We start from the raw sequence: 144,179 nt of genomic DNA on the forward strand, positions 1-144,179 counted from the left end.
GAACAGGTAGATCACTTCAGCTATTTAGGATGTGTATTCTCCCAGGATGGTAGCACAGTAAGTGTGAAGCTCGCAGTGTGTGTTTTATTTAATTTACAATTTGCTTTACGATACAGATAAGTCTTATGACGACGGGACAGCAGTGGTAAGGAAGCGCCCCAGCGTTTGCCTGGTATCAAAATGGGAAACCATGGAAAACCAGCTTCAGGGCTGCCGACAGTGGTGTTGACAGGTGTGTGACTCTAACCACGCAGTCAGAGTGTTCTGTAAGAAAGAAGTCTATCTGTGTACCAGTCTGTTTGCTGTTAGAAATAGCTGCTACAAACACGTGGGAACAATGGCAGGAAGGTACTAAGACTGACTTACGAATGAACACGATAAATGAAGCGGTACACGTGAACCGGCTTCTGTGGACAGGTCATGTGAAGCGAGCGGAGGAAGGTAGGTTGTCTAGGAGAATAATGAAGTAGTTGTGGAAGGTAAGTGACGTAGAGGGAAACACAGAAGACGATGGTCAGAATCAGTTTTAAAGATAAGAATATGGAAATAAACGAGGTCTCAGGGATAGTTGAATATAGATTATTCTTGAGGCGTTTAGTAACTTCACAGGTCTTGCAGACGGAACGCTGAAAGGCATAAGAGTGTATAGTAAAGATGTTCTTCCTCGAGATAGTCATAGTGTTCATTTGCCCTGACGGCTGGACGTTACACTCGCGTCAAGAGGTCGAGGGACTCGCATCAAGTATTTCCGCCGCGCAGCTGGTGTTATAATTATTATGACCATATTTCCAGCTTTACTACACATTTGCGGAAAACTCACAGATATTTGCATCATCTAACAATTTATTTTCCCAGAAGATAAATTAAAATTTATTTTACTAGCATCAACAATTCAAAGCTGGATTCTAGTTTTCCTGTGATGTGTGAAAGAAAGTTCCGCTCTATGCATACGTCTTCTCACTCAACCCACTGTCACCCTCATCCAATAGCTTCCACTGTTGTTCTATAGTTATCTGCGTGACTTTCAATTTTAACCCTAGGAATATCAACCCTATTTTTAATGTCATTGTATACCAACGGGAGTGCGCTTTGTGACGAGCACTTAAAGTCAAGTTCCTGTGAATCTTTGATGTTTATTATTGGAGATATTTACCAACTTATTTCACATTCCTTACAATCAACTAAAGAAATATATTTCAACTTGGTAACATTATCAGCTGTCAACCCCATAAATAAACAGCTGACTGAGCTATTGTTAAAGTGCAAATATTTTCAATGTTCTACATTCAGTCTGATGAATCATTTCTACGCGTCTGGCGGATAACAGTTTTGAAACTGGGTTTATCTGTCTATCTCTCTCATGATGGTAATCCAGCTCGCTTTTTTTAATATATATATATATTCTCAGTTCCTTCTTCGTTTTCACTAACAGTAATATCAATGTCGTCATCGTCAGACGAATTAGCTATCTCGGAGAGTATTCCAGCATCCATCCATCAGGTGCAATGCTCTTGGAGTACACACAGAACTATCCAGTTAGTAATGTCTAGTAGCAGTCAAGAAAGAAACTATTTCAGTTTTACTGTGAGTGGCCAACAACGCTATAAATCCTGCCAATACTAATTAAGTGGAGGGGTTACTTCTTGCTCACTCATGTTTGAATGACTGCGCCGCCTTCAGACGGTAAAAATGAGCAAACCAAATCCTCCATTTGGAGTTGGTAACAATGAATACATTTTACAGCCTTTTAATATCAAATGTCAAAAGAAACAGAGCAGTAAATAGCAGGTGGTGGGCACAATGTACCCCCCGTTAGTATTCCTGGGGTTAACTATAAGAAGGAACCATGAATCCAAACCTCACCGTTGCCAATGAGAAGTAAATAATATACAGTAAGATAAAATAAACCCAGAAGAACAGAAAAAGTACAATTTCAACAATAGTATTGAATATTTTTGTTATTGGCTTTACGTACCACTAACTACTCTACTTGTACAGTTTTCGAAGACGCCGAGGTGCCGGAAGTTAGTCCCGCAAGAGCACATTTACCTGCTCGTAAATCTACCAGCTTGGGGATGACGTATTTGAACACCTTCAAATACCACCTGACTGAGCTAGGATCGCACCTGCCAAATTACGGTCAGAAAAAGTCCAGGTAAAATGTATATCAGTACTCGGAGAACCATATAACTAAGTCAAGAGTGTGAATTTAAATCGGTAGTTGGGATCCAAAACAGAGAGATGTTAATCCGTCTTAGGACATCCCTCATGGTCCTGTGATTTACACCATAAAAGGCCTTCTGATGACCAACTCCTGTACTCCCTCTACCATCCAACGCATATTATTAATGATATCTATCCTAAAACGAGCTCGAGGTTTAGACAATTAAGGTTCTAATCTTCGTTGCATGATCTTTAGCAACACCTTACTAGCATGTGATATTAGGACAAGCTTACTGTAGTTTGTGCAATCCAACAGATCGCCTTTTTTGGTATAGGAACGTAGATGATGGATCGTTTCCAGCCAGTGGGTATTGTTCCATTTTTCCAATCTGCTGACATAATACTCTTAAAGCTTTGACCGAACCCCCTAGTGTAGCTTTATTTTGATATTAGAGTATCTCCTTAGTAACTACATTTTGTATGTGTCTTGACACATCTGATGTACTATACTGTCTTAAACTACCTATGATACCCATAAAATACCTTTTAAGGGGGAACATACGTAAAAATGAGTAAAAATAGCCAATTTTTATTTGCTCATAATATACCTTAACATGTCAGGATTTTAATAAAAAATATTACAGGTCAATGCCATCTGTAAATATGAGAAAAATGAGTATCTGTAACTGCTTGTATACTGCCACGCCCAACTCTGTAGGACGAGATTTTTCATTACTCTTACGGAGAATTTCCACGTGTTTGTCTTTCTTCCATGGAAACCTGTCATCAATAAAGCTGTGGAAAAGTATGGCCGCCGCATTCTTCAGGTTCCTTTGTTGACAGCGTATTTATCTATATGTGTTGCTGTGGTTTCATATCCGATTTACCAATTGCTAATTTTGTTAGTTGTACCGTATGTTATTCAAAGTAACATGAGGTGAACGTAGAGTTTTGAAGAAAGTAAAAAAAGGACAGTTCTTCTCGGTTTACGAAAAAGAAATCGAATGTATGAGGGCAAGGCACAGAACAGGATACCAGTATCCGCAGTACTTCGTTCAAGATATCCAGTGCTGCTGAGACGAATATTGATTGAGGCATTTCGTTCGATGAATACAAGACGGAAGATAAATCCTCAAGTGGGTTTAGATTCATAGATTTGAGGATTCTGCGAGAAGTTATTCGTTCAGCTTGTGCATGTGCTAACTGTTGTGCGCGAGATTAGAAGTTATATGATGACGAAGAGAGGGTTGGTGTAGTCTGTACGTTATATTTGTATTGTGACAGCTGTCAGTTTTATATTGCTTCTAGAACGTCTGAAGTGAATAACTGGACTTATGAAGCAACCTGAGATTGTGCTATGGAATGAGATGTTCAGGTATTGGAAGGGAAGATACCAGCTTATTTTGTGGAATTATGAACATGCCACCCCCACCTGCAAGGTAGACTCATACAAAGAGAAGTAATGTGAGGATAATCTGACATCATCAGTGCAGGAAGCTGTGAACCTAAACAGTGATTTGGAAACAACTGAATCAGATATTCCCGTTACTGGCTTGTGTGTGTCTTGCACTGACACCTGGATGAAGCGTGGGCAAAAGACGTGAGTGAACGATTCGGAGATGACTGGAGCAAGGTATTATAAAATTATAATTGGTTACTTATAATAATACCAGTCAATGAACCTGAATTATGATACGATATTCTGAAGTAAGATAAATCCAAATTTAACACAAATGAATGAAATTCCCCTTGCAAGAAACTTATTCATTTAATTTTCATTATACTGATGTGTGTATGGTATTAGATATGTTTTTAATTTTCCAGGCATGTTTTTCCGACGAACCAGTGTTTGCAATAACAGGCGAAAGTAGTGAGTACGTGAGGAGAAGCACTGATGAAGAGTTCTTGCCCCAATTAATTGCACAAACTGTCAAGCATCCCATCCAGGTTATGGTCTGGAGTGTTACGTCAGATCATGGTATAGGACGTCTGTATATTGTAGAGGGTATGATGAACCAGCCGCAATACAAAACAGTACTTGAAAGAAGATTATTGACGCAAATGAGATAGTGGATTCCCAATGGTAAGTTTTTATTCATACACGATGTTGCTCCTTGCCATAAAGCGAAGTCTGTGACGAAGCTTTTAAGTGGAAACAAAGTAAAAGCACTTTCTTGGCCTGCAGTAGTCCAGATGTAAACCCCATTGAGAATCTCTGGGCCATTGTGAAATGAAAACTGAAGAAAAACAGCATTACAACAAAGATAAATATCATAGAGACACTTATTAATAAATGGCACTATGATAAGCAAATCAAAGATTCCTGCAAAAAAAATGTAGAAAGCATGCCATATCGCACTGAATCTGCCATATAATCAAAGCGAATGCATACCAAATACTAAATATGTGATTAATTTCAATTGGAAGAAAAATATCAATGAATAAAAGTGATTTTATACAAAATTGTCAAATGTTTCTAATAATTTTCACACCGCTGTAAAATCAAGAATGCTAAGGTATTTCCTATAATCGATATCTCGATACAAAGAGCAATGCACAGATATTATAAATACGACGAGACTGCAAGTGAACCCTTTAACAAACAACGAATTAGGATCGGCATATAATCGTAGAATGAACAAAAACTGAAAACAGAATTGCAAGTTCTATATTCAAGACCAGGTCTGCGAGTGGCTGCCGGTGCTAAAACGTTGTTAAGGCTTCTTCATTCGGAATAACTTTCTGGTAATGCGTCAATGCTGTGAACAAAACCGTCACCATACACATGCCAACTGTTGAAAGTTAACGTCGTTCTTCGACTCAAAATGGGGTTGACATTTTTCTGAGAAACACTATGAGAAGATGGCTCTGTTCAGCCTTGGGAAACATCCCGGAGTTTAATAAGAAAGAAACAGAGCAGTACACAAGAGCTAAAGAGAGAAGACTAGAACTTTTATACAAACAATAAATCATCAGGTGTGGTTATCATAATTATCTGCATGTTAATTACATTGTAATATTCCTTAATTAGTTAGCTTAGTTCAATTCCGCTCTTTTTGGGTAGCGTTCTATCAAATGAAAACCTAGCAAAACATGAGGTGAATAATCGAATCAATAAGGCAACACAATTTTTCCACCAGGTAAGACACATGCTGTGGGATGAGCAAATACCTATGAAAACAAAAATGACGTTGTACAAGTCCTATTATACACCAATTCTTACATGCAGTCTCGAAACCACAACACTGACCAATAGAGATAATTACAAACTCCAGGCAGCTGAAATGAAACTTCTACGCACTGTGATCCATAAAACCAGGAAAGACAAGGTTAGGAATGATAAAATTCGAGAAGAAGTAGGAATAGATGATTTTCTCCTCAATAAGATTCAGATATCAAGACTGAAGTGGTTTGGCCACATGAAGAGGATGCCAGTTAACAGAACTGCAAGGAAGGAATTTGACCGAAAAGTAAGGAAGACGACCCGTGGGAAGGCCACGAAGGAAATGGATAGATTCAGTTAAGAACGATGTATTGCTGAGAGGTCATGATTGCAACAAGTTGGTGGAGGAGGAATGGTACAAGGCACATGGTACATATACCACACCCGGGAAACTGGAGATGGTTTAGGATGTTGATGATGATGATGAGTTCATATCCGCTCTCGAAAGCATTTTCTTCGTGCGGATGAAAGAATTCCGAATGATGTAGATCTCTTTTTTTCACTGGTTACGTCAGCCAGAAAGGCTAGGATATATAGATCAAGGTCAGGAACCACCCTTTGTAGTGGGATTGCTGCCTGGGAGACTGGTTACCTCGGATCGAGTAGGGGTATTTCAGTCGCCATGACAAAGAATACTGCGATGTATTCGGAACGTCAGCAAACTGTTTATAATGTACAAAAAACGACAACACGGTTCAACCCGGAAAGTAAACCAGCTTAAACGTGTTCAGGCTATACTCTTTAATTTCTGTAATAGTGTAGGGGATCTATTTCCTCTTAAAATCAGAGATGAGCACTAAAATATGCCAAACTCCTTGGCTCAACATATTTATGAACTGTCTAATAAAGTTAATAAATTAATGTCAGGGTCTGCGGGTAGAAATGGGGACTATGCTGTCCCATTAAAAGTCAGTACGGAAGAGGATCGTCTTCTCAAGGTTGTTCCAAATGCGGGCCATTCACACACCAGGCTAAGAACTGTAACTTGTCAAATAGTATATCTTCTTGTCCTACTTCTGGTTTTACCTTTGCTAACCACAGCAATAGAAAATGACTAGGGTGCTCGGCTGAGTCCGCGCCACTATCTGCACCTCAAGGCCCAGCCCAGTTTAAATCGGAAATCATATCTGCTAAAGAGGGAAGAACGCCTAAGACCATCTTTGAAGGTCCAAAAGAGTGCCTCAAGATTGCCTCCGATACTTCAGATTTTGTTCCATTCCTTAAAATTGAAATAAGCACTGAACATGTTACTGCCCTCTTAGATTCCGGAAGTGTTCACTCTATTGTTTCGGAAGAATGGTATTCAAAATTAAAGCTTAGTTGTAAATTTCCTGAATAAGTTTCTCCTTCTGTAAGATGTGTTTTCGCTAACTCTTGCCCACTAGAAATTTTAAGATTTACTCAGGTGAAACTTCGTATTTCTAAATTTACATCTAATTTTGTGTTATTTGTTGGTAAAAATTTGTCATGGCCTGTGATATTAGGTGTAGATTTCATGTCATATTCCGGTATCGTGCTCGATTTTCAAAGTAACTCCTGCACATTCAAATTTAGGATTAAATTCCATATACCTCATTTAAAATGTAATTCTGTATCATCATCTGTTATTTCGTCTACCGGGAGTGAGATGTCGTTAGACGTTAGCCATCTACCTGAGGAACAGGCTAATTGCATTCGTAAATTATGTCAGTCATTTTCCGACGTCTTTCGGAAAATCTTAGTGTGACTGACTTACTTGAATACAAAATCGAGTTTCCGGATTCGGTCCGTCTAAGATTTCCTCTGTACAGGCTATCTCCACCTGAAACAAAGTCCCTCAAGGAAATCATTGACCAAATGCTGAGGTATGGTATCATTTGACCCTCCAAGTAGGCGTATTATTCACCCATTTTTCTGGTTCAGAAACCTCAAGGCGGCTTGATTAGAAGGCATTAAATCGTAAGATAATTCTATAATCAGCACCCCTTCCCGACTTGCATTCGTGTCTTTCTTGGTTTCGTAAGGCTATGTTCTTCACCATCTTAGATCTTAACCAAGCCTAAAACCAGATACCTCTGGTGGAAGAATCGAAATATCTGACTGCTATCGCTAGTGAATTGAACCTGCATGAATACAACCGGGTGCCTTTCTGGCTCCCTACGGACGTGACTGTTCTTATATTTTCAAACGTAAGGCCATGTTCTTCACCATATTAGATTTTAACCAAACCTATAACCAGATACCTCTGGTGGAAGAATCGAAATATCTGACTGGTTTCGCTAGTGAATGGAACTTGTATGAATACAACGGGATGCCTTTCAGGCTCCCTGGGGACGTGGAGGTTTATAATAGGCTGCTAGTTAGCATCTTCTCCAATATTAAATTTAATTATCTGTACCATTATCTGGATGATGTTGTTTTCTCCGAGACCTTTGAAGAACACTTCGCTCGTCTAGAGAAAGCTCTAAACACTTGTGTAAAGCTGGATTGACGATCAAGTTGTCAAAGGTACCTTTTGCTAAACCATCCATGTCCTTCTTGGGCCATACTGTGTCACCTTCTGGAGTTTCGGTCGATCATTTCAGAACTCACGCAATCCGTAGATTCGAGCCTCCTAAAAATGCTAAAGGTGTTGCCAGATTCATCAGCATGGTGAATTCCTAATCGTTGCAAGTAGGAAGGCACCCCTAAACTTTCTCCGCAGGAAAGGTGCCCAGTTTGAATTGGGGACATCACAGCAAGCTGCGTTTGAGGATCTGAAATCAGCTCTGTGTAACGCCCCGGTCTCGGCAATGCCACATTTCTCCAAGAAGTTAACTTTACAGACAGACACCGCTTTATCTGCGGTGCGGCGGTTCTTCTTCAGGAATATGAAATCGGAAAGCGCCCAACTAACAGTGCGCCTGGAACATTGTCACCTCAAGAGACCAAGTACTCTATATATAAGTTGAAAAGACTGGCCGTCTGATTTGCCTTCGAAAAATTCCGCCTCTACCTTGAGGACGTTAAATTTTAATTGGAGACCGACGATCAGGCTCTGAGCTGGATTTTTCCTAAGCCCCGTTGTATCGGACGCATCACCTGTTGGGCGACTTGGGTTTCAGCTTTTTAGTTTGACGTGCGACACATTCGAGTGTCGGAGAACGAAGTCGCAGTGGCTTAAGCCGAATGTTTTCCGGCGATTCTAATTCTGTTGATCCGGAGGAAAGACGTTCCCCTTCTATTTTCAAACCAATTGCATCAGTGCACTTTTGACTAATGCCTCTTTGTTATTTGACGATATAGCCAAATGCCAGCGTGGAGACACGGTGCATGCTCCTATTATGGAAACCCTTTCTTCTGGGGAACATGTCGTCTCATATGTTTTGAGGAATGGAGATCTGTGTGGCCCTTCGAGGCACGAGCAGAAGACAAAAATTGTCGTTCCAGCAGTGCTAGTACCTATGATTTTGAAGTATTACCATGAGATCGCATTAGGGGAAATCTATTCATCTATAAAACCAGAGAGAAGATAAGAGGGACGTTTATCTGGAAGAGCATGGATGGCGAGATTAGGGAACTGGTTAAGGCATGTAAGTCTTGTTTGATTAGCAAAGCCACGTTGTCACCTAATTAAAGACTATTATCCTCACACCAAGTATCTCGCCCTATGGAGCGATTGTACATGGATTACGTCACACCCTTCCCCAATTTAAAGGGAATGGGATTAAATTCATTCTTGTGTGTTGTGGGTGGTTTTACTCGGTTTTTATGGCTGTTTCCGACTAGGCTTGCCACTACTCAGTTTACTATTTCTTGTCTCAGTTCTGTTTTGTCGTCTTTTGGACCCTGTCAATATGTTGTTCCTGATAACGCTAAGCCGTTCCCCTGTAATTGATTTCGTATGTTCTGTTTCGATCTCTCTATCTCGCATGTCACGACATCTGCGCACCACCCACAACCATCCCTAGCTGAGCGGGTTAATCATAATCCTCGACCTGCCCTTATTGCTTTTCACCACGAAGATCATTCCCAAAGGGACACTTCCTTACACTGGTTATCATTAGCATTTAACTCAGCCATTCATAAGTAGCACAAGTTTCTCCAATTTCTCTTATGTTTAAGTTTGTCCCAAATACTCATTTGTCAAATTCGTAGTCGACCAATGAGATTTTGCCACAGACAATAGATCCAGAGAATATCCGAGATTTATGGGGAAAAGCTAGAAATAATCTTAAGGCCTCTCACCGGAGAGTAAAAATGAGGTATGACCGTGGACAAAGATCCACCAAGTAAAAAATTGGAGATCAGGTAATGGTTAAAACTTTGTTTCCGCGGGCAAGCTTGCCCTCAGATTTCATTAACCCTGCATTAGGCTTGATTTCCTTACTCCTGTCATTGAAATGAAAAGATTTTTGAGCTACACCTGTGTCAAGTAAAACCTGTGTAAAGGCATTTGCTTCTTCAGTATATGCCACCAAGGGATGATGTTGTTGATTTAATTATATTTCCTTCCTTAGTATCTTATTAGTTTGAGTTTTATATAATCAAGTTAGAATAAGGAGTCATGCTGCCCATGTTGGCTGTGAAATATTGTATGTATATAAGTAACATCATAACTTAAATTTCATTTTTTGTTTAAATCCTTTTTTTAACCTTCCCTTCAATGATCTCATTATTATTCTGCCATTAAGGACCCTGCCTCCAAACCTGTGTCGAAACTCCGTGCACTATTCCTCCAAAGTTGCCAACCGTACCTGCACCACATGTAACACTCTCTGTGAGTAAGTTACAGTTGCCCCAAAAATCAATACTACAGTGCCATACTTTCACCTGAGGCCACGTCGTGTCAATGAGCGAGAGATGCCGGCGCGGGGTATGGACCCGCCTCGTTCCGGCCGAGACTCCGTCCAAACTGACTCCTTTGGGAATATCATCCTCTGGAGTGGCTTTGATGCTGAACTCCAACCGCCCACTCTATATTTGGCCCGAACAATGCTACTTGGTACTTTGTGACCATCGCCTAGGTTGCTCCTCAAAATGTACGGGAGGATGATATCTGAGGGTACCTTGGGGGCCCGGGCGACCCCATCCTGACATCGTCATCGGCGACCGCTCTTGCTGTCGACTCTGGGCGCAACACCCCGAAATTCTAGTACTTCGCAAACACTATCTAAACTACTTTACTTCAACAACTAAACATGAAAGGCCTCTCTATCAAGTGATACTCCAACTTATATATGTTTTATCAAAAATTATGTACGGCAAGATTCAAGATTTCAAAGCTGTTCATACCGTGGCCAAACCTTAGGGAGTGGCGGTCTGTACCGGGGGTGCACCTTCACCGTCCAGTCAGACTGCTTGCCTTCTGTAAGGATATCTATGTAATTGAACTTGAATTAATATTATGCAATACACTTGGATTTTCATCTATTAGATGTCTCTACCATCGGCCTAATTGTCCTCTCCGCCGGGATTAAAGATAATTTGTGTATACTTTCTCTAGCCAAATAAATTTTGTTTTGGGGTGTGTACAAGCATCCAGCCTATCTGTAAAGAGTTCTGGAACTTCCCCTCCAGATACTATAAAAGCTGAGCGCTTTAAGGCTGTATTGTCATGGTCATGGCTCCAGTTTATTGTGTGCGGCGTATACTAAAGTGGCAGAGGACGCAGTCGGCGTTCAAAGGCCCAGCAACTCAAGGTAATGGCAGAATTTTCTTAACATATGAAATGATTCAAAACTCTTTTATTTCATGTACATTACTAAACTCTGCTGTTTAAATGTAAAAAATTTCCCCAGTCTAAGTAATCTGTTTTATTCCCTACTGGGAAATACATAATGTAAGGGGACAAGAGTGATTACCCTCTGTTGACTACCGTTCATCTCGGTATGGGGTGACTAAAGTTTCTTATCCTCTAAAATTATTAACAGATTTTGGTATTTAATGTTTATCATTTAGTCTCCCCGGCGCACAATACGCTTAGCCTCTGTATGTTGGGGCCATAAGCCCACTTAAGGTTTTAAGAGTTTTCTGCAAGGAGCGCAGGTTTTTCACCCTCATGGATTTTGTTTTCCCCCGATCTTTATCAACCTTTACCTTTTGACATCATAGCCATTTATTATGGGCACTCATCGTCCCTGTTTACGTTTCCGAAAAAAAAAAAAAAAGAACAATTGAGCAGAAGTGACTGTAAATACCTGATTTGAAGATTGCCATTGTATAACCTTGTGCACTCCAAGAAAGTTATGCCTCTGAGTTTGGAGCTCAGACTCTTAGGCTATGGAAGTTAATGGAGCAAACCTTCTCTTATAAAATAGTATAACTGTTTCAGAGCTAATAATACTCATCCATCGTATATTATCATCCTGATAATTCTCTCTACTTTTGTACCTGATTTTGGACTTTATGTCGTTGTTGTTGGAACTAACGAGTTCATTTTTATATTGTTATTGCTTTTTTTAGATCTTCTATTTACCAAATTTTAAATAAGAGAACAAGACGGAAGGAATACAATTTCAAAATTTTGGGCTTTAAATTATGCTCTTGTCAATTCCTTGTCCACCCATTCAGCACAACACCTTCTTACACCTCTGTGATGCACGGTATTTCCGGAATAATAATATTAGATGGTTCATGGTGTACGTTACTGTAGTCACATTCTAGTTCGTGAACCAAGGGCAACAGCTGAGTGGCCTAGTAAGTGGTCCTGAGTGTCGGGATACCAGTTGCTACGGAACAGGAGTGGGTCCTCAGAGATATTCTGTATAATGGCCCTTCATTCGCTCATGCGGCTAGGACTACACAATCCACCGGTGGTCCCTAACCCGTTAGAGGAAAAATGCTCACCAGGACTATGTGTAAGTAGGGTGACATCCTGCTTAATGGATTTACCAAGTTCAGTACGTTTTAAGAAAGCCTCGGACCTATGGGAGTAATGGTGACCCACTCTCACTTGACAGGCGAGGTTCTCATTGGAAACAACTTTGTAAAGAAATGGAATTCGATGGGGAGCTACGGAAAAAAGAAAGTAGAACAGGCTGAGTCAGAAAATAGGATGCATCTGGATGTACTAGGTGTAAGTGAAATTAAGGGTAAGAAGAAATATCGAGGAAGAGACAGGAGCTTATAAAGTATACTTGATTTGTGTTAAAAAGGTGAAAGTCAGAGTATGGGGTAGGACAGTTAATCAGGAATACTATTGTACGCAGCGTAGTTTCTGTTAGGCACGTAAATGAGCGAACGATGTGGGTAGATTAGGCAGTTGGAGGAATTAGGACGAGAATTGTCTCAATTTATTCACCATGTGAGGGTGGAGATGAGGATGAAGTTGACAAGTTTTATGAAACATTGAGTGACATCGCAGTCAGGGTTAACAGCAAAGATAGGATAGTGCTAATGGGCGATACTAGAGTTGGGTCGTTCATGAACTAACTAGTTCATTTGAACGACTCGTTTATTTGAACTAGTTCGAGTTCGTTCAAATATTTTGAACGAGTCGTTCACGCGAGCATACAGCATATTAAAGGAGGACGAAGACGTAAGCAAGCACCATCTATTGTAAATCTTACGTACTAGCTTACGTCCAGCACGGAATACTATCTCTCTTGCGCCGCTGGTGCTGTTGCTAAGATAGCTTTACCTAGTTCATTTGAACGACTTCGTTCATTTGAACGAAATGCCGCGAGGGCTGCTTGTATGAAGACAGCTCAAATGAACTACCTCGTTCATTTGAACGAAATGCCGCGAGAGCACAAATGAACTACCTCGTTCATTTGAACGACAAAATAAGCACGCACGAAAATGGCCAATGGCGTGCCGTGTTAATGATCACATGACAGCACATTTCTCAACTGGTGATGGAGCAGGGAGAAGAGTTATAAAAAATTAGAAAGTGTACCTGTTTCTCTGTCTCTCGTAGATGACTTTTCTCCACCTAGGCAGGCTGGCGGCGCCGCTGGGCACTGGGCAGCTGTTTTCTGCTCGTGCTAGGCGCTCCGCAAGACAATGAAGTACCAAGTTCACAGAATGTCGTACTAGTCGCCTAGCTTTGTAACTGAGCGCATGTTGGTTCGAGTCCGGTCCTATGCAAGATAGGTCCACGAAACACACGATGGGGTGATAATGTCGCTGGTTTACCTCTTATAACAACGATATCCCACATAATATTAACGAACAATACCGTATTCGAGGTTCCTCAGAATTCCATTACGAAAAACAAAACAAAACAAAAACGTGTTCACTGTCTGGCACTTGCGTAAGCGTTCTATCATACACGACAGTTGTGGGGAATAATACACGGGCACCGGTAAATAAATACTCTGTCTACACACAAAATAATCAATGTCAACAACGAAATCACATGCATTTGGAGCGGAGTAGCAAATCCATGCTAGCACATGGTAACAATTACAACACATCAGTACACATAAGTTATCTTAAGATGCGATTGACACAGAATACGCGAAAGTTTTCATCATTTCCACCATCATAAACCACATAAAAAATACGCCTTAAGAATATTTTCTCTAAACAAATACATCTTAAGCAAATAATACCGTAAACTACGCTAAGGTGAATCAGGAGTGAAAATTTGGCTATTTCCCGTCAAATAGGCCTATCAATATTTCAGTTTTGGGCTTTAAAAACTGTTCAGTTTCCCTGTATAAAAATGTAATCACTATCACCCTACCACCGTTTTTACAGCACCAAGCCCAAATTTTAAATTTTAAAAGGAAGTGGTCATGTGTGTAACAAGTGCACTCATTCAATTGCTGTATTATAATAATAATACCGAGCTCGATAGCTGCAGTCACGTAAGTGTGGCCAGTATCCAGTATTCGGGAGATAGTAGGTTCGAACCCCACTGTCGGTAGCCCTGAAGATGGTTTTCCGTGGTTTCCCATTTTCACACCAGGCAAATGCTGGAGCTGTAGCTTAATTAAGGCAACGACCGCTTCCTTCCTACTCCTAGTCCTTTCCTGTCCCATCGTCGCCATAAGACCTATCTGTGTCGGTGCGACGTAAAGCAACTAGCAAAAATATAATAATAATAATAATAATAATAATAATGCCCACCTCTGTTCTGTGGTGTGGTGCTTAACGTGATTAGCTGCCATCCCCGGAGGCCCGGATTCGATTCCCTGCTCTGCCTCGAAATTTGAAGAGTGGTACGAGGGCTGGAACGGGGTCCACTCAGCCTCGGGAGGTCAGCTGAGTAGAGGTGAGTTCGATTCCCATCTCAGCTATCCTCGAAGTGGTTTTCCGTGGTCTCCCCACTTCTCCTCCAGGCAAATGCCGGGATGGTATCTAACTTAAGGCCACGGCCGCTTCCTTCCCTCCTCCTTGTCTATCCCTTTTGACCCCCCCCCTACTAGGCCCCTGTTCAGCATAACCATATGTGTTACCAGAGATCTTTTACATGCCGATATCGCACGATATAGTTTCGAACGGATTTCTTTCCGCCCTTCAAACATCCGAGTACTTCTGCCGGGTTTGAACCCCAATCTTGCGGATCGGAAGTAGACTACTGATCTACAGAGGGAATTTTGCATTCCCATTAACCTATGTACTGTACGTATTTATTGTCACTTTGTCGCATACAAAATATTTTTTTATCATTTTCCTTCGAAATTACCATACATTCTTATGATCAAGTGAATAGAGCAAAGAACTACGCTTTAACAATGGTGTGATGAAGACAAATTGAAATTGTGTATCTCTTACATTTCTTCCCTGACAACGAAACTATTAATTACGTCTGGGTTAAGAATCAGCTGACCGCATATCAAGTTCATAATGTCAGTCACAACTCACTGTAATATGTTGTAATATTAATGGGGAATGTTTATCGATGAGGGAATTAGATTTTTCATACCAATAGAGCATATCAAAAGTTAATGGGCTTCTGATAAATTCACGTGCATACACCCAATCATCGTCAGTGGATAGGGCCTGACACATTCCACTCTGATGAGTGTAATGTCAGGCCTAAGACGAAACTCTAGTTTTATACAGCAAACGCCTTAAAGGACTTACATCTGACATTTTATTAGTTAGCTATTCAGGAACATCCCTTATTAACAGGACGTTTCATACGGTTCGTCCTCCCAGCTCTTTAACAGATAAAAAGTACAATTATCACCTTAGTGCAATGTTTTCCCGTGTATAAAGGCAGTAAATACAGTAGCTTCTTCTCTCTCAAACAGCTGATTCATACGCCCCTTAAAACCACCGAGCTTTAAACAACGAAGGAGGTGGGGTGGGGTCAAGGCTGTATGGTTTGCCATTAAATTAAAGGAAGACGAAGACGTACGCAAGTACCATCTGTTGTAAAATTTACGTACTAGTTCGCGTGCTGTACGGTAAACTACCTCTCCTCACGCCGCTTGTGCTGTTGCCAAGAGAGCTCATAATAAACTACCTCGTTCATTTGAACGACGTGCCACGAGAGAGTTTCCATGAAGACAGCACAAATGAACTACCTCGTTCATTTGAACGACTTCGTTCGTTTGAACTATTTCGTTTATTTGAACGAAATGCCGCGAGAGCACAAATGAACTACCTACGACAAAATGAGCTCGTTCAAAAATGGCCAATGGCGTGCCATGTTAATGGTCAGGTGACAGCACATTTCTCACCTGCTTATGAACTACCTCGTTCATTTGAACTAGTTCATTTGAACGACTCAAGGCGATGAACGGTATCGAATGAACTAGTTCAAGCAAATGAACTGACTGGACCCATCCCTAGGCGATACCAATGCGAGAGTTGGAAAGAGAACTGAAGTATTCGAAGGGGCGATTGGTAAATATGGGGAAGACATGGAAGCTAATGAGAAAGGGAAGCGTTTGCTGGACTTCTGTGCTGGTATGTGTTTAGCAGTTACGACCACATTCTTCAAGCATAAGGCTACTCACCGCTACACGTGGAAGGCTAGGGGTACCAATTCCATAGAGTAGACTATATATTAACCGACTTCAAATTCAGGAAGTCTGTTAGGAATGTACGAGTTTTTCGGTGACTTTTCTGTTATACAGAGCACGGTCTGATCTGTAGTGAACTAAGTACGAGTATCTCAACGGCCTAGGACAGAGAAAGTGAAATCTGTCTGCAAAGGGATAAGTGTAGAAAATCTCCAGGACGAGGAATTTAGACAGAAGTAGGCCTACATGGATATTATTAGTGACAAGTTTCGAACAGTGGACAGTAAGCAGGTTACTGATATAGAAAGAGAATGTGTAGTATACAGGGATGCTGTAGTAGAAACAACAAGGGAATGACTAGGAACGACTGTGCGTAAAGATGGGCAAAGGCGAACATCTTGGTGGAATGTGGAGGTGACAGCAGCTTCTAAACGTAAAAAGAAGGCTTGTCAGAAATGGCTCCAAGCAAGGGCCAATGCAGACATTGAATTGTACGCAGAAGAATGAAACAGAGCGAAAGAAATAGTCGTTGAATCCAAAATAAAGTCGTGGGAAGATTTTGGTAATCACCTAGAAAGGCTATTTAAAGCATCAGAGAAACCTTTCTGGGCAGAAATACATAATCTTGGGAAATGAAGGAAAAAGGAAATGAGCAGTGTTCTGGTTAATTCAGGTGAACTCATAATAGATCCCAAGGAACCACAGGACAGGTGAAGGGAATATTTTGAAAATCGTCTCAACGTAAAAGGAAATCTTCCTGGTGGTGTCGCGAACAACCAAGCTCATGGGGAGGAAGAAAATGATGTGGTGAAATTACGCTTGAGGAAGTGGAAAGGATGGTAAATAAACTCCATTGTCATAAAGCAGCAGGGATAGGTGAAATTAGACCTGATGTAGTGAAGTATAGCGGCAAGGCAGGGATGAAATTGCTTCATAGAATGCCGGTAGTACCTAAGATTAGAACCGAGTGTTGGTGAGGTACCTTCAGTTTGGACACATGCATTAATTGCACCTATCTATAAGCAAGGGAACAGGAAGAATTGCAACAACTATCGAGGTATCTCATTGATTACTATACCAGGCAAAGTATTCACTGACATCTTGGAAGGGAGGGTGTGATCAATTGTTGAGAGGAAGTTGGATGAAAACCAGTGTGGTTACAGACCACAGAGGAGCTGTCAGGATCCGACTTTCAGTACGGTGTGCGCCTGGTAATTGAAAAATGTTACGAGATGAATAGACAGTTGTGCTTATGTTTCGTAGATCTAGCGAAAGTATATGAGAGGGTAACGTGGGAAAAGTTGTTCACCATACTGAGGGGCAATGGAATTAAGGGTAGATTATTAGAATCAATCAAAGGCATTTATGATAACAATTGGGCTGCAGTGAGAATTGATGGTAGAATGAGTTCTTGGTTCTGGATGCTTACAGGGGTTAGACAAGGCTGTAATCTTTCTCATTAGCTCTTCGTAATTTACGTGTATCATCTGCTGAAAGGTATACATTGGCAGGGAGAGATTCAGGCAGGTGGAAATGTAGTAAGCAGCCTGGCCTCTACTGACGTCTTCGTCTTAATGGCAGATTGTGCCGAAAGCCTGCAGTCTAAAGTGTTGGAACTTGAAAATATGTGCAATGAGTATGGTATGACAATTAGCCTCTCCACGTCTAAATTGATTTCAGTAGGTAAGAATGTCAGATTGGTGATACAAAGCTGGAAGAGGTAGATAATTTTAAGTTTTTTTTTTTCTGTGTGTTCCCCCAGGATGGTAATATAGTGAGATTGAATCAAGGCGTAGTAAAGCTAATGCAGTGAGCTGGCTGTTGCGATCAACAGTGTTCTGTAAAAAGGAAGTTAGTTCCTGGACGAATCTGTCTTTACATCGGTGTGTTTCCAGACCATCTTTGCTTTACGAGAGCGAAAGTTGGGTGGACTCAGGATATCTTATTTATAAGTTAGAAGTACAAGACATGGAAGTAGCGAGAATTATTGATTTTACAAACAGGTGGGAACAATGGCAGGAGAGTACACGGAACAAGCAATAACGGCTAATTTAGGAATGAACTCGATGGATGAAACTGTACGCGTAAATCGTCTTTGGTGGAGGGGACATGTGCGACGAATGGAGCAGGATAGGTTACCTAGGACAATAATAGTCACTATTATGGAGGGTAAGAGGAGTAGAGGGAGACCAAGATGATAGTGGTTTTACTCAGTTTCTAACGATTTAAAGATGAGAGGTATAGAATTAAATGAGGTCACGGCACTAGTTGCAAATAGAGGATTGTCGCGACGTATAGTAAATTCACAGAGGCTTGCAGACTGAACGCTGGAAGGCATAACGGACTATAATGAAAATGCATGTATATATGTATAAAAGCCGGACGATTTTATTTCCCCTAGTGTACGAAGAATTGGATCGTAAAATTCAGTCAGTTGATCCCTCCTTCCATGGCTAAAAACTCGTTAAGACTTATTGACCTGCTTTGGTATTCCCTTTTTCACCCGGAGAGGTTCCTTCTCTCTTACATATCCTCCTTGAGCCCGACTTAGCGGGACATTGCACCCAGTGTCGCATACTGCTATTGTAGACATTACGAATATGTTAAACTACAACTCTCCCCACAGTTGTGTGTTTTGGTATACTGTATATGAGTGTTACAGTGTGATTTATTACAAGTATTGGAACTGGGTGATATAACAAGCCCATTCACATTTCAAGCAGAAGCAGAAGCAGAAGAAGTGTCGCATACTGTGCAGTGGTCATTAGTAATACATTCAGCGTTCGGCTGTTGTGCGGTGTACACGTCTAGCTCCGGTCACTGGTGCAGCGGCTTTTTTCCTGTTTGTAGATAAGTAGAGTGTTTTATGTTTGTGTTTGTATCCTAGTAATTTTCTTTTGTGGTTGTTCTGGTGCTAGTATAGGGTAATTCCTTTTGGACTATTATGTCTGTAGATAGTGGTGGTGGCCCTTTAGGCCGACCTCCTGATATTGCTAAAGGTGCCGTGCGTAAGGATTTACCCATGGACGTTAGTAATACTGTTACTCAACGAGACAGTTCTCACGATACAATATGTGATTCGGATCAGCGCCCGCAAGTTCCTGTATCTACCTATTCTACCACTCATCTTGGCCCTTACATAGTATTTGTTGAATCGATTGACTCTACAAATAAAATAGGACATATTCACCCTATGGCACTGGGACGGATTTTCTACGAGAGGCAAATTGGTGACGTCAAGGCCATCCATAGGAAGGGACGAAATAGAATTCAAGTTACTTTTATGTCTAGTAAGGCTGCAAACGCCTTTCTTTCTCATCCCATTCTTGCAGAAAAGAAATTGAAAGCTTTTATTCCGTCTTCGAATATTCAGCGTGTAGGGGTCATAAGGGGAGTAGACACTACTATTTCCGAATCCGACATTCTCACTTATTTAGATTCACCTTATCCTGTAGTGAAAGTACAACGTCTAAATAGACGTTCATCTAAAGACGGAAAAACTGAATATATCCCTACAGGTACTGTGAAGGTTGTATTCGAGAGTCAACACCTTCCGAAAAGCGTGTCTATTTTTAAAGTCATGATAGAGGTTCAGGCCTACATTTTTTCTCCTTTAATATGCAAACGATGTCAGCGGTATGGACACACCGCTTCTAATTGTCGTTCTAGGGAGCCGAGATGTGGAAAGTGTTCCCTTACTCATTCTACTGAAGATTGCACTCACCAAGTCGTTAAATGTGCTAACTGTGGCGGAAATCATCCTGCTGGAGCAGAACATTGTGAAATCCACAAACAACAAAAAGAAATTAAACGCATTATGAGTGTTGAAAACAAATCCTATTTTGAAGTGAAAAACTATTTTGCCCCATTACAGTCCCTATCTAACCCCCTTCTGATACCCCAACATTTTCCTCCTTTACCCACTAGATCAACTCCATCGGAAGAAACTCATCCTCGAAAGCGTAAATTTACTATGGTGGTTAATAACCCCCCCCGCCCACCTGTCACCCCAGGGTATGATAGGGCATCATATTTGCGGTTACTAAGTAATCCGCAAACGGTTCCAGAACATTCTGGCCCTCCCCTAGTGCGTTTGATACCTGCTCCTCCTACCGAGACTGCCTCTACATCACTGAAGCCAAGTCCTCAAGGGCAAACTTCGGATACCCACGCGCCAATATCGTCATCTTCCTCTGTCATGGCTTTACAGGGTAAAGCAAACGTTAACCCTAAAGAACTATGTCGACCTCTCTTTAACAGATTTGCAGATGTAATCGCAACAATTGATACAACCGGCATATGGAAGAAAGAGTTAAAATCAATATATGATGATCTTGTTCAAGTTGTGGAATCTCCCCCTACCGTCAAGTAAAACTTGCGGCTCCTGCAATGAAATTGTCGGAGCATATTAACTAAGTAACATGAATTAGTGAGTTTAATAAATTCTTTTGATCCTGTGGTAATTTTCTTGAGCGAAACTTGGTTACAATCCCCTTTTCATTTTCGTATGACAGGTTTTACATAAAATATTCTGGAATATCACAAGCTCTCATTTGTACTTTAAGCACCTTGAAGGCTTTAGATAATCCCGAACGTACCAATAATTGGTACATTAAAAATTTACGCAAATTAAGCTATGACTTGTTAAAGTATTATTCGCATGGCTTCCGGGCCATTCTGGCATACACGGTAACGTCACAGCGGATATCCTAGCTAAAGAGGCTGCCCAGGGTTCTGGATTGGATTACTATATCGCAGTTTCACACACAGACTTATGGGACCACTGTCGTCACTTCATCCACGATCAGTGGTGTGCAGTATGGCGCCGAACTTCCCCGTTGAAAGGTAAGCACTTATTCACACTTCTGCCTGATATTCCTAATAAACTGTGTTTCGCTTTTGGTAACTTCACTCGGCGTCATATTACTACAATTATACGGCTTCGCTTAAATCATGTGCGTACGCCTGCTCATCTCTATCGCCTTAATCTTATCGAAAGTAACTTATGTCCATGCGGTCGGGCAGTAGGTACTGTCAACCATATTTTTTTTTTCAGTGTCAGACATATGAACATCACCGTCGAGAATTCATAGCTAAGCTTCTTCATGTGGGGTACTAACTGCCGTTAAATGTTTCGTGTTTAGTGTTTCAACCGTCTTTTCGCGTGGTAGACTTAATCCTTAAATTTTTAGTTACCTGTAACATCCAATAGTAACCTTTTCCTTCCCTATAGGTATGAACTTTTGCATCCTAACCCTTATATGTGGTCCGGTCTGTTTTGTTCGTAGTAAGACGTCGTGGCAGACCACACAGACGTGAAGCGTTAGAACCCTGTGTCCCAGTGTTTTTTGTGTTGTCCTCGATAGATTAGCCTCCATATTCTTGGTATTTTCCTCAGTTTCATTATTCCCGGCTGTCATTAGCTTCATTACATAGCTAACCCTACTATCTTGTAGTGTACTATTTTCTTCTAATGTTGGTACCTCTCCTAGACATTAATTATCCCGCACACCAGTGACTGGACGTAGCGTCTTACGACGATGTCCAAAAACTCACCAAGAAGAAGAAGAAGAAGTCATTAGTAATACATCCCTTCCTAAATTCAGCCTGATCTACTGACTGTTGCAAATCAAATTTGTTCTTCAAGAGTTTGTTGTAGGTGATTTATCAACATTCAAATATCCGGTTCTGTTTCGAAGTGGCTGATATGTTGTTAAATAAGGCGCGTAATAGCCATTTCTACAGCTTATTCCGTTAAGTGATTTACGGATTTTCTTCTTTGAGGAATTGTGATTTGTATCATTCTACAGTGTGTTCACAACCAGTAACATATTGTCGGTAATTTCAGACATATACTTTTGCTAAATATATAGATCTCAATTGAGAATATTAGAAGTTAATATTAATCTTTCTCACTTTCAGCATTCTCCTAATTTTTACTATTTAATTTTATTAATTTTCTTAAATTTTATTTTTAATTAAGCATTCAAAATGAATACGCATATATCTAGCTTGCTTTTTGAAAAACTCCCAGCCTGTGCGTTGCAAGTACCTGCAGGATGTGTGTAGCAGCAATATATCTCAATTTAGTGAAATGACGATCTTTTTCTGAAGAGCTACGCAGTTGAGGATTGCGGACGGTAGTTTCAGAAAGAAATTCAGTATGTAGTGTGTAATTTTAATTATTGTTTTCCTGTGTTATTTAGCTCTGTGTGCAGTTTTATAGTGACGCTGTGAATGTTGAGTTGTTCTTTACACTACAGGTTGCGACATATGGCAGTAGGGTTCCAAATCTTGAAATGTTTCCATTTAGGATATCTGTATCTTGTTATATCAGTGTTGTTATGGAGATTCTTCAGTATGACATCATTATCCCACAGCAGCTACATCCGGTTTTTATTCGTGATGATGTAGGTAACAGTTGGCTGCCTCTCTAATTTATTGGTGTGTAGAAGATTATCAGGGGCGAGTGGCAGTGAGTTTGCATGGTGTCAAATCCTAGGATCTGCAGCCCTGGAAAACGTTTCCGTGTTTTCCCCATTTTATCATTAATTAACCTTAATTAAAGCTGCTGCGTACCTAATCTAATCCCTTTCCCGTGGAGTTGTTAGTGCAACATTAAACTGCTAGCAGGAATGGAAGAACAATCCTCAGGAATACATTCTGGCTGTGGAAGCTGTAAAAGCAGTTGCTTGAAAGTAAAGCTAATAACATATTAATAGAATAACCTGTGATTGCCAGAACAAGTAAACACAGCACATTTCAGTAGTGTCCCCTACATTGAAATATACAAAATACTATTGAGCATAGTTTCCTGAATAGATATTTGTTTACATAGAAATCTGTTCCCCGGCAATGTGTAAGAATCGACTCAATTAGCCACAGTAACAAAGTTTATATATTACCTGTGGGAGAAATTGTAGTATTCATTGTTAGTGCAGTAAGTTTACATTTACAGTGAAGTATCACAAAGTGACTAAAAAACACTGCTATTGGGTGAAATGAATTCCCTGAGGCACTACTCGAGGTATTCAACATAGACAATTTTTGTACCACCTGGGGAACAATAAACAGTTGTTGGATACAAGGATAATGTCCAGATAGAGGAGGAGACTAATGCTAAAGAGTATTCAAATTTACATATGATAACAATGACATTTACAATAAGATACAAAAGTTGAAAATTAGAAAAGCAGCTAGGATTGATAAGATTTCTGGGGATATACTAAAGACAATGGGTTGGAATAGAGTACTGTATCTGAAGTACTTATTTGATTATTGTTTGCTTGAAGGAGCTATACCAAATGAATGGACAGTTGCTATAGTAGCCCCTGTGTATAAAGGAAAGGGTGATAGACATAAAGCTGAAAATTACAGGCCAGTAAGTTTGACATGCATTGTATGTATGCTATGGGAAGACATTCTTTCTGATTATATTAGACATGTTTGTGAAATTAATAACTGGTTCGATAGAAGGCAGTTCGGTTTTAGGAAAGATTATTCTACTGAAGCTCAACTTGTAGGGTTCCAGCAAGATATAGCAGATATCTTGGATTCAGAAGGTCATATGGACTGTATTGTGATTAGATAGATAGATAGATAGACATGATTTATTTTAACTGGCAAAGTTAGGGACACATGTCCCTGTCTTACACTTAACCAGTGAAATACATAATTAACATAAAAATGTATAACATACTGAATAAATGAAAAAAGAGTCTGAAACAAATTATTCGGTACTATGCTATCCTGCTGTACATAAAAATAACTATTATAATACACAAATATAAATTAACATTTTGCTTCCTGTGAAGAAATTAACATACAACAAAGAACGAATTACAATTTCAATACTAATAATAATAATAATAATAATAATGTAGATAAACCTACTAATATTTACAATTAATTTGTCCAATTCCAGAAGTATATCACATTGACGAATGTTCAGTTTTCATGTGTTTACTGTGGGTGAAAAACATTGCAAAATGGGGATAGGGATGAGGATAACCTGATTGACCTGTCTAAAGCATTTGATAGGGTGGATCATGGGAGACGACTGGCAAAAATGAGTGCAATTGGACTAGACAACAGAATGGCTGAATTGGTTGCTATATTTCTAGAAAATAGATCTCAGAGAAGCTTTACCTGACCCTGTAATAATTAAGAGGAGAATTCCTCTATTCGGTGTTATTGGACCTTAATGTTTTCTTGTATATAAATGATATGAGTAAACAAGTGGAATCAGAGGTAAGGTTTTTTGTGGATGATGTTATTCTGTATAGAGTAATAAATAAGTTACAAGATTGTGAGCAACTGCAACGTGACCTCGAAAATGTTGTGAGATGGACAGCAGGCAATGGTATGTTGATAAACAGGGTTACAAGCCAGGTTGTAAGTTTCACAAATAGGAAAAGTCCTCTCAGTTTTAATTACTGCATTGATGGGGTGAAAGTTCCTTTTAGGGATCATTGTAAGTATCTAGGTGTTAATGTAGGGAGTGAGAAGGGCTGGCCCAGCGCTTGAGTGTTGCTCGCGGATTGGCGCGCTCGAGCGTAAAGGGGGTGGGGCCTTGGGTGACGCCCCGGCCGTAGTGAGTTAGCATGGCGGACTCTACAACCATTACACTATGTTATGTGGTTAAATAAACATAGAAATTCATAATTTTAAGGTGACATGTTTCGCCTACTTTTATTGGACATCTCCAGCCTTATTTAATCTTAAAACAAACATTATTTAGAGGACATTGACATTTATGATTTATTAAAATTGAACTGTGTTTTCTAAAGGTTAAACAAACTAGGGAATAGTAGTTATAAAATCTAATGTTGAGACATGGCATATACAACACATGTTAAAATGATCGTAAACAATTTTAAAATCTTTGCCCAAAAGAAAATCTGTTTCATATCAAATTCTAAAAACAACTCTAGTCTGGCACTGAAGTGGATCTTCTTCGTAAGAAAATTCGAGCATATGTTAGCTTGAGGCAATTGTCAATACAAGTCTTCAATAGACTAGATTGGTTGAAACGTTGAGGTTGGATTTTGTATCCTTTTGTGAACAGTAGCCTAAGAATATTGGCCAGGAGGAAAGGCGAATGTTTTAAATTACCTTATTAAGTTCGTTGATCCATAAATTATCCTAATATAACCAATGCAAAAAATATGTTGATATGCTGGTTGATGCTGCTTTTCAGACGAGTATATCTGGTATTTGACAGGTATGCTTGAAATTCTCGTGAAAGTGTAGTCCCTCTAGAAGATGTAAAGAATCGTGGAAAAGGATGTGGTTATACTGTAATGAAACAAACAAAAAGAAAGGCGTGTATGACGGTGTGTGTTTAAATTGTATGTTAATATCCAAGAGTTATGTATTATGTAAAACGGGTACTTACTCATTCGCCGTAACTATGTATATCTTTGTGTATTAGCAGCGTTGTTCTGTCTGGAGTTCCTACTCCTCGTGTTGTATCGATGTGGTAGAGGAGGATCGGAATGTTGAGGGGAAGGTAAAACACACACCGTGTTTCACGAGAAATTCAAACATACCTGTCAAATACCAGATATACTTGTTTCAAAAGCAGCTTCAACCAGCACAACAACATCTTTCCTTGCATTGGTTATATTACTATATATTACGGTAATTTATGGATCAATCAACTTAATAAGATAATTTGAAACATTCGCCTCTTCTCCTGGTCAATATTCTTTAGCTCCTCTTCGCAAAAATAAACAAAATCCAGCCTCAGCGTTTCAACCAGCTACTCAATTAAAGACTTGTATTGACAATTGCCTCAAGCTAACATATGCTCGAATTTTCTTACGAAGAGGATCCACTTCAGTTCCAGACAAGAGTTGTTTTTAGAATTTTATATGACACAAATTTTGCTTTTGGACAAAGATTTTAAAATTGTTTACAATGATTTTAACATGTGCTGTATATGTCATCTCAACGTCATACATTGTACCTAATATTCCTTAGTGTTTTTAACCTTAAGACATCACAGTTCAAATTTTGGAAAACATAAATATTATTGTCCTCTAAATAATGTTTGTTTTAAGATTAAATAAGGCTGATGATGCCAAATAAGGGATGGGCGGAACTTGTGCCCTTAAAATTTTGAACATCTATGTTTATTTAACCACATAACGTGGTATTAATTGTATTGAATAGACGGGGTAATAAATATACTCCTTTTGTAAACTAAGTGTGCTTGCTGTTTTCAATATAGAACCAAAATGAGAGTGATGGTTTGTAACAAGTGGTATGTTCGGAGCTGCTAGCGGGGAGATGGTGTGGAATGACATTAGTAGACGAATAAGTTTGAGTGGCATCTTTAAAAGTAGGAAAGATCACAATATGAAGATAAAGTTGGAATTCAAGAGTACAGACTGGGGCAAATATTCATTTATAGGAAGGGGAGTTTTGGATTGGAATAACTTACCAAGGGAGATGTTCAATAAATTTCCAGTTTCTTTGAAATCATTTAAGAAAATATTAGTAAAACAACAGATAGGGAATTTGCCACCTGGGTGACTGCCCTAAATGCAGATCAGTAGTGATTTATTGAAACTGCTAAATATTTAAACTAATTGTTTGACATGGAACTCCCTACAAGGGGCGCTCTGGTAAACACCACTTGATTGTGTCATTAGACGTGACATGCACAGAAAAATAAAGAAAGGACACTTAAGTAATTGTTGATGGCATTGCTCAATGCAATGAGCTGATAGGAGAATTGTATAAATTTTTGTCTTCATATCAGTAGAATTTTCTTCATTTTCCATTTCCAGTCTTTTGCATTGAAATGTGAATCAAGTACCTCCTAAGTTTTTCTCCGTCACTCCCTTCCTTCCTCGAATATTTTTTCTACATTTACTCCATTCTTCTCTGTACTCTCCTTTCCATATCCATTCACCCTTTTCTGGGCATTCCCCGATGTCTTTCTCTTATGACTTTCTCTGTAAATACTTACTTTGGTACTCTATCCTCTTCCATTCTCTTCATGTGTCCATACCATTTTAGCTTACGGGACTCTATCTTGCCTTTCAGTTCAGGGAATCCAATCCTCTCCCTGATGTCTATGTTTCTGACTTTATCCCTTCTTGCCCTCCCTATTATTTCTCTTAAGGAATTTCATCTTGGCCTCTTGCATTCTGCTTTCATCATGTTTTATTGTTGTCCATGTGCCTGATGCGTATGTCAAAATTGTTTTTAATACATTGGGTGTAGAATTTTCTCATATATCTTTCGGACGTCCCAGTTACAGACTATACATCTCACACATTAGTAAAACTCATTGGCTTGTTCAATTCTCTTTCCAATTTCTTAATTTATTTTCCCATCTTCTGCAATTATTCTCCCCAAATACTTGAAGATTTTTCCACAACTTCTAATGGTCTTCCATTTACTTCAATATTCCCACTTCCTTCTCTATTACCTCTCGACACCACTACTATCATACACTTTTCCATACTTATTTTCTTTCCATATTCCTCTATCTCCTAATTCCATACAGTGTCTTGTTCTTGTGCTTCCTTTTCATCTTCTCTGCATATTACTGTGTCATCTGCAGAGATGCCTTCTTGGTTCCCATTTTTTGTATACTTTTGTGGATTTCATCCATGACTGTAGTGAAGATTGGAGGGGATAAAACACATCCTTTTTGAAGTCCTGTTTCTACTTTGAACCATATAGTTTGTCCCATCGTAGTATTCATACTACTTACTCACTTGTCTTTCATGGCTTTTATAATTGGTTCTCCTATCCCTGCCCTGTTTTTATCAATGCATCCGAGATCACGTGCCATGGTACACTAACACATGCCTTGTAAATATTGATAAATATCATCACTGAATCCAGCCTAAATTCCCATCTGTTCTCCATCACGTTCGTTAGGTTCACAGATTGAAAAATTTTAAAATTATGTTTACACTGAATATGGAGTACGACACCATATGGAAGTGAAACACGGATAATAACTGGTGCCGAAAACACAGAGTTGAATCCTTTGAATGGCCATGATATCAGAAGTTCTTGATTATCAGATTTATAGAAAATGTCTCAAATAAAGAAATAGTGAATCAGCTGGATGAGGGGAGAATTTTTTGAGAGAATTTGATCCTGAGAGGGAAAATTTTGATAGAACAAATCTGAAAGAGTTGTCATCTTGTTCAGTTAGTTTTGAAGCTATTTGGAAAGGATATAAATTGTAGGAAGGGAGTCTCCGTGGCTCAGATGGCAGCGCGTCGGTCTCTCACCGCTCGATACCGTGGTTCAAATCCCGGTCACTCCATGTGAGATTTGTGCCGGACAAATGGGAGGCGGGACGGGTTTTTCTCCGGGTACTCCGGTTTTCCCTGTCATCTTTCATTCCCGCAACACTCTCCATTCTCATTTCATAGCAACTATCAGTCATTAATAAATCACTTTGGGAGTGGCGACCCTATCATACTAATAGCCTATATCTTCTTCATTCATTCCATCCCTGACTTGGTCAATGACCGGAAAACAAGTTATAGATTTTCATAAATTGTAGGAAGATTTCAAGATATGGACCCAGGTGATCAGAGTGATATGCAAACGGAATAGTCACTTAATTTTCAAGAAGTTTTGTGCATTTCGATCACATTGGATTTTTATAAGAAAGGTCATCTTGTTGCGGTTTCAGTTCCATATAAAACTGTATGTTATATAGCTATTAATATGATATATGGTGTCATATAATACTAGGGGTCCATTGACTATGATCTTGATATTGACAGATATGTTAACTTATATTTCCTATGGAAGTGATCACTGTTTTAGGAGTCATGTAAAACTAGACACCTTTAGCTATGATCGAAGTATCAGTCATAGAAAACTTGAGGTCCTTAGCTATGATCACAATATCAACAGGCATATCAAATTTTGAGTTCTTCATTATGATCATAATATGATGGTCATGTAAAATTACAAGCTTGTTGCTTAGTCTGTTGACAAACAACATATGTAGCAATGACATCAACAAGGTAATATATTTTTCCGGCTTATGTTTCAGTGTAAGGTCATTGGAAGTAATCAACGATCCCAGTACCTTCTACTTCAGTTGCAGTACGAAATGGACCTGGAAATGAAGATCAAAGAGGAACCAGCCGGGCTTGAAGGAACAACAAATGCATCTCTTGTAAGTCTCATTCCAGATAACGTTATAGAATTTTACTCTTAGCAGTTCAATAAGTTTGACAGGGGTATAATTTACTATGTGCTTCCCCAATATTAACACCAGCAGTCACCATTTGCTGCATGGGCATCTAAGCGTAGTACGACTCTGTTTTGTCTCTTTGTCTTGGAATACACCACAACATGCTACACAAAGCTGCCAAATCTTAGGAACTTAAGGTTGTGGTTGGATTAGTCTGTACTTTTTACTGTCAGTATCTAAATAACTTTCCTGTAGGGAATGCACCTCTTCTATTTTCCCCCTCCGATTATAATAGAGGATGGTTGGCCCATTGTTCTGATTTTAAAACTAATATTCTCCAACAGTACTGCACCACCATTAGCACCACATGTTAAAAATTATTACTCCTACCATAATTAGTGTAGAAGAAGTTAAATCACAAATCATTCGTTAGTGTTTTTGAGACGATACGCCAGTCTGATAAACAAAAAGTCAACACAGGTGTGATTATTCTGGGTTACCCTCACATCCACAATGTGCTGGAAGATATTATGTGTGTTGAAGAAAGAGCAGATTTGCCTATGACATGTGAGGGATAAAATAGCTCAAAATCTGAATATACTTATCTCAAAATAAGTATTTTTCTCAGGCATTGAATTCATTCAAAAAGGCTGAGTAGTGATTAGCTCATTTTATTCCTCAAATGCAGGTCAGCCTATGTTATATAGAGAACCATGTCTAAGGGCTCTAGAATGCAGGATTTCTGAGAATAATTTCTTAAGGCTCTTAAGGCACATTAAACAGAGTTTTTCTTTCCTCTTTTTCATTATTTCCCTGTCCTTTTTGTTCATCCTTTTCATCCATTCCTTAGTTCAGCTACTGTTCTCTTCTATATTGAATGCGTTAAGTTGGTATATTGTAGAACTTGATACTTAAATTCACTTTTAGTAGTAGGTTAACTTATATTAAAACATGAGCTTTTATTCACAGTCCCTTCCCCCCTTTTACTGTTGACAAGGTTTTATGAATCCAAGTGAAAAATTTTAATGTTTTGTCGTAGATCATAAGGGATCTTCTGAAACTGCAGATATACACTCCAACACTGCTGATTCTCTACTGACGGTGTTCTCATCCCCTCAGCTCCTCACAGAACACTACATAACATGCTTATAGTAGTAAAATATTTCATTTCTAGTTGCTTTGTCTTTGGGCTACATCACATATTTTGCTGGTATATGACTGTGATAAGTCTGCTTCATTCATGTTTATTTTTTTTCATTTTAAACTTGGAAGCATTGATATATGCTGTTTGAAACAGAACTGCCTTAATGGTTTATGTAGCCCCCGTGATCTCAGCAAAACCAGAGTAGAGAATATTATTCCATTATTTCAAGGTATTTTAATCTGTCTATAAACAAACTGTATGCTGAGAACAAAAAATTATTTAGAACAGTTGTAACGCTTCTAATTGGTTCACACAACTTTTATGATTTGATTGATATGATTGTACATATGAAAACAGTTCATACAATTTAGTGTTTATGCCTATCGCTGCTTCCTTCCAAATTCTGTGTGAGATGGCCCCAATTCCATCCCTGGTATTATATCTTCTGATATGGTTAGAAAATATTTTGCATTTTATATTTATTTCTCCATCTCATCCTTTCTCTGACATAAGGAGTGGGCAAGAATAGTAACACCATTCTCAGTACAGCCTTTGGTTATAACAGTTCCTTGCTGGTAGAAATCATCCTTAAACATCAGTGAAATTCTGAAAGTAACTGTAATACTGGAAATCAATGAATTAACATGCTCATTTGTTAGTGACAGTATTTGTAGATGTGTGTTATGAGCATACCTAATATAACTTATTTTCCACAGGAAAATTTTGCACACATATCAGAAGTGATAGCTCTGAAAGAAGAAGTTAAATCAGAGTTAGCAGAGCCAGGGTCATCGCAGGAAAACTTTCGTGAGGTAATGTACATAATTTGATAAGCCATCATCAGGAAATGGAACTGGGTAGAAAATTGCTCAACAGATACCAGGGTTTGATCCTTCATTTCAGGGTACATGAGTGATAGTCCTACAGAAAATATACTTTTTTATGAGATTGACTGTTTACTTACCTAGTTTTCACTTTTCCTTCAAGTTGTTCCACCATCTTGCATTATGATTTGTGCAGCAGTTAGGATTATTCCAAAGACCTCTATTCTATGTTATTTGGGATCTGGTATCATTCCTACTAATACTTTTGAATTTGTAAATAGTTTTGAACACAAAGTAGCTAAAAGACACATTGTTTTGTTACTGTTACAGGATATTTTACTAGTTGTTTCCAAATGAAACACCTTTGTTATCTTATTGATTATATTAATTATTGATTTCTAGATAATGCAGTAATTTGTTCATACAAGTTGTAGTTGATGTGCTTGTTTACTGTCAGCATTGCACATTGCAGCCATCTCTTGGGAAGTGAAAAATATTGTTATTCTCCCTAATGTGGTCTGTGGTGTTACTAGTCCATTTTGACTTATAATATTTGTACCAGGAGGTACACCTCAACCCTGCACATTTAATAGAAGTGCCTTAAGGAACACTATCTATTGAACAAAACTTGAAACTGCTAATGCATAAAGTAGTAATCAGAAGATGTCACTACTGAATAACTGAGTAATATTTTATTTTAAAGTTACTTAAACTGACTGGATTTCTTTGTTTTGTTTTGGTGTACATCTAGAAGTTTGAACTTTTCTCCATAGATGTCCGTACAAAAAACTGAAGTCATGCACTCTGGTGCAGGGTGTAATAATTAATGATTTAAAGAAGACTTGTGTTTATAAGTTTTCTCATCTAAATTGACTTTCATGTATTTTGATAGTTCATGGTTTGCAACACTTCCTTCTCATCCTGCCAGCTTTGGAGTCTGGCCAATCACAAATTTTCTGTATTTATTTTTTGGCCAATCATAAGCTTCTTGTATCTACTTGAGTATCCAATAAATTGAGAGGGTGTGGTCGGATTTAGTCTGATGCCTTCTCGAACCCTCCCCTCGGGTATAAATGCCGCGGCTTTTTCTAGTTACCTCGTCTAAACTCATCAAATATCTGAGTGTGTGTGTTAATAGAGGAGGCTGTGTGCCTAATTGTTCGGCAGGAAGTACATCAGCCCAGGTAAAAGCCACCAGTTTTCTATCTCTGTATCTATCTCCGCAAACTCACTCGAGGGGTAGGTTCTTATATTTAACTATGTAACCATCTGTTTACTATAACGTAAACTTTCTTTCTGCTAATGTAAAATTTCATACAGACTTAAACTGTAAATCTGTGAATAGAGAATTCTTTACCATCTCAAATTCACCTTCAATTTATCTTGAGGTGACTACGATTTTGTAACTTTTTTTCCTCCTGTAAATCACTCATTAACTTCTTTTTCTATTCACCTCAGTAGTGTGGGATTCCCTAGCCTCTGCATCATCGGGCCACAAGCCCAAGTAGGGTATTAAATCTTGGTTTTAAAGGAGCGCAAGTGTACGGCTCCATACATTTTGAGTTTGGGCCAGTATTTTTTCCTGTTCCTCTTTTCCACAAAGGCCCGGTAGTATGGGTAATAGATACCCCAGTGTAAAGGAATTGTAAATTGTACGTTGTGCTTGAAGAGGCAAGAAATTGTAAGGTTTGAGCATAGCCTCCTTGGTTGAATTTAAGGAGCATGTAAACTCTTTTGTGATATTGGTGTAATGTCGAGGGGGCCTTCGGAAGGCTGTACGTGTAACCTTTGGAGTAAGGTGCTCTTGAACTGTGTCTTGGGAGATATCTCTCGTTATCTAAACAAACACAACATTTGTGAAGTTGTAAACTTGTAAATTGGAGCTGGAAGCTCAAAACTTGTAATTTCCAACCCTTGCATTTCTATTTTTGTTTGCTATTTTGTGTCTGACATTTTGTTCCTTCACCTAGTGAAAATTTTTGTTAAGTTTGAGATCTGAAAAGAAATATAACCTTTATTTTAATGTTTAAATTAATCTTTGATATCGTAGATAGACCCAATCAAAGCCAACACCTTTTTTCACCTCTCTGCGTTCCACAGATAATCCCGGAATAATATTACTTCAACATGCAAGGAATAGATAAGCGATTCAAGAGTTATCTTGCCTTTATGTTTCGTAGTTCATAAGGGATAGTGTTTGTGAATAGGGCTAGTAAGTTCACCGTTACTCACCTGAACTTTCGTTACGTGAATGAATTCGTCATTACCAGGATATGTTGATTGTTGATACCCATAGGGAACCTCAAACATTTGTTCTGAATGAGTAAATTTATAATACCAATATACATGGTCCGTCCAAATGTCCAATAATGGACCATTTATATTGGTATTACCAGGATACACATTAGATCACTGTCATCGCCCACTTCATAGCATTTGTGTCATCTTCTTTCAGTTTGACTATGTTGCTATGGGGTATTTCATTGCCCATTTATTGAGATATTCATTTCAACATCTCTTTTGGGAGTTCTGGGTTAGCTGCTGAAAGTATAGCCTTGTGGGCAAGGTTGTATAATCATGATCAGAGAGTGAAGTAATTGACTCTCCTATAAGGAAATGGGATGTTGTTAGGTAGGAAGTGTCAAAAGGGTCATCATTTAGCTTTGGTGAGGGGATGTGAGTATGTGTTGTAATAATGGTCCCTTCTTTGTTGGTGGAGCGATAAGAACCCATCACTCATCTGAGCTGATATATCAGACTCTTGACAACTGCTTCCCAGATTCCACTAGTGTGGTGCTGCAGAAGGGATGAAATGCCACTTGAGTCCCATGCCTGCAGTTGTGTGAAAAGTAGGTTTTTTGAGGGTTGTTTTGTAGAAAGGCCTTGATTTCTGTAGCTGCTCCAAAGAAGTTTGTTGCATTATTGCTGTAAATATTCAGGAGTTGACCTCTATGAGAACTAAGTCGATAAAGTGCGGAGAGAAATGTTGTGGTGAGATCAGGTATCATTTCTATTTAGACAGCCTTGGTAGATAGGCGGTCTGGTCTTGTTCGATTTCACACGATTTTTTACTAGAATTGGGCAGGCATACTCTATGCTAGTTATAACAAATGGGTATGTCAGGGTTAGAGGCACCCTTTGTGTATTTTGCATTAATTGTTCTCAGTTATCTGCATTCAACTTAGAACACTTGAGATGTGTATGAGTGTGGCTTCTTTCAGCCCCCTTTGCTGATGAGATCCTAAACTTTTCTCTCAGTGTGTTGAGTGCCATTATGAAGTAGATGAAGGTGTTCTGCCATCATAACTATATTTGTGAGATGAAGCAGAATTTCTAATTCTTCCAGTCCACTAGTATTGGAGTATTGTGCAGTCTTCCACCAACAAGAAGATGGCCTTCCTTATATATGATTGGATGTATAGTCTTTATATGAGTTGATAGTTTCCTACACAACATTAGTCTAACATTTGTATACAGGGTTCATCTCCGATACAAACAGTGGACTTTAATTTCACTCCGTGGGTTGTTTACAACAATCTCAGATAATTAAATGTCACAAATCTCGTGACTGGTCCGTATTAAAATGTACATTAATTCAACAATGTTACAAAAGTTTATTGAAATCCATGTATTCAGTACACGTTGGGTTCTTAATATTAAGATTTTGATCTTGTCATACTAATTTAAGGAGACATGTTTTGCCCATTGCATGGGCATCATCAGCCATGATCTCATTCCTAAGGGATAAAAATCACGATCCTGATCACTCTAGTCAAAGTGTTACGTAGAGGAACGTGTGTTATATATATGAGGAGGCTTGTTGTAATTTCACAAATGACAATTTGCACAATTAAGACATGTCTAAATTCACAAATTCCAATTTACACAATTAAGGCACGTCTAAAAGATGTTTGGTGAAAGGATGTATGTGTTATGAGAGTGGTCCATTCTTTGTTGGTGAAGCGATAAGAATCTATCACTCTTCTGAGGTGATATTTCAGACTCTTGACAGCTGCTTCCCGGATTCCACCAAAGTGTGTTGCTGCAGGAGGGATGAAATGCCATGTCAGTCTCATGCCTGCAGTTGTGTGAAGAGTTGGTTTTCTGAGGGTTGTTTTGCAGGAAGGCCTTGATTTCTTTAGCTGCTCCGAAGAAGTTTTGCCATTTTCGGTGTAAATGTTCAGCCTACAGCCAACACTGCATAAGCTCAATGCTCCGCCCATCTCCTCTCCTCCGCCACACTCCGTTCCCTAAATGCCACACAGATACAATACAAGATGTGCAAGTGTCATTTGTTCTGATGCTGCAAAGGCAACTAGTTAACACCAGAAAGGTCGAGGGGGTAAGTAAATGTATACACAGCGTTTTTTGTCAAATTTAACCTTTATTTCCTAATCTTGAATATCTTCCTACCCTCCTCTCGTTACAGATTCTTTACCACACATCCCTCAATAGTAGATTTCAACATTGAAGCTGTAGCTAACTTCAAGCATGAGCGTCCCCATTTGACTAATAAGACAGGAGGAGGTTATCACATCAGCTAGTAAAGACATACACATTAACACACATTCATGAACATCTTTTCACTTCTACAAAAAAAAAAAAAAAAGAATGGCCTCACCATCCAAATAGAGGTTTAACAGAGTTTCGCCCATACGGGAAACCGGGGAATGTCAGGGAATTCAATAAATAGCAGTTAATCCAGGAAATAACAGGGAATTCAGAAAAAAGTCTCGAAATTCGTTCTTCTACCAGATGAAATGGTCATACCATGTTTATCCATTAATAGAAGCACATGTTTCAATTTTTATAACATTAATCTTGGGTATGTCTTTTATGCCAGGAATAAATTGTAAATAAATCTGAATAAACATTAAAGAAAACAAGTGTGATCTTGAATGTGAAGTAACCAATAGCATCAGTAGCTATATGGATAGGCTATAGCAAGCAGTAGCGACTATGATTGATCGACTGATCGATCAAATTTTCAATGTTTTGATCTGCTTACTATTGTATATTCTGTGTTGTTGGGGAATGGCAAGGCCTACATTGCATTCTCAATTTTCTAATCGCTTAAATACATTGCTTCCACAACAAAATTTGCGTATAGACAAAATACCACAACCCAACGGATGACTGTTTGTTTACTTTGAAATAACATGTGCGATAGTCACTACCTCGTAAAATGTGTATACTGACAAAAAACACTGACTGAATGCAGGAAATGGGCCGATGACCTTCGATGTTAGGCCGCTTAAAACAACAAGCATCAACAACAACAAGAATGCAGGAAAGTGTGAAATTCGCTGAAACTTAATACTCATTCTAGTGCTCATTATTATTATTATTATTATTATTATTATTATTATTACAATTATTAAACGTACTGATGTAGGTAAATCTTGTGTAAATGTATAATGCATCAGGACACCGTTCAGGCCGCACCATGTATAGTTTCTAACCTATCTGTTGAAATGTTTGGTGACGGACGTGAGTGAATGAGGCTCCACAGTAATCAAGTGATTTGAAGGTGTTATACAGCAGTGGAAGTGATAAAAACTTGCAGAAATGTTACATTTGTTTGTACCCACATGTTTTGTCGGTATTGATCTTCTTTTTGTTCCAAATTTTCATTGTAAAAAAATGGCCCACCGAAACAATGGAGTTGGAAGCCCAGCCACTACCAGTGCTGCCAACATACGCTGCCTCATGAAGTGTGTGTGGACGACTTCATTAATTCGGATAGCTTCCTTGAAAATATTGTGCAGGCCATTTTGACCTGCATATTAGAAGTGGTCATAAAAGAACTTGAAAAACGTTTAAAATTTAATACCAGAACACTTTCAGAGTTACCTAAAAAACTTGATAAGAAGGAGACAGAAATCCACAAACTGAAGAAGGATAGGGATGCCAAGTGTGATTCATTGGAGCAATACAGCAGAAGTAATGTAAGAATTTTCGGCATCCCTGAATGTTCGAATGAAAGCTGTGATGAACCAGTGCTGAACGTGTGCAAAGCAGTAGGTGTAGATGTTAGACTTAATGACATTGATAGGTGTCACAGAGCAGGACCTCGATCACCAGGGAAAATGAGACCTATCCTAGTGAAATTTTTGTCCTATCGCTCATGTCAGGATATCTTCACTAGGAAAAGGAAACTGAAAGGCTCATCCACGAAAATCCATGAAGATCTAATGGCTATCAGAATGTCCATCTTGAAAATGGCAATTCAGCATTTTGGTTGTACAAACACTTTGACTTACTCAGGAGACATTGTAATCAAAAATGCCGACGGGATGAAATTAAGAGTGTGCCAGTTAATGGAACTTCCTATGGCATAAGCTTCTGTTGCAGTGCTGCCTTATCACTTGGCAATGTGAGTCCACTCCCATCTTTCAACATAAGTCACAGCTGAGAACCTAGTTTTTTCAAGTAGCTTTATCTATGTATCTAGCTCTCTACTTATCTATCCATTTACTGTATTTATTTATCTATTTAACTAAATATCTATTTGCTTATCTCCCTTCTGATCCTACCACCTGTCCATCTACTTACCCTTTTTATTAATTTTCCTAACTGGTTCTAACTTAAGTTAGGCCTCCATATTACGTCCACATAGATCTCACACCAACACTACGTACAATAAGCTCCTACTTGTGTATTCTGTATGCCTAATCTGCTGTTGCACATTATTATTATTATTATTAATATTATTACTACTACGGACAATTTCACTATGTAAAATATGTTAATTGCTGACCATTCATAGGATATAGTCGCATACTGTGTTCTAGTTTATTTTATTTTACTAATTGGCAATGCATACCACAGCCGTATTCCCTATGACCATAGCAATACTTTCCCTTGTCACACTTCCCTTTCCCAATCCATCCCTTCAACCTGTCTACCTGCTAGTCCATTGACCCAATCCCCACTCCTTGAAGCTGCAACACACATTCTCCAGTCAGCCCTAAATAGACATAAAAGCGCACTTCACATGTCACCTTAATGCAAAGAGTTTAGTTTCTCAAGCTCGTATTCATGAACTAAAAGCGATTTTCATACTACTGTCCTTTGATATAATCTTATGCAGTGAAAGTTGGTTCAAAGTCAAACAGCAGGCTAAGAATCTGGAATTACCTGGCTACTGCCTTCTGAGGAATGAGAGACTTGGCAAAGGGAGAGGTGGGGTCTGTGCTTTGTCTCTTCGTGCTTGATACCTCAAATTATCTGTCAGTCTCCTCAACCGTATGAGCGAAAACCTGAGTACATGTTCATAGAGATACAGGTCTCGACTGTGAAATGCTTAGTAGGTGCTGTATACAAGCCACCTAAAGCTCACCGTCTGAATGACTTAGAGACAGATCTTAACAGAACCTATGTACAAACATGTTATAATGATGGGAGACTTCAATACAAACCTTCTAGATTCAGATCCTTCCAAAACCACCCATCTATTGAACATGTTTCTGGCATGCAGTATGGCGATCCTCCTACTTTGTCCCACTCACCACACTAAAACTTCACACACACTACTGAACGTAATAGTAACGAACAACCCTGACAGAGTATTACATCATGGCCAGATATCTCCTCTCGGACTGTCAGCCCATGACATTATCTTTGTCTTACGCACTGCAATACCCCAAACATAAACCTAAATATGTGACTTACAGAGACTATAGCCATATTGACATCGAAAAATTATTGAAAGACGCTATTTTGATGCTGTGGCAGGAGATAACTCATACAACTAACATTGACAACATGGTCAACCTTTTCAGTAACATGATATTTCACATTTTTGACAAACACGCCCCTCTATGAACAGCACGCATCTTTAAAAGACTCCTCCGTGGATAAAAAATATTAGAAGTAATGATGGCCAAGCGGGATGCAGCTCATAGGAAATATAAACATTACCCGACAGAGGAAAACTTTATTACAAATGACTATGTATTAAAACGGCTGATACAGTAAGAAACGCTCGACTATCGTTCGCCCATGACCTTATAAAACCTCACGTAAGACCCGGTACCTTATGGAAGTCAATCCGACAATTCGGACTAAATAAACTGAACAAGGTAGACGATTTGGAGTTGTCTGTTGATGAATTCAATAATCACGTAATGTCTTCCCATGTTCAGTTAAACGAAGAAGCAAAAGAAAATCTTTTGAGTGCAAATTACAACCCACTACGCATAGGCAGAGACAAATTTTATTGTAGTTATGTCTCACCTCTGCAAGTGAAAGCGCTTTTCTTGCAAATTAAAACTAAATCTACAGGGGTGGACAACATATGCATTATAATGATAAAGAAAATTATCGACACCATTATTCCAGTATTGACATTCATATACAACTTCTTCCTTCAAAACAGTGTATTTCCAACTGTCTGTAAAATGACCCTGGTACATCCTTTACAAAAAACAAAATCTCCTAGACTAAACAGTGACTACAGACCTATTAATATACTGTCTATAATAGCCAAAGGACTCGAACACATTGCGCATAATCAAATCATGAACTATCTCAACGACCACGACATACTAGACCCACACTAGTCAGCTTTCCGACGAAATCACAGTACATGTACTACCTTACTAAGCGTGAGTGATGAGGCTACTGATGAGCAAAAGCTGACAATTCTAGTATTGTTGGACTTCAGCAAAGCATTTGACTCTGTAGACCATGAGTTGCTCCTATCCAAACTTTATCGCCTAGGGTTCTCCTACAGTACTCTGAAATTGATGGGAGCCTATTTACGCGAACGTCACCAAAGTGTCGTCAATCAGGGTACCTTTTCTTCGTGGCAATATGTAAAAACAGGTGTAACACAAGGGTCAACCCTAGCTCCCTTGCCACTTTCTGTCTATATCAATGACTTAGCTAAACAGCTGACTCATTTTAAATGTCACATTTTTGCTGGCAACGTACAATTGTATATCCATGCAAAACCAACAGACGTTTCGGAAGCAATCGAGGAAATTAGCATGGATCTAGTACGCCCTCCTCGTGGCATTGCTACATAGGTTAGCATTGGGAGCACTCTACACCCAGGGTCTTGATGGGTTCTTTTATTGTTGTGGGGCTGTTTCATAGGATCACAGGACTTTGTATGTGCCTCAGCTAGCTAATATGTTCCGGTGAATAGAAATCGCATCAACGGTGGAAAATTGGATTCGGAATCCTATCGGGCGGCTTATTATCAAATTTCTATATTAACGTTTCTAAGCCAATCGCCGTTATGTTTGCATCACCTATTTTCATAATTTATGACATGCTTGTAACAATCGAGACCTTGTCTTGAATTAAAATTGATTATACCAAATATGATCTTGGAATTTGAATTAATTTCATAAGTAAGGCCATGTATATCTATTTTATAATGAAAAGATGGAGGTTTTCCGGATCGGATTATATTTATCAATATAAATGATCCTACTAGTTAAGACGAAACCAAAGTATAACCCAGATTTCAAATATTACCGAAAAACAAATTGGTAATGACATAAAACGGCTGTCGTAATTTAATTAATTTATACCCGATTCAACATAATGCAGTGATTTCAAATTGATCATTCCTCATTTTATAATAGCTATTTGAAATTCCAAACCTAAATCTATATTTATTCAATAACATGCCTAAACCTGGAAAATTACCATTATGACCGTGTTCTTTTATTTTACTCCACAAGTTCTAGGTATTCTTATTCCTTCAGTTTTGATTTGATGTCTGATTTTCAATAGGAGAATCTCGTTCATGTCAAATTCAGCTGATAATAATGTCTTTTTATATGTGATGCCTAACCTAATTAAAATAAATAATCATCACCACCTTAACTAACTCGTACGTCCTGATGAGGTTCGCCTCATCGCGACAATAATTACACGTCCATCCTCGCGCATACCTTCGAGGATCATGTTACCTTAATGCTAATGCATAAAATAAATAATCAAAGATAATATACATAAGGACAAGAATATATACACTCAAATGTTAATAAAACCACATACGACATCTCTACTACATCTACTAAACTACCATGTCCATGAAGTAAACATCTAACTTATTAATATCACGTCATATATCCTCGAAGCCGTACGCATGGTAAGCCTTATGCACGCCTCAAACACGTCGCCGTCATACTGACTAAAAACCCTAATGATTGACATAAATTTTGAATATGACATCCGAAACGTAACGATAATCGATAGGACAATTGTGACCGACATCTCATCGCAATTAATAATTATCTGCCTTACCATCTTAGCCTACACTTACATATCAACATTACGATCCCAGCATTCAATCATGTAAGAGTATTATAACCTTAACATCATCTTATACCAGGGCATTACAATTTTAGCATTAGCTTATATACGAGTGTTACACCTCCTTTTGCTTTATCTAACTTCACACTGGCATAACGCAATTAAATAATACGTTCTATGTAGCGACATCAAGATAAATCTTCATTGTCACCTCCCATCTTATTAAATAATCCACACAGCACAGCACTTTTCATTATTTCAACCACTAAATTTTATGTAAGCTAACCCACACATCAGTGGCATATCACGATATCATCCCCATGTTTTATTATTCATCATCATAATAACTATTACCACCACAAGCACTTAATACACTTGAATTATTCATCACCACAATGACCACCATCATCGCAGGTACTTAATATATTTGACACTCACACCATCATCATTGTCATTATTATTATTATCTCACGTTGATTTACACTAGTGTCATTACTCACAACATTACTACATTTGTGTCACTTACCTGCATTACCAAGGTTAGCTTCGCGATAAATATGCTGATTCTATGTTAATGTTGTTACATATGTATACATAGGCTCGTGTCTTCCAGTAATCACGGCACTACAACATAATATAAGCGATGTCGAAGTCATCCACTAACATAACCATTCATTCACTCGCATGGTATCGTATCATTTCAAATGCCGAGTCGCCAAACGCATATGAGAATTCCTATATACCAAATAACATAATATCACGCCGCTCGAGGTGTAATTACTATTACGTTTTGGCGAACTACTTCCGAACATGTACTACATATACATTACTACCTACATTAAAGAAACTAGTAACTAAAATAAAATACAGATGCATGTTGCATCAAATAAAGTGCACACAGTAAAAAGACATCATTATAATGGAAAGCAGTTACTGACTTGAATGGCCAGGGTTATATGAATCACTGGCTTACGTTATCCATCCTGGTAACCACTCCATCATCTCAGCTGGACCTACTCGTACATGATTTAGCACTCCATATTCTCTTGTGAATTAGTACTTCTTGAATACATTTCTGACAACATCATTTTAGACTCATGCAGATTACACCAGAAAAAGGTTAATATTAGTTCTTTGACAACAGACAGAGCCACTAGTAAATCAATTACGCATACACTTCTGATTATATGAAGTTATTTACGATACGGACAATCTCTATTATATATCGTATTGCTCCTTCTGTAATGGTTTGGCCTTTATACAATCATAAGCATATCACCGTTATTTTAGGCCAGGTGGATTCGCTTAACTGCATATACATATCCCCTAATAACTTCCTTTTGCATACAATTTCTAATTTTTACGTATCATTTCCATACTACCATCACATTGACATTAACAATGAACAAGAATACTTTTAACGTTTTACACAAGTCATAGAATAACAAAATTAGATACTAGATGTGGAACTCTATCTTAGGTGTTTACTTACATCAGCTGACACCTAGATGTCGCTACCGTTCTTATTAACAAATATCGATATTTTATACTCCGTAACGTTACCCTATGTGTTCAATCTTTGGTTTCGTCTTGTTTTCATACATTCTACATTTTACATTTGATTTAATTCTAACAATATTTACACATATATGCACGTTTTCTCCGCTTAGAGATGAAAGTAAAGTCCTTTCTTCACAATCACTTCATTGCGTATTCGACATTTATAAACCAGTCCTCGTCTAAACTGCTTCGGCGCCATGTTTCCAGACCTCGTGCTAGTTGGTTTTGTTTGCGCTGTAGCATATGTCACACATGAATACGGCACACTAGAAGCCATAAGCTAATGATCTTCCCAGCATGGACTTATTTAAAACCCAAAACATCCCAAACCATAGCAGTTGCCCACTCAAGACTTATTTCCACTAATTACTGCATGTCCACTCCTCAGGTATGACTTCAAAAGCAAGCTTTACTCTAAAAAGTCTCGGAGTGGTCATTGAACAGCACTTCTCGTGGACGGATCAGACAATATCTGTGAGTAGACGATTTTTCGCGATGCTGCACCTATTGAACAATTTCAAATTTACTTTCCCCATTCAGTTTAAGGAAGAAACTAGTTGAAACCCTCGTTCTTCGAATATTCGATTATTGTGACGTAGTTTACAAAGGCATGAAAACCGAGCTTCGGGATAAACTACGATGTGCACAGAATGCCTGTGTAAGATTTATATTTAATCTGAAATTTTCAGATCATTTTACCCAGTCTTATGTCAACCTCGGATGGCTACGCCTTGAAGACATACGCAAGCTGCATACCCTAACTTCATTGCATCAAATCCTAACCTTACAATCCCCATCTTACTTGTATGAACAATTTCATAGCCTTTCTGAACACCATGATAAAGACACCAGAGCGCTGAGCTCGACATTGCTCGCTATTCCTAAGCAAAAATCATTTACCTACAATAATTCCTTCACTGTTGTGGCCAGCCGTGAATGGAAATTCCTTCTGCAGGAGGTCAGAGGGATATCAAACCGAGGAAGATTTAAAAGTATGTGCTAGAAATATCTCTATGAAACGAGCTTGTAGAGCGACAGATTTCTTCTTATTCACCTTCTTCTCCTCATCCTGGCCTTTCCTCCTCCTCTTCTTCTTCTCCTTATATCATTCATCAATAGTGTTAGAGAGTACTCAGCTGTGGTTCCCTACATAGTTAACCTTATCCCGATCCTCATATTGTAATGTTTTTCGCCAACAATAAAAACACGAAAACTGTAACATTTCTTTGTGGGTTGGATTCTCCAAATTATTATTATTATTATCATCATTATTATTGTGTGTTTTTTATGATACTTAATAATTGAATGGCAGAGCTGAGTAGCTCAAACGGTTAAGGCGCTAGCCTTCTAACCCCAACTTGGCAGGTTTTATTCTAGCTCAGCCCAATGGTATTTGAAAGTGTTCAAATACGTCTGCCTTGTTTCGTTAGATTTACTGGCACATGAAGGAAAGCTTGCAGGACTAAATTTTGGCACATTGGCATCTTGAAAAATTGTTTAAAGCGGGGATTGAAATTTCTGCACTTAGCAAATTCATTGCGGAGCTGAGTAGCTGAAGAGGTTAAAGTGCTGGCCTTATGTTTCTTATTGTGCGTGAACGTTGACTATTCAGCATGAAAGCAGTTTTGTTCTTCAAAATTATTATTGCAAACTTTTCAAACTTTCGAGTGTAGTTAGTAAGACGTAAAGAGAATATTATTATTGCGCCCCCACCCCCGTGAAAGGAACTCGAATTTGATGTGTTTCAATTAAACAAACAAGCTTTTAATGTACAGTCCTTTAGTTAGCATTCTTGTTTCTTGCCAATGTAAAGAAGCCACTGGTTCGATTCCTAGTTTGGTCGATGATTTTTGATTTAGTTTAGCTCGATGGTTGTGTGTATTGAATCCTTTAGCTATTATGATAGTCAACAGTCCAAGGGAAAGTTTGCTGAATTTGATTACCAGGTGGCCTGGGGATTTTTTAATTGCCCCCTGCTCTAATGTTAGGTACCATGTGATGTAAACATTTCAGCAGGAAATTACACATCTCCAGGTTTCAAATCTGCAGCCACAGTTCGATGCGCGAACAATAAACTTTGTATTCCCTGTCTTAGCAATTAAGTTACTTCCAAGTCTGGTCAACTTGCTCGTACCGCCAATGTTCTTTTTCTAAGATGTGCATGCTAGGCTAATTGCAAAAAACAATGAACTTTGTATTTCATGTCACAGCAAATATTTCCAAGTCTGATCAGAATATTCCTAAAATCAATTTCATTTTTGCTGAGACGTACATATGTCACGACCTTACTTAATACAAAATTTGTTGCATTCTCTTTCCACATTCAGTTAACATACTTTGTGCGAATCGTTCACACTTAGTCTTCAGTGAAAGAAAAGCTTGTCTTCGACTCCGGGTCAGGTTGAGGTCTTTCAACATTTTTTTCTTCTTATGAACTTAAGACCTTTAGTTCTGAGTCGAAGTTAGCTCCAGGTTTGAGAACCCAAATCAGCGATTGTTTTCTTTTCTCAGAATTAGAATTTTGAATTTTTGGAGTTAGATATTTGAATAGCACTTCAGCTTTGGGTCAAAGCGTGCTCCATGTTCAAATCCTAGTATTGCTAGTGATTTTTCCTTTGAATCTTGTAACGCTAAACTAGGTGCTTCAGTCAAACACATAAGCTGTTAATGTACAGTCATTTCGTTAGCATGGTTGTTTGTTTCCCAAGTAAATGAGTCCCGGGTTCAAATCCTAGTCGGGTCGGTGAAATTTTCATTTCTTGTAGCTCAAAAGTTGGGTGTTTCAGAACTTAACACACAATAATTTAGTTACTATGGTAGACAGCAGTCCAACGGAAAGATTGCTGAGTTAGATTTCCAGTCGGTGTGGGGAATTTTTTAATTTCACGCAGCTCAAATGTTAGGTGTTGAGAATTAAATAGAAACTTTCAGCGTGCAGTCATTTACTTAGCATGATACTCAGCAGTCCCAGTCACATGTAGTGAACATTTTTTTGATGTTCTGAACGCGTAAGTTTTAATCTCTTAAGTCATATCAACAGTATTATATTTCTATAATTCTAGAAAATGGTTTTCCGTGATTTCCCATTTTCACACCAGGCAAATGCTGGGGATGTACCTTAATAAAGGCCACGGCCGCTTCCTTCCCACTCCTAGCTCTTTCCTGTCCCATCGTCGCCATAAGACCTATCTGTGTCGGTGCGACGTAAAACAACTAGCAAAAAAAAAAAAGAATTCTAGAATAATTCTAAAATTCAAATTTCTGAATTCGAATTGTTACAATAAACATTTAGAGTTCCAAACACTAAAAACCAGCAGTACATTACGCAACAACATCTGTGACTCTGCAGCCGCTCAGCTTGAGGACCTGGAAATAGCTTTATAGAGGTATGTCCCTATGAATAGTGCACATGTGTTAAACCTTTCACCATCTCCACAGTCCCATACCATCATCTTGTTCCACATTCAGATCTGAGCCCTAGACGATACCTCATTCCCTTTTGCCCTTTAGTTTGTAGCCCTTTTGGCCTTTTGCAGTCACTCAGCTCCATGACCTGATGTCAACTTTCCGCGTTATGCCCCCATGAATAAAGCACATGTATTAAGCTTTACACCATCTGTCTTGTCTTATTAAAATAATGTGAATGGCTGCCATGCACTACGAATCTCAGCTCCTAAAGCCCATGCACCATGTCTCATCTTGTCTAGTTACGTTAAGCCTGGGGTTGAATGTCAAACTCGAGTCTGTAACGCCCTTGTAAGGTTACGCCGGGCAGCAAATCCGTGCTTGATAGCTTAAGCCAGCACTCTTGGACATCAAACTTGAGTCTGTAAAGCTAATGACCTTGTAAGGTTAAGCCTAGGGTTGAGTCCATGGCCTGTGATGTTAGGCCTCGAGTCGAATCCATGCACGTTAGGTTAAGTTTGCATTCTTGGCTAAGCCCTACTTTTCAAATACCCTCACCCTCCAAAAGTTAGGTCATGTGAGGTTAATCATTTTAGTTAGGCATGATTATTACATTACGTGTGTTCTTCATCATTTATGGAACATTCGAGAACTTATGTCTCTCTCGCTATAAGAATCATGATCGAATAACTAGAAGAATGATCACTTTAGCACATTAAGATGATTTGTCAATCTATCTTCCCACATTATAGAAGATAGCCTAATAATGGTTTAATATTTGCATTAATTAGATACGTTTCCTTAATTAGACAAGCTTGGTGTTGTTGAGTGAGCACAGAGAGTGATTTATTACCTTAAACTGTGCTGTTCGCTTCATTTGTTCAATAATATACTCTCCATAATGCAATATTGGTTGCTACTTCCTCACTGTTCATAAATATGAGCTATCATTCCATTCTGTCACTTAAGAAGGCTAGGCTATTTCCATTGAGCACTAACCGCCTTCTTAAATAGAGCATCGTATGTTATTAAAGCCTATTATTAACACTCCTTCATTTACATCCACGTTCATTACTTTTAACATAACTTACCTTTATATCATAAGTTTAGTTCCTAATGTACATAAGTAACATTTGGGTGACAGTTTATACTTCATTGATGAAATTATGCAAGATGAGGTGTAATATTATGTAAAAAATTCACAAAGGAATGCACCGTATCCATCCCTGTTAGTGTTAAACAAATTGGTCTGTGATTTTTAACACTTAATTGTTAGTGCACTACGTTGTTAATGAAATTCAAAAAATAGAACTATTACAATATCAACACATTTCAACTCTTAGAAGTACACTCATCTTCATAAACATCAGAATACCTTGAAAGACTAGAGGTAGGAAGTTCATATTCACAGGACATGTTCATTAGTATTTTCTGCAGAAACGATTAGCATTTCAGTACCCCATGTTCGGCATGTGCCCCGTTGCGTAGTAGGCGCTGAGTCCTCCAGGGGCACTGATAACTTATTCCATGTGTGATGGTATCAACACGTATAAGGCACAGATGGGGTCCTGGGTTATAGTCATCCATGCTGCATTCACCTGGCTCCACAGTTCATCTTTGGTGGTTGGCATTGGGTCAGAGCTCCACACCCGTCCTTTCACCATATCCCACACATTTTCAATTAGCGCCAAGTCCAATGATCAGGAGGGCCAGGGCAACCGTCTTACATTCTGTGACAACAAGAAAGCACGTGTTCATGCAGCGACATGTGGTCGCGCATTGACCTGCTGAAATAAGGCGTCTGGGGTGTTGTGCAGAAAGGGTGTGGCTAAGTTCGCAGGATGTCATTCACGTAGGTCAAACTGGTAACAGTGACCTGGACACACACCAACTGTGATTTGTGGTTGTACCCAAAAGCACCTCACACCATAACGCCTTTAGTTGGCGCTGTATGTCTTGTGTGAAAGCAGTCAGTGTGATGCCTCTCCCCCTGTCTGCGGCGACCCAAAATGCGGCCATCATTTTCAAACAGAAAGGACCTGGATTCGTCCGAAAACACTATCTGCTGCCATTCCTGTCCCCAGTGACGTCGTTTCATACATCATTGCAGTCTAGCATGTTTATGCACATTGGTCAAAGTTAGGCGGAGAAGTGGAAGACGCGCTGGTAACCCACATCGTAATCAACGGGGACGGATTGTCACTCCTGGTAGTGAACGATGTGTTCCACTGTTCCACTGTTGCGCCAGAGCCGAGGAAGACGCAAATCTGTTCTGCAGTGCCATCCGGATGAGGTGTCGATCTTCTCTGGTTGGTGTGACCGGACCCATCTCGTTGTGATCTACGGCCTTCTATGAACGTTCTGTACACAACCGCTGCATTGTCGACACACTTCGCACACAAGCTGCAGTTTACCAGATAGATGTATCACGTTCTCTCATGCCAATAATTCGCCTTCTTTCAAACTCACTAACTTGACAATACTTTTCTTGCATACGTCTGCGAGGCATCAGGCACGTCTGCTCAAGTCACGCTGATCCATTACCTTTGGTTTATAGTGACAACGAGATCCGCAGGCACAATTTACGAGTCCGTGGTTGTGCGCAGGGATATCGATGTGGACCTTGAACCTGAGGATCGGCATGTTTCAAATGCTAATCGTTTCTTCAGAACATACTAATGCATATGTCCTGTGAATATGAACTTCCTATTCCTAGTCTTTCAAGGTGCTCTGGATTTTATGGACATGAGTGTATTTCAATCATTCACAAAATTTACCAACACCAATAAATAGATGAGAAGCGGTAAGAATCTGTAACAACACAAAATAATAGAAGATATTATTTCAAGAATGAAGTCCTTCTGAAAAGGAAATTAATATTAAAAAGGTTCTCTACCTTTTATGATGGAAGTTGATTAAGTCCTGGCTGGCAACGTCTCACGAATGGTCCCTTTAGCACCCTTTAGGGTGTTGTGGGATCTCCCCTTTTAGTGGCACATTCCGGAAGTAATATCCCTTGCAAAGTGCACCATGATGAAAGTAGAGATTCCTCTTGCAAGCAGCATGATGATTCCCCTTGTTCATTGTCTTGCAGGCTTCTTGTAACAGTAGGCTTCCTCACACACATATACACATACTGACACATACTGAAACTAAAATGGCACATTAATATGTGTTCCAACCATGCCTATTTAAATGTCAGTCGACAGGTAACTTGCGGGTTCAGATAATTTGCACACCACACGTGTTCTGGAATTAATATTGTAGTGGTTATGTCGCGCAGAAGACGAAATAATGTGTTCCCTTTGTAAGACATCACGGCTAATAAACGACGTTTGGCATTGAATACCTTGTCGAATTATAGTGGGAAAGCGAAGTGAAGTTGTGCTTTAAAGTAGAACAGTAGAGTAAAATCTGAGTAAGTTGAGCGTCGGTTTCACACTGATTTTATCAGTCCTCAGTCTAGAAGGTTTGACTAGTAGGCAACCAATCATACATTTCTTCACGTCTTCTTATAGTATCATGGTTCAAAACTGGTCTTGTGAAGAATTCTGAAAACTTGCCGGGCGGTGTTAGCCTTGAAAATTTTAACTGTTCATATCTGTCACATGTTAACCTCCTGACCAATAAGAAAATAGGGACGGGTCGCCACACGACCATGCAGCTATGAGCTTAAAGGCGAATTTCTCCAAGGTTATCAGATCTTGGCCTTCACCAGAGCTGTTATAAATGACCCATTGACCGAATTAATTTAAGCTTTTGCGGCAATCTCAATTTTAACTTCAATTATGCCATTTTCGGGTGCAGTGTGTTGTAGATGAAAGATTTATTTCCACAGTATATACTGCTGTATTAATTATACAGAAGTATTACAAGTGCATTATTTTGATTTATTGATGCCTTGTTGAATTAGTAAAATTGGTTTGCAGAAATCCTGTGTGTGGTGTGAAAATCGCATTTTCAGTATAGATTGTTGTGTAGAACTTTAAGGTGAAATTATCTGTAGACTTGTACAGTGCTTACGCAGTGTCATTCTACATTATTGACAGTTAACTTCTCTGAGATGCCCAGCTATCGTTTAGCTGTTAATGTTAATACTATAATTGGTTTTACTTCACCCATGTGTCATTGAAATGTGTTTGATCCAACCCTGTCTCCTCATTTTGGAGATAAATTGACCCGTGAGTATTTCTCTATGCCCAGATACCTTTGATGCATGATTCCCGTTTACAGCATATACCCTGCAATTTACTAGTATTTTCGTACACTTCTCTGAGTATTAGCTTCCAAATATTCCATGCGATAATTCTGGACGTCGGTTTATCTTCACATAAATTTGTACTTTGTTTCTTAATATGGATAGATTGTGTTGATGTAGGACAGTCAAAGTTTATAGAACTATTGTCATAAACCTTTTTCTTGATTGTTGTCTCTTTTCCTTTGTCCCTCAGTGAGAGACTTTACTTGTTGTATCGTTGGAAGATGAGGCAGTTTAAAGAACTCATTATCAACTGGCTGACAAGCTTATTCAGTGCCAGAGTTGACTCTGGCTCTGTTCCCAGTCATTGGGCTGTAAACATCCTTGTGCCTATTTTTGAGCAAAATGACGATTCAGAAGAATGTGCAAATTACCATCCAAATTGCACCCAATTGTACATGAGAAGATCTTTTAGAGTAGCCTTCATTATTGACTGGGTGAAATCGCCGGCATTATTGCTATACAATGCATCTTCATTAAGGGTGTTGGAACAACTCATGCAATTTTCACTGCCAAAATGCTAATTGGAAAGCACTGAGAGCACCAGCCGGCAGTGTACATTGTCTTCCTTGATACTGGAATTACTTTCAGCCGTGTTACTACGGCTTGTTGCTGTGTACGGTGTTGAATGTTGACAGATTAAGAAAGGTATGAAGTAGCAATTACACAACATGAGAATGTGTATACTTCATTAGTCGATGGGCATCGCAGCCGTCATTCGTGACGCATAGGATATATCACCAATGGTTTGGTCATGTCCTTTTGCAGTACCTGACGCAGTTGACAATTTCACCTAATCCTTTGAAATTACTTTACAATATCCACTATAAGGAACATTGAATGTAATATACAAAAATTTAAAACTAGAAATGCTTCTGGGATGGGTAAAATTTCTGGGCATATACGAAAGTCAGTTCTTTGAGATATTGATTAGAGTATGTATGAAACAGCTATACCAGATGAATGAATACTTAGTGTAGTAGCACTCTGTGTATAGAGAAAATGTGCTAAACTTAAAGCCAGTAATTACACACTAGTCGTCATGACTTGTGTTGCATGCAAGCTCTTGGAATGCATTCTTTCTGATTATGTTATACACATTTAAGAAATTACCAACTGGCTCGATAGAAGGTAGTTCAGATTTAGGAAACATTATTCCACTGAAGCTCATCTTGTGGATTCCAGCATGATATAGCAGATATATTAGATTCAGGAAGTCAAATGTATCACGATTGACATATCCAAGAATTTTCTTAGGGTAGATCTCGGGAAACTACTGACAAAAAATTAGTGCGTTCGGGATAGATAACGATATGGCCAAATTATTAAACATTAAAAATTCGAGAATTGAACAGATAAGATGTTACCAATTTTAAAGTTGATGACATTAGTACTTTTTATGCACCCCCTTAGCTTTCATGAGCGACTTGATTAGACTGGGCATACCCTCAAAAAGTATTTTACACTGACTCTTTAAATCGTCATCATGACACCCGATCTGACCCAGCTTCTCAATCAAGCCAATTTCTGTCGTTATACTTTTTTGGACTTTTCTTTGCTATTTTCTAAGGATATTCTATGGGGTTCATGTCTGGACTGTTTCTAGGCTTTGTTCTTGCATAAAAATCTTATCTTGCATAAAAATAAATTCACTTTGGCCGAATTACTCTTGCACCTGAGCTACCAAACGGGTTCTTAATATTATACTGTTCACGTCTCATAGTTCCTTCTACAATATATAATCGTCCACAGCCATACCAAGAAAACACACTGCAGACCATCACTAAAGTTGTATGCTTCACTCAATCTGGATGGAATGCTTCTCCTTATCTTCTGACATATTGACTTGTCTCTTCTATGACAGGAAATACCGATTCGTCACTAAAGCAAACCTGAAATAAGTAAAACAAATAAGCCTAGCATTAAATGCAATAATCTGTATGGTTTAAAAGAAGAATTTCATACATTTACTGTGCTGTACGGTTACATCACTTAGATTGGGTTATAATGGAATAATGAATGGTAATTTAGGAATTACAGTAATTGTCATGGACTTGCCTGTTTCCATTCATCAGATGACTAATTCTGGAGAGTCGTGGCACACTGGAACGTCTTTACAGCCATAGCAGGAGTAAACTTCGCTTTGCCTTGAGGTCATCTTGCTTTCATTCCAGCATTAAACAGCTCTTGCCTCAGAGTCCTGGCTAATACAAATGACCCATACTCTTCTAATTTCTTACGTAAATCCAAACTAGTAACCTTGCGGTTGTTTACTGACAAATTAATCAGTTTTGCTTCCTCCTTGGGGTTGGTTTCTTTTTTTCCCCACAGTTTCCAACACGTTGTTGACATTTTGTCTTGGGCCGATGACCTTCGATGTTAGGCCCCTTAAAACAACAAGCATATCATCATCACATTTTGTCTTCCCGTTATCTTCACATTTTAAAATTCTACTTACAGATTGCTGTGGTATTTGCAATCTAGAATCTATTTCTTGTTGTGATTGACGTTTCTCAAGAAGTAGCTCTCTGACAATGCCTTTCTTGGCGAAAGGTCTCTTCGTCTCCCCATAACCTCAAAATTTGACACTTCTCTAGAACCACTCTTAAGAAATATAAACTGAACTCCTGAATAGTATCAACAATACATGCAATTTACAGAATGCACAGTCTTAACAATAGGTCACATTATTTACTTCCAAACAGCAACAATATGCAGGTAATAAAGATAAACAACAGAACATGCTCACTAACAAAAATGACACAAAACCATGTGAATAATGAAATTACATTGTGGTTCTTACTGTAGCCACTGAATGAAAAAAATACAATAGTGTGGACCAGGATATCCCAAGTGGAAACTTTGCCTCCAAACAAGTTCAAGGATTAGGTTATAAAGGTCGATAGTTTACATAAAGGTAGAAATATAACTTTTACCATTAAAATTTGGCCACGTCTGGTGTATTTCTACAAAATAGGACTCAGAGCATTAGAGTAGGTGAAGCTTTATATGATCCTGTAACAATTATGGGATTAGGTCCCACAGGGCAGTATTATGAGACATTTATTTTCTGATATATTAAACAATATGAATAATGAACTGAAAAAAGTGATGAGGCTCTGTGTAATAAATAATAAGTTTCAGGATTATGAGTAACTGAAAAAGACCTTGACAATATTGTAAGATGGACATCGGGCAATGCTATATTTGTAAACATGGTGAAAAGTCAGTTTCTTTGTTTCACATATAGAAAGAGTCCTCTCCGGTTTTATTATTGTATTGATGGGTGAAAGTTCTTCATGGGGATCCCTGTAAGTACCTAGCTATTCATAATAAGGATATAGCTTCATTATGGTAATCATTTAAACATATTGAAAATAACATTTACAGATCTCTTAATATGATTATGAGGTTATTTAGGGGTTGTAAAGGAGAGGGCATATAAATCTCCAGCAAAGCCACAATGAGAGTGTGAGACCATCACCAGTATTACTTGAGTAGAGAACAGGAAATGATCTACAGAAATATCACCATTTCTTGCAGGTGATATCTAACAAAAGATTTGTGTTACAGAGATGTTGCAAAGTTTCAGCTGGGGAGACTTGGAGAAAGGAGACAAGTTGTTTGATTAAGCAGTATATTCTGAGATGTCATTGGAGAGATGGCTTGGAATGACATTAGTTGATGAATACATTTAAGTCATGTTCTTTAACTGTAGGAAAGGTCACAACATGAAGATAAGTCTGAATTCAAGGGGACAAATTTTGGCAAATGTTCACTTATAGGAAAATGATTTAGTGATTGAAATAATATGTTTCATATATTTCCACAATCTTTTTTCTATATAAACAACCAACAGCCCTAATTGCTGTTGTTTGATTGATTCATTGATTGATTCATTCCTTGATTGGGACATTAACTGATTTATTCTTTTGGTCTTAATGTGATGTACTGAAGGGGGATGATGGATATTTCTATGCTTATGATTTAAGCATTGTCCACTTGTTGGGAAAGTGGTAGGAGTACTGTGGGATTATTTGATATTACAGTGAAGTGTTTTTGGAAAGAAAGTATATAGGAACATGGAAATGAACAAAGAGGTGACAAGTCAACTCATATGTAGGAAGATGGGAACAGGGCAGTATGAATATAAGAGGATGAAGAAAATGGCTAGTCATTGTGGAATTAGGGATCAACAGAAAGAGAAACAGAAGCAAGGAATGGTATTGGGTAATGATTCAGAGATACTGCTTACTATTATTTATTTTCCTAAAATTGTACATGTTCACATACATGGAATACCTCCACCCATACATGTATGTGTACATATACTCTGCTGAATATTCACAAATATGTAGGTGATTTTAAATTTACAAATTTGCAATGTTCCTCCCTTTCTATGCTACTGTGTTTACTGCTGTCCAACAGTGTGTTCCTTTTCATGTTCTTATACTGCTACACGGCTGAAAGCAACGGGAAACTACAGCCGTAACCACCTCCCGAGGACATGCAGCTCTCTCTGTATGAATGATGTACTGATGATGGCTTCCTCCCGGGTAAAATATTCCGGAGGTAAACTAGTCCCCCATTCGGATCTCCGGGTGGGGACTACACGAGAGGGGGCGATCATCAGGAAGATGGATACTGACATTCTGCGAGTCGGAGCGTGGAATGTTAGAAGTTTGAATCGTTGTGGTAGGTTAGAGAATCTGAAAAGGGAGATGGATAGGCTAAAGTTAGATGTAGTTGGTATAAGTGAAGTACGTTGGCAGGAAGAACAGGATTTTTGGTCAGGCGACTACCGAATTATCAACACGAAATCAAACAGGGGTAATGCAGGAGTTGGTTTAATAATGAATAAGAAAATAGGGCAGCGGATAAGCTACTACGACCAGCATAGTGAAAGAATTATTGTCGCCAAGATAGACACCAAACCAATGCCCACCACAATAGTGCAGGTCTATATGCCTACTAGTTCAGCGGATGATGAAGAAATCGAAAGAATATATGAGGAGATAGAAGATTTAATACAATATGTCAAAGGTGACGAGAATCTAATTGTGATGGGAGACTGGAACGCAGTGGTAGGCCAAGGAAGAGAAGGTAGCACAGTAGGAGAATTTGGATTGGGACAAAGGAACGAAAGAGGAAGTCGGCTGGTTGAATTCTGCACTGACCATAATTTAGTCCTCGCCAATACTTGGTTCAAACACCACAAACGACGGCTGTATACGTGGACGAGACCTGGAGACACTGGAAGGTATCAAATAGACTTCATTATGATTAGGCAGAGATTCAGAAACCAGGTGTTGGATTGCAAAACTTTCCCAGGAGCAGACGTGGACTCTGACCACAACTTGTTGGTCATGAAATGCCATCTGAAGTTGAAGAAATTGAAGAAAGGAAAGAATGCAAAAAGATGGGATCTAGACAAGTTGAAAGAAAAGAGTGTGATGGATTGTTTCAAGGAACATGTTGCACAAGGACTAAATGAAAAGGCCGAAGGAAACACAGTAGAGGAAGAGTGGAGAGTCATGAAAAATGAAGTCAGTAGGGCTGCTGAAGAAATGTTAGGAAGGAAGAAAATATCAACTAAGAATCAGTGGATAACTCAGGAGATACTAGACCTGATTGATGAACGACGAAAATACAAGAATGCTAGAAATGAAGAGGGCAGAAAAGAATACAGGCGATTAAAGAATGAAGTGGATAGAAAGTGCAAGGTAGCTAAGGAAGAATGGCTGAAGGAGAAGTGCAAGGATGTCGAAGGCTGTATGGTCCTGGGAAAGGTAGATGCTGCATACAGGAAAATCAAGGAAACCTTTGGAGAAAGGAAATCTAGGTGCATGAATATTAAGAGCTCAGATGGAAAGCCACTTCTAGGGAAAGAAGACAAAGGAGAAAGATGGCAGGAGCATATCCAACAGTTGTATCAAGGTAACGATGTAGATAATTTCGTTCTGGAACATGAAGAGGCTGTTGATGCTGATGAAATGGGAGACCCAATTTTGAGGTCAGAGTTTGACAGAGCTGTGAGTGACCTAAATAGGAACAAGGCACCTGGAATTGATGATATTCCCTCTGAATTACTGACTGCCTTAGGAGAAACCAGCATGGTAAGGTTATTTCATTTAGTGTGCAAGATGTATGAGACAGGAGAAGTCCCATCCGATTTTCGGCAGAATGTTGTTATACCTATTCCCAAGAAAGCCGGTGCTGACAGGTGTGAAAACTACCGCACTATTAGTTTAGTATCTCATGCCTGCAAAATTTTAACACGTATTATTTACAGAAGAATGGATAAACAAGTTGAAGCTGAGTTGGGGGAAGATCAGTTTGGCTTCAGAAGAAATGTAGGAACACGTGAAGCAATCCTGACTTTACGTCTGATCTTAGAGGACCGAATCACGAAGGACAAGCCCATGTACATGGCATTCGTAGATCTAGAAAAGGCATTCGATAATGTTGATTGGACCAGGCTATTTTTGATTCTGAAGATGATAGGGATCAGATACCGAGAACGAAGAATTATCTACAACCTGTATAAAAATCAGTCTGCAGTGATAAGAATCGAGGGCTTTGAAAAAGAAGCAGCAATCCAGAAAGGAGTGAGGCAAGGCTGCAGTTTGTCCCCTCTCCTTTTCAATGTTTACATAGAACGGGCAGTAAAGGAAATCAAAGAGAAATTTGGAAAGGGAATCACAGTCCAAGGAGAGGAAATCAAAACCTTGAGATTTGCCGATGATATTGTTATTTTATCTGAGACTGCAGAAGATCTCGAAGTTGCTGAGTGGTATGGATGAAGTCTTAGGTAAGGAGTACAAGATGAAAATAAATAAGTCCAAAACAAAAGTAATGGAGTGCAGTCGAACGAAGGCAGGTGATGTAGGAAATATTAGATTAGGAAACGAAGTGTTAAAGGAAGTAGATGAATATTGTTACTTGGGTAGTAAAATAACCAACGATGGCAGAAGTAAAGAGGACATAAAATGCAGACTAGCACAAGCAAGGAAGAGCTTTCTTAAGAAAAGAAATTTGCTCACTTCAAACATTGATATCGGAATTAGAAAGATGTTTTTGAAGACTTTTGTGTGGAGCGTGGCATTGTATGGAAGTGAAACATGGACGATAACTAGCTCAGAAAGAAAGAGAATAGAAGCTTTTGAAATGTGGTGTTACAGAAGAATGCTGAAGGTGAGATGGATAGATCGAATCACGAATGAAGAGATACTGAATCGAATTGGTGAGAGGAGATCGATTTGGCTAAATTTGACGAGAAGAAGAGATAGAATGATAGGACACATCTTAAGACACCCAGGACTTGTTCAGTTGGTTTTTGAAGGAAGTGTAGGTGGCAAGAACGGTAGGGGTAGACCAAGGTATGAATATGACAAACAGATTAGAGCAGATGTAGGATGCAATAGTTACGTAGAAATGAAAAGGTTAGCACAGGATAGGGTGGCATGGAGAGCTGCATCAAACCAGTCTATGGACTGATGACTCAAACAACAACATATCTCATCAATTGTTTGAAAAGCAGTGCCAAAGGGACTCAGGTTAAAACACAGCAGGTCATTGTGCAAGTTAGGTTCCAACAAGGGTAAAAAATTAAATAAGTAAATGCAATGTAAATTTTAACCTAATAGAATTTGTATAGTATTATTTGAAGTAGTTGCACAAGTGGTATGTGTGTTGATTATGTTTGTAAAACAGAAAACATTATGAGTAAGAGTTTGTAAATTCTATACATTTATTAAGGATGAGCTGTGTGCTTAATAGAAAAAAACAGCAAAAATTGTAGAATACTGTTTTTAGGAAATTGTCTTCTTCTCTGTCCTTTTAAAATTTAGTGCTTGATAATAATGTATTTTTGTGTACCATTTACCACCAAGGTAGACACCTCTCTTGCATTTAATGGGATTTTCATTTGATTGTTCCTTTCCATTATATATTTTTTAAATGGGCGATGAATTAATTATACTCTTCTCGTGCCACTATGAAATTTGTTTTCTCAGCTGTTTCTATTTTAGGCCTATATATTTTTATTCCTTACTTCTTTATTCTACTTGTCTTATTTCTTACTGACAGCCTTCCGAAGATACTAAGGAGGAAATATTCATAGAGGAACAAACTGATGAAAAGCTGTTGCCATACATCAAAGAAGAAACAAAGTACGTACACTACAAGTTTTATACAATATGGAATATGTTGTACCTATTCACAGTTGTGTTCAGTAGTGGTTGGTTTATCCCCAAAAGTGGCCATGTTCATCAGTTCAATCCTGTCTTTACAAGGTTACATTTAAACACTAATATGTGAAAATTCTATTGGTTAAAATTATCTAAAATATTCAGGAACTTTAAGGTCATATTTAATGTTCCATCATGTACTCATAGTTTTATTCAATATATATCTACAAAAAGAATCTCTGGTAAAGCTAGATATTTTTGAAGTGTATTTGTTTACAATACCTTTAAGCAACCATGAAAAAGTGTTCTTTCTTTCACTTTCTCTGCATCATTTGTTCATCACATTCTTATCGTCTGAAATGCTATCTGAAACTATTGCTTCCAGATATTCTCAGTAATATTTTTAAACGTTCATGCCAACAGTGACACACAGAAAAAGCTATACTTGTAGATTAGAAATTAAATCTTCTAATTCGAAATTGTTAAGTTTTATGTACATTGTAAACAATAAATATTTCAAACTAACATAATCAGTTTCATTAATCAATATAATGATGGCTCAGTTCAATAATGTGATAACTCGAAGAATGTCATTTTGAAATTATTTGGTTAGATTCCTTTTTTCTGATCATTTCTGTTCTCTTGTGTGTTAAGTCAGATTCCTCCATTTGTGGACGCCAAAGCAGATAATGTGTTGTAGAAATGAAACTTTGAGGTCAGTTATGCTACATCTTCGGTATCATAGTTTTCAAATAAAACTTGTGCATTGTTATAAGCATAAAAAATTGGGCTATTGATTTATGTTCATTCCAGTGATGTGGTCACACTTTCTGATTCATTTTAGTGTTCATTGTCAGTCAGGTGCTTCTAGTGTTTTGATTGCAAACATACTTACACAATTAGTATTAACTAATAAAATGGACAGGTACAAGTGGAATTTTAAATTTGTTCAGGTTGCCTAAAAAAATTCAGAATTCTTCAAGTAAGTGAATTTATTATCTCATAAAAGTAGATAAATACTCGGTACATTATTGCATCACGTCCGTAGGTTTACCCTCAAAGTGCCCTACACGTGACCCCCGGGTGGTGCTAAGAAAGTAATAACTGTGTCTGCTGGACCTATCTTTTTAAAGATCCTCCAGCAATGAAAGAAGTATTTCATGGAAATGGCTCATCTCAGAGCTACCAGACAAGAAACATCGTACCTTTCATCCATGTTTTCGAGCTTAACGTAGAAAGCATCAGCAGAGCAAAATATGACTACCTATCCAAAGTTATCCTGAATAATAATATAGACGTTGTGGTTATACATGAAATCCATACAGCCGATAAAGAAGAGTTTCGGAAAAGGGGCCTCATTGATGGTTTCACAGCTCTTGGTGCAACGTATCACAGTGCACATGGTATAGCTACTTATGTTCGTAATAATATCCAAGATGCCTCACTGCTCTTTCAAAACGAAGACGAAGGCATCCATTGTGTTGCTGTGTGAGTGGCAGATGTTACTATTTTTAACATTTATAAACCCCCAAACGCACAGTGGTCAGGTACCGTACTCCCGACTGCTCAACACCCTGCAGTTTATATAGGCTACTTCAACAGCCATCACAAACTATGGAAGTACTCGAATAACAATGAATGTGGAAAGAAACTCGTAGATTGGACAGAAATGAACAATCTCCACCTGATTTCTTACCCAAAAGATCTTGGTACTTTCCAATGAGCTGCATGAAATAGGGATTTCAATCCTGAATTGTGATTTGTTACCTGCAATGAGGCAGGAAAGCCCTTACATACCAGTCGTAAAGTGTTAAGACATTTTCCCCACAGTCAACATGGCCCCATTGTAGTGGACATTGGCATCAAAATTCCTGTTGTACGGTCAATACCACATGCTCGGAGGAACTTCAGAAAAACAAAATTGTCAACATTCACCACTGAACTGGATAAATGTGTTCGGTGGATTGCTCCCAAGCACAATTACGAGCGTTTCGTAGATGCAGTTATGATGGAGGCTAAGAAGAAGAGTATGCCATAGAAAAGGATACATCCCTGGTTGGAAAGCAGAGATTGATGCACTCTATAACGAATATCTGCATACTGGTGATGAAGACATAGCTGATGAACTTCTTTCCAGTATGGATACTACCCGGAGAGAACGGTGGATTGAAACAGTGGAGAATATCGACCTAACTCATTCCAGTAGAAGTTCTTGGGGGCACCGCAGAAAACTTGGAGGAAGGACACATTTGGTGAAGGAACAGCCTGGAGTTACTCCGGATGAAGTAGCATCTCACATCGTCACAACTTCCCAAACTCTGCCGGGGTGAGTGGCTCAGACGGTTGAGGCGCTGGCCTTCTGACCCCAACTTGGCATGTTCGATCCTGGCTCAGTCCGGTGGTATTTGAAGGTGCTCAAATACGTCAGCCTCGTGTCGGTAGATTTACCTACTGGCACGTAAAAGAACTCCCGCGGGACAAAGTTCCGGCACCTCGCCGTCTCCGAAAACCGTAAAAGAGTAGTTAGTGGGACGTAAAGCAAATAACATTATTATTAACTTCCCAAACTCCATCAGATAAGAAACATACCAAATACATACGGCGCCAGCTCCAAACTCTGGAATCAAGAACACCACGCACATCAAGGTATTCACAACCGCTTACGGTGCAAGACATCAATGCTGCTCTCAATGACGTTAAACCAAGTACAGCTCCAGATTTTGACGACATTCATCCAGAATTTCGCATTAATTTAGGGAAGAATGCAAGAAGTTGGCTGTTAAGATTTTTTACCGACCTTCTACAGAACAGACAACTCCCGGCAGAATTCAAACGAACGAAAGTGATTTCCATCTTGAAACCAGGTAAGCCTGCCAATGACCCAAGCAGTTATAGACCAGTTGCCCTTCTTTTTGAGAGGCTATTCCACAACAGAATCAGCGCAACAATTTTTCAGCGTATTACAGTTGATCAAGCTGGATTCAGGCCAAATCGCAGCTGCTGCGTTCAAGTGCTTTCACTGACATTCCACATGGAAGCAGGTTTCCAGAAACAACTCAAGACCTCAGCTGTATTCATTGATCTTACAGCAGCATTTGACGCTGTCTGGAGGGAAGGATTAATTTACAAGCTTCTCAGAATTGTACCCTGTAGGACAATCGTGCAGGTTATAAGCAATATGCTCGATGACAGAAAATTTCGAGTGTGTATGGGAAATAGTATGAGTAGAGAAAGGAAGCTAAAAAATGGATTACCTGAAGGATCGGTACTGTCTCCCCTACTATTCAATTTGTATATCTCTGATCTCCCAGAAATATCATCACAAACATTTTGTTATGCTGATATCATAACACTAGCTACTCAAATTCGAGACCTTAGTGTGACAGAAAAAGTGCTACAAAGAGACCTGATTTCACTTGAAACGTACTTCAAGAAATGGCAACTGTGTCCTAACCCTAACAAAACAGAAGTGTCATGTTTTCACCTGAATAATCGCCAAGCTGGCATTAAACTTCACATACGTTTTTGTCACCAAGAACTTCGGCATAGCAGCTATCCCAAATATTTGGGGATTACACTTGATCGCACACTATCTTACAAACAACATCTTATGAATCTGTCCAGAAAGCTCAAAACACGTAATATTATCCTTCAGGAATTGTATGGCTCAAGTTGGGGTTCATCAGCAAAGACTTCATGATCTTCTGCTTTGGGACTGGTTTTCTCGTGTGCTGAGTACTGTGCACCAGTTTGGCTGGATAGCCCATATACAAGACTAATTGATACTCAACTGAATGCTAGCTTGCGGTTAATATCTGGTACTATCCTGTCCACATCCTTTTATTGGCTGCCAATTCTGTCAGGTAAAATGCCACCTGTTTTATAAAGATAAAATGCTCCCATCCGAGAGTTCAAGAAGATAGAAATGAACCCTCAACTGCCTGTTTTGGATGATATTCCTGTTCTCAAGGTAACGAGGTTGGAGTCATGACATCCATCTTTGCATGATGCTGTCGCATTGGCTGATGGGAATTTTCACCCTTTAGAAGAATGGAGAAGTCGCTGGAAAGTTGCCACAGACAGTTCCTTACACAACATCTTTTCTAGTGAACATCATCTACCGCGTATGATTTGGACCACTCTGAATCGGGTGAGAACAAATCATGGACGATGCAGGGATGCCCTTTATAAGTGGAAATATATCTCATCACCAGAGTGCGACTGTGGTGCATCTCGACAGATGATCCCCATATTGTAAGTGAATGTACACGACGTTCCTACACAGGTAGCCCGAGTGACTTTTCGGAACCAACAGAGGAAGCCATACAGTGGATCACTCAACTGGACATTCTGCTATAAAACATGTTTCTTGTCTGTGTATATTTGTAAATACTATATATTTGTATATACTATATATTTGTATATATGTATCTAACTTGTTGCCCTATGCTAATAATAATAATAATAATAATAATAATAGGTAAATAACGTAGTGATATAATATTCTTTCAAAATTGTAATTATTGTCACTGACCTTACAAAGTACCACAAGTGTATGTCCTGTTTTAAAACATTTAATGCAGTAGTGTTTTTGAACTGTAGTTGTGACATTGCTAATTAATTTTTTGCTGTCACACCTTTGTTGGTTACTGTGTGAAATGATCTTTGATAATCCGTGGGAAATGATTCTATAGTCTCGGATTGGTGCTCTTAACCAAGCCCTTGTATCAGCAGGTCATGCGATGGCTAGTCATAGCCTAAGGTTTGACTTCAAACCAGATTTGTGATGGAAACTATGAATCCTGAATGGTTTATTTGATTTTGTGAGTGGTTAGAGTCTTCTCGGCTCTTATGTGATGCACTGACTTGTTCCTACTGTACTTTCACAACTAGTGGCAAGAAATATTCATGTCGGTCCTCAGAACTACCCAGTACCAGCTCACACTCTCTGTTTCCTTGTAATTCATGTGTAACAGGACACAATAGGCTACATTAGAGAACAATCTTGTATTATGACCACCAGTAAAAATGTTGCTTATGAATCCTTTTCACACACAAAATCATATTTCTATTTTTGATGGAGTCTAAATTAGCTTTCTATGTTCTAAACATATTTTGTGCAGAGACCAGCAAAGCGACATGCATTTTATGTGTCTTCTTTTTTCTTGTCATATATGTCAGAGGACAGTCCATTGTCTACGTAGCTTAGTCCATTTTACATCATAGATTTTAGATGCTTCTGAAGGATTCAGTCGACCGGATCTTATCTGCTACTTCCCACTTTGTTTTATATCTCACCTCAGGCGCTATTGTTTCCTCACTCTCATTTCAGCAGTCTACAAATATCATGCCGCAACTTAAATGACTTCCTTTAAAATGTCTAAACTATTTGTCATGCCAGTTGGTATTGAATTACATAAGAAAAGATTTTAAGATTCATAAAATTTCCTAATTGCTTACTTGTGGAAATACACGTATTTCTGAGGTTACCCATTAGTGTTGAGATTACCTTCCATTTGTGGAGAGACACATCGTCGTCAGCTAACTAGTGATGAGGCTTACTTCCTTTTGTGTAGAGACACATGGTCCTGAACTAACCACTTAGTTATGTGTTTTCCTTCCAGCTTTAGAGCGTTGAGTGTCACGTGGCCCTGAGCTGACCACTTTGTGCCACACCTCCATGGTCTTCATATTTATAGGCGTGATCGGAGTGAAAATAACAAACTGATTAATATGATCGTCTGCTGTCTATGACGTATGTAAGCAGAAATATGAATTGCAAAATTCTATTCAGGCTAGAATACACTGACGGACTCCCCTCTTGTAGGTACTGAGACAGTATTACGGATTTAAAACTGCTTTCCCAAGGAACGGTTTTGATTTGGCCAATTAGCCGTAGAAAACAGTGTCACCTTTATATTCTCAACTTGGATTTCTCCTACTTGTAAACCATCATATTTCTTAAGTAATTCATTTATTCTCTGGGACTTGCTCTCGATACTTAACTCTCATTCTGCTGTGTGCTGCCATCTGTTATGGTGTGGTCGAAACGTGACCTCGCCTCCGACCAATCAGGGAGCTCCTCGCCATCTTTTTGAACTGCTCTCTTCCAGCGGGAGTAATCGGCCATTATGAAATGAGAAGAAGCTTGACCATGATTGAGGAAGGACATGCTACTCACTCGCTCCGGCTTTTGGCCTTAGCGCACATTATGGATCCGACATAATATATTAGTGCGATGGCTTTCAGCCATTCTAAAGGTTTAATTTTTAAATTTTGAAGACCGTCCTCCTTTCTGCAGTAAATGCAATATTTTGTGATATCATTACGTGAGTATGGAGCAACTGACGCTTTGATGTTACTACTAGCCTGATTCTGCAACTGTAAGTTTCTTCTTCATTTAAATTGAACTTAGTCGCCGGAGACCGGAATGATGTTTTGGAAAACATGCCCTCTTCTAGAACTTTCGTGTGTTTAAGACCTTTGAAAAAGCCATAATGCTAGTTGTTGGTTCAAAAATTTAAAAGGCAGTAACTGTTCAATTTTTTCGGGTTTCCTCTGTAAAAATTTATATATATATATAGTATACATATCCTAATGATCTGGATATGTGTGGTATGAAGGTGTATTACGTTTCATCTAGTTTGGGAAATTATGAAAAGTATTTATTATTATTAATGTGGAGTTTTGGGAGATAAGGTGTATCTCCTCTATATGTACTTCAAAGGAACTCTACCTCTTGGAAAGGTTTTAGGACCATGTGAGTTTTCTCCAGGGTATCAGAAATTTAGTTTGGGTCTCTTTTAATTTTATTCCTGCTTTTCCTTTTATTTTTTTCTTGTAAAATGTAAATGAATGAGTTTTGGAATTTCCGGGTTCCTTATGTTTCGACCATTGTTATGCTTATGCAGTGTGATTGGTCATTGCCAACTCTTGATGGCGAATGTTGGTTACAATAGCTACTGTGTAGTGATGGTAGTGGTTTTTTTTGGGATTCTGTCGCTTTTGTAAATATTTTATTTTGGAGTCTGTGTGACTTTAACACTTTATCCAAACTTTCTTGACTTGATATTTTCCCGGTTTGTGTTTGTTCGGCTGTCTTAACGTCTGTTTATTCTACTTGTGTGTTTATGTCACTCGAGACGTAATTACCCTGATCCCCTAGCGAAAGCTCCATGATCACACTATCCGGACGAATATAATAAGTTAAATGAAAGAGTAAATGAAGAGAAAACTTGTACTTTGAAGGTCACCCTTTGTAAAGCACCCCAAAGGCACTACTCACTTAAAGTAATTATCATGTAGTCATGTACCTTTTACACTTATTTCTGGTTGGCCGACCTCAGTTTTTCAGGAGTTTTCCTCAGTTGTTAATTACCTTATATTATTGTTTGTTTTTCTCTATTTTGGACGGTTTTATTTAATTTTATTTTTATATTTAAAAAAAGGTTGTTCTACTTTGGGTATCAAGATTAAATTATTTTACCTTCTTAAAGGTATGTTGTTGTTCTTTCTTTCACTTTTTGGTGTTGTGATGTCCAGTACAGGGGTTAATTTAAATTATCCACGGTTTGTTGTGACACTTCTCCACTTGTTAAGGTAAGTTTTTCTTGTTCTCTTGTTGTTGGAAGGAGTGTATAGTGTCTGATTAAGCTTCCACTTATTTCTTACGAACTGGTGCAGTTGTGTAACTGCTAGTTCATACCTTGGGCTGGCCGTTATGGTTGTTGTTGTGGTGTTTGGCAATGTAACGGCACAGTACTCATAGAATTTCACCGGATATTCAAACTGTCCTTCCCATTTAACACAGATATACCCATTTTTTATTTTGTAGAGTTATAAATTTTTCTTCACAATGCATTTATAGGAGTCACTTAAACACGAAATCGAGAAGCTTTCAGCCATTCAAACACTATTTTGTGAAAATAAGTTTTTATAGATATCGGACATAGGCTTTAGGGAAGAAAATTTGAACATACAATAAACTAATTTGAATGTTAGGATGTATAAAATATCCTTTGCACTCCATTTTTGTAACAGAGTATTCATCAGTCTGCATCTGGTGGCAGGGTCCGGTGTTGTGGTTCATTGACTCCAGTTAGTTCGGTCTCGGGCCATGTCTGCATGTAGTCTTCCAACTTTCAGGCCGTTGTGCACTTTATCAGTCTATGCTGTTTGGTTCGTCCCTAGCGCCTCTTTTCACCGACTTTCTGTGTAATACACTGACTTTCCCAATGTATCGTCCTCTACACGCAACACTTGCCCAAACCAGCGCACACGCCTTTCCCCAATTTTCTTCTGGATCGCTGCAATGCCAAAACGTTTTCTAATAACATCATTTGAAATGTGATCTAGTCTAGTTATGCCAGCCTTCCACCTAAGCAACTTCGTATCCATGATGCTTATTTGGCGTTCTACCTCTAGAGCTGGGCAGCATTCGTTGCCGTAGAAAACGACAGGATGGATATCGATAGGACAGATATCAGTTCGGTAGAACTTAGTTTAGAGATGGCCCTTCGTCCAAAGTTCGGAAGGGCGCCTGTTGTCATTCTCCACTTCAGTCAGGCTTTGTATATCCTTAAGTTGACTTCATCAGTAAGTTGGCCATAATCATAGATTGTGGAGCCAATATACTTAAATATCTCTACTCGTGCTATATCTTCAACGTCAACATGCATGGTTCCAACTTCTCGACGATTTAATGCAATGTATTCTGTCTTGTTCTTGTTGAGGCGCGGGGCTTATTGCGCTAGTCGATTGTTCCAGTCTTCTGTTTGACGCTGCAGGTCTAGCTTATTCTCTTCAGCCAAATGATATCATTTGCTTAGAGAAGTGTCCATGGTATTGGACTGCGCAGGTTTGTGGTAATTATGCCCATCACAAGAATAAGCTGCAGTGGTGATAAGCCGGGGCGTTGATGGACTCCTACAGTTATGCGGAAGTCATCAGACGCTCCTGCGGCAGCTTGAACACAACTCATTTGTTCTTTGTAGAGCAATTATACCCTCTCAGCAAGGTGCTCTGGAATGCCATGTACTTGTAGGGCTGACTGATTAGGTCATGAAGTACCCGATGGAAGGGCTTCTAAGGGTCCAGAAATTTGTCATGAAGCCTCTTATTTTTTTCACAGTGTTTCTCAAGTAATAGTCCGGCAACATGGGTTTCTCCTATTGCGCCACAATTTTACACAAATCCAGCTTGGCTTGTTGTATGTTTGGCTAAATCGCTAATCCTTTTGTCGAAGCTTTGATCTAAGTCTCTCGTTGCGAGGCTCAGAAGTATGTTCGGGCCGTGATTAGAAAAATCGCCAGGGCTTCCCTTATTTCTGAATTGATACTCCGTCGCCAGTCTGTTTGTTTATGACCTTCTTTGATGATATGGCTGAAAAGCTTGCTTTAGCCACACTGCTGCATCCCCCCATTGAGAGAAACAAAACTCTGTTGGAAGATAATCGGGGCAGATGGCTTTCCCTGATTTCATTTCCTTCCGCATAGTCTGGACTTTAGTGACGTCATTTTCCTACGTTGGACCTTCCCAGCGGAGGTGATTAGGATTGGTAGATACGGAAATTCCATGATTGAAATGTTGTCAAAATAGTTCCGCCAGTGTACTCGCGCTTCCCGCCTGTCCAGTAGCAAATCGTCTGTTTCCTCATTGATGCCGTAAAAACGTTTGACTTCTGATGTTTTGCGTTGGCTCGATTGGACTAGCCGTTAAAAATTCCGCTCGAATTCGCGCATGTCATGTTTCACATATAGTCCTGCCTACCGGTTTGATTATGTTACGGCAAATACCTCCTTCATTTTACGAGTGGCAGCCTCGTAGGCATTCCAACGAGCAAGAAACTTGTGGTACAGCTGCTTCTTCAACCGTACTGCATATTTAACATCTTCATTCCTTAGCCATATGTCATGTTTAATCCTTCGTTGTCGTCGCCCTGCCTTAATTGTTCCAGGAATAGAGCGAAAGGCGTCTTTCAGTTTAGTCCGGCTCACTTCAACTATGGTGATTTGTGACTCTGTAACTTCTGCAACGACGTTAGTCTCCTTCTTCAGGGGCAACCATTTGATCCCAATTTGTCTATTTCCTGAGAAGTATTGGGCTCTTGGTGACTTTATCCGCAGCTTAGATGACTGGTCTTTGTTGCATCGCAAGGATTTAATAAGGGGCAACTGTTATCTCTAGAACATCTTCGAGATTTCACCCATTCACAAGGATGTAGTCAATGCGAATTGGATGGGAGCCACTGTAGTACTGAGTAGACGAATATCACTCTTTTTGAACCGTGTGTTTGCGATGATCAGTTTCTGCATAATCGCGAAATTGTTGGGCATCTTCGTTCTTTTCGCTAGTCCATGAACGGCATGGATTGTTTGTTCTTCTTTCCTCGGTCCGACACGTCCATTCAGATCAGTGGCAGCGATAAGATAGTCAGCGGTCTTCTTGTCAGGCGGTGCCCAGAACGCATCTTTGGTTTCCATGAGCACGTCAGTTTGTGGAGCGTTGCTGTGAAAAATTGGAATTTCCTTCTTTCCCCAGTGCGGACGAGTTACATCAAGCGATTGTCAAAGTTTTGCACCTCGGAGACTGAACCGTCAAATTTAGCTGATATGACAATGTCAACACCATGAACTGTCCTTCGGTTTCTGTTGTACACCAGTTAGTAACCACACCTCTTTTCCCATGACTTTTCTCCATTCCATCTTTTTTCCCCACCTCTCAGATGCCTATGGTTCATGTTGGTGGGTTACTGTAGTCACGTCCTAGTTCGTGAACCATGGGCAACGACTGAGTGGCCTAGTAAGTGGTCCTGAGAGTCGGGATACCAGTGGCTATGGAATGGGAGTGGGCATCTCGGACATATTCTGAGTCGTGGCCCTCCTTGTGCTCAGGCGGCTAGGACTATACAATCTACCGGTGGTCCATAACCCGTTAGAGGAGAGATCCTCACTTGGACTATGTGCAAGTAGGGCAGCATCCTGCTTCATGAATCGACCGAGCTCAGAACATTTTAAGCAAGCCTCGGACCTATGGGAGTAACGGAGTCCCACTCCCATTTGACAGGCGAGGGACTCCTTGGAAACAACTTGGCGAACGAAATGGAATTCGATGGGGAGCTATCAATATTAATGGGGCTTATGGAAGAAAGAAAGTAGAACTGGCTGAGTCAGCAAAGAGGATGCATCTGGATGTGCTAGGAGTAAGTGATATTCGGGTAAGGGGAGATAACGAGGAAGAGATAGGAGATTATAAAGTGTACATAACGGGTGTTAGAAAGGGAAGGTCAGAGTCTGGGGTAGGGCTCTTTATCAGGAATACCATTGCACGGAACATAGTTTCTGTTAGGCACGTAAATGAGCGAATGATGTGGGTAGATTTGTCAGTTGGAGGAATTAGGACTAGAATTGTGTCCGTGTATTCACCATGTGAGGGTGCAGATGAGGATGAAGTTGACAAGTTTTATGAAGCATTGAGTGACATCGTAGTCAGGGTAAACAGCAAGGATAGAATAGTGCTCATGGGCGATTTCAATGCGAGAGTTGGGAATAGAACTGAAGGATACGAAAGGGTGATTGGTAAATGTGGGGAAGATATGGAAGCTAATGGGAATGGGAAGCGTTTGCTGGACTTCTGTGCTAGTATGGGTTTAGCTGTTACAAATACATTCTTCAAGCATAAGGCTATTCACCGCTACACGTGGGAGGCTAGGGGTACCAGATCCATAATAGACTATATCTTAACAGACTTCGAATTCAGGAAATCTGTTAGGAATGTACGAGTTTTCCGGGGATTTTTCGATGATACAGACCACTATCTGATTTGTAGTGAACTAAGTATCTCTAGGCCTAAGGTAGAGAAAGTGAAATCTGTCTGCAAACGAATAAGGGTAGAAAATCTTCAGGACGAGGAAATTAGACAGAAGTACATGGATATGATTAGTGAGAAGTTTCGAACAGTAGACATTAAGCAGGTTCAGGATATAGAAAGTGAATGGGTGGCATAAAGGGATGCTGTAGTAGAAACAGCCAGGGAATGTCTTGGAACAACTGTGTGTAAAGATGGGAAAAGGCGAACATCTTGGTGGAATGATGAAGTGAGAGCAGCTTGTAAACGTAAAAAGAAGGCTTATAAGAAATGGCTCCAAACAAGGGCCGAGGCAGATAGGGAGTTGTATGTAGATGAAAGAAACAGAGCGAAACAAATAATTCTTGAATCCAAAAAGAAGTCATGGGAAGATTTTGGTAACAACCTGGAAAGGCTAGGTCAAGCAGCAGGGAAACCTTTCAGGACAGTAATAAAGAATCTTAGGAAGGGAGGGAAAAAGAAAATGAACAGTGTTTTGAGTAATTCAGGTGAACTCATAATAGATCCCAGGGAATCACTGGAGAGGTGGAGGGAATATTTTGAACATCTTCTCAATGTAAAAGGAAATCATCATGGTGGTGTTGTGAACAGCGAAGCTCAAGGGGGGGAGGAAAATGATATTGGTGAAATTATGCTTGAGGAAGTGGAAAGGATGGTAAATAAACTCCATTGTCATAAAGCAGCAGGAATAGATGAAATTAGACCTGAAATGGTGAAGTATAGTGGGAAGGCAGGGATGAAATGGCTTCATAGAGTAGTAAAATTAGCGTGGAGTGTTGGTAAGGTACCTTCAGATTGGGCAAAAGCAGTAATTGCCCCTATCTATAAGCAAGGGAACAGGAAGGATTGCAACAACTATCGAGGTATCTCTTTGATTAAGTATACCAGGCAAAGTATTCACTGGCATCTTGGAAGGGAGTGTGCAATCAGTCGTTGAAAGGAAGTTGGATGAAAACCAGTGTGGTTTCAGACCACAGAGAGGCTGTCAGGATCAGATTTTCAGTATGCGCTAGGTAATTGAAAAATGCTACGAGAGGAATAGGCAGTTGTGTTTATGTTTCGTAGATCTAGAGAAAGCATATGACAGGGTACCGAGGGAAAAGATGTTCGCCATACTGGGGGACTATGGAATTAAAGGCAGATTATTAAAAGCAATCAAAGGCATTTATGTTGACAATTGGGCTTCAGTGAGAATTGATGGCAGAATGAGTTCTTGGTTCAGGGTTCTTACAGGGGTTAGACAAGGCTGTAATCTTTCACCTTTGCTGTTTGTAGTTTACATGGATCATCTGCTGAAAGGTATAAAATGGCAGGGAGGGATTCAATTAGGTGGAAATGTAGTAAGCAGTCTGGCCTATGCTGACGACTTGGTCTTAATGGCAGATTGTGCCGAAAGCCTACAGTCTAATATCGTGGAACTTGAAAACAGGTGCAATGAGTATGGTATGAAAATTATCCTCTCGAAGACTAAATTGATGTCGGTAGGTAAGAAATTCAACAGAATTGAATGTGGGATTGGTGATACAAAGCTAGAACAGGTCGATAATTTCAAGTATTTAGGTTGTGTGTTCTCCCAGGATGGTAATATAGTAAGTGAGATTGAATCAAGGTGCCGTAAAGCTAATGCAGTGAGCTCGCAGCTGCGATCGATTGTATTCTGTAAGAAGGAAGTCCGCTCCCAAACGAAACTATCTTTACATCGGTCTGTTTTCAGACCAACTTTGCTTTACGGGAGCGAAAGCTGGGTGGACTCAGGATATCTTATTCATAAGTTAGAAGTAACAGACATGAAAGTAGCAAGAATGATTGCTGGTACAAACAGGTGGGAACAATGGCAGGAGGGCACTCGGAATGAAGAAATAAAGGCTAATTTAGGAATGAACTCGATGGATGAAGCTGTACGCATAAACCGGCTTCGGTGGTGGGGTCATGTGGGGCGAATGGAGGAGGATAGGTTACCTATGAGAATAATCGACTCTGCTATGGAGGGTAAGAGAAGTAGAGGTAGACCAAGACGACGATGGTTAGACTCGGTTTCTAACGATTTAAAGATGAGAGGTATAGAACTAAATGAGGCCACAACACTAGTTGCAAATCGAGGATTGTGGCGACGTATAGTAAATTCTCAGAGGCTTGCAGACTGAACGCTGAAAGGCATAGCAGTCTATAATGATAATGTATGTATGTATGTATGTCTCAGATGCCTACAAGCCTTCTCTCAAGTGCAGAGGCTTATTCGCTACTTCATCCAGGCATAATTCAATGATTGGATACAAAATGGGGGTACTAGCTTGGTTAGCCGTCACAGCCCGTGCGACGGTAACCCTAGCATACTTTTCATGCTGACTGGGCCCTGCCAATGCGCGTCCCTTCCAGGGGCTGCACTAACCTTGGCTCCGATACCATGAGAAATATTTCTGTAATGATATAACGGTATTATTTTACGGCCGGATTGTCTTGAGCATTTTAGAGCTCATGACAGAAGGGAGTAACGCAGCTCCGGACATGGAGAACAGATGCCTTTTGCAGCCACTCCTCTAGAGAAGAAACGCTACCCTCTTTTCTGCATTAACTTCCAGAAATTTAGTGTACCTCTTCCGCCACCTGGTCCCTACTGAACGTCTCCATCTCCGCCAAAGTTGCCATTAAAGACTTTGTACATGTTTGGTACGCGAGAGCTTTTATATTTTGCTCAAGTTCATCGGCAGGCCAGCGGGGAACCCGTATCCGTCACCTGGGACGTGCCACGAGTTACAGCAATATAGCTGGCTCGTATAGAATATTTATCAATGCAAAATGAAACATTATTTTACTGAAAACTAATTGTGAACCTGATAAATTACTTGTCACAGGAATCAAGTATTCACGTAAAGAAGAAGGGTTACAGACTTTTGCACCTTTGCTTGGCGTGATATGCCACAGAACGCATGACATACAATCCAGTGTCGTATTTTCTGCCCCCTGTTGTATAGTGGTGTCAACATCAATATCTTGTTTGATGATCAAGAGGTTTAGTCTGTCATATCTGGAATCAATGTCCCCCTTTCATTTGTTCACTTATTTTCTCCAAAGAGTGCAGTAACAATACATGGTCGAGCCTCCCATTACTATGCTTGTGAGCCAGTCATGCATTCGACTGGGCCATGTGAATTCATTTCATACAGCATGAATTGGAAAGTACCTGTTCATGTTACGATATATTTTTGCCTGCGTGATCGATTTTCCCATGTGGCAGTTGTAAGCGGATCTCACCTATAACCGTTCTTCCGTAGAATATGTGGAACTACTCTGTGGTGGGGAGACAGGCACAGAATTGGATGCTATCCAACTATGTTATCAATCCACTAAAAATAATCACGTTGCCCGTGATCTTTTGAAATAAATAGAATGACATTCCTTCCTTTACATAGCAGCAATATCCACTACAGTGCAATTCAACGTCTTGTCATCTCGAATTTTGGCTCAAGCCTTGATTTTCATGCTCCTTCTATCCGTATTGTTAAAGTAATACTTGTAAGAATATTCAAGGGCATGATAGGTTGCGTTTGGATTCAAAATCAGGATATTAGAACATTGTAATAAAATGCTACCACCAAAGCCATATTCTGTGTTGCCTTCATAATGTCTATAACAGCAGTGTCTTGAGGAGAAAATATAGTATCAATGCTAGGGAGAGAGCCGTCGTATACTTGTTATATTTCAGCTTTTCCAGGATTTCATCAGTATTAGTGGTTTCCGTGTTAAATACAGCAATTAAGACGTAGAATGATGTAGTGCATGGTAGTAATTATGAACGTCCTTGTATAAACCTACCGTCCTATATATAGGTTGGCTATGTTTGATTGCACATCAAAGATACATATTTCGGAAAAGCGATACAGTGACATAATAAAATGCTATAGTGATATGATAACAATGTACAAATACAATATGTATATTTGTGTGACAAAATAACATTCATGAAATATTAGCCATGTTTCAACAGATCTTGCTGAATGTCGGCAAACGTTCTCAACTTTATTAATATCTACAACACAGACATTCTCTCAAACAACCTCAAGAACAAGGTCCTTTACAAAATTTATTACTTGCCTGCGACAAAGCGCAGAGTGGTTCAACAAGATCAAAACTCCAAAGCATATGCCGTTCTTTATGTAGGAGAACAGACTACGGATTTCGGTAGAATAATATGTGCTGGATTAAAGAGCTTGTATGAGTATTTACACTTTTAGGCAGGACCACTTCTCATGCTTTCTTCAAATGAGGTCTATTAACTCGTACATTTCTAAACCGTGACAAGTTTCTTGCGCGTGATATCGTGATTAAGAAAAGACGCAACACATTCTCGTTACAAGTGAGAGGTTTTGAATTTTAACCTCAGATAATGGTTACTCTCAGGAATGTAATGGTTATCAGTAACGAGCTCTCTGCACTGGATATCAGTGATTGGAATGTCCAGTAGCAAATCCCCTGTGTGAGAGTTGTAGTGGAGTTGGCTGTTGAACTGTTGGTCACATGGTTTTAATTTGTCACTGTAGATCGAGACCCGAGGTGAGCTATAGAGATCATCAACCTCCGGAAGGCGGATCAGCTAGTTTTAGGTGTAGTGTGTGCAGTGACATCCTGGCTGGGAAGTTGGACCTCTTGGGACATCTGAAGAGACACAAGAAAGATCGACCCTTCAATTGCGATCACTGCGGAAAGGTGTTATGTAGCCGAAGCAGCTTGTCTGAACACCTCAGGATCCACCCGCTCCAAGTGTGCGTATTTTCTGATAATTGCTTTACAAAGAGGAAAATGCTGACAGAGGACACGCGATTGCATACAGGTGCGATTATAAACGATTGCTCAGTATCTCATAAAAATTTCAGGAAAAGGCCGGACGTTATGCGGTCTCACACAGGCGATAAGCCATACCGCTGCAATATCTGTAGCAATTCATTCATACTGAAAGGCAATCTCACCAACCATATGCGGACCCATACAGGTGAGAAGCAATACAGCTGCGGTGTCTGTGGCAAATTATTCATAAAGAAAGGCAGTCTAACCGATCATATGCGGACCCATACAGGTGAGAAGCCATACAGCTGCGGTGCATGTGGCAAATTATTCATAAAGAAAGGCAGTCTGACCGATCATATGCGGACCCATACAGGCGAGAAGCCACACAGCTGCCATGTCTGTAGCAAATCATTCATACAGAAAGGCCATCTAAACGAACATCTGCGGACCCATACAGGTGAGAGGCCATACAGGTGCGGTGTCTGTGGCAAATCCTTCATAGAGAAAGGCAAACTAACCGATCATATGCGGTCCCATACAGGCGAGAAGCCATACAGCTGCCATGTCTGTGGCAAATCATTCGCAACGAAAGGCATTCTAACCGGTCATGTACGGACCCATACAGGTGATAAGCCATACAGGTGCGGTGTATGTGGCAAATTATTCATAAAGAAAAGCAGTCTGACCGATCATATGCGGACTCATACAGGCGAGAAGCCACACAGCTGCCATGTCTGTAGCAAATCATTCATACAGAAAGGCCATCTAAACGAATATCTGCGGACCCATACAGGGGAGAGGCCATGCCGTTGTAGTGTCTGTGGCAAATCCTTCATAGAGAAAGGCAAACTAACCGATCATATGCAGTCCCATACATGCGAGAAGCCAAACAGCTGCCATGTCTGTAGCAAATCATTCATACAGAAAGGCCATCTAAACGAACATCTGCGGACCCATACAGGGGAGAGGCCATACAGCTGCGGTGTGTGTGGTAAATCATTCGCAACGAAAGGCATTCTAACCGGTCATATGCGGACCCATACAGTTGCAATGTCTGTGGCAAATCATTCATAAAGAGAGGCAAACTAACCGATCATATGCGGACTCATACAGGCGAGAGGCCTTACAGCTGCAATGTCTGTAGCAGATCATTCATGAAGAAAGGCATTCTAATGGGTCATATGCGTATACATACCGGTGAGAAGCCATACAGTTACAATGTCTGTGGCAAATCATTCAGGAAGAAAGGCAATCTAACCGAACATATGCGGACCCATACAGGTGAGAAGCCATACAACTGCCGTGTCTGTGGCAAATCATTCATAAAGAGAGGCAAACTAACCGATCATATGCGGAGTCATACAGATGCAATGTTTGTAGCAAATCATTCATACTGAAAGACATTCTAGCGTGTCATATAAGGACCCATACAGGCGAGAAGCCTTTCAGTTGCAATGTCTGTGGCAAATCATTCAGAAAGAAAGGCAGTCTAACCGTACATATGCGGACCTATACAGGCGAGAAGCCATACAGCTGCAATGTCTGTGCCAAATCATTCATAATGAGAAGCAAACTAACCGATCATATGCGGACCATACAGGCGAAAAACCTTACATCTGCAATATCTATGGCAAATCATACATAATGAAAGGCAGTCTGACCGATCATGTGCGGACCCATACAGGCGTGAAGGCAAACAGCTGCATTGTTTGTAGCAAATCATTCATCCTGAACAGCACACTCACTGTTCATATGTGGACACACACAGAAAGGAAGTCGTACTGTGCAAAGTCTGTGGCAAATCATTCAGCCGGAAAGACACTCTATCTCATCATATGTGGACCCATACAGACGAGACTTTCTGTGGCGAATCCTTTAGAAGGGAAAACAAACATGCTATTCACATGCGTTCTCACACGGACGAAAAGCCTTACTCCTGAAATGTCTGTGGCAATTATTCGGCAGTAAATCCGTCCCTGCTTTTCACGTGCTGACACACATAGATGAGAAGTAGTAATGCTGTAATGTCTGTGGCAAGTAATTCAGCAGTTAATCCGTCCATGCAAGTCACAGACGGACACACACAGTTGAGAGGCCATACTCCTGCAACGTCTGTGGGAATTTCTTCAGCCAGAAAGTCCATCTATGCAGGTCACATGCGTACCCTCACAGGCGATATACCACACTGCTGCAATGTGTTCGGCAAATCATTCGTCCAGAAACGCGAGTTAGGAGATCACATGCGGACACACTTAGACGAGAAGCCATATTGCTGCAATATCTGTGGCATATTCTTCAGCATCAAAGTCAGCCTAGTAGTTGATATGCTGACTGGCACAGGCAAGAAGCCAATCTCATGCAATGTTTGAATCAGGGTATTCAGCAGGAGATCCCACCTAGCACGTCGTATGCGGACTCACACGGGTGTAAGGCGCACGGCCGCAATATCTGTTGCAAATCCCTCATCCAGAAAACCGACCTACCAGTTCACATGCGGACTCACACAGCCCAGAAGCTATACTGGTGTTATGTCTGTGACAAATATACAGCCAAGAAGGTCCCTTTAACATTTCAGATCAGAACACACACGAGTGCTCTGTTTTGTGATAAAATGTTAAGAGAATCATTTAAGTTAACCACGCACATGTAAACCACACTGGTGAGATGCCGCACTCCACCGTGTTTCTTGGCAAATCGTTCGCACGCAGCACCACGCTGTCGGTTCACACGGGCGATACGGCGCACGAGCGTCACGTCACGTCGTGATTAAGCCGCACGTGATTTAATAGCAATGTTATTTTGCTTAACGTCCCACTAACTACTACACAAGTGTCCGGAGTTCCACAAGACCTCCAATTCCGGAGATGTAGCAAGGCGCATGCGATCGCACACAGCAGAGAAGTAGTAAGCTCTTCAGCTAGAACAGCACCTTTTCTGCGACCTCATAACATACATCGGGGAGCGGTCCATTCTTTTGTACCATTTTCTCTGAGAGAAAATCTTCAGGTAACATAATGCTAGGTCCGTGTACGAAAAGAGCAAAGGTCATTTCATGAATTATCTCCTCATCAACCACAGATATATACAACCGCTTGTTCTCAACCATGGACGACCCTTTTTATGTTTTCGGACCAAAGTAGAAGTGTGCTCATCAACAATCGTTTGGGAGCCGTCCAGGAATTAATTCGGATGAACACGGAAGGATCCTATGACAAAGAAAACTGGTAAAAGACTAGAAGCGCATGAAAGAAGTATTCAGACTTATGAATAAACAATTCAAGGGAATTAGCAAGTGCCGAATCAAGTCATAATACGACGCAATTTAAGAAATTGTTGTTGAAACGTGAGCATATCTGTCCTCCCGTTTCCTACATGTCGTGTTTTCTTTTAATTATGAGTAGACCAGTAGCTCAAAACTGCACATGCTCCCTCGGCACTTGTACGATAATATTGTGTCTGTTAGCCGGTTCTGAATTCAAATTGAAAGTTCTACTTCAGTGCCCATAGGTATTCATGAATGTCACGTAATTCTCGAGGGACGTCTTTAAGTAGGGACTCGTATGTTGACAGCTGCAGTATACTTTTCTCCATTTTAGTTTACCTGGGGGCAGTTAATTGGCCTCTCTCTTTTCTCTAACGGGGCCACAAGGAAGTTACTAAATATCTCTTATATCTCAACGTTGCAAGTGTTGAAGAGACATAGTGAGTAATGAACCCTTTTCGTCATGTCAAACTGGTGTTTGCCTGTTCCAGGTCTTCAGCATGAATTGTTAACTCTTGTATCTCAGGGGGTGTTAATGGCTCTTCGTCACTTCCAGACATGACTATTTGGGTATCAAGGAAGGCCTACATAAATTAAAAGCCTACATAATCTAACTATTTTATTCAATAAAATACAATGAAAAATGATAGCGGGTTTGTTAACAAATATGGCCATAAACAGTGTTCTGCGGTCAGTGATATTAATATAACGCTGCGGCTGGACGATTTCGAGTTGAAATTAATATCCACCACAAAAAAGTCTGAAGGGCTATTCACAGAAAACCAGTTTATGGTTAACTAGAAAACAACATGAGATTCAATCTGCTCAGCTCCATAAACAACTGTGCGTTATGCATCCGATTTCTCGATCGTCTAAATATGAGGAAGTGTTTTCGATACCTTTTTAATTTAGACCGTCCACTGACTGTCCATCAGCATAGGACGAGATACCTGGACCCTCAATGGAATCTGAGAAACGTCGAAATGTACATCACTGAGCTATCATGGTCACCCACTATATTAATGTTTAAGGTTGAGGACCAAAGTGACCTATCGTTGATGTTAATGGAATGTGCGTGATGACCACAGTGACCCTCAAAACAAGTGGACTTCAAGTGCCAGTGAATAATAGCGTAAAATTATCCATCATAAAATAGTGTTATTTGTATTGACTGAATGATGTTTCATGAACCGAAATAACAGGTTGAAGTCAGCGATTGGAATAAATTCATGAAAACCTGTGAAAAGAAATTCTGTTAACATTTAGTTATAACCTTCAGTCAAACCCCAAAATAAACTCGACTCATGTGTAACCCTTACATATTTTAGGTCACGGAGTTCAACTGCATCCACTTATAGTCCTGCTAAAATATAAACACACAAAATATTACAACTCCTTTATAAACAACATGGCAAAAATCATGGGTATCCCATGGACTAATGGCAGGGTGCTACTACACCCTATGGAATACTATGTGGTACTGACACATTGTGTCAAACAAACCTGTCATCTAGGAGCAGTTGGCTAGCTACGTAATTTCACGATCCTAGCATGGGAGAGCAATCCGAAGAATCCCTTCCATGCACTTCAACCACCATCCTGCTTTCCACTGAAGGACACGCCATCGGCAGTCCTTAACACCTAGCTGCACTATGAATATATCAAGAAATGGAAATCTTAATATCTAAGGACAACCTTCTGACACCAAAGTAATTATTTAAACGCTCAGTGGCAATACGAACTATGACTGTGTTATGGAAACATCGAAACTAGAATACATAGTCAAGTGTTCGGGAATGTTACTGAGAATCCACTCTTGTCATTTGCCTATGCAGTAGAATTGATATTCAAATTACTCCCCATTTATTGTAACATAAATAATGTTATAACACGGGCCTCTATTTCCTAAGAGGTTCCGCCGCATATAAATGTGAACACCTGTTATCTCGTCAAACAGGTTTATACCTGCCGCTCTCCACTGGCTTACACAAATGAGCAAACCGATCTCGCTACGGATGGCCTTTTACTACAGCACAAATCTTCGTCCAAATCCTTGTATTATCACAATATATCGGTCAACATTATTGCCATCACGAATAATTTCAAGTCTAATGGGATCTGTAGAATTTGATACGCATTTCACTGGTACTAATGGAGTAATTGGATGAACAAAGAATCCCTCTGGATATACGAACCTGTTCTGTGTTCAAACCATGGACCTTACCATATTTCAAAACACTCTGTCCTGATTTTTCCCTCGAGCATTTTTACAAAGAAACCTCGGCATTATCTACACCATTACCTCTGGAGAATCTACTAGGAGCATGTCTCACAAACTGAGTCGCATGGTTTCATAACTAGATGGACAAATAGTACTTATCTACCACCGACTGTTATGGACAGTTACGAAGTTTCTCACTTCACTTGGAAATACAGTAGTCCAGACGCATATGACACTGACTTCAACATAGACCCCAAACCTGAATACACCGAACCCCGAGCTATCACCTCCTGAAAAATGTATCGCAGACTGACACTTCACAAAAAAGCATACCACATGGATGGTAACTATTACTCATTCCATTAATTATTATTATTATTATTATTTCAAAATGTTTTGCCCCACTAAGGAGCGCGATTGTACTTATTTTGCAGATGGTTGTGCTTTCTTCTCTTGCCAGAGTTTCTTCCCTCTTTGTTCTTTATTATCTGTTCTTCCTTCTGTGTAACTGTGTACTCATCTTGGGTTCTCAGCAAAATGATGTTTGTTCACCAACGTTCTAGAGCTAGGCGTGTCCCATATAATTTCATCTGGGATGTTGATTTCTTGAAGGTCCTTTTCAATTTCGATTATCGAGTTATTCTGACTTTAAGCGAGGAGGCATTATTAAATTTTTTAGTGAGTCTTTCATCATCTATTCTTTGAATATGGCAATCAAACTTCAATCACCTTTTCCAAAGATTGTATCTGATATTTCCTCAATATGTTGATATAATTCCGGAGACCTCCTATTCAACCACACTCCTATGCACACTGGGCCATGGTTTCCCTGATGACTTCCCTATCTTGTTTTTCGATCATTTTAGATAATGATCTTTCTCGACTGATCAAGGTTTCTGACGTGTGTAATGTTTGAGGCTTAATTACGGTGTTATAATGCTTTAATATAGCGTTGCTTGATGCTGATATTTTGTCGTACTTTTCCATGTGGTTCTATGGCCTACTTGTAATATAGAAATCTCTCTCTGTTTTCCTCATGATTTAATGCAGATTGTTGGATGATTTCCCCAAGTATTTGAAATTATTTACCTGAGTAATTTTGCGAAAATGAGTTACCAGATTTTGTTTGTGTAATTATCGAGTAGATCCTCCCATGTATTGGGTTTTCTTATATGAGTTTTAGATTCGTTTTAGATGCAATTGCACGAAGTTTTCCAGGGACTGAATTCGTTCCTGCCTATTGTTGGATAAAATAATGAGACCTTTTGTGAAGGCCGAACATTTGATATGAATTTTATGATTAACTAGCTTCGCGGAAAGTGTCTTGAGGCAACCTCAGATGCTAAATATCTTAGTTATACTGCTGAGATACATTAAAATCGAACTCTCCCCTGTCTTCAACTTATTAGCGTTATGAAATCAATTATTGTTATTAGTATGAGATAATATTTGTAAATATTATTTGTTTTAGTGATGTAGCCACACGCCAAATAAATAAATAAATAAATAAATAAATAAATAAATAAATATTGGAATTACTGACATGTACAAATTAGAAGTTGACCAGAACATTCCAATTTGCATACTCAACTGATCCTACGTCTGTGGACATAAAATCTCACAAATTAACATACTTAAAATTCCTCAAAATTTCACTGCTATACTGCAAACATGTTCCTCATTACGTCTGAACAAATTTTATGAGAAATGCACTCAATCTAACGTCCCATCCTTAAAAAAATATGAATAAATGTCAGTTATAACACAGTGACACTTCTACCATACGCAAGCATCGTAAATTTATACTTGTGTCTTTTCAGCACAAAAATTAATAGCTGAAACTGTGATAAACATCCACTAAAATATTACAATGTCAAATCAGACCTACACATAGCAAAATACACCATGCTACGTTGTAAAAGTTACTATAAAAATAATTTCGTGTGGCTATTTCTAGCCGAGTGCAGCCCTTGTAAGGCAGACCCTCCGATGAGGGTGGGCGGCATCTGCCACGTGTAGGGAACTGCGTGTTATTGTGTTATGTGTGGTGTGTGAGATGCAGGGATATTGGGGATATCACAGACACCCAGCCCCCGGGCCATTGGAATTAACTAATGAAGGTTAAAATCCCCGGCCCGGCCGGGAATCGAACCCGGGGCCCTCTGAACCGAAGGCCAGTACGTTGACCATTCAGCCAACGAGTCGGACTGTAGAATTTACTGGAATACACAGACTATATTTAACTCTTATCAGCTTCCATTTTCTGCTGAACTTCGTCCTCTGTATGTACAGGTTTACTGGTTTATGTTACGCAAGTTTTCATAATAATATTTTGCACTTTGATTATTTTATTTTTATTATTCACTTAATTTTAAGAATCTGAAAGACAACACAAAATATATAGCCTTGCAATTTACTGGACACTCTAATAATATGCATTCAGAAAAGTCGCCGAGACTAGAATCTTCGCCGTCCAAAAATCAAGGTCATGTGTTTAGTGTTTGAACACCCTCAGTGCTATCCAACATCTATATCATCTCCCGTGATGACATTGAGACTCTCACAGTAGAGCTCAATCAATAAGCCACCAGTTACTGTATTTAGATTTGTGGAGCCTTCCAGCATCAACATGTGAATTTTTTGGTTGGTGACATCAAGAGTCATAATACAACATGGGGCTACCCAGGTACCGAAGAAAGAGGAGAAGCTGGCGTAGAATGGACAGATTCGTGCAATCTATTTCTACAGCATGATAACAAACTTCCAGTATCATTCAACAGTGCGAGATGGAGATTGGATATTATCCAGATATTAAATTACAGTATCTGCGTAAGCAAACACATATCTCGGTTTTCAGCGAAATCAGTGGGGCAAACAATCCCTCATCGTCCTGTTATATGCCAGATATATGCTGCAATCTGACCGCAGACAGTTCCTTTTCATACACACATCTTCATTACAGACTTTTATGCCTTTCATCGTTCAGTCTGCGACTCTCTGTGAATTTACAAAACGCCACCACAAAATTCTGTTTGCAACTAGTTCTGTGGCCTCGTCTTAGTTCAATACATCTTACCTTTAAATCGTTAGAATCTGAGTGCCTTTTCGAAGATGATGTCATTTTAAGAAGGCTGATTGGGGGAAATGTATTATTTCACTGCACGAGAACATTTTGAATATGGAGCATTTTCCTTAATGTGATGATTATGTAAATATCGTGAAATTTTTCTCGTATCTCAATTCGCTGACGTTGAACACTATATACAAAAAACTATTGAAATATTGAGAAACTATCGTGATCTCTTTGACAACGATCATTTGAGATCCGATACCGTCCAAGCTGGGGAAGATTTCTTAAAAGCGATATCTAATAACAGGAGCGATGGGGACACTGATCTAAGGAAGGATAGCCAGAAAGGCTGGAGGTTTCTTAAACGTCTGAGTTGTAACCAACCAGTTACAGAGGGTCATGCGAATGTTACAGCTAAACAGATTGCCCACCAGCTCGTGGAAAATAGTAAACCTCACCAACAGACTTCAAAATGTTACGGTCAGAAGAATTAGAGTCTAGTCATCTTATGTGGCTTTTCTGTATGGCAGCCATTGCCAGTTGTAAGAGCGGTAAGAGAGTGGGGACACACGACATCAAGTAACAGCAGATTATCCACGAACCTACTACGCTGCCGTAGCATGGGGAGAGGTGTTACTCCCACGTGCTGCGTCCCAGGTGGCGTGTAGGGGGTTCTTACCTGGCTTTCCAGTCGACTTGAGCGAAATAATATAGCTCTCGCGGACCAAACACACAGATCTCTGTGCGTGGAAGACGAGACCAAGGGATGCTGAATTTTGAACCAAATTACTTGTGCTTAGTTCCACTATCCTTGTGATTAGTACCACAAACTGAGGAATACCATGGGTCTGTTAGAGGATCACTGTGTATTTATAGTACCCATCACTATGACGGAGGCTAACCCTTTGCCTAGATTCGGTTAGAGGATCCCAGGGAGATAAAAGAAGCTAACGTCGCTCGGGTGTTTCAGCATCTGGTTGTGGAAACATGGGTGTGCGTTCCGAGGAACTCCACCGGATAGTACGAGTCCCAGGGATTTGTACAACTATATGACGAACACCATGGGTTGCGTTCCAAGGAACATCTGAAGTCTAGGTTTTATCTCTCATCAGTACCCACTATGCGAGGAAAACAACGGGAATGTCCGGGTCCCTCAGATTTGCACAACTATGTGACGAACACCATGGGATTGCGTTCCGAGGAACAGCACGGGTCTGGGATTTTCCTGACATTCTTACCCACTATGTGGGGAAGACCACGGGATAGAACGGGTCCCTGAGACTTCTGAAACTATGTGACGAACAGCATGGGTCTGGGATATACCTGTGATAAGTACGCACTATCAGGAACACCACAGTATAGTACGGCTCCCTGTGATTAGTTCTCACTCTGTGAGGAACACCATGGGATAGGAGGGTCCCTGTGATTAGTTCCCACTCTGTGAGGAACACCACGGGATAGTACGGGTCCCTGACACTTGTACAACTATGTGACGAACACCATGGGCTCGCGTTCTCAGGATCACCACTCGTCTGTGTTTTACTTGTCATTAGTACGCACTACATGAGGAACACCAGTACAGGTCCCTGTGATTAGTACCAATATGTGATGAACACCATGGGATAGTACGGGTCCCTCTGATTAGTAACACAATGTGAGGAATACCATGGGATGGTACGGGTCCCCGTAATTAGTTCGCACTCTGTGATGAACATTACGGGATACTACGGATCCCTGTGAATAGTACAAATGTGTGAGGAGCACCACGGTATAATACGGCTCCCTATTATTAGTACCGCTATGTGAGGAACACCAGGGTATAGTACGGGTCCCTGTGATTAGTACCACTATGAGAGTAACACAACGCGATAGTACGGGTGCCTGAGATTTGAACAACTATGTGAGGAAGACCATGTGCTTCGTTCCGAGAAGCACCACGGTATAGTACGGGTTCCTGTGATTAGTTACGCTATGTGATGAACATCATGGGTCCGCGTTGCATGGAACACCACTGGTCTAGGATTCACCTGAAATTAGTACCCACTATGTGAGGAACACCACCGGATAATACGGGTCCATGTGATTAGTACCACTATGTGATGAATTCCAGGGGTTTGCGTTTTGAGGAAAACCACAGGTCTGCCGTTTACCTGTCATTAGTACCACAATATGAGGAACACCATGGGTCCGCGTTGCATATAACACCACTGGTCTAGGATTTACCTGTGATTAGTACCCACTTTGTGAGGAACACCCCTGTATAGTTCGTGTCACTGAGATTTGTACAACTATGTGAGGAACACCAAGTGTGTGGGTTTTACCTCTCATTAGTACCAGAGTGTGAGGAACACCGCGGGATAATACGGGTCCCGGTGATTAGTACCAACTATGTGGGTAACACCACGGTATAGTACGGGTCACTGTGATTACTATTCAATATGTCAAGGAATACCGCGGAGTAGAACGGGTCCCTGTGAATAGTACCCACTATGTGGGGAACACTATGGGTTTGAGTTGCCTATGGGTTGCGCCCTTTTGTGTGGAACACCGAATGTTTACGTTATTTTCTAGAAATACCGTTCTCACAACATAAGGTAAATGTCAAGAGTGTTAGCACGACCAAGGATAAAATAAGCAAAAGGACGACTTACGAATTATCCCAACAGAAGGCCGTCGCTGATTGAGGAAGCTCTGGACACAAGAGGCCTAGCGAATCAACTAAAATAAGCTTAATTAACAAATTGGCTGAAATAATAACTCAAATTAAATTGATCAAACAAAATTTAATTAGATAAATAATTTAAGAATTTTCGACCTCAAAACTAATTTTAAAAAAAATCAATTACCACTGCACAATGAACGTGAACACCTTTCAGAATAATTAATCAAGGATATCAATTGAAAATAAATTATTTTAACACTAACTCAAATTGCCAGGAGGCAGAAAATCTTTTTGAGCAATAAACAAACGTAGATCAATAGAAGATTAAAATCTTAAGACAACTATTACTGAAAGAAAATAGGATAAATAGGATAAATAACCCTAATTTTCTCCAAGGTACGGTAGCTTAAACCAAATGAGTTAATCAAACTCATCAGAAAAACCTTCCATATGCACGAAGATCCACACCAAAAATCAGCTGAAAATCAAGTTACCAACAATAATTCGATACTCAAATGACAAATTCAACACAGCATGGCCACGGTATGTTTTCATTCTGTTACACAGAGTGTAACAGATGACGAGCACCGAAATCAAAACAAGCACTTGAAGTACCGAGGAAGTCATTAGAAGCCCTACATTAAAGGCACAATGTTTCTCTATTAGTAGCCCGACATTTGATTGAAAATATTATAATAATAAACATAACTTGTTTTTTGCACAAAACCTTAATTAACTAAAGTCAAGAAGATAAACAAATGCCATAATGACCATTACAACTTGAAGCCCGAAAATATTACCATATTACAAGATTATTATGAGGACCTGTTTTAGGAAGTCAATTTCTTTTAAAACCACGTGCAGAATTTCAATTTTGAGGTTAAATATCTCCGCGTATTAACACTATTAACTCATCCATTCCTTGGTAGCTTAGTTCAGTACAGAAGATGGATGCAACTTACTTACGACGTCGAAGGAAACAAGATATATTAAATATTCTAAAAGGATAACCAAATGTTCAGGCCTATCGCCTAGATGGACAATCCATCATCCAGGGTCTAATTTCTCAACCATCTCCTCTTCTTGCATCATGATTTTCTACTCTTCTTAAGGCACAATCAGCAGAGAATAGGTTCCAGCGTCTTCAGGGTAAGAAGCAAAAATCAGAACAACTGCTATCTGCATTGTCGACTGACTACGACTGAGAAAGCTTCACTTCTAGCGCCCAGATAGCAGCACAACTTAGCTACCTCGCTGCTTAAATTCCAAGTCGACCGCTAGATAGCACACCATCACCAATTAGAGAATGTCCATGGAATCCTGAAGTTTGAATACACGGTGGGCCAGACAAGAAAATGGACACATAATCAATATGCATCGTATCATCGCGAAGATTAATTTTAAATCCATTACACCGTGGTTCTTCTTTACTAGCGATAGGTACCTTTATGAGGGGCCATTCACCTAGATTTTCGACCTCTTTAGACACAAAGCATAATCGATTCAAGGATGTGCTTTGGAAGCAGCTCCTTGGTCAGTATATACCATTCCTATAAGTTAGCTTCTGGATAGGTGCGTCATTTCGGAGCGGATCCGCTGATTGTTTTAAGTTCATAATAATTGTTCATCGTCGTGTTTATTTTTGTATTCGTAGGATTGATTATTGGAATTCTTCTTAATGTTTAATATTCGAGTTGGATCCGCTGATTATCTTGGTTTCGTATTAGTCCATTCATTATTCACAATCAAGATATGAATTCCGGTCAGAGGTTGAATATTTGGACTTTTAAATTGTTTTTACATTTCGTATCATTAGGGGCCAAGGAGCTAGATGCTAGGCCTCTTTAAACAATAATCATCATCACATCACGATATGGAGTATACTTGGCTAATTGTTACTCATGTTGCAGTTCCGTCATGAGGAAGGTAATCACTATACAGCTCAGGAGATTTCTGGGTGTGGCTGTTGTATGTTGAGTGCAGATTGAAGTATGTACACACGGCCGAGTAGTAAACAGTCCTCCCTCTGTTATACATAACGGAAAGAAGAGGTAAGCTGAGCCACAGCTTGTAGCAACACGTCATTCCACTCGACGGCCACAAGCGTTACCAGATTCCCACTTTCACGGCAGTTTCATTTTGCTACATCTTCAGAGCTACACCAACAAAGTGTTTTATGTTTCCTTTCAGGTAAATTTCTTGCCGCTTCGGATTGCTCTTCCATTTACTGGATGCCACACCTTCAGTACTCTACCGACCTTCATACGGACCGGATTCCTGGGAATGCCCCGCTCAGTTTCCGGTGGGACATAGGCAACTACTAACGATATTCGACCACGGCATACAGCCAGGACACCGGCCGTGAAAAGCTGAACCGAGAGTCTCAAAGAGATCAGGAAGCTCTGGAGTAGACAGTGGTGAAGTGACTGCCCGCATCACCAAGGACATCTTAAAATATCTTCCTTCCAACATATTGACACAAAACTCTAAATTCTCTTGGTTTCTTGCCTTTAGCTCCACATCTCCCTTGCTAGTGTCCTGGCCAGGCATAGTTCACCATCTTTCGGGTCCCAACGTGTACGCTCTGGGTGCGCCTCAACTCGCAATGGGAACGAGACGCCCCGGGAATGCGGAGCCGCACAGCAGCGCGGCCCATACTTCCCTCGGTCCGCACGAGGCGGGACCTTCACTTTCATTTCGCCTTTAGGTTTAGTGTGAACCCAATGACTCGCGCACAGGTTAGACTCCTTGGTCCGTGTTTCAGGACGGGTCGTGATATTACCCGAAGCTTTTGCGCCGCTGACGGGAGTCTACAAGATTTTTCTGTCCGAGGCATCCCCAAACCAACAGCTGAGCGGGGCCGGAGCCGGGCCGGAGGTCCGTCGTCCATGCCACGCGCCCTCGCTTGTCAGGGAAGCATGCCTCGAAGGGCGGCGAATCAACTCCGCGCACACATACCGTCGAGCCGTCGGCCGTCTGTCCGACGAACACGCCTTGTGACGCGGATGAACAGGCTACACACCCAGGCCTTAGACCGACACCCAACGGGTCGCGACGTCCAACGAGGGGAGAAGTGCGGCCCACCGACCTCCCCACCACTACCCGGCCGAGTAGAAACCCGTTACCACCCTGACGCCGGATGCTCCGTGCAGGGGGACGGGCCCATCTGGCCAAAGCAGGGGAAGAGGCGCGGATAAGGCTTGAATCTCCACGATTGAGGTATTTTCGGGTTTCTCACGTTTACCCCCGAACGGTTTCACGTACTCTTGAACTCTCTCTTCAATGTTCTTTTCAACTTTCCCTCACTCTACTTGTTCGCTATCGGTCTCGTGGTCATATTTAGCCTTAGATGGAGTTTACCACCCACTTAGGGCTGCACTCTCAAGCAACCCGACTCTAAGGAGAGATCCTCCCGGAAGCCGCAGCGGTTTCTACGGGTCTGGCACCCTCTGCGGAGCGTGGCCCCATTCAAGAACGACTTGAACTCGCCGCAGGTTCCCGGTTAAGTGGACCCTCCCAAACACCACATTTCCCGGCAGGGTGAACCTGCGAGATTCGGTGCTGGGCTCTTCCCTGTTCGCTCTCCGCTACTAAGGGAATCCTTGTTAGTTTCTTTTCCTCCGCTTAATAATATGCTTAAATTCGGCGGGTAGTCTCGCCTGCTCTGAGGTCGTGTTTGGTTTGTGCGTGTCGCACAAAATGTTCGGTCGCTGCACACACAGCACACACTTTCGAGCTTGGTCGCGGAGCAAGGGCGGCGAACCGGCGCCAGTAGACACAAAGACGCTGCGCGGACCAACCGTCCCGTCTCACACACTCTCAGTGGTGGTGTCGACCGGTCCAGATCCACCGGTGTGAAGCTCTTTTCAGGAGACGCGGTGGCGGCCGTGGCCGCACGAACCGCCACGCTCCCACTCTTCGAACGCAATGTCGCGTTCAGTTTTAGCAACCGACCCTCAGCCAGGCGTGGTCCGGGAACGGAATCCATCCAAATGGTGCCTTAAATGAAGACATCCAATTTTGACACAAAGTAGAGGCCCATTTCAACCAGGACCGATGTTCCTATCATAAGGGTATTGCTGACTTAATTTGACGATAAAGATCAGGGGGCTTGATAGCCTATTATCATTGTCGCTGAGCTGGCTGCGGTTGGAGTTCTGGCCACGGAATTCGGGAGTTATACGAAGTACGTCCAGAAAGTAAGTTCCGTTTGGTAATAAAACTAAATTGTGTACAGACACAGAAAAAATATTTATTGCACAAAATTCCACAACTCTTAAACTACTTTTCCCATAACTGCCGAAATTTTGCAGACATTTGTCATAGCGCGGCACACGTTTTTGTATACCTTCTTCATAGAAGTTTGCCGCCTGTGTCTTCAACCAGTTGGAAACATTTTCTTTCAGCACTAATTGTAAACCTGCGGTTTTCCCGGATCTTGTCATCAATCGCGTGAACCAGTTCTTCTGTAACCAAAAATGGACGCCCACTTCGTTCTTCATCGTGCACGTCACTACGTCCTTCATTGAACTGTCGGACCCACCTTCTCACCATTGAATCACTCATCGCATTTTGCCCGTAAACGTCGCAAATTTGCCGATAAATTTCAATTGGTTTCACTTTCCTAGCATTCAGAAAACGAATCACAGATCTGATTTCACAAGTGGCGGGATGTTCAATCAACACCGACATTGTAAACAAGCACAACAAAGCGTACGTGGCTGACAGCGATCTCAAAATGGCACACGCTTCTTCTCCTTGATACAGAGCGTCTACCGTGCATGTGCGGACCTGCGATCGCAGCGCTGCAGCGGAGATAAATTGAAACGGAACTTACATTCTGGGCGTGCCTCGTAAAATGAAGACATCCTCTGGTTCGGATTCCACATTACACTAGAAACCCTTGGTCATGATCAAGGTATATATGTTCATGAAAGACAGGAAGTTTCTTTGCAGAAGAGACTAATTCATCTTGGTGTTGCTTTATTCCCAGTTGTCCAGAGACTTCTTTGGTTACATGGTAAATTGACTATACTATATGATATTGGTCTGGATGGAAAAGATATACGAAACGTTGCCAACCTGTATTAACATCACTTCGCATCTCTTAAGGTTGATAACACCAACGCCTGTGCTATTGAAATAAAGCAAGGGATGAGGTTCTGTTATAACTGCACTCCTCTTCAATAACTTCTATGAAAGAGTGCTTTTCTGATATCAGTATTGTTAATGGAATCGTAATAAATAATCTGCCATATGCGGATGATACCCTTCGGTTTGCAATAAGTGCTGAAGGTCCAGAGATATTAGCGAACTGTGTGGTCAAACAGAGTTGTGCGTTTAAACACGAAAAATACTAACTTAATGATCGTAAGAAAACATGTTCAACCTATAAACTTGAGAGAAGCGGACACATCACTAAAGCAAGTCCAGTACTTTAGGTCTCTCACCTGCGTACTTGATCACAGCTTGAGCAGTCCTGTTGAAACTGGGTCCAAAGGACTGCCTTCAAGAGATTTATTTAAATCCTCTGTAACAGGGACTTCATTTTCTCCGTCCATGTTTACTTCGGTGTTGTGTATCTCCTGTCTTACTTAATGTTCTTGAGGCCTGAACACCATCCTTTGAGATGTGAGGCTAAAGTACTCCGAGCTGGAGGTCACGTACAATATCATTCGAAATTATGAGGTAGTGCAGTGGTTTATACGTTTAGAGAATTATATGTTAAAACCAAATCCATCAAAAACCCAGATCCATGCTTTTCACGTGAGGAATGAAGAAGCATCTTGAAACTTGCAGGTCAAGTAGATGGGAGAGCTACTGGAACACAGTGATACACCTATGTACCTGTGGCCACACTTTGCAGGTATCACTGCGCCAACTCCGAGGCAAAACTCCTCTCTCACGATGCTTTGACATGATCAGGCAGGGCTGCTCATCCAGCTCGCCTGAAACTTGCGAAACTTGAATAGAAGTTGCTCCGTAACTACGGAAAGCCCTGGGCGACGTGGAAGTCTTCAAAGAGACTGCGAATTGCGACAACGTAAAGAATAACATCCACCTGATACTAGTGCTCATATCTGGCACTAGGCAGCACCACTGTACTATGTATAATCTCTCTTGTAATTTTTACTGTATTATGCGACTGACTCAAATAAATAAATGCCCTCCTTCAGTTTATCTCAAATATATACTTTAAGGAAAGAGGTGTAGGAGAAGAAGGAGAAAATCTTGGCTACGGACTGTACGAGAATGGTATGGACTCAGTACCCCAACTTGCTGAGGACAAGGGTCTGATCGCCCCGATGACAGCCGACATATGGTAAGGATATTGTAGAAGAAGAAGAAGATGAATCATTGCTAGATTTATATTGTGAATATATCTGTACAACGTAGAATGGAATAAGCCTGAATTATTCCGCCCCGTGTGGCTTAAATATATTTTAATAATAGACATGGCCTAACAGTCACTGCTGAATGTTTCATACGGCACAGCGACACACGGCGCACTTCCGTCTCGGAATCCCAGAGAAACAGTGCTTCGCGATGGCGTGGTGGAACATGAACCACGTTTCATATCTAAGTCTAATTCACGGACTAAAATGTTCGACGTTCTAATAGAGATAAAATATGAGGATCATGAAGTATTTAATGTGCAAATGTACAACGTACAGTATGATAAATATATGATGCACAGTATTGTAGTACCAGTATAGAGTACCGGTAATATACAGCGTTTCCTTCCTCATTACGCGCTTACAGTGGTACTAAAAGGAATCAATGTTTCCGTTAAATGCACATTCAAACAGTAACTAATGTGAATAATTATAAAATGATTAACGAAATATATAAAACAGTTCAACATAGTTATTCTATGTATACGTAATCCAGTTGCAAAAGCAGTCTAAGTAAGTGGACCAACTTGAATTATTATAAAATGAGTAATTAAATCTCAGAAGAGCCCAAGATCGGTATTATGTGTATAGTAACAGACTTGGTTTATTCCAGTTTAAAATTTTACTTCAAATTGAAGTTTTAAAAAATAATTTTAGAAACATTTGCACTTGGCAAACGGAAGCGACTTTCTCTTATAATATGACCCTGCTTTGAGAACAATACTGTAGTGTTTCCGTGTGAAAGACCTTACATTGTGGAGTGCATTGTTATTTTAATCACTTGACTCGCGATTCGGAATATAAAGAGTCTCGGTTTATCTTCAGGACAATGCCACGCGGAGTGTTTCTATTGTGGCGAGGAGATGAACAAAGCACCGTTACTGTTTCAAAGCTGTGCTGTTCCGAAGCATCGATGTAGCTGACGTGTGTGGGTTCCTGTTCACTCGACACGACACACGAAGTGATCTCAATGCTTCGAAACAGTGAAGACTTGATGCGTTGATTGCGTCGGCACAGTGTTTCGAAGCCTACTGGGCCTACGGTATAAATGTAAGGTAATCTAGAGGCACCTTCTCTGAAATATAAATGCAAATTTTTCGCCTATGAACATTCAGAGTGGATGGCAGATGTTCATTCATCCCTGTAGCTTGTACCGTCACGCAGGAGTGTTGGCAGATATCCACCTCGTTAACACGGGGCGCATGACTGTACCTCCAAGTGTTTCGTCGTAGATAAGTACAGAAATATTACGGCAATCACCTCACAACACGATGGCAGCTGCTTTAAAATTGGAGCTATATTTCTTTCTCTTCTACTCTTTCTTTTCAAATATTAAATTTTACACTTTGCTAAACAAATAACGATTCAGGCACAGATCTGGCTTGTTAGCTTGGGTACAATGTTGGCAAAATTAGATAACAATAAATTAACAATATGAGCATGAAGCTCCCTAATTACAATTTTTAAATCAGCGCTACTGATCCTTTCAATCAACTGTCAAGGAGACGGATCTTCCAATTTCTACATCAGGGGAAGAGCTTTTTGTTCTACAAATTCACATTTTTGTAGACTATTCTCGAAATTTACAAGTTCCTGGCCTATCCAGGCACAACCTACATTTAACAGAATGAAACAGTACTCACTGTCCTAACTGCTCAACAGTCTAACTGCCTAAAAATGAAGTGAATGATGTTAATTCTAACAGGGGTAACAAGTACCCATCCTACCTGACCTTTGGTAAAAACAAAAGGTAAAGTTACTGGCCGAAGATCGAAATGGTAAGGAGGCGAACACATTCACTACTTGATATTTACATGAAATTCTTAAAACCCTCTTTGGGCTTACGGACCGACGTTAGAGAGGTGACTACATGCAGAAAATATTTAAGTTACAGAAATGCTAGGTGGATTTTAACGGTTACAAAATAATGGTCACCTCAATGTCAACTTGAGAGGGAATACGAGAGAGTTACTCACTCTCTATTCTCTGATTATGGTTCAGTTCTTTTGACTTGTTTGAATTTTACAATTAAAGTTTGAAATATACATTTGACAAAATAAAAGTTACATTACTAGACGTTTGAAACTTTCCTCTCAAGCTAGCTCTCAAAACTATAACATAGTTAAGACGAAACTGCCATTATCTCGAGCTTGTGGACCTCCAGAAGATGGACGAGGGAGCCTCCGTTAGGTACACGCTCTAGACTGGAGCGGTCATCAGCCCTCGGCTTTTATAGCGGAGAGGAAAATCCAGAAAATTCTGGGCCAAGGCCCTGACACACCCCAAATTCTTATTGGTTAATTTAATAAATATCAGAAAATTTTTGATTGGTCGATAAATATATATACAACATTTTTCAGCGGCCAACGCTTTAAGCGTGTGGGAAGAGATAGCAGTGTTGATAACCTTTGAACATCTAAAACAAACACTAAATATTCCAGTTTAGGAAACTTTAACGCACAAAATTTATCCTGAATTTTAATAGTTCATCTTCACCCCAGAGGGCACGACATAAGTCGACAGTAGTGACATATGTCCAGAAACGTTCACACTATTTCCGAAATGGGTTTCAGATTTCATGATCTTCATGGACTTCTACAAGTCACTACTTTCAAATGTACGAGTCGGGCATACCTCTGGTACAGTAACCATGGCGTACCTCTGGTACAGTAACCATGGCACCAGTGATGTGTCGTACATGTGGATTTGACTCTTGTTTGCGATCTGATGCTCTTCCCGAGGCCAAGGCTACGCGATGGAATGTACCGGTAATCCCTATTGCGTGTTGGTAGTAGTGCGTAAATATGAAGAGGAAAATTCTGCGATAAACACAAACACCCAGTCACCGAGCGTGAACCAAGACCAATTACAATATTATGAGACTTGAATGCATATATTAGCGGCTCTAGCGGCATTAGCACACACACACAAGTTTAAACTGCCAATGCCCACACAGTGTACGAAATTGATCTATGTATTTCATTTTAGAGTATGTTAGCTACATTACGAAAAACAAAGCAAAACTAAAAATCCAGAGGAAAAGTGTTCCACAAAAAAAAAAAGAAATACAGGGATGCCACCTGTAGATTACATTGGTCAGTATAGTTACAATTTGTAGCCTGCTGGTAGCCTACTTTCAATTGCGAACACAGCTGCTGCTCCTAACGCATATTGGACTGTCGCGGCTGCTGGGCTGGTTTAGATCCTTGGTAAGGGTCAAAGGCTACGAGGTAAGCAAATCGCGTAGGAATTGATCACAGTTTAAGTCCGAACCTTAGAGGTTACCCCTTGCTTGGTGCTGTGACTGCTGGAATAGGAAACCATAGCTTCATCCACTGCAAGATCACTTGAACCGATTCCCTCAAATTGCTGCCCTAAGTTTTGATTAAGAAATTTGAAGTATCTTTGTACCTTGCTATGTTCGTATGTTTTCCAGATGCGTTTTGCCAGTCAAAAATAGTACAGTGATATAAAACCGTATGCCATCTGAATTTATGTCTAACATATGGTTCCTGTGCACAACGTATAGTTTTGACATTTTCACAATGAGATTCTTCTTCTGCAATGAACAGTAACTCAAAACATTGAACTGGAGACAGTTGCGGTCCGTCATATTCTGAAGGTTCCTCATGCCCGTCCCTCACCCAATCGGAAAATAAAATTCTCCTCCGTAGCTGCCCACAACTTATTGTAGTTTCCTTAGAAGGTGCTCGTTTATTTTTCCCAAAAAAACCAGGCGCCTGCTTCATTTCATTAGAAGTTACCGGCGTACCATCATCTGCTGATATATTTATTTCCATTGTCAATCTCAACATTCTACCGGGAAGGGGATTGAGATCGATAGAATTAGTTGCCTCATCGCAACTTCTCTCATCTGTAATATACCTGTCATTTTGTAGAAACATAGTAATATCATCTATAGATCTATAGATCTTCCAACATTTCTAGTACCTCATTCAATGTCAGACTGAAAAGGGAGAGAAAACATGAACTGAATATCAGATACTATTCATAACTGAAACTGAACAAAAGTGCCTACTTGATGTGACCAATGACACATATAGGTAACATCATGCCTTTCATATCAATAACACATGTTTAAATTATAATATTATGCTTAAGAATGTATCACTTTCATTTCTGACCCTTTAAGCAATATACAAGCATAAACTGCAAAATATAATTACATTTTATCACACGCTTTCCATGCCATAATAACGCGCAGTTGATTCTCCTCTTCAATCCAGTCTGTTACCTCTTGTACTTGACCGTGAGCTGACTGACCAGTGCAGTTTGCGAATTTAAAATGTTCCATTTCAAATCCCAAGACCTTTCTTTGAGTACTTCCAACAGGCAGAGAAGTTCAAACAGGAAATTTGATTAATATTAGGTCTCACCTGTAGGTGACATTGGGCTTTGACAGATTAAGAAAGGATTTCAGCTTCGTCATTCCACAAAGAGAAATGCATTTTACTGAATGATTCCTTTTTGATAACTCGTTGAGAACTTGCTTCACAATTTGTTACTCCAAATGTAATGTAGACTAATAGACCGCCTCAATCTTGATTCGCAGTGTAGCTTTTTCCTTCACTTTTGAAGGGAATTCGACGATGGACACTTTATAGGTCAGCGGGATGGGTTTTTAAGGTTGATACAGTCACTGGGTTCTTAACCAAAATTTCCGAGCTATGAATCTCTGTGGAGCATGGTAAGAATTATGAAATGAAAAATCGTGTACCTGTTGTTCGAAACCGACATAAATCTGTAGCTCTCAAGGTTATCACTCCCTTCAGCAAAAGCAATAAGATACGTAAGAGACTAACATCATCACCCTAAATCGAATTGGTGAGAGGAGATCGATTTGGCTAAATTTGATTAGAGGGAGAGATAAAACGATATACACCCAGCACTTGTTCAGCATATGTAGCAAGTAGGCCAAGGTGTGAATATGACAGGCAGATTAGAGCAGAAGTAGGGTGAAGCAGTTATGTACAATTAAAAGGTTGGTACAGAATAAGATGGCATCAAACCATTCTATGGGCTGATGACTCAAACAAAAACAACAACAAATGTAGAACGAGATAGCGGGCTTTTCGGCACATGTGTTGAAGAGTAGAGGTGACAATGTTCAGAAATTATGGAGGACTCCATCGCAATGGTTTGGTGACTGCCCGGACCCTACCCATCCAGACCAGTGGTCTCGTCAGTAGCCAGACTAGTGGTCTTGTCACTACCCAGACTAGTGGTCTTGTCACTATCCTGACCAGTGGTCTTGTCACTAGGCCGACCAGTGGTCTTTTCACTAGCCATACCAGTGGTGATGTAACGTAGGGTACTAGAATCCTGGGGGCAGCTTCCCAGCTTTAAACTAGTACTATGCCCCCCACCCCCTCCCCAGATCGCCTTGGTAAGTAGTCATCCCTAAGCTTTTCTCACCAGCCGGACCTAACCCATCCAGCCAAATGGTCTTGTAAAGATTCCTAAGTTGGCAGCCTTGTTTCGCCACTGTTCGAGTCACGCTATATTGTACCTGTTCGTGAATGGTGGAAATGGAGATGTGTTTACACATAACCATCTTAATATATTCATTGGGCTGTATAAAATAAACCCATTCATCTTGTTGTTGTAAATTATCCTGTGCCTTTCGTCGGAAGGAAGATGATCGGGATCTCCTTAAGTGTTCTTCACACAACATTGATCGAGGATGGCATTCAGCCTACCAGTAAATATTGGCTGCATTGAATTTTGCACAAGTTGCTTCATAAATTGTGTTTCTCCAGATGGCATATCATCTCAGTTCTTGTATGAATGATATGTAGTTGGCGCAGAATGAGTGTTGTCCTTTAGTAAGTTTGCAACACAGTAAGAAGCTGAACCACAGCTTATAATTTACGTTTGTTATACTGAGTAGCGCTGCTTTAAGGGCTCATTTGTTCATAGGCTGTCTGAACTTGGCTCCTTACTCTTTATATTTCCTCCATATTATTCTCTTGGAATCCTGAATGTTAACTGTGAATTATTCGGTTTTAGAAAACAAGACGGCAGGAAGTGGGTACTTTAGGTGTGATTCAACTTTTGTTGTAATTTTCATAATGAATTGATTATAATTTTTACGTTAACTTAGTTTAATTAATGAATTAACCTTTCCCGCAGTATCAAAAATGTGTTTGGAATAAAGAAATGGGTATAAACAAATTAACTTAAATTAATATGACATGCATTGCGAGTTTTTAGAAGTCTACTCAATAATCTCGTATGGTAAAGTACAATCAATCATGAAGTTTATTGTCTTAACTTACATTTCCATACCTTCGTCTAGGGATTCAGTGCCACAAACAAGACAAGTCATGAAGGTATGTAATATATATGTAACATGTATCACTCAAATGTCGTCCTTCTCCATATCATGCCAATATTATATGTTATTTACATGTAACAATACTTAACTGGCAAACTCGTGCCAGTGTATATGCTTCATAGGGATTTAGAGAAGAGGTGAAGCTCGTTATTTAATGAAACCGATCTCCGCTGGCAATAGTTCCCCTATACATGACAGCTTACACTGATAAAGAGAAGGATCATGGTGGAGCATAGCTATCCACGGGCTTTTGTCTCTCTGTGTCTCTGCTCGTCTGATAGCGATCACGTGATTTTATTGGTACAAATTGAAACATACAAAGCTCGGCGTTTCCATGGCATGGTGTAGCTGGTCTGAGCGCAGTTGCTGTTGCTGAATCAAAATGAACAGGAATGCTGAGAGACATGTTAATTTGCAAAGTAGGGATGAGACCCTGGCTATGGGAGCTTTCCAATAAAGGCATAGAGTGAAGTGTAAAAGCACCCTTAACTGTTCGTTGGACAACCGCTGATGTATCCGAAAAAGTCACCTTCCCTTATTCCACCTTCTCATATGTTTGGATGGGCACTGAACAGCTGTTACTTCATTTTGAAACACTGACACGGACTGATGTCCATCAAAATGAGCGGCGCAATGCAACATGCCTTCTTCCTAAGATTCCTGTAGATTGTGGAACATGTGTATGAACACTGGTTGCTGCAGACAGTCTTCTCTCGTAATTCAAGTGCATAGAGTCGTCTGACTGGAGAACAAATTCTTTCAGCACATTCCATATTTAGGTGTCTACACGCGTGATATCTGGAGTACCGAACAAAGGACCATGGTGAGGTAACACGTGCTGTACCAAAGGACATAGACATGTGACCCCGTGGACACCTTTCATGTTACAATGACAAATCTTGATGTTCATAGCTTGTGTGTAATTTCATCATTGTTTGTTTGTTTTACCCCAGACTGTATTTGTTAGTTTTTTGCTGAAGTTGTGGCGACCCTGCGATTGAAACTGATCCACACGTTCATATTTATCCACAGCTCTACGTACTTCTGAATGCTACAGTTATTGCGAGAGAAGCAATTAGCTCTGTGACACGTGACCTAGGTGTGTATCAGCCATGACGAACTCAAATTCATATAACATGACCCGAAGGCCACAAACGAGGTCTCATTTATACCAGAAGTTAAGTGCACAGGTCAAACGAATTCAGCTGTGGGATCAGAGAAATCCCGCAGTCATGCACAAATCTATCAAGGTTCGTACGATACGAGTGGAAACTAGCACCGATACAGTCAACAGATGGCGAATTACATAAAAATGCAGCGCACAAACACAGAAGTATCATCAACATATCATAATCTCAATAACCACAAGAAAAAACATGCAGTCCATTCATACTGCCGAGGGAACAACACATATCAATCACATACATATCACTGAACAAATATTACGAAAGAATACCCATGCCTGGAGTATCTTAACTCAAAGAAAGGAGAAGGATGGTAGTACAGGGTAAGTTTGAAGCGTTTAAAGACTTTTCTGTACGTCAAAAACGCTACTCCGATATGCGTGGAGTCAATTTTTTTATATTCTTCTCTCAAAGCAAAAACCAACGATTCGAGTCTAGGAGATAAAATTAATATCTCGTCGGAAAGATACGACCATCAGTGCCCAACATCGATGGACCTGCCCTCTCTATTACTCTATTATAATCATGGAAGTTGTCAAGTCATCCAAGGTGAGGCCAGAAGAGGCCATTAGCAATAACCAAACAGTGATATTTAGGAATTTGCCATGCAGATATGGCTCAAAGCTTACACTGATAAACAGAGGGATCATGGTGGATCAGAGCTATCCACGGGCTCTTGTCTCTCAGTGCCTCTGCTCGTCGGATAGTGATCACATGATTTCATTAGTACAAATTGAAACATACAAAGCTGGGAGTTTCCATGGCTGGTCTGAGCGCAGTTGCTGTTGCTGTATCAGAATGGACAGCAATGCTGGGAGACATGTTAATTAGCAAAGTATAGATGAGATACTGGCTATGAGAGCTTTCCAATAAAGGCTTATAGGGAAGTGTAAAAACACCCTCAACAGTTCGTTGGACAACGCGCTGATGTATCCGAAAAAGTCGCCTTCGCTCATTCCACATCATAATGTGTTTGGATAGGCAGTGAACAGCTGTTACTTCATTTTGGAACACTAGCACGGACTTATACACACTTCCCTGTGCAACTCCGTCAAAATATGCGGCCCAATGCAACACGCCTTGTTCATAAGATTCCTGTAGATGGTGGAACATGTGTACGAGCAGTGGTTACTGCAGACAGTCTTCTCTCGTAATTCATGCGCATTCCTAGATAGAGTTGTCTTACTGGAAAACGAATTCTTTCAGTACGTCCCATTTGTAGGTGTCTATAGGTGTGAAATCCGGAATACCGAACAAAGGACCATTGAGAGGTAAGACGTGCTGTACCAAGGCACATAGACATGTGACTCCCTGGACACCTTTCATGTTACAATGACAAATCTGATGTTCATAGCTTGTTTGTAATTTCAGCATTGTTTGTTTCTTTCTACTCAAAATGTATTTGTTAGTTCTTTTATGTCTGAAGTTGTCTACCAAGTGATTGAGACTGATCCACACGTCCATCTTATAGGTTTTTTACACAACTCTACGCACTTGTGAATGCAACAGTCATTGCGAGAGAAGCAATTAGCTCTGTGACACGTGACCTAGCTGTGTACCGGCCATCACTTCCTGCAGCTTGTCACACCATCTCTTCTCCGTATAACTTGGAAGGAGTGATAAGGTAAGTCTGTAAGGCTTCGTGGCCTTATTAAATTTCATACCATTAATGTTTTCCTCCTTAGAAATTGAGTCTAACCATCGTCGTCTTAGTCTGCTACTTCACTTACCCTCTATGACTGAGTCCATTATTCCCCTCAATAACACATCATCCTCCATTCGCCTTACATGATCCCAAAAATACGCAGGTTTACACATTTATTGAATGAGTTCATTCATAATTTGGCCTTTATCTCCCTTCATTCTGAATAATCTCCTACCATGTCCCCACCTGTATGTACCAGCAATCATTCTCACTCATTTCATGTATGTTACTTAAAACCCATAAATAAGATTCCCCACTTCCACCAACTTTACTCCCTTGCAGCAATGTTCCTCTGAAAACAGACCGATGTAGTGATACTGCCTCACAACTGCGAGCTACTTGCAGTAACTTTTCACAAGCAGGGCCGTGACTCACAGTTTTCTCGAGATGTCCACTCCTATTCTGTAGCAACTGGTATCCAGAGTCTCAGTTCCATTTACCAGGTCATTCATCTGTTGTCCCTGATTCACAAACTGACTACAGTAACCTACACCACGAACTATTATTATTCATATAAATTTTATACCATGGTAACAGGTTTAAAACTTAGTAGGATAACTGCAAGGACTCTGTAGAAAGTAGGCCTAATTTTCACAAGCTCACAATTCAGTAAAAGTTGTTGTTAAAATACTGAGTATCCGTTCCCATTAGAAATATTGAAATCAAATGATCATCATGCCAAAATTTATATTAAATTGTTGTGTATTCTCAGAGCAAGTTCAGTTTGTTCAGAACGGTTGTTTGAGGCGAAGTATTCTCTTCTCTTGCGTGTATACTTGATTTTATTGTAAACAAACTTTTGAGTGTCTGTAGATAATTCTCGATGCTCGTTCTGAAGGTTTATTTATTTATTTAATCGTATGGTGATTATAACTACAAATTTATAAGTCGAGGTCCAAGTATTTCAGCCACTCTGCAGCACTTTCTGAAAGATGAAACAGGTCGCTGGGGCTTCCGGAGTAGGCATGAAGAGGGCAGCGCAGGATCACATGGTCCATGGTCTGCTCCTCTTCATTGCATTCACATATTGGAGAAACCATCCAATCCCACTTATGGCGTAAGAAATTGCAGCGTCCATGCCCAGTTCTCAGTCTGTTGAGGCGACACCATAGTTTTCTTGGGAGGTCGAATCCCTTCATTTTCAGGGTTGGATTTAGGTCATGAGCATTTGTTCCAGATGTTGAAATTGACCACTCATCCCGCCAGCTCTCGTTTAGATTAAAATTATCCCTCAAGAGTCGGCCAGTGAGTATAATTGCTGGTCTCCTGGATCGAAGTCGTCGTGGCGATGGCTAAAAAAATTTCTGGTGAACTGGTAATGAGGGAGATGACCAGATCTTCTTTCCTTCTCTCAGCAGAGCTTCCTTTCTCCTCAGGTGAGGTGGGGGGATATGACTAAGTACGGGTAACCAGTGGTGAGGTGTTGACTTTACAGTACCAGTTATGCAGAGCATGGTATCATTCAACTTAGTATCCACTTTATGCACATGTGCACTTTCCAGCCATACTGGGGCACAGTATTCCGCTGCAGAGTAGACAAGACTGATACCCGTTAATCGTACGCAGTCAGCCGAGGCACAAAACTTGTGCAGGATGTTATTCCTTGTAGCGATTTTGTGAGAGAGCTTGGTGAGATGTTCTTTGTAGCTCAGAGTTCTGTCCAGTGTGACTCCTAGATATTTCGGGAACGGGTTGTACTTTAGTTTCTCACCAAGGAATAAGACAGATGGCTCATAGTTTGCGAGTCGGTTGCTGAGATGAAAACATGAAACCTCGATCTCAGAAGCACTTGGGATCAAATGCCAAGACTTGAACAATGTTGCCATTTTGACCAAGTCTGCTGAAAGAATGCCTTCTCCATCCTCGAAATTTCTGCTTTGAGCTACCAATGCAATATCGTCTGCATAGATGAACTTAGTAGCTGTGGTTGGTGGTAAGTCATGGATGTATAGGTTGAAGAGAACTGCGGCCAATACTGATCCCTGTGGCAGACCGTTATTTAATTTTCTTTTGCGACTTTTAGAATCACCTAGGAATACTACAAACTCTCTCTCACAGAGCATGTTGGAAATTAGGTTTGCAATTTCGAAGCAGGGAATTACTCCCAGCACCTTAAGAATTAGTCCATGTCGCCAGACAGTATCATATGCACTTGTCGGATCAATAAAGACAGCTGTTGATTTTAACTTCTTTTGGAAGCGTGCCTCGATGAGAGTGGTAAGAGACAAAACTTGATCAGTGCAGCTACGATTTCCTCTGAAACCAGCTTGCTCCGGGGGAATTACAGCGTCAATGAGTGGTGCTATCCTAGATCTGGGCCAGCAGCCTTACCGGTTTTCAGCATTTTGATAGCAGCTTCAACTTCCTGAATAGAGAATGGTCTACACAGTTCCTCATTCGTCTTTGTTCCATGTTTGAGCTCGGTGAGCTTACGTTTCACAGTTTTCGTATGGCATTTATCTCTCTTGTCTCAGGTGACTTCAACCATTCTATTTGCAATGGCATCTGGACTCAAGTTAGTGCAGTGCTCTTTAGAATCATGTTTTCCAGTAAGTCGATTTAAGACCCTCCAAGCTTTTCTTCTCGATTTTGCAAAGTCCATATCTTTCACTGTTGCTTCCCACTTTTCTCTCCTGTCCTTGTCTAATGACCGTAGAAGCTGTGAACCTATTTCATGGCTGCCTGTTGTTAAAAGCGTCAGAATAGTGGAGAAGGTTTCATCAAAGTTAATAGAGCACTGTCAATGATAATGATTCCGCCTGTAAGCAAACTATTAATGTATGGCTAAGTTTGTGTGTAATCTGTTCATGGGTATCAGACTCAATTTAGCATTAGTTTAGCAACATCAGACGATTGTTATCCAAACGCAATTTTTGTTTATCAATAAAATATAGGTCCACAATTTGTGAATGTTTATGTGTAGTGTACTATAATTGTGAATTTTTATACTACCGTACCGTATATCTAGATTATTTCAAACTTAGTACAATACAATCTGCACCTCAAATGTCCATAAAGAATGACGGAAACATGCTTGTTCTTTTAAGTAAACTTGAAATTAATTTGTAACCCCCCTCCGGAGGTTGAATAAGGTTTTGAATAGGAGGAAAAAACAAAGACTTATACTTTGCACAGTTCAGCACTGGCTATACAGATAATGAAGTTTATACAGTTTAGTCCTGATTAATTTCAGACGTTTACAGAAGGGACTGAAAATAATGTAGTTTACATTAATAGAAAGCGACTTTCAACGTATTAGGTCGTGTTACGTACATTTAGTACGTGATGAAGAGATGTTAAGTACAGAACAAAAATGGCCAACCAGACACCAGTGAGATCCGAACCCACAACCTCCCGATTTCGCGTCGGTTGTGGGTTCGGATCCCACTGGTGTCTGGTTGGCCATTTTTGTTCTGTACTTAACATCTCTTCATCACGTACTAAATGTACGTAACACGACCTAATACGTTGAAAGTCGCTTTCTATTACAATGTGGTCGTGAAAATTCAATATTCATTAGTTTACATTAACTTTGTATTTACCTTGATAGTTTAGTAATAGAGAAGGGACCTTCCTCATTTGTACAGAATGAAAGTTACGTTCTTGTATTTGCCTGGGATGTTTCTCAATGCAGTGAAAACTTCGGTAATCGTTGTCTCAGTAACTGAGTGGAAGAACTGACAACAATAGTTCGAAGATTTATTTGGCACCAATCCCAGGTTAATGGGTCGAATAGTTCATGAGAAAGAGGGCGTATACTTTGGCGTGTTTCGTCGTCCGTTACTTTACTGCGCAACATGCACTCCCATTTCTTTTGCTAATACGCCCATTCTCGCTTCGCTCAGTTTAGTCTGGTGTAGTGCTGATATCATCTGATTTATTAAACCTGTATTACTTCCCTTTCATTCAAACTGCACCGTGCCATCCTTCTGCTCCACGCAATGTCATTTCAAATTGACAGCGGGTCAATTAATTATGATAATCCGCTCAAATTGGCCGTATTGACTTTGTAATTGATTGGGTGGTTTATCTCTATATCCTTTCCCCCAACGAATAAGGAGTCATAGCAGATTTCAAGGCACTGAAAGGATTACGGTATATGAATTCACCAGATGATGTCAACATTCATATCAGTGAAGAGATTGCGATTTCTACTATCAATCTACGTGAGGAAACATCCCGTAATGAAACGTACATCTGCTAGATTCGACTTCGTGCTCTCAGGCGGATAGCGATCAGACTATTTCAAACACTTCAGAGATAAAGACAGAAACACTGATTTGGGATGATTCATACATACAAGTAAGGTAGAGATCTTTACTGTCTAAGATATACCACTTCCATCTCTACAACATTTATTACTTAAAGAGCAACAACAAAATGATGTTGGGCCTGAAGGTATCTATACGACGTATGGAGGTCGGCAGCGTGTGTAGAAAAGGAGTCGTATATGATATATTGATGTCGGCGTCAAAGGGTTAATGTGGGGCTGTTATCAGTTGCCTCAATAAGTGAGATTAAGATACAGTAATTAAGGTAAAAGTCTGCAGGAAGTATGACTTACCTTTTGTTCTAATTCATGTAATGAATTGATTACAGTTTTCACTTAATTTACTGTAACTACTAAATATCACCTTTCCTGAAGTATCACAAATGTAATTAAAATAAGGAAATAGGTATAAATATATTTACAGTCAATTTCTGTGACGTACGTGGTCAGTTTTTAGAACTCAACTCAATAAACTTGTATGAAATATAAAATAATTCATTATGTTTATTAGCTTACTGTTGTCACCTCCTCGTCTGTAAACTCACTGTCACAACCAAGACAAATCACGAAAGTATGTAATATTTCGGTTACATATATCACTCAAATATTCTCCTTGTCCATATCGTACTAATGTTATGTATTATTTACTTGTAATCATAGTTAGCATTTTAAGGGAACATGTACGCGAATTTTTTTAGAAAATAAAAGAATTGCTGTTATACTATCACCCAGTCTTTCCTGAATCCAACCATATACAATAAGTACATATTATTAATGTTTTAGGACATTTTACAGCGCTAATCCTAAATATCTGCAGAACTCTGCCACGCCCCTTTACATTTCAAATGTATTTAAACTTTATAATATTTCCTGAACAAGTCACTTTGGGGCAGTAAATGTAATATCTGTGAAAAAATAGTAAATTTCACTTTCAAAAGTTGGCTAACCTGCACGATGTTCATCTTTCTCCACATCAGTAATAAATAAACTATAGTGTTGATCACAACAGTTTTTCTTAAAATATAAGTAGCAAATATTTCCATAGATATGCCGAGGACAAGGAAATTTGGTGCTGGCAGGCGCAAGTTCTACGGAAATAGATTTACATCTAAGGAGCAAGAAACACAAATCAATACCAGCAATGGTTTTGGTGAGAGTGAGGTTAAGGTGCAATCAAGTGCTTCAGAAAATAAACTGAAATATTTGGACGATTCAAACAGCAGTAACTTTATTGAAGAAAAGATTCCAAACATTAATCCTGGGTCTGTGATAATTTAACTGAGTATTGTGTGCAGTTTACTGAACAAATGTTTAAAGTGTAAATATTGTGAAAGTAGTATTGAACTGCTTGAAGATGTAAATAGTAGAAATGTTTAGTCTAAAAACTTATCATTATGTGCAGTGTCTGTGGTCATGAGGAATCTCTATACACCTCAGGGGTAAATAACAAGAGGCTTTATAATATGAACACAAGACTAGATTGTGGTATGCGCTGTATAGGCAAAGGGTATAAAGCAACACAAACTTTCTGTGCAATTATGGATTTTCCTCTACCTCCTCACTGTTATTGACAGAATAGTTGCCGAGGCAAAGAGAATGTTCAAGGAGACTTCCAAGGAGGCAAGAACCAGAAAAAGGAATATAAGGAGGAAGAAAGAGGATGAAGAACTTCTGAACCAAGATGATTATGGGGCTGTAATGCATTAAACACATCAGGTTACGCCACAACTTTCATTAAAAGCAATGTTAAATTTTAAGTCCAATTTCACAGAAGTTTAGTTTTCTGATATATTCCATTTATTAGACCAAAAACTACTCAAGCTAGAAGGCTGAAACATTGTACATAGAATCAGTACGATAATTGAAGAAAAGTAGACTACAATCATGGACCTCTCTTAAAAAATTAGCACTTGACTTCGGCTATCCCCGTCAAAAAATGCTGTATTTGTATGTACATAGTTTTAATTAATGCTGTTAATTCATTTCTTTCTGTATGTTCTCCGTAGTAGTCTACTGTATGCACACACACATTCTCTGTATACAGTTAAAAATGGTGGATTTTATTGATAAGTTTCAGAGATAAAGGTACCTAAAAACTGTCTACACTCCCAAAAAGTAAATTACATACAAAGGATGAAGTAGGCTAATTATTAAAATACTTGACTAACTAATTTTTCTTTGTTGTTTTATGGTTCTAAGGTTAATTCCACTTGTACAGTGAATTTCGGGTGTATATGAAGCACACTACTGGTGATATTTTGTGTGTAATTTGTAGTTAAAATTATGGTCCTTCACAGAGATGTACCCTTAAGTTCTCCCTTATGCATGACTCTGGTACCAGTGTGCATCCTTCATAATGATAATTGTAGAGGTTTTAATAAGAAATTAGGCTTGTTGTGAAGTGAAGTGAGTCTCCCTAATACCTGGAAATAGTTGCCATATGCTAGACAGCTTACATGGTAAAACAGAGGGAGCACAGATATCCATGAGCAATTGTCTCTACATACCTCAAATTCTCCCGTAGGAATCACATGATTTCATTGGTACAAATTGAAGCTTAGAATGCTCAGCCTTTCCCTGGCATGGAGTAGCCGGTCTGAGTGCAATCGCTGTTGCTGTATGAAGATTAACAGCAACACTGAGAAGCATGATAATTAGCAAAATGGAGCTGAGACCCTGGCTATGGGAGCTTCCCACTAAAGACATGTAGAGAATTGTAAAAACGCCCGTAAATGTTCGTTGGATGAATGGCCGATGTCTCCTTCGCTTATTCCGTTTCCTCATATGTTTGCGTGGGCAGTGTGTAATGTGTTCTTTTTGAAGCACTGGCACGAACTGGTATGCACTTTGCTGTGCAAGTCTGTGAAAAGTGTGGCGTAATGCGTCATGCATAGATCATAAGATTCCTGTAGATCGTCGAACATATTTGTGAATAATGGTTGCAACAGACAGTTTTCTCTTGTAATTCACGTACATTTATAGATAGAGTCGTCTTTACTGGAAAACAAATTCTTTCAGTATGCCCCATATGTGGCCATCTACAGGTGTGACGTCCGGTGAACTGAACAATCTCCAAAGGACCAAGGTGCATAGATACGTGACTCCGTGGTCACCTTTCAGGTTATAATGACGAATCCTGATGTTCATAGCCTGTCTGTAATTTCAGTATTGTTTATTTTACCCCAGACTTTATTTGATATTTCTTTCCCGAACGGTGCAGGCCTTCGTTTCTGGGTAGATGGTGGCTATACGGTAAGGCGTATTAAAAACAGATAGCACAATCGCCGTTCAATTTGGAGAGATCTAGAACTTTGGTCCTATGGTTTATTTTCGTGTCCCAATTGATACGTTAGCGCTGCATTTCTCGAGTATTATGAAATCCCTCCAACTCGATTGTGACTGGCATGAGGAAAAGGGGCCTGCCTTTATAATGGAAACTCTCCATCTCTACTGTGAATGGTAGTTGCCAAATGAGCCTGTCATTATAGTAGAAATTACCGAACTCGATTGTGATTGGCGGTAGGATATGTGGCCTGCCATTATCAAGGAAATTTTCACAATGCCTACCTCACATCGGAAACAACGTATGGTGTCCTCCCTGTTTTCTTTCTCGGACTCGCTAAGAGACATGCAATTTAATATAATCTTACTAACTGCCTTTAGAGTAATTTACGGAGAAATCCGTATTCAATGTTGAATATCATAGCGAAGCACGGGTACATTTGCTTGCCATTATATAAACTGTGTTATAATCATGTGTCAATGTTATAATTAGAAATTTTCAGCATCTCAAATTTTACCCTGTATCGGTACATTATCTTCTCGACTTTATATTATGGAAAAGTCTCCGAATTTCTTCTGAACACTCCCAGACACAAACGAATATTCAAGGCAGTCAGCAACCCCTGCACGTGAATTTAACAGAGATTCTGGCACATCAAATCATGCCAGAAGAAAATCCTGAAGACTACGTGCCATGTTTGCTGCCTGCACAAAAGTCAAAGTCTATTGAACACTTTGAGGCACATCATCCTCTTGCAACTCATCATCATACGGATTCCCATCACTTACAATATCTATTGCTTTAGAAATTGATAAGTTGGCATATATGTCTTTTATGTTACTTGTATGCTACTTTGTGTTACTTTCCTCTAATTCAGAACCCTCGTTTCTATTGCAAAATTCATTTTTGTTGTTCAGTACAGCTGTCAAAGTGAACTTAAAATTTTTCTTAAAAAACTGAATAAAATTTGCCATCATGTAGGTTGGACTATTTCTAAAATTTACTATAAACTTACGGGTGTGTTCATTTTATGACCTATGAAAAGGGTAGTTTAAATATTCTTTTATGACGTTTATGACAGCAAAACCTCGTTAAGACGTTCCTACAGGGGACAACAAATAAGAACGTGCTAAGCAAGGAAACCTACTTCTCTATATACGAATAAAAACTATCCAACAAGGATACAAAAACAATAAATACGACTTTTCCCGACATGAGGGCACTTTACGTTGTGTAGCCGCGGGTACAGTGTAAACTATACCATATCTAAAGATGAGAGGAAAGTATTATTAAAAGGTGTGAAAAACGCGAGAAAACAAATATGAAAACCTTATCTGCTGGGGCTCAGAAAATACCAAATGCCCTGAGTAGGGAAAATAGGCGTAGCTGGCACAGGGGCTAATGCGCAAGCTGGCGGATATACATGGGCTCTTATGGGACTAACTCCTGGGAACTGGCCCAGGGGCTACTGCGCAAGATGGCCGCGACGCGCAATCCACCTCTAGCCACGCGTTACGTCCTCTGAAACCTCCAGACAATAGGATGCCGTTATCTTGTGGAATACTGTCGAAAGAGGCTACTGAAAAGGGCGCCTGACTTGATAGAGCATGTGTTAGCGAACACGGGGTCTTGAGCTGAGTCTAGACATGTTGTGTGCTAAGATGTTGTCTGTCCAACCACCTGGGCCAACTCTTGTAGGACACTTCATTCCGATGTGGTGGGGTTCTAGAATAGTAAAGCTCCTCCAGGGGCACCCTTGCCTTAGGTAGGAGTCGAGTAACCTGTGCTGTTGTTTTGCCTGCATTGGCGGAATCGCGGGGGTCTCTAGCTGAGTCTAGGCATGTTGTGTGCTAAGCTGTCGTCTATCTTACCTCCTTGGCTAACTCTTGTAGTGGGCACTTCAGCCCTAGGTGAGCAGAGTAAATGCCACTCCTAAGGATTCGAACGTGGAGTTGACATAAACTCAAAAACTAAAGAGGTTAATTGCATTTCAAATATCCTCACCCTTATTGAAATATGTTTACAATGGAGGTATACTGACTACAGTGTACATGTCAGCGGAAAAAATGACTTTGCGAGCTAAACTGTACTTTTCCAATCTGGTGTTGTAAAGGAATGCGACAACGTGTTATGACGCAAGACATCTGACTTGAGAGAACCCGGAGTCTTCAGCTACAGGTCAAAGCTTGTTCGGTTACGTCTCAAAACTCACGAGTGTCAGAACTCACGAGCTATAATTAGTAACAAATAGTATCAAAATTGACGACTACAAACTGGTAGCTAAAGTAAACATTCTAATGAGTCTCAAAATTCACGAATCCTGACAGCAGGTGCTTGCGATGACTGCACGAGGGATGAGGTGCGCGGTGACTCACGCCTCCCTTCAAGCCATGTTTTTCCATCGACTTAGGGCAGTCACCCTGGTAGCAGATTGCCTATCAGTTGTTTATCTAGTCTTTTCTTAAATAATTTAAGAGCCCCTGGGGGCCCTTTTTAGTCGCTTCTTATGAGAGGCAGGGGATTCTGTGAATGTTATTCTGCCACCCCAACCCAGGGGGAAAATAATGTTAGTGAATGAAAGAGACCGAGGTGTATTAATATCATTATTTTTAAAATATTTTGCTGTTGTCTTAAAGTTAATATAATACATTTCTTACCTTTCACATAAATTTATAATACTGGCATAGGGCCTCCGGGGAGGTCTCGTGCAGGTCTTTAGAGTTGACCTGCACGTCTGTGAGGATGAAGCCCTACCTAAGATGAAGTCTAATGCTGAAGACGGCAAGAACACCAGTCCCCGAGCCATAGGAATTAACTAATGAAAGTTAAAATCTCCCACCCTACCTGTAACCGAACTCGGGACCCCCTGGACCCCTTGGACCAAAGGCCAGCATGCTAACCATTTATGCATGCAGCTGGACGAGATAAAATTAAAGTAGGTATATTTCCCACTGCTAGTTAAAAGAAACTGTCAGTTGTTAGTACTGGGGCTTAGCTCCATAATGCGCCAGAAGGCGGCATTTATTTGAATAAGGAATTTTATTTAGAGATATTAGATGTCAAGCCAGTTAATTCACTCATTTAGTTTCAACATTTGGAGATTCATTTGGGAAAAGGCGTATTTCTAATTTTCGTAAGCGTTCATCTATTTGCTTACTTCAATCGGTTATCTACCAGGTACATTTAAACCGAAAAAAAATATCCGTGTCGCATCCCATTATTCCGCGCGATATAAATGAATGATATTTGAAACTCATTCCATTATTTTATTCGATTATTTAAATAATCGGATGGAAGTTATTTGAATATTAAAAGTATTCGATTAACCCATCCCTAATAGGGTGGACATTTAACCATTCAAAGAAGGACTGGCCTTGCTCGTGAGTTTGAGACTGGCCCAGGTAGAGACACTTGTTCTTACTAATCCTCTTCTTGGAATTCGTGAGTTTTGAGACTGGCGCAGGTAGAGAAACTTACTCTTTCTAATCCTCTTCCTGGAATTCGTGAGTTTTGAGACTGGCCCAGGTAGAGAAACTTGTTCTTACTAATCCTCTTCTTGGAATTCGTGAGTTTTGAGACTCGTGAGTTTTGAGACTCGTGAGTTTTGAGACGACACGGCTTGTTCGTGGTGTCGTTACTACAACTCTTGCTACTATGGTGACGTCACTCCACCCAGATCCTCATTTTTTTATGAGGTGAGGTGGAGGGGTAGAATTGCGTCAATGGTATACTGCCAGTCGTAAGGGTGACTAAAAGGGAGGGCTAACTCTGGCGAGAGCTGTGCTAGGACACAGTGGTAAATAGGCATAGACAGAGCCTTATAGATGCATTCCCTAATTTCTTCTTCTTCTTCCTCTGCTTCTTTATCTGTTTACGCTCCAGGGTCGGTTTTTCCATCGGATTTAGCGAGGGATCCTACCTCTACCGCCTCAAGGGCAGTGTCCTGGAACTACAGACTAGGGGTCGGAGGATACAACTGAGGAGGGTGGCCAGTACCTCACCCCGCCTCGCGCACGCGTTAACCTCTCAAAACCTAACTGCTGACGTGATTATGGTCAAAAGTGTTAGGTTAACCGATGCATTTGACACCAGACTTAACTTTACAAGGGCGTTACAGTCTCAAGTTTGAGATTCGATCCTACGCTCAACCTAAATAGACGAGATGGGACATGATCCAGGGATTTTGATGCTGAGATTGGTGGAAGCTGATGGCTACACATAGGACTAGGAATATGATGTAAGGTGTAATAAAAATGCTTTATTCATAGGGGGCGTAATATTGAGAAGCATCTTCGAAGTTCTAGATACGGAGAGCCTAGCATGCACATATCAGCAAGAAATAACTGCACGTGCAAGTTGACTAGCTCTGGATGTATTTGCTGACACATGGAATGCAAAGTTCATTTTTTCTACAAGTTCGCAACTTAGGTACAGTACAATCATACAGGAAGACCTAAACTATCTTCTGACTAAATACCCAATATAATACGTTAAAAATAATGTGCTGCTGGAATTTATCCCTGCAGGTGTTCGCGTATTATCAGAATTCCCGAATACAGAATAAGATCCCTACCTACACTTCACGTTCGATGCCCCTGCAGGCCTTACGTTGCGTTGCACGCGGTAACCTCCCGGGACGACATGGTACCAGGGAGATGGTGTAAGACTTAATACATATACTTTATTCATTGAGGCGTAACACCGAAAAGCGACCTTAGGTCTTGGAGAGTTGAACGACCGCGCAAGGTATCAGCCAAAGAAAGACAAAGGCTACGAAAGGCGTAAAAATTAAACATTCCGTAGCCCTCGTAAACCTAATAGCCTGGGGGCTCGGAAAAGAACAAGAGTTAACCGTGGAAGGTCGGATAGGATAGATAAAAGTGAGTGGCCTAACACAAGTAAGTAGAAGCACGCGTGTACAAGGGCTCTTATTTCACTAACCCGGCGGAGGCTGTTTTAGGGCTTTTTTCACGTATTACCCTAATTCGAGGTTCTATCATCCCAACCGGATGCCCTTCCTAACTTGCGACTCTCAGTGGAGTGATGTAACATAGGTTGGAGGGTGATGGAATACTGCTGTAAGAAACTACTAAGAAGGGGTGTTATGGGCTCTTAGCTTCCGAGCGTGGTATTAGCGGCTAGAGGACCACAAGCTGAGTCTGGAATTAATTATATTTGTTTAAGTTTCTTTGAATAGGGACTCGAGGGTTGCTATTAATTTGAAAGGATGAACTATTCCCTAGAAAAACTGATCTACCAAAAAGAACTAAGATGGAATAATAGAATTTTTAAATTCAAAATATAATAAGTTTGGAACTAAAATTAAAAAGTGAAGAATATCAATTACTCTCACAGTAAAGAAATCTGCAAAAATTCACATCATAGATAATTGAAAGGTCGTGACAATCCTAGAAGTAAACATTCAACCGTCAACGTTGAGAAATACAGGTAGTTTAATACAAAACGTGTGGCATTCAAAATGACAGGTGAGGACTCTATATGACAAAAAATTCAACGTTTAAAGCATCCTTTTTGCGTGCAATTTATTCTTTCTTTCTTTGTTGGCAACCTGACTACAGTGCCACTCAGCTGTCGAAGTAAGTCTCCAGAACATTATAACAGGGTTGCCATGTCTGCAGCACTTCGTAACTGAATCAATTTCCCTTCAGGTAATTCTTATGGTGGCTAGTTTCACTAAATCTTATTCCATGTAAACCAGCTCTAAGGAGGACTCTCTGTTAATTTGTGTGTTATTGTGTGTTCCAGACTCGGTGCGAACTCTGTGCGGCACTCTGCGGATCACTGGCGTAACATGTGGGGATAAGGTAATTGCAGCTGAAAGAAGATACAAGAGTGGTGGAAGAATTGGAGAGAACTAATGAGGAGACAGAGAACAGCCCGAGTTTATGGGAAGAAGTGCTGAAATAGAGTGAGATGGTGATAGAACAGAGGGAGGAGGCATTTGAGAAGAAAGCAATGGATGTGGAGAAAGCACGTAAGGACAGATAAGAGGAGGTGGAGAGAGCATGAAAGAAGAGAGAGGAGGAAATGGAAAGAGCTTGTATGGACGGAGAGAAGTTTGTTGAGAAGAGAGAGCTGGCGTGCGGAATGAGAGAGAAACTTCCTCCCCAGAGAGACAGAGAAAGTGGCGGAACAAAGAGGAAGGTCCACGGTGGCGCGAACTGCTCGTCGAGTACGAACCAGGTCAAGAAATCCTTCAGCAAATTCTACATTGGGCCTCTGATTAGGGATATATCAATTCGGTGAATTTCCTTCTTGCAAGAAATCCCTGTGTGGACTGGATGCGCACCGATTTGAACCATGCTGCAGATAGGGGGCAGTTGCATGTTGTGGATGCTCTGGTAGGAAAGGAGAAAATCGAGGTCGAGTGGACTATCTCTCCTTTGGAAAGAGTGACATTGATGTGAACATTGGTACCCACAGACAAGGAGTGTCTGCACTGACCTTGTCAGCCATAGAGGGCCAAGTGGAGGTGGTGATGTACCTGGTGGAGGAGGGAGGTATTACTGGGGAGTTGCTGGGTACTACTCTTGTACAAGTTGCTCAGTGGGGTCACCTCGATATAGTGATGAACCTCACCACACTAGACCCCACTAGTCTCAATGCTAAGGCTAATAGTTGCACATCTCTGTCCCTTGCCAAACGGAGGGGGGAAGCCACCATGAGGTGGTACGCTTCCTAGAACAGTGCTCACTGAACAAGTAAGTTACTTTGACACACAACAGTAATGTAGTGTGTCTCCCTCTATCGACACTATGATCCTTACCTGCGCCGTGGAGGTGAGGAGGAGCCCTTCCTCCTCTCAGGAGGTTCACTGCTACAACGGTGAGGGATCCTACCGGTAACAAAGAACTCTGTGTTGTGTCGTTGCCTAGAAGCGAATGGTATTCTGTGCTAAGGTTTGTACCAATGTAAATAAATTGTTCCAAGGTAATAAAACTGTTAAATGTGAGTTAGTGTTGGCCCCAGAACCATCTTCCTTGTGATTAAATTAGCAACTCTCTGAAGACCATATGCCGCTCTCTAATTGGGAGTTGAGTAGAGTAATATACTTGCACAGTATCGTCCAATTAATTGGTTGAAGCCGCTCTACAGGCTGAGGACAGTGTGGAAAGTCAGCACCATAGATCATCCAGGTAAGTGTCCTCGAGAAACGTTCCCGTTGAAGACACCGGCAATGAAATATGTAGCATGATCTCAGATAGGTAGGTGGCCTTCAGATGTGGCACAGATGGGAAACTTGAAATATTGTACGTGCATTCCCCATCACACAGGTGACTAGCACTTCAGTCATCTTATAACATGTTTTCCCTCCTCACCACTACATTTATGCTTTCAGTAGTTCCTGCATTGAGCCCTGCAGAAGTATTTGAATTACCTTTTAAACAAGGGTGAAGGTGAGAGTCGATGCAAGTGGCTGTGTCAGCGGAAAATAATGATCCACTTATCCCAGTGCTTGAAATGCGATTTTACCAGAGTATGAAATCAGGCTTGAAATTAGAAAGTACATTCTGAGTTTAATTATATGGTCTTTAGCAAAATAATAATTAATGATCTCAATTAACTTATGACGATAAATATATCTTTTGCAGTAAATATTTGATTTGAAAAGCCGTTGGGTCAGTAAACTCGCGTCCCCACCCTGAAGTTGTGCAGCTAATTTCAGGGGCACCCCAGTGGAGATGCATATACCTTTTTAACCACGTACCTGGAATCGAACCCTAACTGAATGTTATGATGCCGTGGTTTCATTGAAATGGCAGAATGGGTTTGAACATAACACAGGTTGAAAGGAGGGAGCTGACGGCTGTCATACTGAGCCATGTACAGGGGGAGAACGGCCAATGACATAAGAGGCCTGTCGCTACAGGGAAACTATTGATCCCATAAGAAACTTCAGTAGGTCACTAGTTGCACTATGCGATATTATGCAATTCAATCTAAACATTTAAACTCTTACTTCCAACAAATCATTTGCGAATCTTCCCACAAGAAGTGCCTCATATGATTCCTTGATGCATTTAGGAATAACCGTGGTATTGTAACAGGAGGGTGCAACCTTCAGCCAGTCGCCACTGATCTGCATTTAGGGCAGTCACCAGGTGGCAGGTTCACTATTAGATGTGGACAGGTCTTACGGTGACAATGACAGTTACTCTGGCCTTAGTTTGCCTGGTGTGGAATTTGGTAACCACAGAAATCAATATTTAAGTTTGCTGAGGTGGGGTTTGATCCCATTTTCTCCCGACGGTTACGTGGTCACTAGCTCTGTGGAAACATTTTCGTTATGCTGTAACTAAGCTGTGACGGGAAAAGTGGGAAAAAAATGACTGAGCTCAATTAGTTACCCGAGCAGAAATTAATTTCTGAATGTAATCAGTAAAGTTACAATCATCGCAGAACGCGAGTCTTCAGAGAATCACTGACTTATTTCCAGTGGGTATGCCAGGGGGAAATGCATTAGTCTGTTTTGTACCTTTTAGTTTAAGGACATTAAGTGGCTATCATTGCTGCGTTAGACTAAACAGACATTCAAAATGATAGATCCCGAGTAAAATTAGAATGTCACTTTCGAGTTTTTAGGGTAACTTATTCAAATATGAGAGTGGAAGTGCCTTAACCCGTTCACTGTCACGTGTTTATTCCGGCTCTATTCTCCACGACGTGGGGGCTGTATTCCCTGCCTGTAGTATGAGGCGACTTTAAGGGAGACCAAGGACAGTCAACTTGGGAGTGTCGTTTTGTGACCACGGTTCCGCTAGCTGAATCTGGTATTAGGCCCCTCCACGGTTTGAGGTGCTCGAGTCCTAGGGAGTCCTCCTTCTATTTTGCCGATACCTTCACTTCTCCTCCAGTTGTACTTCCTCTTAGAACAATAATTTACACCACCGTCTCACGATTACCTAAGTCTCAACAAGCTGTGAGTAAATGAACGGGTGCTGGGGGCCAAAGTTACCAAGATCTCGATGTGATGTATATCGTTTACTACAATGTATCGATTACGATTTTATTTGCAGAAGTAAATTACGAGTAAAAGTTACTAAGAAAGTAGTCGTTACAAGTAATTCAATGACTTGCCAACTCTATAAGTAAGATATTCGTGCTCATGACACAAGCTCGTATTACTACGTGTTAACGGTACTGATGTCGGACCAGAGTACAGTTTACTGTATTGTTACATCCTGATTGTTACAGAGCACTTCATAGGCAAGTAATACCTGTTAGCGCTTGTCCCGCAGTGGAGCAGGGTCTGTTGTTTTTTGCAAGCCAATCTTCACTTGGTTCTATAAGAACATCTTTTGAAACAAGATGAACATCCCTCATGTCTTCTTGAAGGAGATCAAGCCAGTGTTTCTAGGACCGACCACGTGGCCTGTTTTCAGATGGTGTGATGTGAAGTGCCGTCTGTACCCATTACATGGCCATACCAAGTAGGTTATAACGATAATAGCAGAAACACTCTCGAAAGTGCAGCCACAACCACTATCTAGCGGCTCGCAGTGTAAAAACGAACAGCTGTCGACTGCTCCTTGTGGCTGCTATGACGTAATAAAGGGTGAAAAAAGGAAGATGGTGGCTACGTTACTGGTGGCGGCGGTGGTTATGGTGTTGCTGATAATAGGAGGAGTAGAGATTAATCCCGGCCCAGGTCCAGTAGGTTCCATTGGATGGGAAGAGTACGAGGCGATTAGAGAGATGATAAGAGAGGCTTGTCAGACGGAGCAAATAAAAGAAATGTTCCGAGAGTTATCCAGGGAATTTATGGACCTAAAATTGAGTGTCAAAGAAGATGTAAAGAAGATTTTGGAAGAGGAAGGGTGTAATAAAGATGAATTAGACCTATTGAAGCAGAAGGTAAGAAGCCTGGAGTGGGACCTAAGAGAAACGAAGAGAGCAGTCGAGAAGAGTTTACAAGACAACGTAAGAAAAAATATCTTCATATACGGTGTCCAAGAAGAAGAAAGAGAGTCTAAAGTTTAACTAGTGTACAAAGTGGTAGAAGTGATCCAGAACAGGATGAAGATCAACTTCAGTGAAGTTGATATTGACGATGTACAGCGTGTGGGGAGAGTGAATGGTAAGAGACCAATTAGAGTGAAATTACTATCGACACTGATGGCGGACATTGTAATAAGAAATTCGAGTAATCTGAAAGGAGAGAAAGTGTGGATAAAACGGGAGATGGACAGGGAAGCCATAGAGAAGAACAGAATTCTGAATAGGCATTTAAGAGAGGCAAGAAAACAAGGTCTTAAGGCATATATTAGAGGGCAGCAGCTGGTGGTTGGAAACGGAAGGTGGAATCGAGTGTGGGGGGCGGGAAGGCTGAAAAATCTTGATGAAGAATACCAACAGCAGCAGAACGTGTCCTTGGCAACAGTGGAAGTAGCAAGGAAGGTCAGTGAAGTAGAAAGGAGTGATATTACGGAAGTGAGCGAAGTCCACATCACATCAGGTGCGGGAAGTAAGGATGTGCTGAACAGCAGTGTCAGCAACCAGGTGGGCGGAAATGGAGAGTCCTTGAAGAGTCATCACAACACAGAGATGGAGGAAGCAAGTAATGTGCCACAACTGGTGAGGAGTACAGTGAAAATTGTGAATGAAGGTAACAGTAGGCAGGGTAAGAATGCATCCTCTCCGAGTAAAAGGAACACAGAAAATAAAATGGAAAAAAGACAGGCGCTAAATAAGGAAAGATCATTAAGTTAGAAAGATCTGTGGGGAAAGAAAAAAGGCGTAGGTATGGAGAAAGGGAAGGATGACGGGAGAAAAGAGGACGAGGAGAGATCTGGAGAGGACTCACAGGGAAGAGTGACAAGGAGTAGAGGTGGAAATGGAGAAGCACAGGTGCAAAGAGTGGGAGGGAATAAATAACTAGAGATGGCGATAGGGTTGTGGAATATTGAGGGGTTGATGGGGAAAATAGGGAATAAAGAATTGGAGAAAACAGTAAAGGAGTATGAGATTATTGCCCTAGTAGAGACGTGGTTAGGAAAAGGGATAGAAATTGAATGGGATGGGTATAGAGTAGTCAACGTGATAAAAGAAAAAAAGGGGGAGAATGGGAAGAAATCCGGGTGGGATAACAGTTTTAATAAAAAATGAGTTAGTAGAGAGAGTAGAGAGAATACAGAATGAGGTAGAAGGGGTGGTATGGCTGAGAATTAAAATGGGAAATGATGCGAAGGAGGCAATTTGCCTGGCTCTATTATACAACCATCCTAAAGACTCAAATTATGCGAATAAAACATTTTTTGAAGAACTGATTGAAGAAATAAACAAAATGAAAGGATTATATGTGGAAGATGGAATGATATTGTTAGGGGATTGGAATGCAAGAGTGAGTAATAGGGTACCCGATTATGGGAGAGAGGATAAGGAAGTGAGTGAGTACAGAAGAAATAGTAAAGACAAAGATATAAATAGCTATGGGGTAAGATTATTAGAGTTATGTGCTATAGAAAAATTATATATTTTAAATGGATGGATGAAGGGAGATAGTAATGGTTAACTGACATTCATCACATCGAAGGGCGGGAGTGTAGTAGATATAGGAGTTAGCACGGAAATAGCTTTAAAGAAGATAATAAGTTTTGAGGTGACAGAATGTGTGATAACAGAACATATGCCCATCAAGATAAAATGAAGAGGGGAGTATGAAGGAGTGAAGAGGAGGGTAGGAAAAAGAGATAGGTATAAGGAGGGATGGAAATACATTTGGAATGATACCACGATCGAGAAATTGAGAACAGAGTTAAAAGAGAGTGAAGAAAGTATAAGGGTTGAAAGTGAAAGGATGTTGGAAGGAGGGGATGTGGATGAAGTTTTAAAACTAATAGAACGCCCAGTATGGAAGGTGGGTAAGAAAGTGAGAATAAGGGAAGAGATAGACAGAAACATAGGCGCGGGGTGGTTTGATGAAGAGTGTAAGAGGAAACGAATGGTTGTAATGACAGCTCTAGCGGATTTCAAGAAAGGAGGGGAACAAGGGAAAAGAGAGGAATATTGTAAATTAAGAAGAGATTACAAGAAGTTACTAAATGAGAAAAAAAGTGCTGGAAAGAGGCGGAAGCTGAGAGAGTGAACAGGTATTGCAAAGAGAAAAGATTTGATAGGGTTTGGGAAACTATAAATAAGATAAAGAGAACTAGATCGACAGGGGGAGGAACAATGATAACAGAAAATGAGTGGATAAGATATTTTGCAGAGCTTTTGGGTGGGAGGGGAGAAGGTCAGGGGGGTATGGAAAAGACGTATATTGTAAAGGAAGTACAAACAGGAGTACAGTTACTAGATGAGGAGATAACAAGTCAGGAAATAGTTAGGGTGTTAAGTAAAGTAAAAACCAAAACAGCGGGTGGGGCAAATGGTATTACTAACAGGATATGGAAGGAAGTAGGAGCAAATGAAGTAATGTTGAAAGTGATGGTGAAATTTTTTAACAAGATATGGGAAAAGAATAAATTCCCTAGCGAGTGGAGAAAAGGAGTACTTTGTCCTATATATAAGAACAAAGGAAGTCGAAGTGATCCAAACAACTATAGAGGAATAACACTCCTGGACTCGCTGTCGAAGGTATATACAGGAATTTTAGCTAATAGGATTATAAATTGGGCAGAGAAATATGGAAGGATTTCGGACTATCAAAATGGATTTCGAAAAGAGAAAATACTGTGGATAATATATGGATTTTGGATACTTTAATTACGAAGTATGTGAAAATAGCAGGGAAGAGATTATATGTAGCAGCAGTAGATTTAGAGAAAGCCTTCGATGCAGTGAATAGAGAGGCGTTATTTACTAGATTAAGAGAGGTTGGGTTATCGGAAAAAATGAGGCTGGCAATAGAAGGAATATATGAGAAAGTATTGGTGATGATTAAACTAAAAGGGGGTGGGTTGAGTAAGTGTATGGAATCGAAAAGGGGTGTGAGGCAGGGTTGTAAGCTATCACCCATATTATTTCTACTGTTTATAAATAATATATTGGATAGACATGGAGGCGAGAGATGGCAATGCCCTTGGATTGGGAAGAGGGAGATACCGGGGCTGCTATTTGCAGACGATTTATTGATCTTGGCATTAACAGCAAAGGGGTTGCAGGAAGGACTAAATGAGGTAGTGGAATATACTAGAAGATGGGCACTCAAGATAAATGTACGGAAGACGCAGATAATGATATGTAGGAAGAGGAAAGCCAAAAAAGAAAAGAAATTCTGGACAGTCGAGCAGCAAGAAATCAGACCAGAAAAAAATGGAGTATTTAGGAGTTATAATTAGTAGTAACGGCACGTGGGAAAATCAGATTAGAAGAGCCAGATATAAAGGGAGGGGAGCACTGGCAGTATTGGGGATATTAGAAAATAAATTTCCGGATTTAAAGTACAAAATACAGAGATTGGTGTTCCAATCAATGGTCAAAGGAAAAATGTTATATGGGGTAGAAATATGGGGATTAGAGGAAAATAGAAAAGAACTAAACCAGGTGGTGGCGAAATTTAGTAAAATTATTATGGGAGTCCCAAACTGTACTGCAAATGTGGGGGCTAGATTAGTATGTAAAGAATCGATAGACACTACTATAGCCAAGAGGGTGATGAAGTATTGGATGAGATTGGAAGAAGGGAAGGGAGGGGATTTAGTACAAGACACATATAGGTTCCAGAAAAATATGGAGAACGAGAGGTATTGGGTAAATAAGTGCAAAAATAAATTACGAAAACTGGGGTTAGGAGATATAGGATATGATTGGTGGAGAGAGAAGAAAGAATGGGTATGGAGAAGGGTTATAAGGAGAGTTGCCGATATAGAGAGACAGAGTTTAATAATGGATTGTAGAGAAAGAGCCTCACTATCAGTATCAAATAAATTGTTAGAAATCATGAACCCGAAAATCGAAGTGGAGGACCGGAAGGGCAAGAGAGGTCTATACTGGTGGATTTTTGGAATTCCTACAAACAGAGGGTGGATTGGTACAGAAAATGCAGGTAGATGTATTCTGTGTGGAGAAAAATGGTCGGACCTACATATATTCATCGAATGTAGGGAGTTAGAAGAGTTGAAAAAGAAAGCGTTGAGTAAAAAAGATATAGAAAAAGTAGAAAAAAATGAAAAGATGACGGTTTGGCTGGCCAGAGAATGGGGAAGAGGAACAAATATTTCGAAATATTTAAATATGGTTAGAATGAGATTTATAAAGAAATTAAGAGAATAAGGGGTAAAAGAGGGTTACAGAGGAAGGAGGTAGACGAAACTGCTAGGTTATATAAAAATTTAAGACAATAAGAGGAGTTCGAAGTACAATCTGCTTGTATGATGAAAAGAAGATTTGTATATATTTGGAGAGGATTGCATGTGTGAGAGAACGGAGGTGGTAGTTAATGTTAGAAAAAAAAGGATAATAAAGTAACGAGGGATGTGAGTAAGAGGAACTGTTGGACTGTTTAGAAACGGAAATAAGCGGAAGAAAGAGAAGGAATAAGGGAAAGCCAGGTTTGATTGTTGGCAATTCGATGGTTTATGATGTAAGTTCAAAAAAAATTAGAGAGTAGTTTTTAGTTTTAGTCTAAGAGTCGTAGGAGCTAGAGAATTGTCAACAAATACATTTGTAAACAGTGTTTGAATATGAATGATAGGGTTAGTGGACAAGAAAAGTGTTTGGATAACATAATAGTAGATAATTTTAAGCTCTGGCTTAAAAATTTTAATAAGTAACGAGTGGTTGTGAGGAAGAGGAACTGTTGGACTGTTTAGAGATGGAAAGGATTGATAAGTGATGTGAGGAAACAAGGAAATGACAGTTTTGATTTGTGACAATTCGGTGGTTTAATATGTAAGTTAAACTATTAAAAAAAATGCAATTAGGAAGTAACTTTAGTCTAAGAGACGCAAGAATAAGAAAGAAAAGCGATGAGCAAGGAACTGGAAATTGTCAACAAGTGCGTTTGTATATAGTGTATAAATATTAACTATACGGTATAGTGGAAGTTAGCGAATAAGTATTATAAGAGAGATGGACAGAGGCAAGGAAGAGTAAGAGGGGAAGATTGGGGTTGGAAGGGGGGAGGGGTATAAGAGACAGACGGGTGGGATGGTACAGTCCCATCCCTAGGTGAAAGAGGAAACATGTCCGCTCACAGAATAACAAGTGAATCAAGATGGCGGCAGGAAAGTAAGACGACACGATTAGAGGCGGAGCAGTAGATAAATGCGTGACGGATCGTATGATGGACCGGAAACCGCCTCTACGATTCGTCACGTAAAATGAGGAGAGAAGTACGAGTTATAGGTGGGGGTAATATCTAACCCGGGAGGAGTGGCTGATAGCGGCCAGGGTGGGATGGTTCTCTCCTCACAGGGAATGCCGCATGCAGCCAAGGTTTTTTCTTTCTTTCTTTATGTTTAGTTAGCTGTAGAGAGTAGATATGGGTTAGTACATTAGAATTAAGGTAGGGGATGCCCTTACATGCGGAGGAGTTCCTCGCATACCAGAGGCGTCTCAATAGTTTTAGACAAGTTGGTACAGTGTTAGGCAGGATTCCGCCGACATTGACACCACTAAATAAGTAGAGTAGATAGTAATTGTTTTGTTTGGTTTATATTATTTTGTGCGGTTTTTTGGGTTCTTAGTTAATAGTTTTAGTGTAGTTAGTTAGAGCTTTATATTATATATAATAGTATGTTAGTTTATATTGTTTTGTTTGGTTTATATTGTTTTGTTTTGTTTTTTGGGGTTCATGTGTATTTTATGCTCTTTATTGTCTGTAACCGATGGTGCAAACTAGGGTGGCAATAAAGAGTTATCTATCTATCTACTATGACGTAATACCTGAACCAGAGGTCTCGAAATTTTATTGTATTGTATTGATTTTAAGTTTTAATTTTTAAACGAATTATGGGATAGCTTTTCCAGTACAAAATGTTTGATCTGCGGTTATAACATTTTATTCGTCACGAAATACCCTAAGGCATGAAAAGTAACATCAATTTTAAGGCTACACCTAGACCAAAACTACTGGATCATTCATGTGATAGCCTACCGTCCACTTTTTCACATGTGTCATATACATTCAAAAGTATATTTTCCTACGGTACACATGCTATTTTCCACAAATTGAAGTTAAGTCATGACAAATCTGTGTAACAATTTGCATATAACTACTGGATAGGCAACCATATGTACTGAAAACCATGCACATACCGTAATTATATATATATATACTATATTATGTACATATCAGTGCACTTAAACATGAAATTGCATATGTGTTACATTCCGTAATTTGGCATTTATTTTTTCTGCTGAGATAAAGAAATGGAGTATCGCTTTTAGTGCCGGGGGTGTCCAAGGACAAGTTCGGCTCGCCAGGTGCAGGTCTTTTGATTTGACCCCCGTAGGCGACCTGCGCGTCGTGATGAGGATGAAATGGTGATGAAGACGACACATACACCCAGCTCCCGTGTCAGAGAAATTAACGAATGATGGTTAAAATTCCCGACGCTGCCGTAAATCGAACCCAGGGCCCCTGTGACCAAAGGCCAGGACGCTAACCATTTAGCCATGGAGCCAGACTCTGCTGATATGTGTATAAACCATTTTTTTATTTACAAAAGCTGTATTGTGGACTGCAAAGTATTTATGTGCCAGCAAGGCATAACAACTGTCACACATACCTTCTACACTAACATATTCATTTATTAAGGTCTTCGCTAACTTGTCTTTGACATCGTGAGTGATTTCACATATGAATTAATTTCGATTATTCTGAAAATCACAGCACATTTTAGAACACAACATGTGAGAACAATCATTGGGGAAAAGCATGTTACTTGATTCATATTTCTTCACTAGTAAGAGGAAGTTTTCTGGGCCATTGGAATTAAGGTCAAGGAACATCAACACATTTTCACACTCATTGTGTGCATTCTTTGGATTGCCAAACAATAATATAATTGTCTGCATTTGCCTGTGTATTTTGCACATTACAGTCGATGATATAATTTTTTCATTACAGTTAGGTCTCTTATCACTAATATTTAATCTTTCATTCACAGCGTAACTAATTTTCAAATAATTGTATTTGTTAGGAATACTGCAACATGAGCCTCACAATTGCTATCTTGTGATGAGGATAGTAAGTTATTTATCCAGCAGTTCTTAATGCACTGTGAATATCAGATGCATCTGGAGCTATATTATTGCCCTCTTTATTTCTGACAATGGCAAATGACTTTTCCAGACAATCTTGTGTCAGTCTTCTAGTGAAGAGAAATTGAAAATCCATTGCTCCATCAATTTTGACCCCAAAATCTTAAGAGCAGTGATATTATCTACCCAACATTGAATACATATTGGGTTGAGTTTACTATTAGCACCTCTGTTCAACACAATGATCTGCCTTAGATATTTTCAATTTCTACCATTTTTTTCTAAATTAATAGAATCACTGCAAAGGTGTTGTCTATACTGCTTAGAGACTGATACTACATTTTGAAGAATTCAAGATATCAAATAGTATGTCACATACTTCAATTAAAACAGCCCGAATAACTGCAGAGGGTGGTAGTGAATTAAATTGAACATGCACCTTTATGCCACAAGCAACAGAATGACTCACAGTTCGAACAGCTAAACACACTCTCATTGGTGAAAGGAGGGAAGTGAAATACATCGTTTTATTAATTTTGGGGCTAGTCTGGGAACAATGGTTGAATATTTATAATAAAATTATTCAGTATGAGACTAGCTACAAATTTTCCCTCCTCCATTTAAATCATACTTCTTTAGATTGTTTTGAGTGATTTAATCGTGTGAGGGGCATCATAGATAAAGTATATTTCTTCATAATTTATTTGTTACGGGGATACCGTGGCGGACAGAGGGGAAAGAATGTGCGGGCATGAATGGGTCTATCTATAACAATCAAAATATTAATAAAAAGCTTTAAATTTAGAGTTACATTAATTTTGGCCGTTTTTATGCTAAGTTTTAACAAAACAAGTCGCACAGTAACAGAACAAGATTTCAGGTAGAGAACTAGCTCGGTAGCTTAGATACAAGATAGGAGAAATCAGAAAATCAACCAACAGTTAAAGTTTGACATTTTGCTTGTAAGAAGAAAAAATACCAATTTGTATTTTACAGACAGAAATTTTCTTGAAAAAGTTCATTTTTAAGAAATTACGTTAAGAAAACAATTTTGAAATCTTCTTTCAGCCGTACCAATACAAGATATACAGTTCAAGTTTTGTCGGCAATAATATAATTTTCAATATCACTAGAAAACATGTTGCTTAGTCCATCAGCAACTACATTTTATGATCCCCTAATGTGTCGTACATCACATAGGAAAGATAATTGTCTGCATTTGCCTGGTGGGGTCGCCCGGATCCCCAAGTACTCTCAGATACATCTCTCCCGCTACCTTGAGAGGGGTAGCCATGGTGATGGTCGCCACAGACCAGATATAGTGATACTGCTCCAAGATGGGTAGGCACCACAGCCCTCGCCGGAAATGATGGTGTTCCAGTGTGCCGTTATGCAGGAGAGTGGGCTAGAGCAGAGTGGGCCGTTACCACACGCCGGTATCCCTCGCCAGATGAAACTGTCATTTATTTGGCGACAAAAATTGTTTTTGTGGGGAGCAAGAGTTGTGTATTTTAAATTGCAGTTTCAGATCAGGCGGGCTGCATGTGTCACTAGCAGGCTTGGGCTTAGAGGCGGGCAACGGGATAAAATAAACCTCACTAGAGGGGAACGATGTATAGGATTAAGTATATACATAGGATACTGCCGTTAGGTGGATATGGGAGCGGCAGAAGGCCTCTCCATATACCTTACAAACTGATATTTAAAAATGTTGTTACAGAATTGACCCCAAAGAAAGATTACAGTTTTCTTACTGCCATGACTTAGTGGCCTATACTGCAAAACAAAAGATTATACCGGTTTAATCTGCGAAAGTGGGCTCTAAATAACGTCTCAGTGGCTGAGTAACTGACCAAAAGTGTGACGGGAGTTAAGAAGTCCTAAAAATATAAGGCCCATGAAATCTGGGGGCAAGTTTTCCTGCAGGCACGAAATTCTTAACCATGACTTGATCTGCAACCTCTAAATTGGTGGGCCTACGTCCACGATCATATCTCTCTCTAATCATGAGAAGCCTTCAGATTACTTTCAGCCTTCTTCCATAGGTCTCTGATATTATCAAGACCTATTGTCTCTGGTAATCTGTCATTGAGTGACCAAAGATTAGACAGCGGCGAGTTGGGAACAAATCTAAACACGAGAGAGGCGGGAGTGAACTTGTGGGACTCATGAACAGCCGAATTTAAAGCAAAACATAACCAATTCAGAGAAGTATCCCACTTGGAATGATCTCCATGATAAAAAGCGATCAACGCAGATCGAAAATTACGATTGATCCCCTCAGCCAGAGATGGTTGAGGGTAATAAGCTGAAGTTGTTACATGGGATATGGACAGATTGAAACAGAATTTCCGGAATAAGTTAGAAGTGAAAGCCTTTGCATTATCTGAAACTATATTTTAACAGGGACGAAAAGAAGCAAAGATAGTATTAAGACAACAATTGGTAGAGTGAGCTGTAGTCAGCTTAGTGGGAAACAACCATGAAAATCTAGTGAAGCCGTCTACACATACAATAATAAATTTATTCCCGTTCATCTTTGAGCCCAACGGGCGTTACGTCCGTTAATACGAGGCCTTGCTAAAACCCGCCTTAGGGCTGCTTGTATGTTTCTAATTCAAATTTGACATGTTCCAGATAAAGCCGGAACTTCTCCAGGGCAAACAAGACTGCCAAAGACTCTAATTCATAGCTAGAATACTTTACTTCTCGAGCCGATAAGGTCCTAGACGCATAGAAGGTATGCCGCCTTCCGAGTTCCGTTTCCTGAAAAAGGACAGCAGTCACAGCAGATGAACAGGCATCACTTTGGACAATGAATTTCTTAGAGAAATCGGGCATGGCTTGTACAGGGACGTTACAAAGAGCTAATTTAAGGTCTTCAAAAGCTGCTGGCTGCGACGGCCCCCATTCAAATTTTACACCTTTCTTGCGAAGTAAGTTCAAGGGCGCCGCCCTAATAGCAAAGTTAGAAATACATTTCCTGAAAAAAATCACCATGCCTATGAATCTAGCGATTCCCTTTATGTCCTTCGGAGGCTTGAAGTCACGAATAGCCTGTGTTCTGGGATGGTCAATATAAACACCATCGGGCGACACAGTATGCCCTAAGAACGACATAGAAGGATTAGCAAAGGCTACCTTAGATAATTTAACAGTCAACCCAGCCTTCCGAAGGCGATTGAGAACTTCCGTCAGATGATCTAAGTGCTCTTCGGAGGTCACTGAAAACACGACGACATCATCGAGGTAATGTTTCAGATATTCGAATTTGATATCAGAGAAGACCCTCTCCAGCTGTCTAGTAAGGACAGCTGCACACGTGTGGATCCCGAAGGGGCGCGGTAGTATTGATACAGATTCCAATCCATGGCGAAAGCCGTCATGTATTTGGATTCTTCTGCCAGAGGTATTTTATTATATGCCTGGTTAAGATCTAATATGGTAAAGAACTTAGCCTTGCGAAACCATGGAAAACAAGAATGAACATTCAGAAGGGGTACAGATTGTAACAAAACCGATATATAAGGCCCTCAGGCCTCCTCTTCCATCTAACCAGGAAGTGAAATATACATATATTACATTGTATTACTTACAATAAGTAGATCTCATACAAATTAAATTAACAAAAATACAAGGATGGTGAGATTACATTAAGATGAAATAAATTAAGATTAAATTAAGGTAAAATAAATCAGATATAATAAAAGGATAAATTCTTCAAAGTAATATTCTACATGTAAAAGAAAGAGGCAGTACATAAAACTTGATTTTAAAAACGTATCGGATAAGAATTTTAGACTCTCTACCAGGACATGCATAACAAGAGAATGTTTGTAAGTAGCAGCATCAAGTTTACATGATCCTTACTAGTGCATAAAATGTCTCCAAAGTGCTTCCTTGAAAGTGCGAATAGCGCTTAACCCTCTGATACTTTCCGGAAGGAGGTTCCACTCACGGCAGGCAATTACTGTGAATGATTTATCGTAGATGGCAGTTCTGTGGGTAGGTAAAGCAATGATGGAATTATTAGCAGATCTGGTGTTAAGACTATGATAAGAGGATAGGTATTTGAAATATGAAGTAAGGTAAAATGGCTTTGAAGAATTAAGGATTTTATGGAGATGGCATAGTGCGACGGATTTCTAGTCGGGGCCAAGATAGGTGGTTATATGAAGGAGTTACGTGGTCATAGTACCGTAGGTTACAGACGAATCTCACACATGCATTTTGACCACGTTGTAATCTGCTCAATAACATGCCCCGAGTGTCTCTATAAATCGCGTCACAATAGTCGAAATGAGGGAAAACCAGAGCTTCTACCAGTATTTTTTGAGTTTTTCAGGAAAATAAGTATTTATACCCGCGCAGCATGTGCAATGCAGAGACTGTTTTCTGGGTGATGTTTGTAATATGCGTTTTCCATGACATGTCATCATCGAAAGTAACACCTAGGAGTTTTACTGATGACATGAATGGTATGTTAGTATTACACAACCTTATAGATGGAATCTCTGGTGGATTGACCTTCGCGAGTAGTTTCGGGTATCCAAGGATGATGGCTTGCGTTTTTGCTGGGTTTAACCAAAGACCACATCTCAATGACCAAGCAGAAAACGATGTTAAATCCTGATTGATTTTGTCTACGGCCAAAAATATTAGATTTGGAGATGTATGGAGGTACATTCGTACACCATCAGCATAAATATGGTATTTGCAGTGTGTTAGGATTTGGGAGACGTCATTAATGTAAATAGGAAAAGGAAGGGGTCCTTACACCGACCCTTGGGGTACACAACACTGCACAGACCTCCAAATTGATTTGTTTATTCTATCTGTAACACACTGCCGACGGCCATGCAGGTAGGAATGCAACCAAAGGAGGGCGCTATCCGAGAAATAGAGGGAATACAATTTCGAGAGCAAAATGTCAATTTCAACAGAGTCAAAAGCTTTGCTCAAGTCTAGGAGTTTTAAAACTGTCACTTCCTTGTTGTCCATAGCTTCTAGGATGTCCTCTGTGACCTTCAGTAGTGCCGTTGTAGTACTGTGTGCTTGACGAAAACCAGATTGTAGTGGGTCAAGTATGTTGTAAGTCGTCATGTAGTCTGTTATTTGTCTATGAGCGATGAGCTCCAGCGCTTTGGATAAAGCAGAAAGTATGCAGATGGCTCTGTAGTCAGATGGTTCAGAAGGGGATGCTACTTTTTTAGAGGACGTATAATGCCCACTTTCCATTTTTCGGGAAATGTGCTCTCTACAAGGGAAGAGTTAAATTTGTTAATTAGTGTAGGTAATATCAGATCCAGAATATTTTTTATCACCTCTATTCCTATACTGTCATTTCCTTTTGCCGTTGATGTTATCCGATTTATAACAAACCTGACTTGTGAGTGGGTTGTTGGACGGAAGTAGAAGTTTTCTCTATATGTTCGCGTCTTTGCATAATTCCCGTCTAGAACTTCCTGTTTAAGGGCTGCATTTAATGTGCAGTTAGATGAAAAATAATCGTTCATTTTTTCCAAGGGTTTATTTTTTTCGTCGTCATCTCGTCCTTTGGTAATTCCAAAGCTCTTTATGGATTTCCACAATGCAGCTGTTGAAGCATTTGTTTGAATTTAACTGTGAGCGTGTCGTAGTTTCGCGTTTCTAATCTGTTGGGTCGTAGCGTTTCTTAGTCTCTTATAGTTCAGTAGATTGTCATGAAGGCAATGTTTCTTAACTCGTTTATAAGCAGCATCGCGTTCAGCCATTAGTGCTCTAATCTCATCTGAGAGCCAGGAGCTGGCTTTCGCGTAACTCGAGCCTTCTTTTCAGGGGCATGTCTATCGTACACTTCAGTCATGTGTTGATTGAAGAGAGTCACTTTGTCATTTATGTGTTTAACCTTCTAGCGCTCGCGTTGGCGGCAAATTGGCCGCCAATTTGGAAAAAAACGCGGTATATGTAAACGGTTCTGAGGAATTATGCGGGGACCAAGAATATTCTCTAGTTGGCTATCTTGCCACTAGATGCCGTTCACATATGGCCTTCAACTCGCCGAGGCTCGTAGGAAGACAGTGTCAAAGTTGTCCTGGTCACGCACGGCCGCACGGACGGCCACAAAACCGCCTTGCGAGCGCGCGTGGAACAGAAGATCGAGTGCTCCTCTAACGTAATAATCAAAAATGTAAGTACATATTTTAAGTTTATTAGAGTATTTTAAGCAATTGCTAATTGTGTACTTCATGAGTATATATATTTCAAATCTCAAACATATTCAAAAAACATACCTACAGCACAAAATAAATAAATGTCTTTCTCTCAGGGCCCGATACTGCCAACCTGACGACATTCTACAAATTCTCCAAGATCTTTGCTAGTTGCTTTACGTCGCACCGACACAGATATGTCTTATGGCGACGATGGGACAGGAAGGGGTTAGGAGTGGGAAGGAAGCGGCCGTGGCCTTAATTAAGGTACAGCCCCAGCATTTGCCTGGTGTGAAAATGGAAAACCACGGAAAACCATTTTTAGGGCTGCCGACAGTGGGATTCGAACCTACTATCTCCCGAATACTGGATACTGGCCGTCTCCAAGATCTAGAGGACGTAGGCGAAGATAGAGAAGATAACGAAATCGACCATCTAGATGACATAGATTTTGAGCCACAACAAATTGAAGAAGACAGGCATAGCAGTGACTCTGAAGTGGACGTAGACAGCCCTGATGAAGAGGATGACTATGACATCGACAGTGTTCGCTACTTCATTGCAAAGGATGGTGAAACGTTGTGTGTAAACAAACCTGTTTCAGCAAATTCTAAAACGAAATCAAAAAACATAACCAAAATTTTTCCTAGCCCTAGGGGATTTGCTCGCCAGTGCAAAACTTGACAGGAATGCTTTCTTCAAATTATAAGTGAGGACATGATTGACGATATTGTCAAATATACAAATATTTTTATTGCTCTGAAAAGAGTGGAACATCCTCAAGATCGGGAAAGGGACTACAAAGACACTACAAGATCAGAAATATTAGCTGTTTTTGGTGCTCTGTTCTTGCTGGCTGTAAAAAGGGGAAACCGAACTAATTTGAAGAACTTTTCACTGATAACGGGACTGGAATAACAATTCTGGGTGCCAGTTTCAGTGAAAATCGTTTTCGATTTCTGATGAGGAGCCTTCGCTTCGATGATGTGAAAGCAAGAATTGAACGTTCGGCTTACGACAAGCTGGCCGCTATACGGGAACTATTTACTAAATTTGTTGCCAACTGCCAGAGTTCATATAATCCTAGCGAATTTGTGACAGTGGATGAAATGCTGATAGCACACCGTGGTCGTTGCGGTTTTATACAATACATGGCCAAAAAGCCGGCAAAATACGGCCTGAAAATGTATGCGTTGTATGACTCCCGTATGTTCTATACTTACAACGTGGAGATATATTGTGGGAAGCAAAAGCCCGGACCTTTCGTAACCTCCGACAAACCTTTCGATGTAGTGAAAAGATTGACCGAACCAATAAAATGTACTAATCGGAACGTAACTACTGATAACTATTTTAGCATTTACCCACTTGCCGAGTACTTACTGGGAGTAGGTCTGACATTTCTAGGCACCCTGAGGAGAAATAAAAAGGAGATTCCTCCTGAATTTGTGACAGAAAATAAGCATTTAGTTCCTGGAAAGTATCAATTTGCATGCCAGGATGATGAAACCTAAAAGAAAGAAGTTTGTACTACTGTTGTCCACAATGCACGATACTGACAAATACACCGGGAAACCTCTGCAAATGACGGATTATAATTCTACTAAAGGAGGTGTGGATACAGTAGACTTGATGAGCTCGAGATATTCTACCTCTAGAAGAACGCAAAGATGGCCGATGGCTGCCTATTTTCGCTTACTTGATGTCGCTGGAATAAATTGAATTGAAGATAATAAATTGAAGATATTCCAAGCAAATCACCCTGACGACACCACTGTAAGGAGAAAACTTAGCGATGGACCTAATGGCCGACAATTTGAAAGATCGTGCAAACGTTTGGTGCCTACCTAAAGAACTGTATATTTTCTTGACAGGGAACAACAACCAGCAACCGCCGGAACTTCATCAAACAGGCGACCTATTTGCTATTACTGTGGCTCTAAAAAAACAACAGAACTCGGTTGATGCACGAGATATGTCTGCAAAAATCATTCGTCGTTTCAAGTAACCTGTAACATTTGCGATGAAGGTTTGGAGGACAGTGATAACGACATGGTTTAGCTTATTCCAAGGAAGTGCATCGTACGTGATTTAAATTCAAAATGTTTGTGTTCAATGATGCTTTCTTAAATTAGAAACGGATTTCAATTCCTTACTTTTTAAATATTTATATTTTCTGTTCAAGATAATTGTTGTGACTGACTGGTGAACTTTACTTATGCTATTTCGAAATTGTTATGTTTAAGGGTTCATCATTAACTTTTCGTTTAAATATGTGTGAATAAAATTATTTTAAACATTTAAATATGTGTATATCAAGTTATTTAACTATATTGTCCATTATTCATTCATAAAAACCTGAGTGAAAGAAATAAAATTACAACTAAAAATGGGCGGTCAAAATGCCACCTCGCGATCGCGTGTGTTATTCCAAACAGCGCGAGCGCTAGAAGGTTAAGTTTAAATATGTCATACCATGGCACTGCAACTGTGTCTTGTAAAAGTTTATTCTTATCAATTCTTCGTAGATCTCTATATGAAATTATTTTCGGTTTGAACTTGGGACTTTTAATAGAATAGGCCATAAATATAGCATCATGTCGCGATATGCCTGGGGCACTAATTTGACCGCGATGAAGAACTAATTTAGGTTGATTAGTGGTAATGAGATCAATTAAAGTGTGTGATGTCTAGCGTTGAGAGGGAGAAGCTTTAAAAGAAGTTAATAGGTGGGTTGTCTGAGGAGAGTTAGGTTCAAGAAGATTTATGTTGAAGTCGCCCGTTATAATTATATTGAGTAATCAGGGACTTAATGTTGTATTTGAGTCTCTAGACCGCATAAAAAACCCGCTTTCGGTGGTTTATATACTACACCCAGAAGACATTTTACTCCACTCACAGTTATTTCCAGGAACATGAACTCAGGTTTCCGCTCGTACGGACCTGGAGACCTACATATTATTTTAGGGCGTTAGCTGGTCATAACATACAGTATGCGGCAGTACCCCCGGAGGGATTACTTAATCTGTCGGATCTAAGAAATGTATAACCCGCCAGCTGCAGTCTTTCTATTGCGTGGTGTGATTTTAACCAAGATTCAGTTATTAATATTGCGTGGCAACTGGGAGGCATAAATAGGGCTTTTATTTCATCCATTTGCGCCTCTGCAAGGAAGCTTTGAGCGTTTATATTGCAAATATTTAAAGCATTACTGTACGCAGAAAGCTGCTGGTTAATGATGTCCCTTGTCGACTGGGATTGGCAAGAAAACTCAGATGACAATAGGTGTGTGTTGCCTGCACAGCTGGTTCCAGCGACAGTGGGGGAGGGTGGAGTAAATGAAAGGTATTGAGGAATGTTTGCAAGGAAGAGGGGAGCCTGCTCGTTTGTCTCAAGTTCATCAGGGGGACTGTAACTTACGTTGTTCTCAGTTACGTTGGAGATTATTATGACAATAATGGGAATGGGAATAACAATTTACAGCGATCAATACGATAATGGCAATGTGTCAATAATGTAAGCGGAAATAAACACGACAAAAATAAGGCACTGAACCAAGTCTGGTGCTAACACCAATCTACCACTGCGGCAAGCAAAAGTAAACTATATTACTAATTACATTCTAATAGGGAGTTAAAGTTAAAAATTACGATATACTACAAGGATAACTTTAAAATTAAACTACAATAGAAAGTTACAAAATGTTGTGACCATTTCTCCCGCATATCACTTTAGTTCATGTAACTGTTCCATAGTGCACACTTTATACTGATTTGATCCTATTTTTATATTAATTAGTCCATCAATGGTCCATACCTGGCACACAATAACGCGAAACACAAACAGACAATTCTTGAATTAAAATAGAACAGAGTGTTTTAGGCAAGTAGAAATAATAAGTTAGGAGTATGGCCCCCAGTAACTTAGAAGTAGTTGTAGAAAACCAGTTTGAAAGATGAGCATGAAGTGACACTAATTTCTTTTTTTTTTTTGCTAGGGGCTTTACGTCGCACCGACACAGATAGGTCTTATGGCGACGATGGGATAGGAAAGGCCTAGGAGTTGGAAGGAAGCGGCCGTGGCCTTAATTAAGGTACAGCCCCAGCATTTGCCTGGTGTGAAAATGGGAAACCACGGAAAACCATCTTCAGGGCTGCCGATAGTGGGATTCGAACCTACTATCTCCCGGATGCAAGCTCACAGCCGCGCGCCTCTACGCGCACGGCTAACTCGCCCGGTACACTAATTTCTACAGCGATAGCCAGTCCAAAACATAAATGGGGAAGGCTAAAAACGTTACCTCGGTAACGGTGTGAGAAACCTCCACGGTTCTGCTAGCTCAATCTTGTGTGAGGCTTCTCCACGGTTCCGCTAGCTCAGGCTTGTGTGAGCCCCACCATGGTTCCGCTCGCTGAGTCTTGTGTGAGGCTCTTCCACGAATCCGCTAGCTCGATCTTGTGCGAGGACCCTCCACGTTTCCGCTAGCTCAGTCTTGTGTGAAGATCCTCCACGGTTCCGCTAGCTCAGTCTTGTGTGAGGCTCTTCCACTGCTCCGCTATCTGAGTCTTGTGTGAGGTTCCTCCACTATTCCGCTAGCTCAGTCTTGTGTGAGGCTCCTCCACGGTTCTGCTAGCTCAGTCTTGTGCGAGGACCCTCCACGTTTCCGCTAGCTGGCTCTTGTGTGAGGCTCCTCCGCGGTTCCGCTAGCTCAGTCTTGTGTGAGGCTCCTCCCAGGTTCCGCTAACTGGCTCTTGTATGAGGCTCCTCCACGGTTCCGCTAGCTGGCTCTTGTGTGAGGCTCCTCCACGGTTCCGCTAGCTGGCTCTTGTGTGAGGCTCCTCCACTGTTCCGCTAGCTGAGTCTTGTGTGAGGCTCCTCCACGGTTCCGCTAGTTGAGTCTTGTGTGAGGTACCTCCCAAGTTCCGCTAGCTGGCCCTTGTGTGAGGCTAGTCAACTGTTCCGCTAGCTGAGTCTTGTGTGAGCCCCTCCATGGTTCCGCTAGCTAAGTCTTGTGTGAGGCTCCTTCACTGTTCCGCTAGCTGACTCTTGTGTGAGGCTCCTCCACTGTTCCACTAGCTGAGCCTTGTGTGAGGCTCTTCCACGGTTCCGCTAGCTGGCTCTTGTGTGAGGCTCCTCCACGGTTCCGCTAGCTGGCTCTTGTGTGAGGCTCCTCCACGGTTCCGCTAGCTGGCTCTTGTGTGAGGCTCCTCCACGGTTCCGCTAGCTGGCTCTTGTGTGAGGCTCCTCCACGGTTCCGCTAGTTGAGTCTTGTGTGAGGTACCTCCCAGATTCCTCTAGCTGGCTCTTGTGTTAGGCTCCTCCACTGTTCCGCTAGCTGGCTCTTGTGTGAGGCTCCTCCACTGTTCCGCTAGCTGAGACTTGTGTGAAGCTCCTCCACGATTCTGCTAGCTGGCTCTTGTGTGAGGCTCCTCCCAGGTTCCATTAACTGGCTCTTGTGTGAGGCTCCTCCACGGTTCCGCTAGCTGGCTCTTGTGTGAGGCTCCTCCACGGTTCCGCTAGCTGGCTCTTGTGTGAGGCTCCTCCACTGTTCCGCTAGCTGAGTCTTGTGTGAGGCTCCTCCACTGTTCCGCTAGCTGAGTCTTGTGTGAGGTTCCTTCACTGTTCCGCTAACTGGCTCTTGTGTGAGGCTCCTCCACGGTTCCGCTAGCTGAGTCTTGTGTGAGGCTCCTCCACTGTTCCGCTAGCTGGCTCTTGTGTGAGGCCTCTCCACGGTTCCGCTAGCTGAGTCTTGTGTGAGGCTCCTTCACTGTTCCGCTAGCTGGCTCTTGTGTGAGGCTCCTTCACTGTTCCGCTAGCTGAGTCTTGTGTGAGGCTCCTTCACTGTTCCGCTAACTGGCTCTTGTGTGAGGCCTCTCCACGGTTCCGCTAGCTGAGTCTTGTGTGAGGCTCCTCCACTGGTCCGCTAGATGAGTCTTGTGTGAGGCTTCCTTTTATCGATAGCTTCATTGTCCTCTGATTGGTGTTAAGAGAGGAAGATTCTCATCAGTTCTGTAACAATCTGTTCCCGATCTCCTGGTGCTCTGCCATGAGCATAACTCTCTCTTCCTATCGTTCAATTACTTGACTGATACTGACAATCTTGTGCTCTCAGCCCACACACTGCCTGTGACTGATCAACGAAACATCTTCCCTCTATCTCCCTTGCTCATGGATTGGTGTTGGCTAGAGGATCTCTTTCCAAATGCCCAATACAAAGGGCACTAGGAAAGTTTTGCAATGTGAGTGAACGCTTTAGACTTTTTCAAAATAATTTCCACCCCACTCAATTTACTTCTACATACGTCGAAACCAGTCACTGAACCAACTCTGCCACTTTTCTTCGATTACATTTTCGCACTCTTGATCCCATGCTGCAGAAGCTCCTAGTCGGATGCAAAACGCCGCCCTTTCAGCTGCATCTTCACTTCTGGGAAGATTGCGAATTCACAAGGGCAAGATCAGGACTGTATGGAGGGCGATCAAGCACAGACAACCCTTATCTGGCAAGAAAATCCATTGTTGCATTAGCACGATCTCCCTCTTGCTGCAACATTTTCCTCACAGCTTCAATGTTTTCCTCAGTCACTGATTCAGACGGTCGTCCAGAATGAAGATCGTTTTCAACCCCAAAATTTCCCCTCTGGAACTCCTTATACCAGCGGAAAATTGTATGTGCTGGAGCATTGTCGTGATGCAAGAGCCAAGCGTTGAGCCGTGACCTTGGACGGAGCTGCTTCAGAGCCTGGGTGACCTGAGGCAGACAAGTCTCACTGTACCACTTCGCAGCAACTGCCCTTTGTGTTTCTAGCACAACCCGAGTCAGGATGACCCCTTCAGTGAAGAATACTGCAATCATCCGTTTCTTCACTGACCTTGACTTTCGCTCAGTCGCAGGAGTACCCTCATCTTCAAACAGGCACACCTTGTTCTGGGATTTTGTTGGGACATCGTAATAATAGAGTCAAGTTTCGTCACCTGTAACGATGCTATTGGCGTTACGCGAAGTCTCATTTTCAAACTGTTTAAGCATTTTTCGGTACCATTTCACTCGATGTGCCCTTTGCTCTGAAAGTGAATGGCGCATCCAAAGGGAACAAACCTTTCTAGCATGGAGATGGTCGTGTAGGATTGAATGAATAGCTGGTGCAAGTATGTGGATGGTCTCTTCTACATGCCGATATATTATCCGCCCCTCTTGCTGCAACATTTTCCTCAGAGCTTCAATGTTTTCCTCAGTCACTGATTCAAAGTGTCGCCCAGAATGAGGATCGCCTTGAACCCCAAAATTTCCCCTCTGCAACTCCTTATACCAGCGGAAAATTGTTGTCCGATGTGGACAGTCTTTCCCCAGCACCGAAGTCATTTCCTCCAGGCACTGGTCAACAGTTAATACATGAGCAAAATTGTAGCGAATATTTGCGCGATATTCACCCTTAGACCACCCTTAGAACAACTGGTGTGAATGTTGCGCCTTGCTGTCTTGTAGACCGGTTTTAACCCCTCTTTTCATCCCTCACCATAAATGCGGTGTCCAGCCAACTGGTTCTGCGTATTGCAAAACTTTCCTAGTGCCCACTATTAAGTTCATGATCCGAGTGAGTGTTTCTATTATTCGTATCAGAAGTGCTTACAATCGAGTAACATAACTAATATAACACGAAAATAAACAATGTGGACCATTACGGGATTTAGAAGTAGTTAATTATATTCTAAGTGGTTAAAACAAGCAATTGTCGTACCTGCTCAATGTCCGCTGTGCTATGAATATCTTGTTATTGTTTTCATTGTGATGTATGACTGCTTCTTTCAAGAGATGAGTAGCTCGTGCGGTAAAATGTACCTGAGTAACAGTTTCTTCAACGTTTGTTACATGAATATATCTGGATATACTTGGTAGTTCTCATTCCTCTCACGATAAAAACAGATCTACACATTTTCTCATTACAGATACCGTAATGTCAGCTACTTTAAGAAGTACAATCACACCCGCGGTGTACAACTGTTTACTACCATCGCCTTTCTTATGACAACGCTGAGGTTATTTTCTAAAACACCTGTTTGCTCTTGTAACTGCTAAACGCACAGAGTAAAGTTAAACATTCTTTCAATGTGAAATTACGACGAATAAAATGCAGTTTTATTGTCTATGAACACCTGTGGTGCCCGTTACGCACGCGTATTAAATCGCCTAACACTTGGATGTAACTCATTGGTCGTCCGAGAGAGGGAGAAATATCCTGAATTTACACCAGTCACCTGTCTTCACAGAATTGAGACTCACCCTTACAATTAGACCTCTATTTAACAAGGGCTGCATAACCGAAGTTGCCAACACGTCCTTGATCCTCCTGGAAGGGTGTGAGTTCGAGAAACGTGAGAAAATAGATTTCATTTTCTGGAGCAGCACATGACCCAGAGGTTCACTCAGCCTGCTCCAGAAATGAGTAGCAGGTTAATTCGTGGGTCCAAAGTGATTTCGTTCTTTCTCGTAGCTGGACTAGGGAATGCACCATGCGTTTTGTTCACTTGTAGCCAAATTTCTCTCACTGGTGATGGAGGACATTTATACTCGTATCTCAGCGAACAGGAAACATCTAAAAGCAATTGGTTCTCATTCAAAGAGAACTGAGGCGTTGTAATTGGCATTGTTCATTTCTTAGCGCGACGATGTTTACCTTTCCATGGAACTTCCGGTAAGTTGTACGTTCCTAGTAACGGCTAGACTTGATAACGTTACTGAGAGTTCCTCGTTCTACTGCTAGTAGTTATCAGAACGAACTGAGTTCTCTCACCTCTGGAGCCTGCTTCTGTTGTATACGGCAAAGTTCTACTGCTAGTAGTTATCAGAACGAACTGAGTTCTCTCACCTCTGGAGCCTGCTTCTGTTGTATACGGCAAAGTTCTACTGCTAGTAGTTATCAGAAAGAACTGAGATCTCTCATCTCTGGAGTCAGTTCTTGTGGTACACAGCAAAGTTCTACTGCTAGTAGTTATCAGAGAGAACTGAGTTCTCTCATGTCTGGAGTCAGTTCATGTGGTACACAACAAAGTTCTACTGCTAGTAGTTATCAGAAAGAACTGAGTTCTCTCATGTCTGGAGTCAGTTCATGTGGTACACAGCAAAGTTCTACTGCTAGTAGTTATCAGAAAGAACTGAGTTCTCTCATGTCTGGAGTCAGTTCATGTGGTACACAGCAAAGTTCTACTGCTAGTAGTTATCAGAAAGAACTGAGTTCTCTCACCTCTGGAGTCGGTTTCTGTGGTACACAACAAAGTTCTACTGCTAGTAGTTATCAGAAAGAACTGAGATCTCTCATGTCTGGAGTCAGTTTCTGTGGTACACAACAAAGTTCTACTGCTAGTAGTTATCAGAAAGAACTGAGTTCTCTCACCTCTGGAGTCGGTTTCTGTGGTACACAACAAAGTTCTACTGCTAGTAGTTATCAGAAAGAACTGAGTTCTCTCACCTCTGGAGTCGGTTTCTGTGGTACACAACAAAGTTCTACTGCTAGTAGTTATCAGAAAGAACTGAGTTCTCTCACCTCTGGAGTCTGTTTCTGTGAAGCACAACAAAGTTCTACTGCTAGTAGTTATCAGAACGAACTGAGTTCTCTCACCTCTGGAGTCAGTTCCTGTGGTGAACAGCAACTTTCTCCTGACGTAAGTCAAGCTGAGCGATTGGCACTGACTGAGTCGGCCATCTGGAAAAGGGGACACGTCCAAAATATTGCATATAACAGGAGAGATACAAAATGGAATTAACAAACGAAATTTTCGAATTTGTATATAATTAGTAAAAGGCCATTTATTCCTATAATACGGATTTCAGATCCCATCCCTGAAGGTAAGAAAAATCAAATTTTGTTTTCTGGATGCGTACAGTTTTCCAAGTGAACTGAATTTTCTTAGAAAATATAAACGAAATTTTCATCCTTGTCCTTTAGTTTTGATTTTAATTTGAGTTTCCGTCGCAATGTCGCTTTTCAATCAACCTATAACATTTAGAAATCAGACAATTATGAAGTGATCCTAAACAACGGACATATTATAGTTTTAACAAAAAAATCAGCAAACATATTCATTCCGTCTTATAGGACATTACATTTTTCAATACGGTTCATGTTCTCTCATCGAGAACTGACCTTGTAACCATTGTAATGAACATATTGTAGTCCCTGGCCGTAGGTTAAGAATATAAAACAATAACTGCAAGTAGCTTCTCTTTAAGAGGATCAGAATTCTTCTTCATGCAGAGCTTCCTGCTCAGTTATTGGACAGTTGTTGACAGTGTCATGGTAGAAACTGGAATCTTACCACCAATATACCGTATAAGTTTCCTTATGTCGTTGACCTTCTTAATATTAATGGGACTTAGTATACCGTATACTGAGAGGACGAATGGAGAATAACGTACAATAATTGAAGTATTATAAGAAAATTAAGTTTCACACTTGACAACTGTTTTGACAACACCAAGTATGTCGTACTTTTGATAAGAAGGCAAGTGTATTTTGCACAATTACACCTTCTGACAGGGCACACTTACATTCAGTGAATTCATCTATATCAGGAAGTGTATTTTCAGCTTCCGCAGTGGACTTCAACTTCGAAGACTGTGTCAATCAGCGGTAAAGGACTAACAGATCCTTGTA

The 144,179-nt window shown here is 40.3% G+C and overlaps 1 long non-coding RNA gene across 1 annotated transcript; it reads left to right on the plus strand.

Moving 5' to 3' along the window:
• The first annotated feature begins 81,494 nt into the window (after positions 1-81,494).
• LOC136886194 (uncharacterized) lies at positions 81,495-116,945 on the plus strand. Its single transcript, XR_010861737.2, has 3 exons — positions 81,495-81,583; positions 102,381-102,533; positions 115,934-116,945. It is a non-coding gene; the product is annotated as an uncharacterized lncRNA (long non-coding RNA).
• Positions 116,946-144,179: the final 27,234 nt, after the last annotated feature.

The sequence above is a fragment of the Anabrus simplex genome, chromosome X, assembly GCF_040414725.1.
Source record: "Anabrus simplex isolate iqAnaSimp1 chromosome X, ASM4041472v1, whole genome shotgun sequence".
Classification (NCBI taxonomy): domain Eukaryota; kingdom Metazoa; phylum Arthropoda; class Insecta; order Orthoptera; family Tettigoniidae; genus Anabrus; species Anabrus simplex.